Source organism: Lissotriton helveticus, chromosome 11 (genome assembly GCF_964261635.1).
Source record: "Lissotriton helveticus chromosome 11, aLisHel1.1, whole genome shotgun sequence".
Lineage (NCBI taxonomy): Eukaryota > Metazoa > Chordata > Amphibia > Caudata > Salamandridae > Lissotriton > Lissotriton helveticus.
The window spans coordinates 731289709-731433887 of record NC_136072.1 but is presented as its reverse complement, the minus strand read 5'-3'; the positions used below and the strand labels follow the sequence as shown (position 1 = coordinate 731433887).

The 144179-nt window shown below is 44.5% G+C and overlaps 1 protein-coding gene and 1 pseudogene across 2 annotated transcripts; both read right to left on the bottom strand.

Annotated features, from left to right (window-relative positions):
• Positions 1-29418: 29418 nt before the first annotated feature.
• BNIP3L (BCL2 interacting protein 3 like) lies at positions 29419-139752 on the bottom strand. Of its 2 annotated transcripts, none has more exons than XM_078666612.1 (6): positions 139560-139752; positions 110933-111119; positions 104492-104561; positions 84448-84551; positions 65615-65764; positions 29419-35004 (listed from the first exon to the last, which is right to left on the bottom strand). In XM_078666612.1, exons 2-6 carry the CDS (start codon positions 111097-111099, stop codon positions 34956-34958), a joined length of 540 nt encoding a protein of 179 aa, XP_078522738.1. In that variant the 5' UTR covers positions 111100-111119; positions 139560-139752; the 3' UTR covers positions 29419-34955. The 2 variants fall into 2 exon arrangements, with proteins under 2 accessions (XP_078522738.1, XP_078522737.1); XM_078666611.1 differs by lacking the exon at positions 139560-139752 and adding an exon at positions 139326-139550.
• LOC144793557 (U2 spliceosomal RNA) lies at positions 46445-46554 on the bottom strand (annotated as a pseudogene).
• Positions 139753-144179: the final 4427 nt, after the last annotated feature.

The window sequence follows — 144179 nt, the reverse complement described above, 5'->3', positions numbered from 1 at the left end:
GTGATAATGGAGGAGTTAAGGCTATTATGGTGATCTGCAAAGAAGGTTTCTGGGTGGAGACTGAGAAGTTTCTGTTTGAAGTTTTTCTTGCCATGCTTGGAGAGATGGGGGGTAGAGGATAGACCAAGAGTTGGGGCCAAGTTTCGAGATGGGTGATACTGAGATAGAAGGGTGACGTGTGAGGGGAGGCATGATTAGGAGAATAGGGAGGAAGAGAAGAAGCACACAGATTAAACCACACGAATCATCAAAACAAGAAAATAAAAAAGTGGAACTAGGGAAAGGGGGAGTAGAGTTACGTTTAGCCAAAGCAAATTACAACAGTAAGAAATGTGGGTGAAACCAAACAAAAGAACATCGTATAGGGGGCAACATATTCATACAAAATCCACAATAAAATAAAAACTACACAACAAAAATATAAAAAGTGGATCTAGGGAAAGGGGAAGTAGAGTTACGTTTAGCCAAAGCAAGTTACAACGGTAAGAAATGTGGGTGAACCAAACAGAAGAACATCGAATAGGGGGGCAGCATATTCATACAAAATACACAACAAAATACAAAATACACAACAATAATAGAACGCATCAAAATGAACATTCAAAGATTGAAATAAAGAATGAGAAAGATGTGAAACAAATTAATAATGAGAAAGATGTGAATCAACTAAAAAGAATAAACGCCAATGAAATAAGGTGTAAGCTGCATAAATAGTGCACTAAAGGATATATACAGAGTAACAAACAAACATAGAATGAAAGAGGAGAAGCACGCAAATTAAACCACAAAGATCATCAAAACAAAAATATACAGAGCGGGACTAAGGAAAGGGGGAGTAGAGTTACGTTTAGCCAAAAGCAAATTACAATAATAAGAAATGGGGGTGAACCATACAAAAGAACATCATATAGGGGGATAACATTGTCAGACAGAATACACAACAATAATATAACACAACAAAACAAGTATTCAAAAGATTAAAATTAAGAGTGAGAGGGATGAGAATCAGAATTAATCATGAGAAAGATGTGAATCCACTGAAGAAAATAAACGCCAAGCGAAATGCGGTGTAGGCTGCATAAGTAACGTACTAAAGGATGCTTACAGAATAAGAATACAAATATAAGCAGGATAGAAGGGATAAAGTAGGGTAGTGGCATATAAAGTGCACTAAATTACGTTATACAGTGTAGGCATAGGTCGATAGTCAGTAAAGATAGGGGTAGAGTTGAGAAGTAGCATTGAAGAGAGTATCAGAAGGACGAGTAGCGTATTCAGGAAGAGTGCATGCGCATGATAAATGGGGGTGAACATAGATAAGAAAGATATAATATGAGATAAGGATAACAAATAGCTAGATGGAAATAGATTAAAGTGCAAGAACAACAGGTTGGAACTACCAGGGAAATTATAATTGGAGCTCCATTCAAAGATGGGCATCAATTTTGAGGAAGTGGGGCAAGTCCTTTTTCGATTTCTATTTCTGTGCTAGGCAAGGGGGGCGACAACATCAAAATAAGGGAAGGAGGGCAAAATGGAGGCCAAAAAGTTTTTTAGTGATTGGGAACCACAAAATGGGCACCACGAGTTCGCGATCACGCAGGGATTCAACAACAGACAAAGGTAGAGCCATGAGGAGAAAAACATGAAAATAAGCTCTGGGGGTGACACTTTAAAGTGGCGGTACCACAACGTAGAGACAGCACTGTTTTTCTCGTAGAGCCGAGTCCTGGGCCCAGCACATCTCAGCAGGGGTTTAGAGCAACAATCAGGTGCTTCTCAACGCCGCAGAGTATCGCTACACCCAACAACAGACGTCTGCATGGGCTCCAAAATCACATACAACTATCAGGCATGGCTGTACAAGTCATCGTCAATTGGGCGCAAGGATGGGCAACTCACTGCCGAGTCCAGGGCACTTAGCAGGGACAGATCCCCGTGCAGACCGCAGGACCCAGGCTCCAGACCAGGGGGGCGGCGAGCCAAAGCATCGAGGCGGCAGAGGATGTGGCCTGAGCACTAGACGTATCCGAGTCTAGGCAAGGACAGACTCGATCTCCTCGTCACCAGCAGGACTCAGGCTCCAGTTGAGGGGGGGTCAGCGAGCTGCAGCATCAAAGCGGCAGAGGACGCAGTCGGAGCATTAAACTACTCCGGGTCCAGTGCAGCTTTCAGGGACACAGGCACCAGGGGAAGGGATCGGCTAGCTGCAGCAACAATGCGGCAGATGCAGGCAACAGAATCAAAAAACTGTATCCCGGGATCGGAGTCACCAGCGGAGCTCGTACTGGGACGAAGCCTGCGGGGACCAGATCAGTGAGCTGCAACCCCAGAGCGGCGGGGGCAGGGGGCGTACGGTCCGGATAGGTCCGCAGGAGCCGATCTCAGGCTCGGAGTGAAACACAGGACCCGGGCATCACCACACGGAGGGCAGCAGTGGGAACAACAGGAAGAAGTAGCCCCATAATGGGAGTAGGGCATTCTGGTATAAGAAAGCCAGCCTAGCAGACGATTCAACAACCGGAGGCAGCAGCGGCCCCATGGGTCTCAGAGCCAGGCACTGCGCCGATCGCCACGGGGGTCGAACAAAAACAAGTAGAGCAGCTCAGGCGTCTGGACGAGGAGATCGCGGTGAGTAGAGGTCCAAATACCAATTTCGTTTGAATTTGCAGACGAGTGCTGTATTCCGGTCCCGGGGGGTGGAAAAAGCTGTGCAGGCTAGGTGGTTTATCCGGGGATTTTCACCAGAAAGTGATCCCTAAACCTGGAGCTCTTAGTGCAGCTCCTCCTTAATTGATTTCTATCCTAATTTAAACTGGGTGTGTGCCACTGTTTTCTTTTAATGGAGCTTTGGTGTGTACTGGTATTAACCTGGCTGAGTGATATCACAGTTGGTAACACAACAACGGATGGTTATGCAGTGTCACCTCGGTGATTCCATCAGTTTTTGCTGCTGTAGGCTGGGAAGTGTATGTATGTGAGGTGTGTGTGCTAGTGTGGAGTTGAGTGACAGGTTAGGATGTGACTGTGGTATAATTATGGGGACTCACTAATGTTTTCTCTGTACCTGCAAATTGTAATTAAGATAACAGTTTCAGACGAATATGACATGTATATTGGAATGGCATAATTTTATTTTTTTGCATTTTAAATATGTTTGGTGGTTTAACTAATATGTTTTTAACATTTGTACAATCAAAGTAAATATTCGATAAAGTTTTTTCTTATTGATAAGTAGCAAAAACTGAATCAAATAAAAAAACAAAATGAACAAAAATATAAACAAAAATTGGATGTGTATGTGTAGAGCAGTGGGCGGCCAAGAGAGCTTAGGGTGCCTATTTACAAGGTCCTTGCGCCGCAGGTACACCACTTTTCCCAATATTAAAAGAGATGCACAAGCGCATCAGGGGGCTTGTACATAACCCTCTGGTGTACAGATCTTTCTTCTTGATGTACTATAACTGTCTATTTGATTTGTAATTTAGGATTGGAAATGTATTGGGATTAGGAAAAGCAAAGAACATTGAAAATAGTTGTAAATCAAAGCACAAAACAGAAGGTACATGAGATTGAAGACAGTAACTGGATTTAACATCAAGTGGTGGCGGTGCAGTACAAAGCTTATAGAGAGGTTGGAAAAATTGAGGAGTTTTACAAACAAGAGTAAGCTAATACAAAGGGTGATTGCTTTAAAACATGAGGTGAGTCTGGTTGAGGTATAGGTTCGCCATAGGATGAAAGCAATGTTCAGTGACTGGGCGCTTTTCTGAGTTCGAAATCCCTTCAAAATATATGCCCCTTCTCTCATTTGCTCTTGGTATTTCGCTTTTTGTAAAGGTTTTCAAAAGATTAACAATAATTTAAAAACGACAGCTTTTCTGGAATTTGCACTCAATGAAATATAACATTTATATCAAAAAGAATTCACAAAGTGTTTATAATGCAAATATGCAAAATGCAAGGTTTTTCAAATTAGTAGAAAAAGATGTTATGGAAAAAAACAATAAGAGAGAGGAAAATAGATAAAGGTACGGAAAGAGAGAGAAGGAGAAACAGGATAAAATATAAAGAGTTTAAGCATGAAAATGTATAGATATCTAGTAGGGAATGATTTCAAAGGAGGACAGTAGAAATATGTTGAATGTTAGTAGAAAAATGAACCATATGTATCATATATTTCATGGAGCATTAAAAGCATCACCTTGCAAACAAAAGGGTTAAATGCACTTGGATTTTCTTGATAAAAATGAGATAATGGTAACCAGAATATCCCTCTTTTAATTAGGGTTATGAACGCACAAAATCTGATATTGCAAATGAGAGACAGCAAACCGGCACTGTTGTGGAGACAGTTTATAGAATGTGCAAATTGAGAGATGTGAAGCCAGACACTCCGAACAAGCTTTACTGGATGCAACCAGCTCATGCTATTTATAACCTTTCGCAAAACGTTTCAAGCTGTGGACACTCCCATTATTCATAAATAGCATGTCAGAAAGCGCAGTCATCACCTAGACTGTTGGTGCCAGCTCATATTCACATAAGCCTCTGGTTTAAAATGTTCCTCTTCCCTTGATAGGAGGTGTAGATCAGTAGCAGCCGGCATGACTCGTGGGTGGGGCGGCGGGAGGCGGCAAGGGTTTGCGGAGGAGGGGTGTCGCAGGGATGCGCAAAAAAAATAATATACACTTACTTTGCCGCCGGGTCCCAAAACTCTGCTCTTGCTCTCCTCGTGGGACAGGAAGCCAGCAGCCAGGAAGTTGAACAGCCAGGCTCCCCTGACCAATCACAACCCTGCAATGCAGCTTGGTGGTTGGTAAACACCCAGGCTCCCCTGACCAATCACAATGCTGCAATGCAGTGTTGTGATTGGTTTTGAGCGTCCTGGTTTGACGCTCAACCAGGGAATGGGGGCTTTGGCATGTTCTCCATGCAGGCTGTAAGGCAGCCTGCATGACGAAGGGGAATGATAATAACTGAAAGTTATTATCATTTTATATTTCCTTTACTTTACACTGCTCAAAATCAGTGAGGCGACGCTCCTCCACCATAGCGGAGGAGCCGCCACTATTGCAGATGACTCATACTGGGTGTAGCCCAAAGACAGAAAACAGTTCTCTGCATGCACATTGCTTCTCATGACTCGGGAAACGGAAGATGAAGGCAAGATTTATTACACAAAGGGCAAGACAGAAATAAAACATAGGCAAGTGAAATAAAATGGATGAACAACTGTTCACAGCGGTGTCACTTTCTATCCACTTTCTCAATCCGCCCTTTGAACACTTGTTCAACCATTTACCTCTCCTTTCTCTCTCCCTCTCCATCGGTGTCAAGGGCACTTGTTGTTTCATTCATTGATACTTCCAACAGATAGCCTATTTGTCTTATTCTTCTATAATTAATTGCTATCCCAAGCATAGGTAGTAGTCTTAGTGCCAAATCACCAAACTCCTAAGCAGAGGAACCAGTCTGATCTATTTCCCTTCTCCCTCTAGCTATACTGTATTTGAGCAAATATTTACTAACTTATTCTTTAGGATGGGGTCGTATATGAGGAAGCATTAGGCCCAAATAGCAAGACCCTCCCCAACCCTTGAGCAGCAAAGGGTATGCCTTTTGTCCACAGATTAAATAAATGCACTCCCCTGTTGCTACTAATAACGAGGGCCAAGGGGCATTGGCCAAACTAAATACATGAATGTAGTTATTCCATCCCATCTCTCGCAAAACAATTGATGCAAAACATAACTGCCCATGCCATCTCACTACCCATAAAGCTGGGGCTGGTGTAACGTAGCGGAAGTGTCAGAAACCGAGGCATTCATCCCTGGATGAATTGCCTATATCATTTAGTTATAACACTAGTTAGTTAGTTAGATTAAAGTTATAGTGCGCAACAGATACCCAAAAAGGGTTTCCCGGCGCATAGGACGGGTCAGGGCTAAGAGACAGGTAGACAGGGCAGTTTACCTGTCAAAAAGCCAAGTTTGTAATGACTTGCGAAACTGTGTGCTAATTGTCTCATTGCGGAGTACTGTGGGTAAAGAGTTCCAGGTCGAGGGTCCAAGATAAGAAAAGGACCTACCGCCCATCCGGGCTAGTTTGAATTTGGAACAACAAACCTTCCTTGGGTGGCAGAGCGGAGATTTCTGGTAGGAAAGTAAGGACTGACCAAGGACTGAAGATAGCGAGGGGCACAACAGGATTTAATTTTGTGCATGTAATTCAGTGCCTTGAATTTTATTTTGTTTTCTATTTTAAGCCAGTGCAGCTTGCATCTGTAGGTCGAAATCGAGGTGGTCTTAGGGACTCCGCACAGAAGTCTGACAGCGGCATTTTGTACCATCTGTAGTATATGGACTACAGATTTGTTCGACCCCAAGTAAAGAACTTTTCCGTAATCGTATCTCAATGTTATTAAGGCATTGACTACGGTTTTTCTGATAGATTCCGGGGGCATCAAACAGATTTTCCTTAACCATTTGAGAATGGTGAAACAGGTTGCTGCAACTGTGATTGATTGAGGATGCATGCTGAGTGAGTCATCGATTGTGATGCCCAGATTTTTTACTTGAAGGGAAGGGGACTGAATATCGCCCATTTCGCTCGGCCAGTGTTGGGGATTCCATAGATCTTTTTTCTTTCCTTTCCTAGTACCAGAATCTCCGTTTTCTATCATTGAAAATGTCCCTATAGGGTGAATTCTCCTATCAGATGGTGCAATTTAACTGTACCACTTTTTCATCTTTATACTTGCATCTGATATCAGAACCTATCTGACCAGAAAACCAGGTGATGACGGCTTTAAATAGATAATTCCAAGAATCATTAATCGCCAAACCCAAGGTCAACAGAGGTATTCCTTGCTGTGTTACAAAGGGAACCTTTAAGCAAATCCAGCAATCTGAGCATGTAATTGCTTGTGATAGGCGTTCATCATTTGTATGGCAAAGTTCTTATGGTACTCTTTAGGATAGTGGTCGTACATGGTCATCAGCTGATGTGGTGTTGTTTGAACTCAGTCGTTTCGGAGAATATATATCATTCAGGAAAATGGCAATCGCTATTAAGGTGGTAGTAATGATTAATGCAAATGTTATGCATAACTGCTCTGTCAACCTAGTTCCTTTCCATCTTAATTTTCTTTCCAGAGCAATTGAGTCCTTCTGTATCCCATTCTTGCCCATCACTAGCCCGTGAGAGGGTCACCAGTACTTTGCGACTCTGGACCTGATAGTAAATTATTGTTGGTTGGGTCAAGACGATGGACTCACTGTAGGGCATGGGTGCAGGTGGTATCAAGGGTGAGCGTCCTTGATAGGCTGAGGTGGCACAGTCGTTGAGGCAATCCTGTGTGCTGCAGTCAGTGGCAAGGTCTGAGGCAAAGGACCTCTTTTCTGTTGTACTCCTATTGCCTTACAGACCAATTCCATTACCTTATTGACGAAGTACACCCCGTTGTCACTTGAAATTATCTGGGCAAACTAAAGTGTGGAAATAATTTTTTCAACAAGCATTTAGCTGTAGTCCTAGCATTGTAGGGAGCCTTTGATCCAAATTTTCACATACTAGTGGTTTTTCAAAACAATTTCATGCTGTTTTACGATGCCATCTCTTCCCAAATGGGAAGGGGCACGCATGATCAATGTTATAGACTATAATAGTTTGTCAGGTAGCATTAATCCACCCAACAGCCATTCAACAGAGTATCATTTTGTTGCCATTTTTGTTTCTCTTCTTTAGCTGCTTGTTTTTGCAAATCTGCTATGAGCCTATCACTGAAGTCATATCCACTTTCTTTCTCCTCAATAAAACATTCGATGGGAAACAGAAGTTAATGACATGACATTCTGTGCAGTCACTTTGGCTGTCTCATTATCAAGAGCATTCCCTTTGCCTATGTCATCTACAAGCTTTTTATGTACATTACTGTGAGAGAGAAGCACGCCCGGAGCCCCAATCCCTACCTGACACTGTGTCCCCGGGAGCCGACACGGCGCAAGGGCTTGCAACATCGAGGGGAAGCACTCAAAGGGTTAATATTTTGACCCTCCCCGTGCAGGTCGACGAGAAGACCGCCTCCCTAGGGAGCCAATCGGGAGGGAGAGGAGGAGAGCCGGAACGACGAAGGCAAGCCGGAAGTGGAAAAAAACACGGAAGACGCCGAAGAACAGAGCGAAGCCGGGTTCCAGACACCAAAGACGGGAGAAGAACCTACACGCCGCCTTCAGGCCCTGGGAGACTGAGAGAACCCCGAAGACGACGTCACAGAGAGTTGGTCCGAGGAGTGGTGGATCACCCCAGGAGAGCCGATAACGTGCAGCCGCAACTCTGGAGAGTTGCGGCATCTGCGGTAAGTATCTGAGCAGGGAAGGGAAAAGAAAAGGGGGGGAGAGAGAAACCAGCTGATATCTGTCTCTCTTTTTGCCCTCCAGATAGTCTGCATTTTCCCGGTGTAGGACTTTGTCCAGGTTTAGTGATATATACGGCCATACGAAGGTCAAGGTATTCTTTATTTTTTATTTTGTGTGTGACGTTTATTATGTGCTCTTTCTCTACACTCCAAAATTGACTGCACAACGCCTCTATCCTAGGAGGTTGTATCTCCTCTTTTTTTTTTTCTCTTTTCCTAATTCTATAAATGCAAAAGCTAGATAGCAAACAAAAGGCAGGACTGAAGTATAGGTGCCAGCACTAGTAATTTCGTGCCTTTTCACCCCTCTTCCCCACTTCAATAATTATGCTCTGCAAACCCCTGTCTTCGGTGTGGTGGTGGTCTATTCTAAAGAAAAGGATGAGAATAATCCTAATACTTACAGCCTTCTCTTCTGTTTTCCCCTGAGCGTCCTGGAGTGTGTCCATCTCGGGTCCCGAAACCTGTAGAAGAATGAGAGGAGAAGAAGCATTTTGAGAACAGCTAAAACATGGCAAAACAACAGGATACTAATCTGGGACAGAAAACCGCCCTAAATATCACCAAGATATATAGGAAGAGGAAGAATAAGGGAAGAAAAAAGAAGGACTGTAAACTGATGAAGAAACACTCATTATAATTTTTATTTTTTTCTTCTTTTACATATATATTTTAAATAAACAGCCACAATTTAGCCCATAGTCCGGCCTCCTAGATTTTGTTTCCAACCATCAGTCCGACAATAACATTTGATGATAGCTACTCTTTTTGGCAATGATAAACATTCAGTAATTTAACAATCAGTGGACCATTTTGTATTTGTATTTCTTGGGACGTAAGGAAACCTCTTTCTTCGCAAAGCCTGCCAAACTTATGCACAACTCTAAACGCATATTGGCTATCATTATATATTCCCAGTTAATCTACCGCTCATCTCACAGGCTCGTGTTAATGATATTATCACAGCTGCTTGTGCTGATAAATCTAATAGTCTATAAGTTTCAATGACATTGTGTAAGGTAGTAGCAGCCAAGGCTGCAGTAGTTGTCCCATCCTTAAGCTTAAAGCAAGAGCTGTTGTATGGCATTTTAGATTCCGAATGGATTTTCCCAATTCATGCCCTTATATAGGTACAATTCACGTTGCCCTTATATAGGCATAGAAATCAAGCCCTTATTTATGCATAGCCCATGCAACCCAAATACAGGCATGGCTACTTCCATCCGTTCACCAAAAGTCACAACGGTTTCTTGGAAAACCAGCTTAAGCCATTAGGGACTTCCCCTTGCTTGAATATTGAATTCTCCAAGAACTCAGTTAGTTTTATAATGAACAACTAATCCCCAGGCGTTCATTCATGACGTTCATATGCCCGACTTTACGTCAAACATGGCATTCCTAAACACCTTCAAGATATAAATATACCTTCACTTGCTATAGCAAAGCACGGTGGTTCAGAGCAGTTTGAAAACCTACTTGCCTGACGCAGCTCGCTACAGCAATTGCCGAAGGAAGCCGACTCTCCAGTTGACGCACTGATCAGGAAACTGCCCTCCTCTGCTGAGAAATCCAGCTCCAGTGTTTCTGACTCCCCTTGCAGGGTATTGGAAAATCGAGTTCCCGAGACAGAGACAAGACCTCCTTCATTCTAAGGTATGGAGCTGATTAGAACCTAGAGAAACCTTTGGTAGATTATTGGCAAAAAGTAAACCTATGCTAAAGACCATACTTACTTCTTCCCTCATAGTAGACCTAGGTTAGGTACATGGGGGTAGGCGTATTTTAGAAGCACCAGTTGAGTATTTTAGCCTGTGATATTTATGTATGTATATTTATATGGCTTAAAAACCATACAATGCTATTACAGTATTATTTTATAATACTATTCTCGCTGTACGCATTATACTTTGCATTCTGTCTAACGATTGTAGCAGTTCACCTCTCTTGCGTGAGAAAGAAGACTGCTCAATAAACCTTTTATTGAAAACACCCATCTCTCCATTTCTCTGCAACTCTGTAGAAACGAAGTATGCACGATTGACTAAGTGAACTAGTTATCTATTGTTTCCATGACTCTGAGAGATATGTTCTTATTCTTGGGGAAACAAAGTTGTCATGTTTATGCGGTTGTCAGAAACTAATCCCTTCTTGTGTATTCAAGAATGTTTCTAGTGACCTCTGAGTTAGCTGGCACTCACTATTAAGTTTAGTATATTCGATAGAGACCTATTGACTTAAGTCCTACGTCAAACCTATAGGATATATTATTCCAATGCGCAGAGCCTATTGGGAATTTAGGAACTACACTACAGAGCCATCAACTCATAAGTCACCATCTTTTCTTTCATCGGTGTGTCCTGTAAATGCATTCTCTCTTTATTCTGTTCTTCTGTGATCTGTACTCAGGCATGGAGCATGTAAGTATCATTCTCGGGGAAAAAAGCAAGAGAGTCGCTGGATTCAGTGTTTACATTGATGTATGGTAATATGAGGACTGAACAAACATAACTCATAATTTGTTAGTCTGGCATTTGTCAAATGTTGAGTTTGCATTTTGTTTAACAGCATGCCTACAGAGTTAGGTACATACAGATGTACTTGATGCACTTTGTAGCCAAGAATCTCTTTAGTTGTGAGGTTTTAGCAAGGGTCTAGAAAGAAAGTTTAGTGATTCATTGTCTGCAATAACCTGCCATACCCAGGAAGGTTATTACTTGTTGTGTTGTAGGGGGCTGAATATTTATTACAGCTTTCACTCTTTGAGGGTCAAGTCTCCTTTCACCCTTCAAAAGGAGGTGTCCTAAATAGGCAACCTCCTGTTGCACAAATGGCAATTTAGTGAGCGATACCTTGTGGCCATGTGCACCAAGGAAATTGAATAGGGCAATGGTGTCAGAAGCGCAGTCTGTTTCGTTGGTGCTGGCCAATAATATTTCATCCATGTATTGTATAAGGGGGAGGGGTATCAACTGAAAGGAAAGAAAGACTATTTAGAAAAGTTTTACCAACATTAGGTGATTTACCAAAAAGCAACACAGAGCTAATATTTTATAGAAGTCAATACAGTTAGTCTTGTCCAAAATTTAAGGCGATCCCAATAATACATTTTTCAGGCAGTAACAGGCTAATTCATATTGATATGCAGTGTATTTTAGAATATATTAGTTCTCAGAACAGAAACATTTTACCATAAGAAAACAACACACAACAGAAAAACACTTTCTTGTCATGACACGACCAACATAAATCATCACCGGTATTAGAAATCTTATTTAACATAACCAGTGCACATAGTATCCTACTATACATGAAAAATAATGGGCATCTTTTATTTGATGGTACAAACTCATGTCTGCAGGCCTCCTCTTTCTCAGTGATCAACAAGATTCTCCCACTTCTTCTGTTGTCTTACCACTAAACAATGATCAAGGTTGTCATTCGCTGTTCCTGCTTGCAAGGTGATCTCTTCCCCTCTTGAGAGTGCAGAGGGGCGGCGCCTGTACTGTGAAACATGGAGCGACTTTGAAGCAGTCAGTCCATATTACACTTGAATGTGCTGCCCCTAAGGCAGTGGGACTTCGCAGTGGTCCTGTGGGCAGTGCATTCACCCTAGTATGGCACACTTTTGTTGTTTGGGCCTTGGGCACCTGTTTTAAGATGCACCGTGGCGCAAACCGGGAAAGTGCATCCTTATGATACCACGGGTCCTGAAATGAAGTCAGAATCCCCCACCTTTGAAGTCACGAGAGATGGGAAAGAGGTGAGCCCTTTATGTCACACCAATTCAGGCACACTTTTAAAATTTAGTGACTTTCTTTGTGGGCAAAGCTGAGTACCAAATTGTCTTTGTCAATGTTCTGCCTTTATGCAAGCTCTTGCATGATGCTTTATCCCACTAGTGTGAGTTACATACAGGAGGAAGAAAGGACGTGATTGTTTATCGCATTCTGGAGCCATTCTAACTGCTGCTTCAGATGGATGTTCTCTTGTCACTTTTGACTGATTTCTTTGCTGATTATTGGAGATTTTACTGCTGATGTTGCTACCATTGTCAAGAGGAAGATTGATTTCGCTCTTCTATGTACTATCTTCAAACCATTCTACACTACACAAATAAACTCTTTCTTCTCATCTGATGTCCATTTTGGTCTTCATTTTGTGGATCTTGCTAAAACCCTGAAGCGGACAAATAGATGTATCTTATCTGCTGCTGGACTTATCCCCTAATATGTCACTAAAATAGCTGCACTGACTACCTCTGCAAAATCGTGCCTTTTGTTTCTAAACAGTTATCTCAACTACTGACCTAGGGAATATCACAAAGATCTGTACAACTTTCTAGCAAAGCTACTGGGCTAGCCATCTTAAAAGAAGTATGAGAAATGCTACACATTTTCAGGGCCACTGCACCAAGGCGAGGAGCTGAAGATGGGAAAGGAAATTTTCTCCAGGCCGCAAATAGTGAAACAACATCTGGATGTAGGCCTTTCTCAAATTAAGAGAACAGAACTTTGGGGCATATTTACAAGGGGTTATCGCCACCAGAACATCACTTTTGCTTGAAGGTCTTGTGGCGATAACCCCTCCGCCTTATTTACAAGGCAGCATTAAGGCAGCTGAATTTAGCACCAGTGCTAGGGGAAATGCAGGGACGTGCTGTATTATTGTAAATAGAGCACATCCCTGCATTTTCAGAATGTCGGAGCGTGGCGTTACCAATTTTCGCATAACACCGTACTCCCCCATTTTGTTGTAAATATGCCTCTTCATTTAATTCAGTGTAGTGCCAAGTGTTTTTTTTATCTGGTATCAAACAGATCTCCCTGAAGGTTCTACAAAATCTGTTACTTATCATCCTTAAATTAAACAGGAATTTGGGGCTGAAAAGTATTTAAAAAATAACAGACAACAGTGTTTGAGGCACAGTATTTGAAATGCTTGGGTGATGGATCAGTTCTATGCAGACCTTCATTGAAGGTTGTGATATTAATTGCTGACAACATGGATAGGATTGATTCTGGAGCTGTCTCCGAACAAAAGCTCTGTTTCAGCATTACTCTAATAATAATGAGACTCTTAGACAGCGATTAGTTCCTTCAAGGTTTCGCTGGCCTGGGGGTTGTCTCAGATACCTTGAAGTACATCTGAGAACTAGGTCTCTTTTTACAGAGGAACTACCTTCTGGAACCAGTGTGGTATCTTGGGCCAGAATGTTTATGGATTCCATTGTGGAATGTGCTGTGTGGGAAGGTGATGGAAGGCTCCGTCAGTGTGATTTGGAGATGGGCGGTGTTGACTGAGGTGTCTACAATAAAACTCCTCATGTTTCTCCAATACTAGGGCCAGATGTAGGTAGGCGAATACCGGTCGGTAACGGCCCAAAATCGGTAAAATCGGCCGTTACCGACCGGTAATTAGAAAACGGGATGTAGGGGTCTAAAATGTACCGAATCGGAAAATATGAGTCGGTAAAAAATTCTGTATTTACCGATAACATATTTACCGAGTCGGTATTCCCCGACACCTTATTTACCGAGTCCTTATTTACCGAATCGGTAAATAAGAAATCGGAAAAAATGCCCATCGAGATGTAGGAAAGGAAAAAAATACCGATTTCAACAAAATTCGGTATTTAAGAGTCGGTAATTACCATGGACTGAAAGCAGGTGGTAACCAGGTGCAGGCTATAAAAAGGGCCCAAAATGCAACACTGTTGGCAAAATGGCGGCACTCTATGTGATTGCGAGGAGGCGAAGGCTACAGGCTGCAGGTCAGAGGGTATGGCAAAGGGAGGAGCAGGTGTACAGGCAGAGGATCACTCTGTTCCAATTGACTGAGCCTGAGATACTCCAGAGGTACAGGCTGCACCCCAGGACCATCATGGACCTAATAAGGGACCTCCACCCATACCTGGATCATCCAACACCCAAGGCCCACACCATCGCTCCCCATGTCCAGGTGCTGTGTAGCATACACCTGCTTGCCTCTGGGAGCTACCAGAGTGTGATAGCTGCAGTAGGAGGTGTATCCCAGAGCTGTCTGTCCCGTTTCTTCAGGAAATTCCTGGATGTCATGACTCAGAGAATGGGACATTACATACAGTTCCCTGACACACCTGTGGAACTTGCCAAAACTAAAACAGACTTCTATGTACTGGCACACTTCCCGCATGTGATAGGCTGCATCGATGGCACCCACATCCCCCTATGCCCACCTGCAGCCACCGAACACATATACAGAAACCGTAAGATGACGCACTCCATCAACGTGCAGGTGATATGCAATGCAGGGAACATCATCACAGACATAGTTGCCAAATTCCCTGGCAGCACGCATGACTCCTACATATTCCAGAACAGCGGAATATACACCAGGCTATTGAATGGAGATTTTGGAGATGGATATCTGCTAGGTAAAAAATGTGTACACACCCTCAAGTAGACCTCATCTAAATGTGCAATGTGAATGTAACTCATGTACCTCTTGTTCTCTCCCAGGTGACAGTGCATATGCCCTGCGTTCCTTTGTGCTGACACCGTACCTGAACCCAACCACCAGACCAGAAACGCGATACAATGTGGCACACAGGTCCACCCGCAATGTAGTGGAGAGAACTTTTGGACTCCTGAAGAGCAGGTTCCGGTGCCTCCACAAAAGTGGAGGTGCGCGACAGTACACCCCCATCCTGTGTTGCAAAATAATAGTGACCTGTGCCATCTTGCATAATCTTGCTACCCAGGAAGGCACAGAGGTTGAGATGACCCATCATGAGGACATAGATGACGACCAAGAACGTGCAGAGCCCCAGGCAACAGGACCAGCAGCACTAGATGGTAGAATGAGATGGACAGATATAACACAACGCTATTTCTAGGTAAAGTATGACACATACACAGGTTTACTACATGACATGTGTAGTTTAATCAGCACTACATCATCATTGTAACAACTGAAGAGGATCCATGAATGTACGTGAATGTCACTGGCTGCACCTTCTCAGTTCCAGTCACTGTGTGCAGTAGAGTCAATCTTCCACATAGGTCAGTGCTTGCGTCCTCGCACTACATTGCGGGATTTTGGTGCCTGACCTTCCAATTCCCTGCTGGTGCCTGACTCAGCTTGGTTGTGCCTCCCGCTCCTGCGCACCTCCTGTACAGGTGTACTAGAGCCACTCCTGCTGGTTGACCCCTCAGTCTCCTCCACACCCGTGTCACCAGCATTGACTGTGTTGGAGTTCAGCATCTGCTCCACCGCAGAGGTCACTCTACCCATGCCCCGTGTTAAGTCTGTGCAGCAGTGCACTAATGCTTCCTGCATAGAAATTGAGCGTCTGCAGAGGAGAGCTGTATTGTTAGCAAACCTGTTCATGGCCTCAGTATGTTGGCGCATGTACTGATGTTCCTTGGCACGCTGGAGATGATCCCTGTCTAACTTGTCCGACAGGACTCCCAAGTATGTCGAAATGTCTGTGATCCCTTCTGCCATTTGCTCCAGGCTAGATGCCATTTGGCTTATGCCCTTGTCCATGTTGGACATTTTGGTGTTCATACAACGGACCTGACTATGCATGGCTTGCATTGATTTGGCCTGCTGGCGCTGTACTTTAACCATTGTGCCCTCCAGGCCGCAGAAGACGCTCCCCCCTTCCTGGCCCTCCCCACCCTCACGTGCCCTCCTGCCAAGGACACTGGTGCGTGCAGCGCCTGCTGGTGGAATTGTTGGTCTTGGCCTGTCAGCCACTGTTGCACTATTTTGGGGGACATCTTCCTCATCCTCTGATTCAGAGGTCTGCAGGATCCTATGCGGGGGCTCCGCATGCCTACTTTCCCCTCCCGGCAAGGACCCTCTGGACATTGGTATGGGTGTGTTTGTGAGCTCAGGTGATCCGAACAACAGAGGGGACAGTGGGACAGGTGTTGTGGCTCGGACAGGAGTTGATAGCTCTTGGGTGTGATCGTTTCCTCCTTCAACTGCACTCTCACAACTTTTCCTCTTTGCTTTCTCCCCTTTCTTAGTTGGTGCTGCACTCTCCTCCCTCGGTGGAACAGAACTGCGTGAGGACTCTCCTGTAGAAACAAATTGACATAGGGTCAATGTTGTTGTTCATGTGTGTGTGTCTCTCAATAAAATAGTCTGCACACCTTGCATCTCTGTTTACATGACTACGTCTACCATGATGCATTGCTGTCAGTGAGTATGAGCTCATCTGCAGTGTGATGAGTGTACACAGTGGGGTAGGGGTTGGGGTTGGTGGGGGTGGATGTGGGAACATGCCTCTTACCTTGTTTTTTGGTTGCTTTCGCTGTGCTATCCAGGTCTCCAATCCCATGGATGCATTCTGCCTCCATGGTGCTTTCCACTAGCTCCTCTATCGGTGTAAGTTTGGGTGCTTTGCTCCTGCCACCTCCAGTCAGACCAGCATCCTTTTTCTGGCCAGCAATCTTCTTCTTTGTCACAATTCGCCGGTCGTACCACCTCTTCTTGATGTCCTCTATATCCCGGTGGGTGACACCTATGGCATTGACTTTTGCCTGAATTGCAATCCAAGTGTTCCTTTTCACAGTCTCTGCAACATGCAGAGACTGCCTCACAAAATTTTTTGGATAGTGGGCTACTATCTCTTCCACAGCCACCTGTAGTTCCTCTTGGCTGAACTTTGTCTTCCTTTTTCTCTCACAACCTTCCTTTTGGCCTTCCTGTACCTCCATTCTGTCACTCTGCTTGCCTCTGGATGCTGTGCTCCTCTCACCTCTGAAGATTTGTTTGTTCTGTTGTTTTCCACCTGCATGGGTGTGGCCACTCCCAGGTGCTGGGGTGGGGTGCTTCACTCTCATTGGTTGGAATCACAGGGCCTTGGTTGTGGGGTGTGTAGGCTGTCCCTGATTGGTTGGCAGGCTCACATGGCGTTTTTCAAAATCCCGAGTCGGTAAATACCGAGTCGTTTTTTTCCGCTTCGGATTTCTCCGATTCGGTGACTCCCATTCATTCCTATGGGCCATGTGGCCCATAGGGGTGCATGCGTATCACCGACTCTGTATTTACCGATTCGGATTTTTCCGAATCGGTGGTTGCCGATTTGGGTTTCCGACTCAGACCGAGTCGGTATCTTTTACCGATTCGGTATGAGTCGGTATTTATGAATCGGTAAAAGGCATTTACCTACATCTGGCCCCAAGTACCCAAAAGCCCCCTGGGAAGAAAGTGTGAAATTAAAATATACTGTTCATATAGTCACTATAAACATTTTTATTGTAATTTTTTTTTCGAAATTTGCTTTGTTTTTTTTCCAGAGACTTGAAGCAGTACAGCACAGTAGTCTGTTATTGCTGTTTATCGTAAATCGTATATCGTAAAGTTGCCCAGAACAAATAACTGGAAACCAGTCACAATCAAGTGTTGGGGGTTATTCGCTGACTGTATACAGCTGTGGCTCCAGTGACATCCTGAAGCGAAGTTGTCTGATGAAGCTGGACAGCCACGAAGCAAGGAATGAAGAGCTGCTGCCACTAAACACACAAGCCAGCTGTGAGGAATGTAGCGAGATGGACAGTGCAAATCGCCATGCGGAATGTACTAGCACGAAGAGTGTGAGGCCACACGAGAGCAAAACGCTGAAGCAGGTAAGTACAGCTCGTACAAGGCTTCACGCAACGACCAGCAAATATCGGAGGCAGTACGAAGACTTAAAACATCAGCTCTGCTCCGCTCATACATAAAAACAACAATCTTCAGAACTGTTCTTCATGCCTTAAGTAGAATAAGGAAAATACTACTTACCCAGTATGCATCTGTTCTTGGCATGTAGAGCTGTAGATCCACATGCTTTGCATAGCCTGCCATCTAGTGTTGGGTCCGGATGTTTGCACTTTGTATTATTTCGAAGAAGTCTTTCCCAGTTACCAAGTAGGCGAGTCCTCCTTTTGGTGATAGTGCTGGAGTTCCTGGAGCTAGTTTGCTCGCCTGTTTATTTTTAATATCTGCACTGTTGTGAACTGCTCTTTTAAAATTATCACTGCTGTGTTCTGGTTAGCGGGAATATGGGGGGTTGGTTAGGTGGTTCCTGGGAATTCGGTAGCCTGCGTTGGTCACCTCATTGATCACAGCGGTCCATTGCTGTATGTTTTGTTGCCTCATTTGATTCTGGGCATTTTTTTAATCTTTTACCCGTTACCTTGGGAGTGCACCTCGCTGAGGTGGCTCTCCTGGGGGCGGTATTTGGTGACGGCGGCCATTTTGGGTGAGCCACACATCACGAGCGGTCAGCGCTCTAGTCGTTTGACGCTGACCGCCGACTTTCAGCCACATCTACTTAAGCGAATGTCTACCCGGAAGCGCAGCGGGCGCGCAGGTGGCGCGCCGAAGGGGCGCCTAAGGCAAGCACGTCTGCGCTAAGGGCAAGACACGCTACTCTACTTGGCGCAACCTCTTCCAGTGATAGCTCCACTCATTTCACTGGCGAGGAGCTGAAAGCTCTTACGCCCTCGAGCTGCACTCTAGCTAGCTCTTGTGCCTCCGGCCCCTCTAGTGATTTTGTTTGTGCTGAGTGCGGCTACACCTTTTTCACCGAACCATGCATTTCGACCTTACCGGCATGTACCACTTCGATGGGGACCATCAGGGCCTCCCTTATCAACGCTACGTCAGTAAGAAGGCACCATGCTGACGTGGCTGACCTCATCTCAGATAATGACTTGGACATGCTGTTTGTGACCGAAACGTGGTTTGATGCGTACTCCAATCCGATTGTGGCGTTGGCCACTCCAGCCGGTTATAAAGTTCATCGGCTGGACCGCCAGTTGGGTAGGGGCAGGGGTCTCGCCATTTGGCTTAAGGATAGCTGGACTCTGCTCGGGGATTCTTCTTTGCTCCTGGGTGATTGCGAGGTCCTAAACTTCTGCATCCAATTCTCAGCGTACTTCACGCTCGGAGGCTCGTTGGTCTATCGACCTCCTGGACCGTCAAAGCATTTTTTGGACTCCTGTGGAGATGCTTTAGCTGAGCGAGCGCTATGTTTCTCCCGCTTCATTTTTCTTGGCGATGTTAATATACATCTTGACCACGCGGAAGCCTTGGATGCCGCTGCCCTGCTGGATGCTTTCCACCTGGCGAACCTCACTCAAAGAGTCTTTTTTCCCACCCATCTTGGTGGACACACCTTAGATATTATAGGGGCCAATTTTCACCTATTGGTAAAGAAACCTAGTCTGGTCGCTAGGTCCGATCATTTCCCTATCTTTTATTCTTGGTCCTTGGTAAATCCTTCCCGCCCGGCTCATTGCGCTCGGCCCCCGGCCTTTAGGAGACCAGACTTAGGGTCTCCAAGCGCCGCTCTGGATGCCTCTCATCCCTCCTTCTGTGGGGAGCTTGAGGACAATGTTGACCAGTTTGCAGAGTGGATTTCAGGGTCAGTCTTAACAAAATCCGCTTTGAGTCAGGCTAAGCTGAGGAGAGAATCCCCTTCTAAGCCCTGGTTTTCTCCTAAGCTAAGGACTTTGAAGCGGGAGTGTAAAGTGGCCGAGAGAGTCTGGCGTGCCGGAGGCTACAGTCTAGCCGACAAGAGCACTCTCAGAGCAAGACAGAGGCTATATTACACAGCCATCGGAGCAGCTAAGGGTCTTTACTTTGCCACGCGTATCGAGCGGGCCAAAAACAACTCTAAAGAGATCTTTTCCATCGTGCAAAGTTTTCTGGCCCCTTGTGCTCAGTCGGTGGCCACCCCTGCCTCTGATTCTTGGTGCAATTCCTGGGCGTCCTTTTTAAAGGATAAAATAGCTAACATCCAAGCTTCACTTTCAATCTCCTCAGGGCAGCTTGTCACGGGATTAATTCCATCTATCAGCAGGGTTGAGCCCCTCTTTTCCTTTGCGGACATTGACCCTGTGGACTTGGCTAGCTCTCTTAAAATTTTGAAAGCTCTTAAGTCCGGCTCCCCCAGTGATCCCTGTGCTGCCAGGCTTTTGTCCGATTTGGCCGATATCGTCAATCCAGAGGTGAACTACTTGATTAATAAGTCATTCTGCTCGGCCTCCGTGCCTAGAGCCTGGAAGCTTGCCCTGATCCTTCTGCTGCTTAAAAAGCCGTCCTTGGACCCTTTTGTGCCAGAGAACTATCGCCCCATTTCGCTTCTGCTTAGCTTGGCGAAAGTGTGCGAGAAGGCCGTCACTTTTCAACTTACCAAGTTCATCGAGGAATCCAAGGGGCTTCACCCGGCTCAGTCAGGATTCTGTGCAGCTCATAGCACGGAATCAGCTTTGCTGGAGGTCGCTGAGGCTATCAGGGAGTGTCAGGATGCCGGCGGGAGGGCAGCATTGGTCATTCTGGACCTCTCGGCTGCATTCAACGCGGTTCCCCATGCCATGCTGCTCAATCGCCTGTCTGCCATTGGCATCATTGGTACCGCTTAGCATTGGATTAGTTCCGGCAGCAGCAGGTTTGGCTCCCCCCCTAGTGCTTCTGCGCCTCTCCCGGTGTCAATGGGTGTGCCTCAGGGTTCATCACTTAGCCCCCTCCTTTTTAACATCTACGTGACCCCGCTTGTGTATCTAGCGGAGTCACTGGGGGCTAAGGTGATGGCCTACGCCGATGACACCCAGCTGCTGTTTACTTGGCCTAAGGAAGTGGACTCGGTGAGGCTGGCCCAAAATTGCCTTTCCTCTGTCTTTCACTGGCTATCTAATGCCCAGTTAAAATGCAATGAAGGGAAGTCTGAGGTGCTGCTGTTTGGCTCCTTTCCTTCGGACTTCAGAGAAAGGCTCTGGCCTCTGGGTTTTTCTCGGCCCTTGGGAAAAACGGGCGCGGTTAAAAACCTGGGCGTCTGGTTCGACCAAAACTTGCATTTTGTGACGCACGTGAAGAAGTTGGCCGGTTCCTGCTTCGGCATATTGAAGAGCTTGAGAAGTTTCTTCCTCTCTTGCAGAGTGCTTCTAGAAAAACCGTGGTCCGTGCGCTGATCCTTTCCCGCCTGGACTACGCCAATGCGCTCCTGGTAAGCTGCTCGGGGTCCCTGGTTAAAAAACTTCAGGTGGTGCAGAATTCAGCTGTTAGACTCCTTAGGGGTCTTACTCCTAGAGATAGTGTGCAGACACACTTGCGAGCCTTGCATTTGCTGCCAGTGGAGTCCCGCCTGAAATTCAAAATGCTCACCATCGCTCACCAGGCCTTGTATGATTTGCCTTTCATGTGCCTGGCAGAGTGTTGCGGTCCTCTGCCCAGTGGCTGGTGCAGATCCCGAAGTTTAAGCGCCAGCGTCTTGATGGAAACTCCTTTGTGCGTAGGGCTGGTGTGGCCTGGATCCTACTGCCTTTAGCCCTGAGGACTACTCGGGACCCAGTGCTTTTTAAAAAAGGACTCAAGACCTTGCTGTTTTAACCTGATAAACGTTCATTCTCTCTTCAGGAGATAGCGCCGGGACACTTTCAGTAGCTGTGCAATTTACAAGCTTAATAAACAAACAGTGCGCATGGGCATCGATTCCATTGTTAGATTGTTTTCCTGCAGAGGGTGATAATGGAGTTAGATACATATACAGACATCTCTTTCTACGACTCTGACTAAGTAAGATATGATTGCAACAGGTATAGGAAGAGCAAGAGCAGATGCATACTGGGTAAGTAGCATTTTCCGTTTGAGGCATGTGAGCTGTAGATCACATGGTTTGCATAGATTACATAGCAGTGATCTCCCAAAGGGGTAGCTAACCTTTAGTTGTTGCAGTGGTTTGAAACAGTGTACGTAAAACTGATTGACCCACACTAGCTTGCTGCCTTGCTAACGCATCTACACAATAGTGTTTTGTGAATGTGTGAGGTGTAGACCATGATGCAGCTTTGCAGATGTGTTCTATGGGAATATTTCCTAAGAATGCCATAGAAGCCCCCAGCTTGCGGGTGGAGTGCGCTGTTGGGGGAATTGTTAATGTTCGCTTTGCTTTTGCATAGCATGTCTGAATGCATTTGACTATCCACCATGCAATACCAGATTTTGATATGGGATTGCCTGTATGTGTTGGAGCAAAAGCCACAAAGAGTTGTTTTGTCTTACAGATAGGTTTTGTCCCATGTAATAGAGTAACGCTCTTTTAACATCTAAGGTGTGTACAGTACGTTCTGCCACAGAATATCTGGATGACGGAAGAACACATGCAAAAAGAACAATTGATGGACAGAATGCAGAACAATGTCATACATTCACCCCAGTAGAGAGATCTAGGCCTAAAACCATTGTTTTTTGTGCTCACCATGCCATTCTAGTTTGGACCAGGCCATATGCAAATCAGTCTTGACTCTCCGCCCAATGGGAACAGTAAGGCCCGAACTGCCAGGCCAGGTCCTCCCTGGACTGGAAACAAGCATCCTATGACCGGTTTCGGGCTTTCAGCCTTCATCATCTACAATAGCTTGACTCCAGTGGCATGGAGAGCACGGGACCCACATCTGGGCATACCTTTCCCACTCGGGGTGACAAATGCAAAAAGAACAATTGATGGACAGAATGCATAACACAGGGAAGAACACAGGCAACTCAACAGATTGGTTGATGTGAAAGGCAGAAATGACTTTTGGTAGAAATTTAGGGTTAGACCGAAGAACCACTTTGTTTAGGTGTACTTGTAAAAATGGTTCTTCTATATTTAGTGCCTGAAGCTCGCCTACTCTCCTCAGTGATATGATAGCTATGAGGAAAGCTACCTTCCAAGTGAGAAATTGCAGCTCGCATCTGTGCAATTGTTTAAAAGTTGGACCCATCAGTCTTGTGAGGACAATGTTGAGATTCCACATTGGAGCAGGTGGAAGTCTTGGGGGAATGACTCTTACGTCCTTCCATAAATGCTTTAATGACAGGCACTCTGAAGGGAGACAGATGTGGTCTATTTTGAAGGTATTCAGCAAGATGTAAAGAGTATGGATGGGTACGCTAAGTTTGAACACTGTAGATGTAATAAATAGCATATAATGTTCTGAACTAAAGCATCAAGTGGGTTGATTTGATTGTTATTACAATATATGACAAACTGCTTCCTCTTTGCTGAATAGCAAACCCTTGTGGTAGGACGTCTAGCCTCTTTGATAATGTTTTTGCAGTCTGGCGGGAGATTAAGGTAGCCAAACTCTAAGACTTCAGGTGCACGATCGCAAGGTTGAGATGACTGGGATCTGGATGTCTTATCTCTCCACGGCTCTGCGTGAGGAGATTGGGTGTAAGATGTAGTTTTTTGTGAGTAACTGAGAGCTCCAACAGGCCCATGTGGGAGCAACTAGGATTAGTGTCCGGGACACCTGTCTGAGCTTCCAAACCACTAATGGAATGAGTGGGAGAGGAGGAAAAGCGTAGGCAAATATCCCTGACCAATTCATCCATAGTGCATTACCTCTGGACAATGGGTGTGGATACCTGGATGCGAAGCTCGGGCATTTTGCGTTTAGGTGTGAGGCGAACAGATCTATGTCTAGGAAGACCCACATCTGAAAGAATGGGAGAACTGGAGGGTGGAGATCCCATTTGTGGATCTGTTGTCTTTAAGGACTGATCAGATATACCATTTGATTGTCTACTCCAGGAAGGTGTTCTGCGAGGAGCTGCATTTTGTGGTGTATGGCCCACCTCCAGATGTTCTGTGCTGGTTGTGACAGCTGAAGAGATTGTGCCCCCTCTGTTTTTGTATGTAGTACATTGCTGTCATGCTGTCTGTACGCATAAGGACAGCTTTGCCTACTAGATGAATTTGAAAGTCTTTGAGCGCTAGAAGCTCTAGATGATTTATGTGAAGCTGCTTTTGCTGCAAGCTCCACATGCCCTGAATTGTGTGTGTTTGGAGATGAGCTCCCCAATCAGTGAGCGATGAGTCTGCTGTTAGCATGGTCTGTGGAACCAGGTCGATGAAGGGCCGCACTTTTGAAAGGTTTGTGGATTCCATCACTGCAGAGAGCAAGGAGTGCAGCCGTCCACCAACACTAGATCTGATAACTGACCCTGAGCCGGGTTCCACTGATGTGCTAAGCATTCCTGAAGGGGACACATTAGAAGCCTTGTGTAAGGGAATATTGGGCTGCAAGGCGTCATCATCCCTAGTAACTGCATGAACACTCGAGCTGGCAATGAGTGCTGAAGCTGAAACTGAGATAGTACGGTCTGCATGTTGCGGATTCTGGCGAAATTGGGGTAGGCCAGAGCCTTTTGTGTATCTATATGGGCTCCCAAATACGCGTATGTGTTGGATGGTTGGGTGAGGTGGTGACTCCGAATGGGAGCACCTTCAATTGATAATGTTGGCACGCTACCACGAACCCGAGGTATTTGCGGTGAGCGGGGTGTATTGGGATGTGGAATTAGGCTTCCTTTAAGTCCAGAGTGGACAGAAAGTCGCCTTGCTGGAGGAGCGGGAGCACTTGTTGGAGTGTCACCAAATGAAAGTGGTCTCATCGAATGTATAGATTTAGGTCTCTAAGGTCTAGTATAGGCCTGAGAGATGTCCTTCTTGGGAATTAAGAAGTACAGGGAGTATACACCGGCCCCTTGATATTGTATTGGGACTGGTTCTAGACCTTCTTTTTCTAACAGAGAGAGAACTTCTTGCTTGAGAAGGTGGAGATGTTCTTGTGACATTGCGTGTGATCTTGGAGGAATATTTGGGGGAGTGTCTATAAGATCCAGGCAGTAACCATATTGGATAATTTGTAGAACCCATTTGTCTGAGGTGATTGTATTCCAGATGGGAAGAAATTAGGAGAGGTCCCCCGACAGGAGTGGAATGATCTGGGGTAGCGGAAGGAAGTTAATGTTTGTTGTTTGCAGGGGATGTGCGTGTTGAGTTGCCTCTGTTTCTTCCCTTGCCGTTGTAACCTCTAAATCCACCTCTAAAATAACCTCTTGATGGCGATTTGTTGTTGCCTTTGTAAGAGGAGGAGAGATTATCTGTGGAAATTATTTTTTGAGCCACCCCTGTAAAATGAGCGATGAAAGGATCCCTTATTAGATGGTAATTGCAAAGCCCCCATGGACTTGGCGACCTCAGTCTCCTCCTTCATTTTTTTCTAGTGAAGTGTCCACTGCTGGGCCGAAGAGGTTTTCTTTGGCGAATGGTTGGTTGAGAATAGAGGCTTGAACCTCAGGTTTAAATCCTGAAATTCTCAACCAAGCATGCCTGCGTAGCAGTACGCTGGTCTTCATAGCCCGGGCTGCTGTGTCTGCTGCGTCTAACGCGCACCTGATGGAGGTATTAGTGATTAATTTACCCTCCTGAATAAGGGCATTGGCCTTTGATTTGTGCTCATCAGGCAGAAATTACATCTGTTTCTCTAGCTCATCGTAATGAGCTGTGTTGTAGTGAGCTAATAAAGCTTGCACATTAGCAATGCAAAAATGATTGGCTGCTTGGGACACTACTCTCTTGCCAGAGGCATCAATTAATTTTGACTCCTCAGGAGGAGGGGCTTCACCTGTGGTTTGTGGGTTTACTCTTTTGCGAGCATTGGAAACTACAAGAGAATCTAAGGGAAGCTGACCCTTGATGTAAGAAGGGTCAGTAGGTGCTGGCTTATACTTTTTCTCCACCCTGGGTGTAATAATTCTTGCCCTCACAGGATCTTTAATGATCTCCTCTGTATGCTTAAGCATCTCTTTGAGCATTGGTAATGTGTGAATATCTCTCTGAGAGAAACTTAAGGTTTCGAACAAGAAATCCTCTTCAAGAGCCTCTTTGTGTAACTCCACCCCATGATAATGAGCAGCCCTGTTAAGTAGCTCTATGTATCCTATATTGTCGTCGGGTGGTGAGGGTTTGAAAGGATATAGATCCGGATCATTATCAATGTTCGGATCAGTGTCATAGTCCTCCCATGGGTCATTAATGTCCTGTGGCCTATCCTCATCCTCATCCCCTTCATCCTGTGGGTCTGATGATAGTGGTGGTGGAGAATGTGTGTGTGTGATGAGCAAATTTGGATCATTGGGTGAAGGAGGTCGAATATAAGGTAGAGAAGTGTTAGTACCCACATTCTTTCTCTTTAAAGGAATGTGGTAGCCCTCCTGTAGGCCAATGTTCCTCTTCTCTGGCAATTTGGCATGAATATGTCCAGTGTCGGGATGTATGGGTAGTTCTTTCTGTTTTCGATCTGGAGACGGAATGTCGAAACAAGGCTCTTTTTATGGAGTCTTTTTCTCTTTGGTCGCCGTTTTCGGCATTGAAAGATGTGGCCCGAAGCTTTCGGCTCAGAAGATTTACTCTTCGGTAGAGAGGGAATGGTCACAGAGACATGTTTTGGTTTCGAGGCCAAAGGTTTCGGCTTGACACCAGCATGGGGCCGACTCGAGCCGGAAGGCTTTTGATTGTGTTTCGGCGTTGGGCCCGAGGGCGGGGCGTCCAAAACGTTTCCTCGGTGCCGACTTTGGCCCGAGGGCAGAGGAGGGACCGGAGCCTTTTTCTTCTTATAGTGCTGGGGCAAGGGGGTTTCTGTACTCATGGTACGCTGACCCGGTGTAACTTGCTCCTGTTCTTCCATGTCAGAGTCTGCCTCGGACACGGAGATATGCTCTGCTTCTTCAGCTCCTGGAGCATGGAATTCTTCTCTGTTGGAATCTTCACCGAAGATGTCCGGTGCGGAGTCGCTTTGAATCGAAACGATTGGCACGCGTCGCAGTCTTGTTTGTCGTGTTCTGGGGATAGGCAGAAGTTCCAAACTTCGTTCAAGTCGGTGCGCGGAATCTTTGCGCGATACCCAAGACAGAGATTGAATGGAGTCAGTTCCATTGACTACTAGCGCGCCCGACATGGGTAGGCCCAACGGGCCAACACGAGTTTTCCGATCGAAGATCTTTGAGTCGAAACGATACGCGCAGAATGGAGAATGCGATTGAGAAACAATACCGTCGAGGGTAGTGGATTGCACGTCGAAGGGAACCCGAGAAAAGGTGCCGGAGCGCAGCAATTCACATCCGAACACGATGGCGGAAAAAAACAATCTAACAATGGAGTCGATGCCCATGCGCACTATCACCGAAAGGAGGAGTCGCCCATCTCGTGACTGGGAAAGACTTATTCGAAGAAAAACAAAGTGCAAATATCCACACCCAACACTAGATGGCAGGAAATGCAAAGCATTTGATTTACAGCTCACATGCCACAAACAATGTTCGGAAGGCATTTAGAACTCCTGCTGGTAGCACAATACTAAATAATGTCTTTTGCAAATGATATGGTAAAAATTTGTGAAAAGCAATATTCCCCCAGATAAAAACCTTTGACAACAAGCTTCTGTCTTGTTGAGGCACGCACAGATGTACACTTCGTTTGTAGCATAGAAGTGATAAAGAAGACGTTCAGTTGTGGGTGTTGAGTTGAAGTTCCTCGATACATGTGGATGTGTCCGATCGCCGCTAATGTGACGTCCATGAAAGGGGAAACATCCTTTACTACGCAACCATTACAACGCGCAATGGTTACATTGTGGTTTTAACAACGCAAGTCATTACATCAACTTGCACTGGAGAAAGGTCTAGACTAAGGAATAGTGTGAATTACTATTCCAACACCTTCCCTACTGAACGTAGACTGGAGTTGGAATAGTAATTCACACTATGCTTAAGTCCAGCGCCCTCCAACACATTTCGATGTAACGACTTGTGTTGTCAAAACTGCGATGTAAAATACTGTGTTGTGATGGTATGCATGGTATCATCATATATTCCCATAAATGTCCAAGACTCAATTCTTGAGGTTTAAGGTGATGTTCAATTTCTAGATTCAAAGGACCTCCAGCTACACCAATGCCTCTACAATCTCACCTTCAACCTTCATCCAGTCCTAATATTCTAATGGAGCAGAGGGCAGGACAATGCAACTGGGTTATAGATAGGGGGAGAGAAGGAAGAGGAGAAACGTAACATACCATAAAACATAACAATATGCACAAGCAATATTAATGCACCATACCACAGGATGCTCACCTATAATAGATACCTAGAGACCTTTCGAACAGCTCGCAGCTTAAATTGCAAGAGAATACTTGCTCCGTCTTCAAGTTCTAAGACATTTTTAACAAATATGACAATGCACCTCTGCATAGAAGTCTTGAAGACCAACAAAGCAGAAGGTATAATCTTCTTTTTCAGACTTTTTCATTCACCAATGAATAAGCACTTGCTGAAGAAAACCAATACGGTGGGTGTGACAGAAGCGGAGGAAAAACTCATAAAAAAAGAAACATTTGAAGAGGTGGGAAATACCTAAATTGATGGATCACATTAAAACATAAATGCTTCAAAATCACAGTACAAAATTAAAAAAGAGCAATGTCCTGAGTTCACAGTTCCTTTCTGTTCTGAATGAAAACAAAACGAACTGTGGGCTACTTGTCACATAGAGTAAGGGGAGAAGGGAGTGGTCTACTGGGTACATGCCTTAAAATGGCAGCATCAAGCTCTCTAGGTGATGCTGTCAATCTGTTTGTCCATTATTTGTGCTTCTATTGTAGGGAGAGAGCTAGAAGGAATATGTAAGCAGCAGTTGATTTTAATAATAGTTTAGTGTTGAGTCACTTAAAAAAGAAAATATCCAAAGATTTTTAAAATGTTTTGGACAGAAAGTACTCTTGGAGAAGTGCTTCAGATCCCATACGCAGATATAGTCTGACATTTGATATTAATGAAGATGTCATGGCAGAATAATAATAGAATGTTAAAAAAATTAAACACATTTTTCAATTCTCTACTTGGAAGTCATTGTTTAAGAATACAGGCTAGTGTTAATCTGAAGGCCTACTTATATGGAAGGTTAAATCTTTTCAACTGTGGCATTCATTTGTGAACGATCTATACTAGCAAATAAACCATAAAAACTACATTTTGTGAACTGTGAACATAATGACTTTCAGATACAGTTGTAGTTACTTCACTTTATGAAGCCATCAACTCTGTAGATACGCACAAATCCACTCAATGGACAGCAGATGAATTATGAAAATGTGGCATAAAACAATATTTTGAATCATGGAACAACCACAAAACATTTTTGGGGAGCTTTTAATGGCACAAAATCTTACAGCTACAACGAGTACAGGTACTGTAAACTGTATATAATGTTACAAAGTGCTACCTAAATACATGTAGAATGCAAAAAAAATAACTTTGGCTCAGTTAAATTGAAATTGTTTCAACACATTTTTGATAAAGACTTTATTTCATTTTGTTGTTAAACGATTAAGTAAATAAGTCCCTGCAGCAGCAAAGTGATCCTGCAGCATTTCTGGACATGCAAACATACAGTGTGTTTTTTTATCATCAATTACAAAATATATTTATCCAGTTTTTTTACTGGTGAAAAAGCCTGTATTTTCATGTTAAATTGTAAACAGGTATAAAGCTTTCCATTAAAAAAAAGTCCCATTGATTTCAAATGATAACATTGTTACACATTATGAAACTGTGGCCAACATCAAGGGCATTAGGAGAATCATTACAAAGTGGATTGCACTGATCAAGGATAACACTACAGTGATCATACCCTCTCCAATCAATGGAAGGTTTCACAGATTCTTGAAATGAGTGGATACATATATACAAATATACTTCAGCTGGGCCCAGTCGTCAGTCTCTGAAACTATCTTGGGTTCATACTTAGAAGATCATATCAGATCATATGAAATCACTGATTTTACACACACACTGCTTAACCTTGCCCCATTTTTATACAAACAAGGTGCTTTACTAAATGCAGAGGCATGTTATGTTTGTTACAGCCAGCTGTGCCAGAAGGTATCTTTCAATATAAAATAATCTTCAATGTTCTGAAAAATCTAAGAAATTTTGTGAGAATGATACTCCAACAATTGAATTTAAAAATGCCAGTCTAGGTGCCCATGATTGGTACTTCGTAATAGAACTGTATGGTCACTTATGTTTTAAAGCTACATACATGTGATTTGAAGCTTTAATCACATGATCAAGTGTATTAAAAACGTACTTATCTGGGGGGGTTTCTGATTGACGTTCGATTATGCAGACTCATCGCTTTACTGCGACACAGAATGAAAGGTGGAAGTATGGCTACCATTTTTAAATTAATTAACCACTTTGCAAAAGGAAAATAAAATGTCCTATGGCTAACAGATCATCTAGCAAAATCACAACAGGCTGGATATCCTGCTTTGGGGCGGGATATGCAGCACCACAGGACAGGAAGTGTGGCAGTGAGGGAGGCATGAACCTTAGAAGCACAGTGATTGATTTTCACAAGACACACATGCACACACACACACACACGCACATACATAGGGTGTACTCGGATATCAAAGATTCTTAACAGGTGAGGATTTAGATCTGGTTTCAATCTTGCACTGCCTAGGTAGAAGAGAGACAAACAGTAAGAGCTCTGACTACCTGTGTTGCTCCAGCTCACACAGCATTTCCCTATACTGCAAAGCTGAAAATAATTGCCTATTGAAATTGATATGTGGAATAAGAAGGGACAGGCTCGGTCTCTATAATGAAAGGAATCAATTTTTCAAGGGGAAAGAGAAAACCAAGAATATGACCAATAAAGTATTTCTTGTTCTGAACTGATTTTCTGAAGAAGGGAGCCAAACTTAAAGTAATTCATTTTATAGCTCCCTAAAACAGGCATAACAGATTCAAACAAAAAGCAAATCATTATGAACAACACAAGTCACCCTCAACTCAGGATAAAATTTGCCACAGGTTACGGATTCCCAGCAGCTGATTTTGACTTGATCAGTCCGAAATCAATAGTTACAAGATACCAACGTAAAAAAAGCATCCTTTGTCTACAAGAAGACAGCAGTGAAAAGAGATCCAATAAATACAGTAACTCTGCCAATACAGGAAAAAAGCTGCCTCCATCAGGTGTCCAAAAGGCCATCCAGTATCTTCACAACTAACACCAGGTTCCCACAACACACTAGATGCCCCTCAGATTCCAACTCTACGCTAAGTCTAATACTCCTGCCATGCCCCCCGCCTCAGAGAAGTGCTCACCATGAACCACATAGACCTAGTCCCCTTACCCAAAAGGAAACATTTAACATTTCCTACAGGAATGACCATGGGAATATTTAGTCACAATGATTGCTATATTATTGTCTGGCAGAAGGGTCACATTCCATAGCATGAGGAGGAGCAAATTCAGTATTTAGCTTAATTTCTACCTCACCCAAACAACATACAGACACATTTCAAAGATATATGCACGCACGCACACACAACGTTGATGTTTTACAACTATGGACTAAAGCAAAACTCCATTCACATCAAAATAAATAGCTTCTTGAAAGGACATTTTAAATGTTAAACTATATAAATTGTGAATGGAATCACTGCAGGGCTGTATTAATGTTTTTGCTAAAAAATATGTATGCTGTTGTATGCAAGGTAATTATTTAATTTACCGTCAAGGTATGGGACATCCAAGCAGATTTTCATCTTTAACCCTGGCCTACCTTCTTAATAAGAATGTTTTCAAAAGCCTAAGGCAGAATGACTACAATGTAAAAAGTAATTTCCCAATTAACAGGTTACCTTTAAAAAGAGCTTATCTGCTTGTATGAAGCAAAGGCTCCATAAAAACACAACCCCCTGTAAGGGCTCGAATCAGCAGCTCTTTATGAGCTAGTTCTGCTCACTGCCCCTACTTTTACTACAAAAGAACTGAAACAGAAGAGGAGTATAAACAAAACATCTTGTAGAATCAAAGGATGTGTTTGCAATGGGTTATATCCACGCCATGGATATACTGCATAAGCTTTATGTAAGCACAGCAGAAACTCAGTTAAACGAGGACAATTGTGCATATTAATTAAAATTTTAAATGAATGTACTTTATGCATTCAGTTTTCCACAAATCAGGCTAACTAAACGAATGCAGTTGACAGTCAGTCACATTTTGAGATTTCTTTATACGTCATAGTGTCCTACAATGCAAACAAAATACTGGAGGTCTCTCCCAATGTCTATCTGCTTTGACATAACTACTTACATGCCAGTACTTTGTGCGCATTGCACAAAGCAGACCTGGAGAGAAACTTGGATATTTATTATTCTTCATCCTTTTTAGTTAACTCATAAACGAAGAGCAGACTAGGGACTAGCCATGTGGCCATATATCAAGACGCTCAATGTAATTAATCTACTAACAGATAACCCTATTTTCTGGAGTTTTCAAGGCAAAGGTGGCTCCCAGCAGCTTCCAAAGGAAGATGACTAATGAAAACAGATAAACTGAATAATTCTCTGGTCAAAAGGTGCCTTGTCGTTTGCCGCTCACGTAAGTGTTAACTGTGGTATGTCTACAGTAGGAAGTGTTGAACAAAAGCAGATGGAAAGACAGTGAATTACAATGATCAACATATGTTCTATTTCAGATGCACTCAAACCAAATCTTCAGGTTAATGGATACCAGGATGACTGGATCATACAAACCATAGATTTTGCGAAAGAGGCCCATGTTAGGAAACAGATAGAGATATTGAGAGCTAGAGAGGGATTTCTTAAATTTGTGATAAGATCACAAGCAGGCAATTTTGTTAATATGGTATAATCGAGATCCTGTCAGACATGTTGGGTAGCTGTATGCACCACATGCAAAGTGAAACTACACAAGAACCTCAAGTGTCTCCTCTTTGCAAAACAATTTCTAGCACTTTAAGGTCACTTTAAAAGTGACACGTTTCTCACATTCCATATTAGAAATTCTAGAATAAAGAGTAAGATATTAACTTATGTACAATAACATTGAATGTCATTCAGAGCCATGCTACATGCGCTGAAATCCACTAAAATCTACTCAAGTGAAACATCAGTTGCCCTAGTGCTTTGTAACAATTTGGTAGTAAATCTTCACATTTAAAAACATTACAGAGACGAGCAGAGATTTCCCTAAAGTTAAATATTTTAGTATTGTTAGTGAAAACTCTAGCTAGCTGCATATAATATTATAAGAAACATGGGGAGTGACTGCTGGGTCGCCCATGAACATGGTACAATAAACACAAAAAAGAAACAACATTAAATACCAATTGTGTACGACCTGATTTTAGAGCACTGTTTCTATGTGGTAAACAGAAAAGGCAGATAAATATGTAGAACAAATATGTCATGCCTTTCCATTTATGAATTCACGCTGGATGTGGCATTAACTTAATAAACTGGGCATTTTGACATGCTTATCAATAAGAACAGAGGTTCTAGTGTTTCGGGGTTTCAAATGCTTACTTTTTATTTCAGAAAAAAGTGCATTGGACCACCGTTCTCCATTTTAAAAGATACAACTATCAACTTTTACTAAAGATTCCCTATGGGTTTTATAATTTTATATCAAATACTCCCGTACTGATGAGTTTCTAAATAGATTTGTATTTTCTCTTTCAATATGCATGGATTGTTCCCGTTTTGGGGAACAAAACAAGCTTCCATGAGGATGCTTCTGAAGACCATTTTTATTTGGTTGCATCGTTTGTCCAAGGTATTATCTTATAACTTCTGCATTCTCTGGAACCAGTTAAAACAATGCCATAACATCACATCATCTAAAATAGTGTGACTATTTTTGCAAAAAGAAAAAAATCATACAACTACATTCAGGAATTTCACTAAAGGAAAGACAACATCAACATAAATATAAGCGCTCTAGTAACATCTTAAGACTTCTTAAGAGATATAGGAAAGCAAAAATGTTGGAGAAGAGAACTTCCTGTGGAGCGTTTCGTCCACTTTTAGTACGTGACTTTAGTACCAGCTAAAGGCAGGAGTCAAAAAGAGCATTAGAATGGTCATGCCAAAAGACGAAAGGTATGAAGCATACTCTTCATTAATATTATTTCCTGCTCTAGTCAAATGCTTCAATGATCAGACAATGAAACAGACAGAGCCCTGGCAAAGCTACCAGAGACCTAGATACCTGCACTGCCCCTGCATGAAAAACTATCAGAGACAGGCTTTCAAAAGTCTGTTTTTACGACACCAGGAATTTATCCGACATTAGAGCTACACAACAGAATATTTTAATTTCAGGTGACAGGTAAGGTTTGGCAGCACTGCTTTTGAAGTTAAAATTTTAGAAGTAACACATTGCTGAAGTCCCCAAGCCACCATTTTAATGTCGCTCAACTTTGGGGAGGGCAAGTTTTACGAAGTTCAATACTTCCTTATGTTCTACAGGCAGACACCATTGATAAGTGCATCCCCTTAAAACTGGTTTTACGAAAGGAAGCAACCTCTTGTTGAGATTATTTTCTGCTGGTGGCGTTTGATGGGAAGAAGCCCTTCTGACTTCTGAAACAAAGGACTCTGGCAAATATACTAGTAGTAACATTTGGGAAACAAAAATGTAAATAAATTGAAGAACGAAGCAGCAGGAGAGCCTCCAGTTGTGCTCCGATGCAATACTGAATTCCAGTTGAAAAGTGGGATAACTGGAAAAAATGTAGAAACAGGATGCACAATGTCATGCTTAAAACTGTGTCAGTTCAAATTCACTAATGTGGCGGTAATACAACTTCACGGGACAGGTATAGCATCCGGCTCTACTCCATCAGTAGCTGCTGGTTGAAGGTGTGGTCAGTCTTTTCCCAATGTAAATGCTGAAACACAAACATAGTGCTTTAAGTTTTGTTTTTTGCTTAACTTATCGAAGACACAAACAGTATTTTATTTTAGAAATTCAGCTAAAAAAAACGTTTCTTTTAAGCACACTGTGTTATGTTGCACAAGTGTCATCATGTGAAGATCGATTCATGGAATTGAAAAAGCATTACGGTCATCATCAGAGGATCAGTACGGGATGAAAATTTGCAAAAACAATGGCCAAAAGCTCCTATTAGAGATGGAAGAAATTCTTAAATACATGTTGCCTTCCAGGCTTTAGAAATACCCATCTGCTAAAGGAGAAAATTATGCCAAAAGCTCTTTTGTATTAGATATATGCATTCTTATAAGTTCATTAGACTTTGATGACCTAGAAATCTCACACTTCTACACCAGCCTCATTACGCGACCAGGACACACCACCACACACAAATATTTTGCGAGAGACATTTTCTAGCTGAACCAATCCCTTTACCAGTAACTTGTGTGACTTATGAAAGCAAGTTACACCTTTGCATTTAAGCATCATTTTGCACAACTTTCCTGATACTTTGCATACTTTTGGGGGGAAGAAATAAGCAATTTCACACATCCTTAACTCTAATATGCAGCGCTGTACAAACTACTGCCTATTAACCCTTTCAGCGCTGATGACAAAGCAAGCTCGTCATGGGCGTTACCTGCGCTACGCGGATGACGAGCTGGCTTTGTCACGTTACGCGCGATTTTCAACTTTCAGCGCACAGCGGGAAAACCCGCTAGCGCGGTGGAGGTTAAAATGGCGATAGCTTAGCAACCTAAATGCTCGCTTATGGCACCTGCTGTGATCAATAAGTCATGCGTTTGAATTCCTGCAAGGACAACTAAGATTTCTAGCCTTCCAAGGTCGCTCAACTAAAATGGATAACACCTGGTATTTACAGCACTTAGGACAGTTGGTATAGGGTATGAAGCGATCTCTAAAATAACCATGTTATTTTTGTAACTACTATTGTCCAATTCTTGATATATATTTTATATGTTGTTATGAGCTCTCCTTTACAAAACGATAATGATATAGGGTAGGTCACTTACCTGATATTCATGTTTTGAATTCTTACTTGGGACATTTCTTAGGGGAAAACCAGATCCCAAGGGCCAGCAGAACCTGTATGTATCTAGAAGCATCACTAATCAAAGCGGAGTGAGCAAGCTACCAAGTTCCTGAAAGATGTTCCTCACACAGTGCGGAATAAAACGGCTTTAGTTTGGTTTGTTTTTATACAAGACCCCTCACACACCAACCTTGTTTGAGGCATGCTTCATCATTGGGGTCCCACTCGAGACACCTAGCGATTCACAGGTGTGATTCGACATCTGATTACAGCAGAGCTGGGGGTTTTTATGGTGTTTCCTTAACTCAAGTGAGACGAGGGTGTGAATTAAAATGGTCTTCATGGTTGCTGATCAACGATGTGTATTTTTTTTATAATGGTACCCTTAGATAAGGATTAAAATCAGTGGTGAATGCGTGGCGAGGAATGCGTGAATTCTGACATCATTCATAAATGTAGGGTTCCCAAGACTCCTATGTATCTGTACTTGGGTCAATCACTTAGCTCACCTCGTAAATGTGTCCCCGATCACCTTTCTGTACTTCTAATGTGTGCAGTTTAAAACTTGAGGGCCCAAGCTCGCATACAGTGAAAGGCACCCGATCAAATAGACAAGGGAGTGTTTTAAACGGACTAGGCGTTTAATTTGTCTATAGAGTTTGAAGCCCTACGGAGCGGTAAGCTGAAATAGCCCTGTTTTTTTATGCTCACAGGTACCATTTAAAATTAACATGGTTTGTTCACCCTTCCGATTGCTTGCATATAGCTAACCTGTGCTTTCCTCTGGTGGAATATGAATTAGAAAAAGGGAGGGAGGCATTAGATTAATAGTATACGCGGGGATCGTGGTTGAGTGCTATCAGCATTATATTGGCTGGACTGGGAAGTGGCAGCTTGCACTGAGACTCAATATATCCCCTATCCTGATTACCCTGCAACTTTGCACATTTTGATTAATGAATGAGGAGTGGAGACTTGGTGGGTCAAGCGGCAATGCAAAATTTTCACACCTGCCACTAATCAAGTCTGTAACAACAGTTGAAATACTTTCTAACACTAGGTATTTTAAAGAAAAAAACATAACAATTAATTAATTAGCTTTTAAATCAGACACCACAGATTTCTTACACTACAGTTTAGAGTTTGATAGCAATACAAAATAATCTTCTCTGGAAAATTGCTTCACCTAGAGGAAATTTTCTAGTAGCAGTCCCATCACCATACTACCCCTAAAATGAAGTAAATTCCTGCAATGGATTCTCCTCCGGATTTAGCACTTTCTCTGATAATCTGTGGATTCTCAATCAATCAATCAATCAGTGACACTTATAGAGCGCGCTACCTACCCGTAGGGTCTCAAGGCGCTTAGGGGAGGGGGGGGTGCCGCTACTGCTCGAACAGCCAGGTCTTCAGCTTCTTCCTGAAGGAGAGGTGGTCTTGGGTCAGGCGCAGGTCGGTCGGGAGGGAGTTCCAGGTCTTGGCGGCCAGGTAGGAGAAGGACCTTCCTCCTGTAGTTGCTCTTCGGATGCGGGGGACGGCGGCGAGGGCGTGGTTGGCTGAACGGAGGTGGCGTTTGGGAGCGTAGAAGTTGATCCGGCTGTTGAGGTAGCTCGGGCCTTGGTCGTGTAGGGCTTTGTGTGCGTGGGTGAGGAGGCGGAAGGTGATTCTTTTGTTGACGGGGAGCCAGTGACAGATTTTACAGACATTACAGATTCACCTCAATTCTGGCCCTACGTATTGGATGTATGAAAAAAAATAAACAAACTAACTGCATATGAGGAGTACGTAGGTAATTGTTGCAAATTCAATGAAGTGTGACCCAAAACCAATATGATGCACAATTCCAAAGATCATGCCAGCAAAAAAATGTTTTTTAATTTGCTTATAGAAGTTGAGCAATGCGGGGAGAAACAAAGTCACATTTTGGTTTCAGTCCATCACCACGGGACCAAATAATACTGGATAAAGGAATGTAAAGATTTTTTTTTTTTAAATATACCGGGTAATCAAAACATTTAAAATGTATTTCAGGCAAAGGTTGGTTTCCAATTTCCTTACTTTAGCATAACTTTCCATACTGCAATCTCACCACAAGAGGGCAGTATGAAACAATAAAAGACAAACATTACAACCTCGATTCAAATTACAAAGTTTTAAAACACTCTTATAACCTTGTCCTTACGGTGTGTCCGCATACATTTTAATTGGTTTACTAAAACAATTTAAATGAGGTTATAAGTAAGCATTTCCTTTCAGCTTCTTTTTTGCTAATAGTTTGAGAGTTGTTCCTTTTGATAATCTTTTTATGTTCTACCAAAAACATTAATCAAAACAATTTAGGGCCAGATGAACCAACATTTTCTGCGGTTACAAACCCTGAGATTCGCAAAATCACAGGATTTACAAACACAAAAGATTTAATAGTCTGGAGCAAAAATGTTACGAGTAGGAAAATGTCCGGTTAAATGACTTTTCCATTCCAACCAACCCTTTCTGAAACTTAAATACGAGTAAGCTTGAAAGGGGACGTCACCCTATTAAAGAGTCAAAATGGTATCTATCAATGGGTTGTATTCTTAAGTGCAGTCTCAAACAACTGATCAGATGCCAAGCACCATGTTTGGGTGGCAAATGATTCACGAAAGGAGAAATTTCCCGTCAGGTGCTTCTCCAATGAGAATTCCAAAAAGGGGTTCACACTCCTTTGAGAGCCCCCAAAGTCTTCCTAAATAGGAAACAGGTTTTATGCTTCCTTTATGGGGTCAGGCAGATTTCCAAAAAAAAATAAAAAAAGTTATTTTTTAAAAAGAATTAAAAAAGAAAAGTAAATTTACGATTCCCAAAACAAATGCAGGGATGGAGGCCCGTTGTCCCTTGCTGTCCTCCATCATTAGATCTCGCCTACAAAACGTATTGTGAAAACCAGCCCACAGCATACCATTAGTTATTTTCATTGTCACTCTCGTTTGCAATCTTTTGATTGCTTAGCTTCCGTAGGCTTCCATTCCTTTCTTGTGTTAGCTCCTCCCCATAGCATGGACCAAGTACATGTGTTCTTCCTCGGCTTTGTTCTTCCTCGTCTTTTTGCAATGCACTATTTTTTATTTTTATAAGCTTTTTGGTTTATTCCTGGACGTGCAATGTGCTTTTCTATTTTTAACACAGGCATATGGCTTATTTATTTTGCTTTCAACTTATCAGTCGTCACTATTGAAAATTTAGTTACATACACCCACAATTGTACTACTCTAAGCTGATCGTTTGGAAAATCGCTTGGAGCCTGATTACAACTCTTGTTCTTACCTGCTCGCTCTGTTGGAGCTTTACCGGCGAATAAACCACAGCTTGCCCCCATTTGATTAAAAACAACCATCTGTTCGGCTGCCGCGGCGCTGAGAGGCTGCAGGGGTGTAGCGCTGCAGGGACTCACTGTTCCAGGAGTCCCTGCGAGACCTGACGACATCCGGTCTGCGCCCCCTGCCTGCCCCGCCCACGGCCGGCTGACTGAAGAAAAGGGGCTTGTTCTGTCCATCCTGTGATCTGATCGTTTGGAAAATCGCTTGGAGCCTGATTACAACTCTTGTTCTTACCTGCTCGCTTTGTTGGAGCTTTACCGGCGAATAAACCACAGCTTGCCCCCATTTGATTAAAAACAACCATCTGTTCGGCTGCCGCGGCGCTGAGAGGCTGCAGGGGTGTAGCGCTACAGGGACTCACTGTTCCAGGAGTCCCTGCGAGACCTGACGACATCCGGTCTGCGCCCCCTGCCTGCCCCGCCCACGGCCGGCTGACTGAAGAAAAGGGGCTTGTTCTGTCCATCCTGTGATCTGATCGTTTGGAAAATCGCTTGGAGCCTGATTACAACTCTTGTTCTTACCTGCTCGCTTTGTTGGAGCTTTACCGGCGAATAAACCACAGCTTGCCCCCATTTGATTAAAAACAACCATCTGTTCGGCTGCCGCGGCGCTGAGAGGCTGCAGGGGTGTAGCGCTGCAGGGACTCACTGTTCCAGGAGTCCCTGCGAGACCTGACGACATCCGGTCTGCGCCCCCTGCCTGCCCCGCCCACGGCCGGCTGACTGAAGAAAAGGGGCTTGTTCTGTCCATCCTGTGATCTGATCGTTTGGAAAATCGCTTGGAGCCTGATTACAACTCTTGTTCTTACCTGCTCGCTTTGTTGGAGCTTTACCGGCGAATAAACCACAGCTTGCCCCCATTTGATTAAAAACAACCATCTGTTCGGCTGCCGCGGCGCTGAGAGGCTGCAGGGGTGTAGCGCTGCAGGGACTCACTGTTCCAGGAGTCCCTGCGAGACCTGACGACATCCAGTCTGCGCCCCCTGCCTGCCTGCCCCGCCCACGGCCACCCTCACAAGTATAAATACAGTTTAAGGACCGTCTCGCGGGACGCCGGGCGAAGCCCGGGCAAAGGGCGGGCCGTCTGTGGCCGTCCGGGGACGTACAAGGACGGGACGGGCCACCCTATTAACATTTACATCTACATAGTTCAAGAACTGGGGAATTGTGCGATAAGTAATATATCTGACTGCCAGAGCGGTAAGTGCAACAACAAGGACCCTGAGACTGACACAAAGGGTCACGGTGAATTGCATTGAAGTCTTAATAATAAACGCACAAAACTCACTGGAGAAAGCACTATTGTCTACAACTATCAGACCTATTCCAGGAAAGCCTAATGGGATTCAAAAAATTAAGATCTCGTACAATATTTATGAAGCGAATGGGCACTGAGGAAGCAGTCAGGAAATCCTCTGCCAAAGCAGTAAAACAAGGCCGGATAACCGGGACCCCGGCAATTAGTAATTACTTTTCTGCCTTATCTTTAAATAGGGAATTATCTACCTATCTCCCGGAGATGGAAAAAAACTTGGATCCTACTGAAAATAAGGAGGAAAAAATGCTTTACTCTTCGAACCAACAATCCACTGATAATCTAAGTGAGCTTGATCTGGAACCTAACCAAAAGAATCTGCTCATCACAGGAATTACAATCCCTGGAGCATGATCCGATCCACTTAACATCTTCAACTCCAATAAAACGGTCAGGGAGTCCAGATCGTATCGACGTTACTCAAGGATCCAACCTGAAGTCAGTGGACCATATATCTGAAGTACAGTTAAATCTAGATACATTTTCAAATAGTTCTGAGAAAAAACCACCAGAACCAGATCTTGTACTTGACTCCTCACTGGACCCTTTCTTTCCTAAACACATCAATAACACAAACTCCGAAAATCCAATGTCGAAGGCTCTTTTTTCTCTACAGGAAATCTTGGAATCAGTCCTTTCTTTTCTAGGACATATCCTGGAAAATTCGGATCAAACCTTAGACGTACAAATTGGTATACTAACTTTTTTAGTGGACGAGAAAAAGAAAAAAGAATCCGCCGAAGCAATGAAAAAACAACAAATTTCTGATACGACGCAGCTGCAAAAGAATAACCTAATTAAAATTAACGAAAGTATACAGATACAAGCAAAATGCGACCCTAGTACCCAAACATCAAAAAAAGAAAAAACAGGAAAACAAACAAAGGAAAATCTGGAAATCCAAAAGGATACTGCCATATTCTCCCTAAAGAAACTCTTCAAAGAAGATCCCCCAAAAAATGTTAAACAGTACGCTATTTTTTCAAACTCCACCAAAAAAACGGATTCGCATAAAATTGTTCGTGATAAGGATGACCAAGAAAACAGCACTAAACATAAACCTGACACTGACCAAGGAGAAATAATCTCTACAATAACAGAAATCCAAGAAGAAGGAAGGAAAAAAAGGATAAAAAAGCCTACAAGAAGAATCAATAAAAAGAAAACTCGTAAGCTCAAATTTCAAAAACCTACTACACCTCGAAAAATCTGTGAGAGGCAAGAGGAAATTCCAATTCTCTATATTGACAAAAAAGAGGAAACCAGCGACAGAAAGATCACACAGAAAGCTCAACTTTTGAATCCAAGAGCACACGAATATTTACCGTCCACACTGTTCTCTGAAATAGGGCATAGAAATAAAAGAATAGGAGAAGATGACGATAAGAAATCCCTACGTGGGGATACAAAACCGTCCAAACTTTTACAATTCGAAGAACTTTTTCCTATTGATAACGTGCCACTCAATCGTGGAAGGATAATCAATCTTCTTCAACAAATACTACCTTTGCAATCCTTGACCAGCAAAGAAATAGATCTGGTGATCTTTCCCAAAAAAGAGAACAACAAAATAGCGATGGTATCTTAGTCATCAGTTCTACCCGGGATTATTCTCAGAGAAAAGGAGATACTCCATAAACGCGGTTATGACGTAATTGAAATATCTGATCTGGAAGACAATAAACCTAACAAAAGGTCCAACGGTCCTCATTGGCCAAGTCTGAGCATGCACAAAAACATTCTAGTATCAGAAGACCCAAGGTCGATTCATACAGGGAAGGACACCCTGAAAATCCTTGTGAACAATGGTGAAAGGGTCGTCTGGTGCAAAGATTTAGAAGTGAAAGAGTTTTAAAAAACTACAAAGTCTTGGGCCTGGGTTTCGGAGACATTAAACAGTAACAAAATCATTAACGGCCAAAAACCTACTGTTTAACAAAGGCTTGAAGATTACCTCGTGGAATATGGCTGGAAAAACTAAAAATAAAATGATTGAAGCTACCATAAATCAACCAGATATCTTGATTCTACAGGAAACCTGGGCAACACAATCTTTCTTCCATAAAGGTTATTACGTTTATGATATTCCGGCAAAAGCAACTAAATGGGGCCACGCAAAGGGTGGTCTGGCAATTCTACTCAGGGAGGAATATTTATGGGATCAAAAGATCGTTGAGACCAATTCTGAGAATCTTCAATGCATTAAGGTATCATTAAAAACACACATTTCGGCCCCCCCAAAGGCTATCCTGCTCTTTAACGTATATGCCCCACCTGGCGCAAACCAAGACGCACTATTTGTGGACACAATGCAAAGAATCTCTCAGTTAATAGAAGATCGATCACACTCGTCATATTTAATCATGGGCGATTTTAATGGAAAAATCTCCAATTGTGAAATTAGAAAGTGGATAAATCTATATAAAGAAGAGTCACTGGAAATATCCTCTCCAAAATTTCCCAAAGGAATTAACTCGGATAAAAGAGGTAAATTGCTATTATCATTTCTTCCAAATCTAAACGGGACGATTTTGAACGGCAATGTAGAAGGAGATATACCGGCATCGTACACTAGACGAGGAAATGGAACCTTCTCAATAATTGATTACATAATCTGTGGTATGGAACTACTAGAGACAGTTGTGCATCTGCATTCCAACTTCCCCGAAGAGAGCGACCATGCACTATTACATATATCCACTCAATGGATGGCTAATCACTCCTCTACAAGCCAGATCACATTTCATAATAGCACTATCCTGATAAAGGCTGATCAAAGGCGGATATTTTGGACTTCATCAACCTTGGTCAATATAACCGCTTTGATTACAAAAACACAACTTCTAACAAAAATAAACTCAGATGACCCTATAATAAACTTTGAATACATAGTCAACAAACTTAAATGTGCTCTTCTAGATAAGTTACAACAGGTCACATCAATAAATAATAATAAGAACAATAAAAATAAAAATCGGAATACACCAACTGCTAAAATACTCAACAAACTTATACGTGCACAATATTTGAGTTATTCTCCATCAACTGAGGCAGAAATAAACAAACTAAAAAACCAACTAAGACGAGAGAAGCATAGTCAGAAAAGAATGCTGCAAGACCGAAATTGGGTTGATATCCAAATAGCCGCCAAAAAATACAATCAGAGAGAATATTGGTCTCTAATTGCTAAAATAACTGGAACGAAAAAGAAACTTCAAGCTATTCCGGTCTCTCCCTACGACTGGGAAATTTACTTGAATGAACTGTATAAGGCAAATCCAACCAAACATGATGAAAAGGACGCCGATAACACCATGGGAAAAAATAATTCCCAGATCATACACACCTCAGCATTCTCTATAGCAATGCATATTCGAAAAGCGAAAAGCACTGGTGCTTCCGGCCCTGACCAAATACCCATCAAGGTCCTGCAAGCAGACCCCAAGGAGTGGAGTCAGATGCTATCACCCCTTTTCAACTATATCTTAAAAACTAGGAAAATACCAAAGTCATGGCAAGGGAGTATCATTATTCCTATTTATAAAAAGGGGAACAAAAACATCGTGGCTCACTGGTTAGAGGCGGCAGACCCGAGAGCAGAGGACGGCCCGGGACCAGGGTTCGATTCCCGGCGCGGCAGGTTTCTGGACCAGGGTCAGCGGACTCAATAATTCTCTCGCCTCGGTGCCCACTCTGATCAGCGATCACACTCGGCAACTCTGGGCATTAGCTTGCCTCATCTTCACTAACGGCCCCACCAGACCGCCGGGGATGCCTGGTCTCACCCTGGAGATACCCATTAAGGGACCATCTCTCAGGGAAGCCAGGAAGGGTTTCGCAGCGGTCGAAGCGCCTTGGGACCCTACGGGTAAGTAGTGCGCTATATAAATGCCTATACATTTACATTTACATTTACATCGCCGGCAATTACCGCCAAATAGCACTGATGGACGCTATAGGGAAAATCTTCGCCGCAGAGGTATTAGATCGACTAAAAGACTGGGCTTTCTCGTCAGGCTTAATTCCCATGTTTCAAGCAGGTTTTAGACCTAACCATTCTGTTATTGACAATATCTCAACTCTCCAGACCATCTTTGACAAATATATAGTGCGGAAATCTCAGACTGTATACGCAGCATTCATTGATTACTCTACTGCCTTCGATCGTGTCGACAGACCAACTCTATGGACCAAACTAAGGAGATTAGGAATACCAGAACAACTGTTGCAGATCATAATTAATCTCCATACTAGTACATGGTGTAAAGTGCAAATGGGGTGTGAAAAAGGTTTGACTAGAACAATTAAAACTGCAAATGGACTCAAGCAAGGGTGTCTTTTAGCTTACTACTCTAAGCTACTCTACGTCACTCTGCTCCATTTCAAACCACTCCACTCTACCTCAAGCCACTCCACGCCACTCTATGCAACTCCATTCAATGCCACTGTACGGCACTCCACCTTATGCCACTCTACGTAATTCTACGCTGCTCCATTCTACTCAACTCCAAACCACTCTACGCCACTCCATTCCACTCTATGACACTCCACACAATGCCACTCTGCACCACTCTGCTCAACGCCACACCCCTCTCCTATATGCCATTCTACTAAATGCCACTCCACTTCTCCACTCTATGCCACTCTACTTCACACCACTCCATTCCACTTTACGCAACGTGACTCTACGGTATTCTACGCCACTGCCCTCCACAAACATTTAGCCATGCTGAACACAACTTGGCTAAAATACATTGAAAAAGCCAATGCCTTTTACATAGGTGCGACCTATTGTGTTTGTCAATATTTGTTACATTTGCAGCCAATCACCAAGGGTCATGAATTGTGACCTGCCTAATTCCTATTCTATGGGCTGGTAATTTTACGACCTCAGGCAAATGTACAGTTAGCAGCAATGCAATCTATTAGGAACAAGTTTATATTGCAAATTAGACCAGCATTCGTAGAGCAGCAGCCTCGGTGCAATTTGTACATGCCTGGTTTACGAACACTATGCAAAGTACATTAGGCCCATATAAGTACCAAACCATTCTGACAATAAAGAGACCCCTATGGCGACAAAAAGCTGGAATAAAACTCAGTCACAAGAATCTTTACTCTAGACAGGGCTAATTTAGTGTTTGCTGAAATTTCTAAATGGTTTTCCTAGGACAGTGTTTCACATTGTGCAAATGCGCCATTTGGCAACAAGTTTCTGCCAGGTTTTACCCGCCACACACTCTGCAAAATGGGTTAATACTCCATGAACAATTAGTTTCTGCACAAATATCGCTCAACTTTTGAAGCCCATTTCAGTTGCAATCAGGAGTTTCCACCCAAAGAGAATTAGCTTTGCAGGTGTAATCAGGGGCTTCATCCAATTCCGTAAAAACCTCAATATAAAGGAAAGTTAAGCTTGACGAAGGTGTAATAATAGTAGTCACAGCTCAAAAAAATAACAAAGACTTCAGATTCACAAGATATGTTACAGCCTTAGCAATAGCTCACAACCCATTGCACTCAATAAATTTACTCCCATCCCCGTCATGCATGTTTTCCATCAAAAATGCTTTCACACATACAGTTTCACCTTACATAATGTACAATATCACAAATTACGTGTTATGCATGTGTTGTGTGAGCAACACTCCTCTTCACCCAGTCAATTTTCCTAATGGTCCCTGGGAAAAACTGGGAATGGATTTTATAGGTCAAATGTACAATCTTAAAATGATAAGAACACATACTACACTTGATCTTAGCCAAAAGGCTAAGAAGCGATCCAATGTATAATCTTAACATGGAAATGAAGTATGGGTTAGTGGTTGTTGATTACTACTAAAAATAGGTTGAATGCAAGTTTTTGAGTGAACTACCACCACTGGTGTGATCGATCCATTGAGGGATAAGCTTCACAGAGAAGGAGTTCCCAAAGTGTTGGTTTCAGACAATGGCGTACAGTTTAAATCTCAAATGATGCAATCTTTCTTGAAAATGATGGGGGTCAAGCACTTAACAGTAGCTTTATATACTCCCCAAGGCAATGGTATGGTGGAGAGAGTGAAAAGGATGTTGAATGACACGATTCAAATGGCTACTGTGGCAGGTGAAATGGTCCCTGAAGCTGTACAGGAAAGATTGTGGAGTTATCACAATACTCCACATTCTGTCACTTGTGTCTCACCTTTTGTTCTGTTGAAAGGACGTTAAGTTTCCTGCAAGTTGAGTCCCAGCTGGGTGTTGGAGCACACAAATTATGCCAACAGGACGCCTGATTTGATGCAAATGTGTGACAAAGTAGAACAAGCACTAGCAATGCAATAGGTCTCGCATTTACGCAAGTTAAAGCTATTGGCATTGTAAATGATAATGCCTTTTATTTATGTTTTTAAAACCAAAACATTAATAAAAGGCATTGTCATTTGCAATGCCAATACCTAAAGCTCGCGTAAATGCAAGACCTACTGCATTTAGCAAAGCCCTTGTGCAGTGGCACTGGACCATGCACATCTAATGAGAACCCAGCCATTAAAAATCCAGTGCAACCCATTTGTCCTATAAATGTGATTAATGCCCACAAAAACTCTGTTTCGAGCCCATAAAAAGCTGAAAATAAGCAGCGCCCTTGAAATGATGGCAGATTCTATTTAATAGAAGATCTCAGTCCACACACATTACTACACCTGTAGATGGTACTTGTGACTGTGCTAAAAATGAAATTCCTGCTATTATCAATAGGGAAGATACAGCAGTGCTATCGCTTAAATATTGATCACCACGGAGGCTTTCCAATACTGTCCGCAGGACTGCAAATAATTATGGTGTACCAGAACCTATTTCACTTTTTATGCCCATTCAATCCTTGCCACCATTCATGAGACTGGCAGGAACAGAATAAGCCTTATATTTGCTTCAGTGATGTGTCCATCTGGGGCCTGATTGGATAAACTGCCATGTGCTGCTAATTGGCATTGTGGAGTTATTTAACACAGTGCTATGTATTGTTAATTTGTGCAGCTTGACTCCATTTAGTCTTGCTGCAGTCACTGTCTTGAAGCAGTGCTGATGCCACAAACCAGAACGATTAGGCCGGAGGAGCAGTATCCCATGTGAGACACTCTGAAGCTCAACTGGAACAAACCAAAATGACCCAGTCGCAAATTCATGAGTGTTCAATTGGGCGCAATGCTCCATGGTGCGGATTCGCCAAGATTAAATGTGTAAAGCGGAATGCAAATATGAAAAGCACCGATTCTCATCATTATGTGGGAAAAGGCTCACAGCACATGAGCAAATTGTGCACAGTGAAATTGTGCATTGGCAAACTGCTGATGGAAATGTGTTTGCGCTCTTTTACCTTAACACTTATATTGACTCCTGGTGAAATTTTAATATTGATTAAAAGAGCGGGAACGTTTTTTATTCGCATAAAAGGTTAATTCCAATCTTCCTTGAGCGAGCTTTAGTATTTCACATGCGCTAATTCTTTGGCATCAGAACTAGGTGCATCAAACAGGTCTGCGAGTTTGTGACAGCACCTGACAGACTCGCGCAGGATATCGATTATTTCCACAGAGTTACGGGCGAGGATGTGGCGTAACGGCTAGAGCGATTGACCTCGAAGCTGGGGGTTCAAGTCTCGGCAAGGACGCCCCACAATTTGTGATTCAGGGCAAATCACCTAATCTCCCCGTGCCTACCAATGCTGGTCATTAATAGTAGTAGCAGTAGTAGTAGTATTCTGGCGGCTCTTGGTATTTTTAATACCGGTGTTATCATCATTAGGAGTTAGGTTATTATTAATTGTATTGTAATGGCATTTATATAGCGCTTACTACCCCTGACGAGGCGTCAAAGCGCTTTTTCGGCGAGTAATGTTACTATTATTATCATTGTGAGTGCATGCATGGCCTTCATCAAAGACATTCTGTGTGCAGTTAAACAGAAAATCAGAACAACAACCAGTGAATAGGCTTATAACAGAATATCTGTCAGGCCCAGTTCATTAAATAATACTTTCCGGGTGATGTCTCTGAAAACTGGCGCTTACTAGGAGAACGCTGCGTACAGTACGGTAGCTTTAGCGGTTTCTCTTCAAAGCTGAAATGCGGAGGTGATAGGGGAAATAATGCACACTACGAAGGGGTGCAAGATGACCACCCTCCCTTCCACCACTAGGACACACAGCACAGTAAAATAATCCAATTAGCTCTTGGAAGGGCGATAATTCTCCTATCATGCCCCTCAACAGGCAGAATGTCACATGTCCTCGGTACGCTGCCCTACATTAACTCGTGACAACAGTACCGGAAGAGGTGAGTGGAGCAACGGCAGAGGACACATGTGTTGTTTCATTCACAGCTCAGGTCAGAAGAGTGGAGACAAGCCCTTGTCGCAATAAGAGAGCCCATTGGCCATACTCCACGCATCTGTGCTTGTGTTTATGTGCACGTGCAATACTTCAACTCAAGACCTTAATGTAACATTACACAGATAGCATTGGTTATCATTCAGCAAGAAGTGCACTTTATGAAAGATGGATGTCAAGTTTGACAAGTCTATTGGTGTTCCATTCTTTTGCAGAAAGCGAGAAAACTATATGGAGTATATAAGAACGCACACCAAAACAATTCAAAAGCGGCCACGAACGAAAGTGTAGCGCCAGCATGTGTAGCCCCTCGCTGAAATTTAAAACAAGCGCGTGCGCGCCGAGGCAGCGGGGGGAGGGGAAGAGAGGATGGGGCCTGCGCCGCATGCTGAAAGTTAAAAGCAGCAGGGTGAGGAGAAAGAGGAGGGGGCCTCTCCCTTGCGGGAGCGAGCAGGAACCATCTGTTAGTAATTAACAGATAGTTTGAAAGCTCACTCCCGCAAGGGAATCGCCAAACGTGCACGCGTTACCATTCAATGCAATGCATGCACATTTTTGCCCGCAAAGCTGTGCCGATTACTAAAGGTCTTTTTCCTATGCAGCACATACGCGCTAAGACCTAAAAAGCACAATTGAAAACAAAACTGATAATGACATTGATAAGAAGGTAAAAGAGGTTCAGTTTCATGTTGGGGTTGTTGTTAAAGTGAAGAGACCAATGGGAGCCAGAAAAAGCAATTCCAAGTTTTTTCCCCAAAACGTGCATTGTTAAGATATCTAAACATGCAGTATTGGTGGAGAATGGTAAATGGTGGAGCAAAAGTGTGGTGCTGGTGTGGACTGAAATTGCAGTAGAAGCAGACCATGAAAGGTCAGTGATGGGAGGGCACTTATTTGATCAAAGTTTTCTTGACATGCCAGTCCAAAATCGGTTGGGTGATTTCAAAGTTCATAACACTGGTGGAGGAGATGCCATGTATGCCCAAGATCATGTATGTGAGAATCAATTGCTTGGTGTGCGTTGTGAGAAGTTGGCCTGATATATGATGCTCACTAGTTCTAGTGATCACCTTGTATCAGTCCAAACAACCCTTACGGTGATTGGTTGTAAGTCAACCTTATAGACCAGCTATCCTAATGGTAGCATGGACACAGCAGTCTTAGGCTAAACTCTTTTGGCATGTGAAGCCAGCTGTTTTACCACAATATAACCCCTTGAATACCAGATGAAAGGACACCACACAGGTTGTTATGAAAATAAACAGTATATTTATTAATAACAGCACCTCTGAACTCTTTATGAGGTCAGAGGGCTAAGCACATGACAATCTCTTACGAAAAATACTACAAGTTGCACAAAATTACAATGGTGCCCTAGGGGCACGACAAACCATACACTAAGTAAGTGGAATGTGAAAGTCGATAATGTGGAATTGGACACTAGGACAGTTGGACTACCCTTGAGCACCGAAATGCTCTCGTTACCTCACCCACGGGGCTGCGGGTGCATAGGTGCCAAAGTGTGTCGGGTTCTCTCGTTGAGGTCAATGGAGCCTGAAAGAAAAGATGCTGCAGGCGACCAGGAGGAAGATGTCCGGTGCGATCCAAGGGTAGATCGGTGAAGAAGAGGACCTAAAAGCAGAGGGGACAGTGTTCAAAGTCACTAGCCAGTGACCGGTGTGGAACCAGGAAGGAACCAGGTGCTGTCGTCGCGATCAGGTGAAGAGTGGACGCTTGACTCTGCAGCCACGTGGACCAGGAGGTGTCTTCAACGACCAGGATGGAGGCACGAGCTGTCCCACGCAGGCTCTCGCTGTCGGCGGTGTCGGATCCGGGATTGGACTCAACAGGCCTTGGCAAAGGCAACCCAAGCGGTGAGTGGAAAAGACGTCTGGTGCGGACTAGGAGAGTCTGGGGTGCCCCTCTTTTGGAAGGGAGCAAGGGCCAGTCTGGAGCAACCAGACCAGCAGCAAAGATTCAAAGGTTCGTCGTCTAAGAGGCCACTAGCCAGCCGGCAAGTGACCAGACAACGCGTCGAGCAGCAAACAAGCAGAAGGGCCCCATGCAGATCTCGTGGAAGCTGGAGGGCTGATCTTCGGTGCAGGGGCTGCTCGGAGTTGGGGCTTCTCAATCCCCAAAGCACTTGGTCGAGTTTACCTCGGGAGTCGTGCTGGGAGCGAAGTGCAGGTTCGTTCAAGATGGCCGGTCCCACATGTCTCGTCGCACCCACGGGCCTCAGCTTTGCTGTAGATGTAGGTTGAGGTCGGAGAGGTCTGGGAATCCGGGTCTCGTCGGGCTCTGAAGTCTGGATCCTCGAGGGAAGACGACAAAGTGAAGCCGCTGGACGCTTGATGGTGCCTGCAGTTGCAGGGTGGACACTCCTTGCCCACAAGGGAGATTCTTCAGTCTTCTGTGGAGCAGAACGTCGAAGGCCAGAGTTTCTTCTTGTTGAATAGTTCAGGATAATGTAATCTGGAATGGGACCAGCTCCTACCTTTATTCTCCTAAAGGGGGCTGCACTACTGACTAGGTCCCTCCCCTGGGTGGGACCCGGAAGGGGGGTGGTTACACCCCCTATCCTTTGTCCGGTTTCCCGCCAGAGCTGGGGCAGGGATGCCCCAGCAACTGGTTTGAACCGGTGTATGCACAGGACACCTTGTGTGCCCCAGGCATGTCTCATTCCTTTCAGGCCTATCCTCCCCAATACACAAAATCCTGTCTGGGGTGGTGCTAGCACCTCCCAAGGCAGGAAACCCTTTGTCCAAGCCATCCTCACTGGAAGGACTCCCAGCGGCAGGAGGTCAGACTTGTGTCTGTGGTGGCAGCATCCATTTTGTGATGCTGAGGCTCGAGTTAACTTTAACCGGGGTTCACAGTTACATACATGTCGTGTCCCTCTAGAAGGGTGGAATGCTACCCCCGTCGCCAGAATTGGCGAGGGGGTAGTATTCCAAATCGTATGACACCTTACTCGACATGTTTTGATAATGTTATACCAGAGTTAGCATTTAACCGCGAGGTTGATAATGCACTTAAGAGTATATGGTATAGCGTTATCATGGAACAGCTATTAGGACTTGGTTCCGCAAGCTGCAAACGGGCTCAGCTCATGCCAGAGCACCATCTCACATAATTCCAAGCACCCTGCCTTCAGGATTGATAAGGCCTTCCATAGGAGTGACTGATAGGAGTATATGTGTCCATTTTAGGGTTAGATATAGGTATACTATATCTACAGCAAAGGGTGTTTACACCACCTTGCCCCAGCTGTCATGCAGCCAGTTGTGTCAGATTTAGATGGCCAGCCAGGGGTGGCATAATACATGCTTCAGCCCCTGGTAGGCCCTGAGTGCACCTATGCCCTGGGTACCTAAGGTACACTGTACAGGGACTGATAAGGTGACCCAGTATCCAATTAGATATGTACCTAAGGTACATGGAATCCATTTTAACAGAGAGAGCAGGAAGCCTGGGGTCCTGAATAGCAGGATCCCAGGCCAACTAAGTCAGAAATCAGCAAAACACTAGGCAAAAAGTTGGGGGCAACCATAGTCAGATATCCACCTTCCTACATAACCCCCCCCCCCCCCCCAAACGAAAGGAGATAAGACTATCCTTGACCAGGTAAGCCTATATTGCCTGAGTGGCCATATGAGGAGGTGCATGCACTGGCATGGTTACCCCCTATCTCATGGTCCACTAAGCAATCCCTCACCCTAAGGGTATCTGAGGGTCTCCACCATAGGGAATCTCTACCTGTGGTGTGTTTTGGTAAAGTAAAAGGCTGGTGCTGGGATGGAGTACTGAAGTGAGGCTCCACTAATGTTGGGCTCAACTTCCTCCAATCACTATCCACCATATATGCCTTTCTTTCCAGGACTGAGTTGCTGTATGCTCTCAGGGTCAACCTCTGCTACCTAAAGCTGGAGGCTGGGTCCCTCTGTTTGGCTTACTGGAGGGACAGGTCAGGTTTGGGGCCCTTAGATCCCAGGTTTGGCTGTGCCCAACAGTGTCCATCTGTGGGAGGTCCCTAACTAATTTTAAGGGGGATCCCTCAGGAGTTTGTTTTATTTTCACTTGGCTAGAACTACTAGCTTCAGTGCCCTTAATCTGCTGATTGGGGGGTTCTTTTGGACAGGGGGGGGCCTTTGGGGACCACCACTGGCCTCCCTGACCTCCACAGCCCTGGGCTGACTGAGGCAGGGTAGAGAGGGGCAGGTTACCTGCTCCAGACTGGGTCCCACCTTGGAAGGGTCCACTGACATCAGGGGTTCTGCCAGGCTAGGCCTGACTACCTCTGGGGCAGTTTCTTCACAAGGGGTAGGATCAGTTCCCTGAGGAGGCTGATCCTTTCCTAAAGTCTGGCGGGAGGGAGATTTCTCTTCCTCCTCAATGCTCTCTGTTTGAGTGGAGTGATCCATAGTTTCAGGCTTCACAACACTATTATCAGACTGAGTTTGGGCTGTGGCCATCACAAACCCACCAACCCTTTCAGGAAGGGACTCAGTTTGGGTATGGGCTGTTACCATCACAGCCCTGCTAATCTTTTCAGGGAAGGAATCTATTTGAGATTGGGCTGAGCCTGGCACAGCCCTCCTAACCTGTTCAGGAAGATTTACCATTTTAGAATGGGTTTCTTGTTCTACCTCAGCCCAGGCTGAGATCTCTAAATCATTCCCCAGTAGGCAATCTACAGGCAAGGTTGATGACACTGCCACTCTCTTGGGGCCAGTGACACCTCCCCAGCTGAGATTTACCACTGCCATGGGATGATTTTTCTGCACTACATCAATGTTTGTCACCTGGTATGTGGCACCAGGTATAAGTTGCCTTGAGGGAACTAGGCTCTCAGTCACCATGGTGATGCTAGCCCCTGTGTCTCTATAGGCCTCAACTTTCAGACCATTGATGAGGGGCTCCTGTCTGTACTTGCCCAAAGTGTTGGGACAAGCAGTGAAGTTGGCAAACCCCATGCCAGTTTCACAGACAAGAGTATCTGAGTTAGGGGATCTGGTTAGGCCAGAGTCCCCAGGAACTCCCAAAGTAAATCCACCCAAATTCTTGGGGGCACTCCCACCACCTGGGGATTACTACTAGTAGTAACAGGAGGCTTGGGAGTGTTACTTGGGGGTATGTTCTCCTTATTGTTGTTGGCCCTTGGGCAACTGCTGTCAGTTTTCCAATGGCCTACCTGTTTGCAGGTATAGCAATAAGGTTTCTTCTGGGTATTGGAAGGATTCTGGGACCCACCCCTCTCAGAGGATTTTTGGGGCCCTGATGTGGTTTGATCTGTAGATTTATTCCCACCCTTCTCTTGAGGCTTGGTTGATTCCTTCTTTTGGTCACCACCTTGGTTCTTAGGCCTAATCATGGTTCTGACCCATTTGTCTGCCCTCTTACCCAATTCTTGTGGAGAGGTCAGATCAGAGTCTACCAGGTGCTGGTGTAATAACTGGTTCTGACAATTATTTAAGACTTGCTCTCTCATAATTAGATTGTACAATCCGGTGTAATCAGTAACCTTACTTCCCAGTAGCCAGCCTTCCAAAGCCTTAGTGGCACAATCAACAAAGTCAGTCCAATCCTGAGCCTGAGTCTTCTGGGTATCCCTGAACATCAACCTGTACTGTTCAGTGGTTAAGCGAAACCCATCAATCAGTGCAGTTTTCAAGACTTGGTCATCATTAGCATCCTCATCTCTAACAGTGAGGAGCTTGTCTCTACCTTTACCTTCAAAGGAGAGCCACAATATAGCTGCCCACTGACTCTGGGGTACCTGCTGTACTTAGCAGGCTCTCTCCAAAGCAGTTATCCACTTGTGGATATCTCCTGTCTTATAGGAGGGCACTATTTTACTCAGGTATCTATTATCAAAACTCCTGTCTCTATCCCTAGGGATAGTGCTGCCACCAATGGGGGCTACCCCACTCAACTGTTGCTCCCTAGCAAAGGCAAGCTTCTCTTTGGCAAGGGCAAGTTCTTCCCTCTGGATCCTCAGATTAGCTTCCTTCATCTTTGCCTCATGCTCTCTCCTCTGAGGGGAAGTCATCCTCCTCTGAGCAGATGCATGAGAGGCACGAGAGTGCACAGATCTAATGGAGTCCCTAGAATGAGACCTATCTCTTCTAACTCCATGGTTAGGCCTGCTTAGGGTCAGTACTGGGGGTCCCCCAGTTCCTTCCCTATGTAGGTCTAAGTTGGCCCTTGTGAGTCTGCTGACTATCACAGAACCTTTGTCTGCCTCATCCCCAGAGGGTTCCTCATCCTCTTCCTCCTCTTCTACATCTTCTGTTTCAGGGAGATCTGGATCACCAAGAGTACCTTCTAAGGCTGGCATGCTCCTATCTGGATTAGAGGGGTCTTTGTTGGCAGCCCTTCTGGCATCATATGTCTCTAAGAGACCTAACAGAAAAGGAGTGGTAGGGTTAGAACCCTGTTTCAATTTCCTGGAGGTACACAATTGTCTCATCTCCTGGAAACTGAGAGCTGCATATCTGGAAAGGACCTGTGGAGGGTCACTAACCACTTGGGGAGTCTCTGAAGTCTCTCCATGGGTAGACATGCTTTCTAGTGAGGTGTAAGTGATGCACCTACCTACACTATGGGTTTTCCTACTGATCCCTTGCTAAGAGTTGTAGTCCGGGTGTGCTAGGCCCTTTCTACTACAACAGCTGGTTCAGTAGAACTCACGAGTATTTCCAAGCTTGTTATATGTACCTAGAGTACCTTATGTGATCTTTCAAATGATATTTCAAGATTATATTTGGTAAAAACAACAGCAAGCTCAAATCCCAACCGCTGCACACCAATGTGAGAAGTTGGCCTGATATATGATGCTCACTAGTTCTAGTGATCACCTTGTATCAGTCCAAACAACCCTTATGGTGATTGGTTGTAAGTCAACCTTATAGACCAGCTATCCTAATGGTAGCATGGACAAAGCAGTCTTAGGCTAAACTCTTTTGGCATGTGAAGCCAGCTGTTTTACCACAATATAACCCCTTGAATACCAGATGAAAGGACACCACACAGGTTGTTATGAAAATAAACAGTATATTTATTAATAACAACACCTCTGAACTCTTTATGAGGTCAGAGGGCTAAGCACATGACAATCTCTTACGAAAAATACTACAAGTTGCACAAAATTACAATGGTGCCCTAGGGGCACGACAAACCATATACTAAGTAAGTGGAATGTGAAAGTCGATAATGGGAATGGAGCTGTCCAGAGGCTGTAGGATCGATGGGACCACGCTACACTAACTTCAGGTAAGTAATAGGAGGCCCACGGAACGCGTGAGCAGAGTGTGAACTCACACGCGAGATGCGTAACAACGTCTATGGACAGTACAGTTCAAGTAAAAGGTAAGTACGGACAATCCTGACTAGTTAGGACAACAACGACTGTGGAATTGGACACTAGGACAGTTAGACTACCCATGAGCACCGAAATGCTCTCGTTACCTCACCCACGGGCTGCGGGTGCATAGGTGCCAAAGAGTGTTGGGTTCTCGCATTGAAGTCAATGGAGCCTGAAAGAAAAGATGTTGCAGGCGACCAGGAGGAAGATGTCCGGAGCGATCCAAGGGTGGATCGGTGAAGAAGAGGACCTGAAAGCAGAGGGGACAGTGTTCAAAGTCACTAGCCAGTGACCGGTGTGGAACCAGGAAGGAACCAGGTGCTGTCGACGCGATCAGGTGAAGAGTGGACGCTTGACTCTGCAGCCACGTGGACCAGGAGGTGTCTTCGACGACCAGGATGGAGGCACGAGTTGTCCCACGCAGGCTCTCGCTGTCGGCGGTGTCGGATCCGGGATTGGACTCAACAGGCCTTGGCAAAGGTAACCCATGCGGTGAGTGGAAAAGACGTCTGGTGCGGACTAGGAGAGTCCGGGGTGCCCCTCTTTTGGAAGGGAGCAAGGGCCAGTCTGGAGCAACCACACCAGCAGCAAAGATTCAAAGGTTCGTCGTCTAAGAGGCCACTAGCCAGCCGGCAAGTGACCAGACAACGCGTCGAGCAGCAAACAAGCAGAAGTGCCCCACGCAGATCTCGTGGAAGCTGGAGGGCTGATCTTCGGTGCAGGGGCTGCTCGGAGTTGGGGCTTCTCAATCCCCAAAGCACTTGGTCGAGTTTACCTCGGGAGTCGTGCTGGAAGCGAAGTGCAGGTTCGTTCAAGATGGCCGGTCCCACGTGTCTCGTCGCTCCCACGTGTCTCGTCGCACCCACGGGTCTCAGCTTTGCTGTAAATGTAGGTTGAGGTTGGAGAGGTCTGGGAATCCGGGTCTCGTCGGGCTCTGAAGTCTGGATCCTCGAGGGAAGACGACAAAGTGAAGCCGCTGGACGCTTGATGGTGCCTGCAGTTGCAGGGTGGACACTCGTTGCCCACAAGGGAGATTCTGCAGTCTTCTGTGGAGCAGAACGTCGAAGGCCATAGTTTCTTCTTGTTGAATAGTTCAGGATAATCTAATCTGGAATGGGACCAGCTCCTACCTTTATTCCCCTTAAGGGGGCTGCACTACTGACTAGGTCCCTCCCCTGGGTGGGACTAGGAAGGGGGGTGGTTACACCCCCTATCCTTTGTCCGGTTTCCCGCCAGAGCTGGGGCAGGGATGCCCCAGCAACTGGTTTGAACCGGTGTATGCACAGGACACCTTGTGTGCCCCATGTCTCATTCCTTTCAGGCCTATCCTCCCCAATACACAAAATCCTGTCTGGGGTGGTGCTAGCACCTCCCAAGGCAGGAAACCCTTTGTCCAAGCCATCCTTGCTGGAAGGACTCCCAGCAGCAGGAGGTCAGACTTGTGTCTGTGGTGGCAGCATCCATTTTGTGATGCTGAGGCTCGAGTTAACTTTAACCGGGGTTCACAGTTACATACATGTCGTGTCCCTCTAGAAGGGTGGAATGCTACCCCCGTCGCCAGAATTGGCGAGGGGGTAGTATTCCAAATCGTATGACACTTACTCGACATGTTTTGATAATGTTATACCAGAATTAGCATTTAACCGCGAGGTTGATAATGCACTTAAGAGTATATGGTATAGCGTTATCATGGAACAGCTATTAGGACTTGGTTCCGCAAGCTGCAAACGGGCTCAGCTCATGCCAGAGCACCATCTCACATAATTCCAAGCACCCTACCTTCAGGATTGATAAGGCCTTCCATAGGAGTGACTGATAGGAGTATATGTGTACATTTTAGGGTTAGATATAGGTATACTATATCTACAGCAAAGGGTGTTTACACCACCTTGCCCCAGCTGTCATGCAGCCAGTTGTGTCAGATTTAGATGGCCAGCCAGGGGTGGCATAATACATTCTTCAGCCCCTGGTAGGCAATGAGTGCACCTATGCCCTGGGTACCTAAGGTACACTGTACAGGGACTGATAAGGTGACCCAGTATCCAATTAGATATGTACCTAAGGTACATGGAATCCATTTTAACAGAGAGAGCAGGAAGCCTGGGGTCCTGAATAGCAGGATCCCAGGCCAACTAAGTCAGAAACCAGCAAAACACTAGGCAAAAAGTTGGGGGCAACCATAGTCAGATATCCACCTTCCTACATGCGTGAGGGAGATAAGATGGGTAGACCCTTGAAGGAAGGGGAGGAGAGAGTATTGGATGGTGCCGCAATGACAAGGGAAAGTGGGAGAAGAGTACGCCCCTCTCAATAATTAAAAGATTATGTATTGGAGTGAGTGTTCCGTTTCTCCCTACTCTCTGATTGACACACTTGTGATCTAACCGTGGATGCGCTTGTGTTTAGTTATCTCTTCTGCAGAAATTTGTTGTTTGTACTTTGTTGCTTGGGGTGGGGGTTTGGTAGGATGATTTTAAGTTTCCTTTTGTGGTTGTGTTAAGGGGGAAGATATGTTGTGTTCTTATTGTCTATGTTCCTTTAGAATGGGAAGGTTGGAAGCTCTGTATGGTTCTGTGTTGGGAGTTCGAGGTTTGTCAGTTGTTGTGGACACCTGGAGCTGAGGGCTGGAGCTGGAGAGCTGTGGGTGATCGTGTGCTGTCTGAAATAAAAGAGTATCTTCATCCATACCCTGCATGTGCTCATCATTCCACCGCTCAGAGGAACCCATCACAGTATGTCACTGAGAGCCGCTAGCATGACTACCTGATTCTTAACTTAGCTATTCACTTCTAAGAAATAGCAACATTGCTGCCACGTAATAAAAAGAAACTCCTTACTCCCTGTGTTCCTGTCTTGCACAGTGTTCCAAAGACCCGAGCAAAGAGGCAGAATGGCGGTTGGGAGTCTCCCCATGTCTCTGGGGTCTACACAGATATAAGGGAGGCAGAAAAAAATGCAACCAGCAATCTTCTTGGCCAACCTCCACATTTCCTGTCAGCTGTGGGTCTCTTCTAACATGAACATGGCGCTCTGAGGAGCGGCTCTCAGGGGACATGGCTTTGGGCATGAAGATGAGAGAATGCACAATGGGTGTTGCATGCATTATGCCGTTATGAGGCTCCGTCAATCACAGCCGCGGCCCGTGGAGGGAGTTGCGGTGGGGCAGAAAGGCGGGGCGGGGGTGGCACTAAAAACCAGAATATGGATAATTGGAGGCAAGTAAACAATTTAATTAACAAAATGAATTCCGTAGCATGGGCTGCATTGCATTTTGCGGGCCGTGGCTGGTCAATCAGAAGGCACGCCCATGTAAGTCGACGTATGCACATGTGCGTATAACCACACACTGTTGCTAACCTATTAAATGATTTGAATGCCATTTTTTTTAAATTATATATTGATCCAAGACCGCAGAGGCTCCTTGGAAGAGTAAATTTAAAAAAAGGGATTTTTACTTGTGCAAAAGCGGATTTGTAAATGAAGAGCAGCCAACTACAAATTGGAGCGGTTGGTCCCACCAAAAAATGTAAATATTTTACTTTAAGGACCTCCAGGGGTGGAGGAGCCTTGTAGGACATGGTATAGGGATAAAGTCTGGGGGAAGACACGGGGAGTAGGTGGGGACAGCAATCAGGTTGGCGCACAAAATAAAAATAAAAAAAAGAGTTGGGGAGAAGGGAGCCACATGGAGAGAATTAGTTATCCAACAGAAAAAGCAGCACACAAGGGAGAGAGCAAGTAGGAGGAGAGATGAGCAACATGGAGCACAGAGGAGGGTATTTGGGGGAGTGGTAATCAGCACGTGAGGGAGGGAGCTGCAAAAAACATGCAGTCTCCCTAAAGTTCCCTAAAAGTGAGCAGTAGACCGATACAAGTCAGTCAGTCAAAAAGATGGTAAGAGACTATGCTCCAAGGAGAGTTAAATGCAAGAAAAGGAAAGCAAGTCATCAAATAAGAAGCAAGCAAATGAGAAAAAGACAATAAAGCCAAACAATGGTAGGGTTCTCAGCTTACTATGATGTGTTGTAAGTGTAAAGAGGGGTCCCCGCAAGGAGAACGTGTTGTGTGAAACACACACTGACACAGTTATGAATCAAAACAACCTTAATCAAAGATAATCAAAGATTACTCATAGCAAGTATTGTCATTTATTTAACAACACTAGATTTAAATCAATAAGACATTACATTCATATTTATTAAGTGAATGGCCCCAAACGGGAGAAAGGAGAGGGAAGAGAAATTGTGCTCAAAGCGGTGTAAAGTCAAAAAAGGGTACACAGAATCAAAGAAAATAGGTTATTACAGTCTTCAAATCACAATTGGAATTATTCCTAGAAACAAAAAACCTACATAATTATGGCATGTATTGTATCACTATAAACCTAGGGACCTTCAACGGTCACATACATAGTTCAATGTAATCAGGGGGGTGTGCCGGAGGTCCCAATTGAGAAGGAAAGTCGTCGACCTTTCGACCCCTAACCGTAGGCTACATTAGGTCCTTTACCGGGGTCTTCATCAGGACAGGTACAGGGGGGAGGAAGACGAAGTAGGGTGGGGCAGTCCTATTTCAGCTTAGAACAATCAATTTGCTGAAGTAGAAAGACGTCCAATTAATTACTATTCCAGATGAGACTAGCTGCTCCGAGAATACACCAAATTAACGACACAGGAGTAATTACGCTGGTAGTCTTATGCAATTCGGATATGGTGCCTGATGTCACTTTTGCCTCACGAATAATTACTTTAGAAAATGCCGATATCACCCATTGTATTTATATGGGCAAAACCGAAGTGGATTCTATTATGACACTGTTGAGTGTTCAATCGCTTGTTAGAACACCTTTTCTTTTAACGTCAGAGCCAAGCTAAGTGGAACAACCCTTCCAGTTACACACGAGGGATTCCGCCATATTTCAACGTTCCGTTAACAGGGGAAGCTCCGTGATAATTGAATCAGAACCACAGAAGGCGAAGTCACGCTAGTCAGACTCGTGTCTGCAAACACAGCCGGCAGCTGTGTTTGCAGAGACGGAACGGAACGTTGAAATACAAGCGATTGAACACGCAACAGTGTCATAATAGAATCCACTTCGGTTTTGCCCATATAAATACAATGGGTGATATCGGCATTTTCTAAAGTAATTATTCGTGAGGCAAAAGTGACATCAGGCACCATATCCGAATTGCATAAGACTACCAGCGTAATTACTCCTGTGTCGTTAATTTGGTGTATTCCCGGAGCAGCTAGTCTCATCTGGAATAGTAATTAATTGGAGGGCTTTCTACTTCAGCAAATTGATTGTTCTAAGCTGAAATAGGACTGCCCCACCCTACTTCGTCTTCCTCCCCCCTGTACCTGTGCTGATGAAGACCCCGGTAAAGGACCTAATGTAGCCTACGGTTAGGGGTCGAAACGTCGATGACTTTCCTTCTCAATTGGGACCTTCGGCACACCCCCCTGATTACATTGAACTATGTATGTGACCGTTGAATGTCCCTAGGTTAATAGTGATACAATACATGCCATAATTATGTAGGTTTTTTGTTTCTAGGAATAATACCAATTGTGATTTGAAGACTGTAATAACCTATTTTCTTTGATTCTGTGTACCCTTTTTTGACTTTACACCGCTTTGAGCACAATTTCTCTTCCCTCTCCTTTCTCCCGTTTGGGGCCATTCACTTAATAAATCTGAATGTAATGTCTTATTGATTTAAATCTAGTGTTGGTAAATAAATGACAATACTTGCTATGAGTAATCTTTGATTATCTTTGATTAAGGTTGTTTTGATTCATAACTGTGTCAGTGTGTGTTTCACACAACACGTTCTCCTTGCGGGGACCCCTCTATACACTTACCACATAACGCCCAGGTCCCCGCGACTGCATGGGTTCAAACCCCCCCCTTTTTTGTAATGTACTATGATGTGTTGGCGGGCCAATGGAATTACGCGATTGTGCGGCTGCTGCGATTTTCGCATAATTACAGATTTGCCCCATTTGCCACATAATCCATCATCTGGCGCATAATTTGCAGATTTAACCAACAAAAAAAAGGAATTCTAGCTGAAATTGTTCAAAAGTTAATAAATATGCAGTGACTCGTGTTGTCACGCAGTGGAAGGGCCTTTGCAAAGCTGGACTAGTCAGCTTTATGTTGCTCAATGCGATATTTGGGTGTTTAACTGGTACTACTGAGGTGCAGCCAATGCCCAGACTGTTACCAAGTTAAAAAATGACCAAATAATGAAGTAATTCTATTACAAATGTGCGGCATAATTAATTTTCTTGCTGCATAATTACTCACTCGTGCTGCATGAGAGACCTTTGCATCTAGATAGCTGAAAGCAGTCCGACAGATGAGAACAAAAAACACATAGTAGAATAACAGGTGTACCATAGGGTACAATTGTTATAGTATAATAGCTGGCTAGATTTCTTCTCAAACACATCTAACCCCCTATCCTTCCTTGATTATTTAAATAATTTGTCAACCCCCATTTCATACGCCACGAACCTCTAACAGTGGATTTTACTTCCATCATTCCCAGTCTGTGCTTCTGCACCTAATCATAGCTTCCTGCCACCTCCCCATAGCAACCTAGTTACACACAGTCGTTAAAACAATGCCATCTGTTTATCATGCCTGGATAGTATTCAGAAATTCTTCATTTGTGGGTGTTTAGATGAGAAAGTACTGTAGATTGCAAAGTGTATGAAAACCCTTGTATATTATAAATATTAGTTTGAAAGCAGAACCCCCTAAGATATTACCCACGAGTGAGCACATACACTGTGGTCCTTCATCAACAACATTCATCTGTTATGGGGTGTCTGCAACAGATTCATTTGACTATTTTACAATACCCCTTTCCCCACTACACACCATCAACCTAAGAATGTAACTTGTAACTGTTGTACCTTCTGTAACAATGTGTAATTTGTAACCTATGTAACTCTCCTCATGTAAAGCGCTCTGATACCTCCGGGTCTAGCCAGCGCTATATAAAACTCGAGTAAATAAATAACTAATACATTCTGTGGTTAACTTGGCTCGTGCTTTTTAACTGTGGTCAGGACGTTTGAGTGGTTGGAGGGCAGATTGCCTCTTCCTTGACTCCAGGTTGGGACCATCTCTGTGGTGTGGTTTTCGAAGCCTGTTTTCCATCGTACCTTGGATATTTTGAAGACCTTTGCAGGCATGTTATCCCTTCATACGCGCTCACACACAAGTTAAATATTTTCACCAATTATGTATTTTATCTCACTTGAATAGGTGAGCTTGCAATACTGTACATGCATTTTTAAGCAACGTGAGACTACTGTACACAGTGGAAGCTATGATTAGTTGTGTATTAAACAAAACTTGTAATTTCTCCCATAAGCATGTTTCGTTATAACACTGTCAAATCCTGATCTTCCTCTACAGATGATGTACTTTGTGTTGTACTGAGGATCACTTAATTAACATTACATTTTCAAGCAGCTGATCTCACATCACTGAATAAATATTCTTTTTGCTTTGCCTAATTGTTGCTTTTTGCGATCACATAGTCAAGTACGCTCAATGGTAATGGTTTCATCAATGATAGCATGTTTGCTCGTATGGAATGCTCCATAGCTGCACCCCAGTTCAAGCAGCAGTCATTACGACTCATTCTAAAACTCTGACAGGTCTTAACAATATGGTACAGAAATTACAATTTCTGACTGTTTTAGAAAATAAATATTTTGCAGTGAATGCCGTTTCTCTTCTGCTTGGGTGGAAAAAGCAAAGAGAAAAGCTACAAAAGTAGCAATTTGGTTTAATTGAGTGAACAGTGAATTGAAAATGAAACAGTGTACTGAACAATACACATAATTCGTTAATTGAAAGAAAGAGAGAGACAAAGTGGTTTGCTTTCCTTCTCAATTATTCCACCACCGGCTACTGGACTCGTTCCAAACCCTTTAACACAGATTACACAGACTCTTTGCTTTGGTTATACAACACAGATGACCTCCGACAGGACAAGCACTTTTTAACAATTTCACGGTCTCAATTTCCAACTTGAAAATTTTAAATCAATGCTAATATATAGCAAAAGTGACATTTTATTTCAATTTGTGAGGGCTGCTATATAAGAGCAATTTTAAACTTCAGGATATTCACAAAGGTAAAACTTGGAGATAAGTAAATCGACACATGTAAATTTACACTAACACATTTCAGTAACTTTACTACTTTTGGCTATTCATCATTTTTGACTATAAAGTTACTCAAAAGTGGTGACTTACATGCACCCCCCACACCCCCTCCGAACAGGGGGTGCAGTCAGTAAAAATATCACTTACGACAGACCGTAAATACTTCTACAAACGTATACATTCATACATACACATATATATATACACACACATACATATATATAAATATACACACACACCTATATATATATATATATATATATACACACACACATATACATACACATATTTATATACACATATCTATATATATATATATATACACACATATATACATATATATATATATATATATATATATATATATATATATATAAAATTGTGAAATCAAAAGGTTTTGTTTAACGCCAGACCAAAAAGCTAAATTTTAAAACAATTATGCCCCCACTGGATATGGTAGGGAGGGCACAGTAGCAGTGCCTGGAGAGATCACAGCCGACCCATGCACAATAAAATAAATACTTATAAATAGTTCTGTTTTTTAAAAAGAAAAAAAAAAGCTCGGTCCCAGGCAAAGAAGTTGATTTATTTGGTCAGAAGTACACATTGTGTACACCATGAATGCCATCACTTATGTGAAAGGAGCCAATAAATCAAGTGCACTGACGCAGTGTCTCATATTGCATGCTTTGGTGGCTAGAAGAAAGTGAAAGATAAAAATAGACCAATGAATGAAGAGGTCTGGCTGAAAACCCCAATACTATGTATTATATACATATTTTTTGTGACAAAGGTTCTTAGTTAGTGCCGTAACTAAAACCTGTACTTTCATAAACAACATGTTTCATGTTTTATAGGAGAGCATTTAATTCATAACAGATGCATGCCTTGTGTTAGTCCTGTAACCCTTGTACTTACCCCACTCCCAAAGCTAGAACATGAGAGATGAACAGTGAAGGAATGAACACTTTGAGGAATTCTGCAGAGAAAATGCCACCTTTCTTCATAGCTCCAGTCTTCCTCATGCTTAGTGAAACTGCATTCTTAGGGTGTCTGAAATGGAATTCCCTGAAAAAATACATGACACAATTTGTTAGTCTATAAAGGCAAGCTAACAATTTTCTTCCGTAGTCTGATTTTTAAAGAAAAGATTTAAGCAAGCATAATTACAGGAGTACTAAAAGGAAAGTAGAAGTCCTGAGAATACTCTGGCTTTATAGACACTCTGACTTTATAGACTTGTTCAAGTTCAAGTTAGCTTTATTCAAAATAAAAAAACTCGTAAAAGCATGGTTATTAAAACCTCCATTTGCTGGTACAAATTCATTTCAATTAACAATAGCTAGCCAACACATATGGATAAAAATGCAGTTAAAAACAGTTTAAGAATATTACACTTTTAAAACATTTCAGAATTCATGTGTTTCTAGAAATCAAGTAAACTCTCATTTATATTACACATGAGTTCAATACATTTTAAAATGTCTAAAATCATATACATACGCAAAGGGATCAAATCTATCATGACAAAAATGTTTTCCTAAAGGCCCAAACCCATCCGAGATATTTTGCAACTGCATATGAAATAACGGGTAAAGTGCTAGTGCAAATTAGTCTTAGTGCCACCGCACTATCCCTTGTGCCTAGGCGCCTGCAAACAGCTTTTAACCAGACTCTTCTCGGGGTGCTATAAGCTATGCATACAAAAAGAAGATGGGCGATGGTCTCTTTATCAGTCTTGCAAACCGGGCACATATTGGTACTGCCAGAAGACCACCTTCCTGTTAATGATCTTATCGGAAGGGACCCCGCTCTGAGTTGGAAATAGAGCTTTCTATCTCCCGGTTTTGTAATACCATCCCAATATGGCTCTAAATTAGGGACAGCTTTACACTCCAGAAAACGACCCTCAATAGTAGAGGGATCGGCAGTATTCCAGTTGCGGTACGCAATCATTTCCCAATATTTTTCTTTTAGTATAAGCTTCGATGGGAATGGGACTACCTCGGGGTTCTCCCACAGCCCCTTCATACCCATTTCCGCTAAATTTTATGAAAGATCTTTTAACCAGGTTATCTTGTGGAAATGATCATTTTTAATTACATCCAAAAAAACCTGGGCATAGTGGGCAAGTTCAGGGGTTACCCAAATCCGTCGCCAATATAATATTGGACGCAATCTAGCCAAATCTACCAGAGCTTTCCTGCCTAGATTATAACGTAGTGGTTTCATTGGTGAGCTCTTTGGTAGATTAACAAGGTTACGCAAAAATTTGTTCTCAGCAAGTGTTAAAGGTGTCAGGTTATCGTATCCCCATATCTCAGCACCATATAGTGCCAAGCTTGGGGCTTTTGCCTCATACACTTGGAGAGCTGGCTGTATTGGCTAAGTCAAAGATTTCTTGTGTTCTACCAGTACTGCTCCAGCATTTTGACGGAGTTTCAAGGCCGCCATTTCAACATGTTTCCCCCACTTAATGCCCTTGTCCACGTGGATGCCCAAATAGACAAAATCCGACACCATTTCCACTTTTAGCCCATTCATAAAAAAATTCCCTTTAAAGCTAATATGTGGATTGAACGCCATAAGTTTAGTTTTTGCCACATTTACTTCCAGCCTGTGATCAGTGCAGAAATCCTCAAAAATCTTCAACGCTCGCTGGAGGCCGCTAGGTGTTTTTGATATAATGAGGGTGTCGTCCGCAAATAATAAAATCGGGGTTTTCATTCCAGACAAAGTGGGGGCATCTACTGATTCTGACAACATACGTCCAACTACCCCGTTAATATATAGTGAAAAGAGCGTGGGGGCCATGGCACAGCCCTGGCGGACTAGACTTGTAATAAGGCAAAGTTAAGAGTATGACAACGGTATGCATGTCCAGGCAGAACTTGGCACATGCAGCTATGAGCAAACAAAGGAGCAGCGATACAGGTATTCAAGATATTAAGAGGAAAGTCCTTATGTCTTAAGGCACTGGACTATGCAGCACTTTGACCTTATCAGAAAAGCCAAGGAGGGAATCACGCTAGTATCAGACTGAGGACCTTATTTAACCACATCGCTGCAGCGGCTATTCCGCCGCAGCGCTAAGGGGGCAAGGGGGCCGCGCGGCGGGCGCATGCTGGTGACGGAACCGCTCCATCACCAGCCGCGGTTGAGCTGTGCTCATGGCGGAGCGGTTCAGTCATGGCCCGCAGGCGCGTCGGGCGGGCCATGACGGAACCGCTCCGTCATCTGCACAGCGCCACCGCGGCTGATGACGGAGCGGTTCCGTCATCAGCATGGAACCGGTTAGAGAAGGCCAGATGCAAGACATCACCAAAAAGTGGTGGATGTCTCGTCCACCAAATTAAGAGTGCATAGATGTACTCTTAATGCAGCAATGTGTCAATGGCACTCTAAATAAAGTGCATGGTAATTCAGCCACTTTTTGGAAAGTGTTCTGCTACTCCAAACTCTAAATAAGACCTTTAGTGTTGTAGGGTATTAAAAAGGAGTGGCCTTCTGTTGAGAATGTCTTGGCTCCAAAATGTAAAGACTGGACATCCAATACACTCTTTCAGGAAATCAAAAATAGTAACCTGGACTTCTTCCCTGTTCGATCGTTCAGAGAGAAGTCTTTTCTATTTGGCCAATCCTCAAACGTGCTGCATCCCATTAAAACCAACAGCTGAACACTACACAGGTACGGGGAAATTTATTAGTCCTACACCTTGGTATGCCAAAGGGCACTCTCTTACTTCTGGTCCTAGCACTCACTAATGAGCAGAGGGAACTGCAGGAAGCTAGGTGTTAATCATTCATCATCCTTTCTGGCTGCTGTCGGCTTGGAAAGAAAATAAAGAAATTGCGCTACTGTAGTGAGAATGAAACCCTATTCCATACACAAAGTAGACCCATGCTGGTACTTAGCTTGTAGTGGTCTCTGGGGCCCATGATACTGTAATAAAGAAAACAGCTTCCTCCGTAAGGCCTTGGTTGATACAATAAGCCTATAAATCCTCCTGGTCAGACATATCAGACTGAAAGGCAATAATGGACTGGGAAGTCAGCCAGAAGGATTCATGCGATGATCCTTGTGAAGTGAGACCGGATTGACTAACATCTAGAGTTAACCGAATCATCCAAAAAGAATAACGTTCTTTTGTCTGCCGACTTAGATGAGAAAACTGGGAAAAATTAAAAACATGGAACACATATAACACAACCCACAGCTCCTGTCTACAGAAAGGCATCCATCCTGCTGCCTCTAGAAACAGTCTCTAGCTGAAGAAAGCTGTGCGTTGAGCCCTGCAATCAAACTGATCTTCCATTGCCCAAGAGGTACGTCAACACTTCCTGAATTCACCGCTAGTCCTTTTAAATTGTAAATACTATTTGGATAACAAACTGCCCAACCACATATGATGTATACCTGAATTCTTATAAGTTCCTACAAAAATGCCACAATTCGGTCACCAGTTCAGCAAGGGACTTTAATATTTTTCCACCAAGGTGGTTGATATATCAGTAAATTGAAGGTTGTCCATTCTCAGGATGACACAACAGCAAGAGCTAAAACATTATACATTATAATGTGTCAAACCTGCTTCATATCAGACAGCAGGACTTGGTGCAGTCACTAGAATAAAAGCTTTTGTTTTAATGTGTTCAGTGCTCTTTCTATCACAAGGAAGCCGTAAGGTTTTGTACACCTTCAGATCCTTTTCATAACAGGAAGTGGAAAGGAATGGTTCAGAGGCACCCTTCACTCTTATGCTGTTAATGTTATGCCACCTGTGGTGTGTTTTCTTTACAGGTGGTGCAAGGTTAACACAGTCCATGTTTCAAATCCAATAATATGCTAAGAAAAAGCATATAATATGTATATTGAGCTATCATTATAAAAGTAAATACAGTCACATAGTCTTACTCATGCTTAGCCGAACTTTCCCAAGTCCCAAGAAATCAGAAACCAAGAAAAACTACCTTAAGTAGTATATGTACCAATTTCACAGATTTTGGTGGCAAAATAAACATGCATTGGCAAAGACAACAGGTCTGGGCGTTGGCTGACAGCCTTTCAGCTTTATCAATGCTCCTCCTATTTTGTAATGGGTTTGTAAAGCTTTATTGTAGGTTGAGTTGCAGAGCACTCGCCAATAGCACCAAAAAAAATTGGCTAAAGGCAAAAGAAGTTCTTGGTCTCAAAAAGCACACGTTGTAGTAGTCCATCACATTCAAGAAATCTACTTTGAGAGTGGAAGTGGTCTTTGTTAAAGAGCAGAATGCGGTCACTCACCGTTAAGTTAGAAAATGGCTGAAGTGGGTTGAACAGTAGCACAATGCAGTATGCTGTACAGGGATGACGAAATGTGAATGCCCTGCGCTGCATGCTTAGGTATCCCCTCTCACTGGATGTCACCTCAACTATTAGAACCTGATCCATAAAACTTGCAAGTGGCAAAGTAATGAAAACTTTTCAGTATTCAAATACCTGAAAGATGACAACACTTAAAGCTATGCAAGAGGTGACGTGGAAAGGGTTAACAGAGGCAAATTGTTTGGTTAGGATTACAAACCAGTCACTGTGAAAGAAGCCTCATACGAAATACACATTTAAGCGAATGTTCACCTTCAAAGAGGAAAAGTGTATATGTGTGTCTTGGCATAAGCAGTGGAAAGTCTAAGACAGAAAACAACCAGTCAAGAAAAACAGCCGGGATCCTAGGCCACTAAGATCATTGTCAAATCAAACCAACTTCGTTCGATTTTCATTCGAAACCACAAAAGTACATCATCAAAATAAGAGGCATTTATCAGTAAAATATTACCATTAAATATCATCAAATTAATAAAAACTAATTACATTGGTAATAAAAACACGGACATGATTCATATGTCTCTTAAAGCTCTTCTCATTCGGACTGCTACCACAAGAAAAGAAGAACTGAGTGACAAGGAGTAGTATCTGTCCTGTAACTCCAGTTCTGTAGTAGGGGTATCTCTGTTATAGTCATAATCTAGTGAATAGTCCCGCCCATGTGCGTGGACCCCGGAGCAATCAAAAATAATCTCTTAAGTTGTCAAAACATGCAGAACTGCACAGACACTTAAGAGAGAATTTAAAGACAGATAATGCAGCCTATATCCACAGGCTACACTGTCCAGTACTTCAACTAGAAATTCCACCAAACAACCACAAACAGCACAGCCTGCCCAGGTTTCTCCACAGAGAAAAACCTTGCCTTTAACTGCAAAACCCTCTGGAATGATAGAGAGGAAGAAGTGGACAGACAAGCCCCATAGGCTGCCATTATGTGGCTCAGAACAGGATACTGTGCCTTTAAGAGAACTTTCCAGAAGTCTCACAGTATCCCAGAATGCACTGCAGGTCCCTTTTACTTTCAGTTATTTTTGAAGGCGTAACACGCCAGACCTATAGCATTCCTTACATGAATATCTCTCTCCACCGGGGAGGAGGGCGGGCGCTTATGACTATAACAGAGATACCCCTACTACATAACTGGAGTTACAGGACTATAACTACTCCTTTTGTAGTAGGGGATCTCTGTATATAGTCATAATCTAGTGAATAGAATGGCAAGCCCATCCCCACACCAAAGCGGCGGTGGAGAAAAAAGAAATAACAACACTACTGTGCGAACAGATTTCGCAGCGAAGCCTGCCCAACCTGAGCATCTGCCTTGGCATCAGTGTCCAGACAGTAACGCTTAGTAAAGGTATGGACCGACTTTCAAGTGGCCGCCTTGCAGATTTCTGCAATTGGAGCATTATGTAGCAAAGCAGTCGTGGCAGCTTTGCCCCTGGTGGAATGAGCCTTAGGTTTACACCCTAAGGTCTTATTAGCCTTTTGGTAACACAATTGTATACAGGACACAATCCACCTCGAGATGGACTGCTTAGAGGTAGCAAGACCAGTCCTGACTGATCCATAATTGATAAACAATTGGTCTGACCTACGAATATCTTTGGTTTTATCCAGATAAAATTTCAACACCCTCCTAACATCCAGGGAATGTAACTACCTTTCCGCTGGAGATGAAGGATTCTGAAAAAACGTAGGCAAAGTTAAGTCTTGTTGACATGAAAATCAGAAATAACCTTGGGAAGGAATTTAGGGTGAGTACGCATAACAACCTTAGCAGCATGAAATACAGTATAAGGTTCTTGGCAACACAATGCCTGAATTTCACTCACCCTGCCGGCCGATGTAATGACCACGAGGAACGCCGCCTTCCAGGATAGGTGCTGCAACGAAGCCTTATGAATAGGTTCAAAAGGCTCCTTCATCAATCTGGACAGCACCACATTCAATTCCCATGAAGGCGAAGGAAGCCGGCTAGGAGGGAACACTTTCTTCAAGCCTTCCAAAAAATCTTTGATCACAGGGATCTGGAAGAAGGAAGTCTTTGAAGGGCATTTCCTGTAGGCAGTCAGCGCAGCGAGATGAACCTTAATGGAATGGACATTAAGGCCAAACTGCGCCAAATGTAGAGGATACGGAAGGATAACATCTTCCTTACACGTTGTTGGGTCATAGTTCTTAGACTGGCACCAGATACAAAATCTCTTCCACTTGTAAGCATAGGAAGTCCTAGTGGAAGGTCGCTTAGCCTCCTTCAGTATGTCCATGCAATCGTCTGGGAGATTAAGATGACCATATTGCACTATCTCAGGAGCCATGCCGCCAAACTCAAAGACGAGAGGTTGGTGTGCACTTCGTGAGAAGGTCCGGCCTGCACGGCAGCCGTATGTGAGGAAGGAGAGACAGGTGAAGCAGGTCCGTGAACCACCACTGCCTGGGCCATTCTGGGGCAATCAGGATCATCCGCGCCCTGGACTGGGACAGCTTGATGAGCACCGCTGGAATCAGGGGAATGGGTGGAAAAGCGTACAACAAGCTGTTCGACCAGTTGATCCAAAACGCATTCCCCAGCGTCCCCTGCTGGTAGTAGCTGGAGGCGAAGTCTCGGCATTTGCTGTTTTCGGACAGATCGCCTGTGCCTCCTGCGACAGAGTGCGCGATCTCGACCCCCCTGCTTGTTGAGGTAATACATCGTGGTCGTATTGTCCGTCGGAACAAGCAGAGAGTTGGTCTGGAAGGACGGATGAAAGGCCTTCAGTGCCAAGTGAACAGCTCTGAGTTCCAGGAAATTGATGTGATACGTGGACTCCGTCGGGGACCCTGTTCCTTGTATCTGTAAATCTCCGGAGTGCGCCCCCCAGCCGTGGAGAGACGCATCCGTCACGATAGTCTGTGTGGGAATGTCCTTGTGGAAGGGAACCCCTCTGAGAAGATTCTCCGCTGAACACCACCACTTCAGAGACTGAAGAGCATGCAGAGACAGTCGTATCTTGTCGTCCCAAGATCCTTTCCTCTGATCCCACTGATCCTCCAAGCACTCCTGCAATGGTCTCATGTGCAGCCGTGCATGTGGAAGATACAAGAGGCCATCGACCCCAGTAGAGAAGACACCGTCCTCACTGTTGTACATGGAGCGGTCATAAGAGCCTGAGCCTTCCGAAGTCTCACCTCCAAAGGAGACACGCTTGCTGACAGCGTATTGATGGAGGCTCCCAAGTACTGTATGCACTGGACCGGAGTCGGGACAGACATGTTGATGTGCAACCCCAGCTTGTTCAAGAGAACGCACGTCTTCTGGAAGTGCGCTTGAGCTTCCGAGAAGGAGGAGGCCTTGATCAACCAATCGTCCAGGTACGGGTATACAAACACCTTGTTCTTCCTCAGATGTGCGGCTACCACTGCCATGCACTTCGAGAATGTTCTGGGCGCAGACTTCAGCCCGAATGGCAGTACTGTGTACTGATAATGATTGGCGCAGACTTGGAATCGCAGGAACTTCCTGTGTTTGTGTGCACATGGAAGTACGCATCCTGTAGATCTATAGCACAGAGCAAGTCTCCCTGTTGCAGCTGAGGATAAATCTGATGCAACGAGAGCATGCGAAACTTCTCTCTGCGAATCCACTTGTTTGCTTGTCGCAAATCCAGAATGGGCCTGAACTCGTTCTTGTCCTTCTTGCGAACCAGAAAAAAACGGGAGTACAGACCTCTTCCCCTTTGAGACAGAGGTACGTCTTCTATCGCCCTTTTCCTTAACAGGATATCGGCCTCTGCCTGGAGCTCGCGCAGCTGAAACTGCGAGCTGACCGGAGGAATTGCTGGAGGCGGGCTGGTGAACCGAAGACTGTATCCATTGCAAACAATATTCAGCACCCACTTGTCCTGAGTAATTTTTCTCCACTCTGCCAGAAAAAATTGAACGCTTCCCCCCATCGGAGCGGGTAACGGATCGCTGCGGCGGACTGCTGGCCGCCTCTGCCCCTCTGGCAGGGCCTTCAATACTGCAGCTGCTGCTGTCCAGACGCCTGCCCACGCCCTCTGCCCTGCGCCCAAACCGTCTCTGGAATGGGCGGTAGGTCTTCTTCTCCTTGGGCTTCTCCAACCCAACAGCCGTCAAGGTCTCGGCCTCCGCCTTCATGCGGGCCATCTCGTCATGCGCATGCTTGCCAAACAGGGTTTCCCCCGAGAAAGGCAGATTGGCCACCCGCTGCTGAGCCTCTGGCTTGAGCGATGTAAGGCGAAGCCAAGCGTGGCGTCTTTGGTTTACACCATGACAATACCCATGTGCCGCCAGAAGAGACACATCAGCCGCCGCGCTGATGAGTTGATTAGACACCAGCATCCCCTCCTTCAGAATCTCTTGAAAGTCCTCTTTCTTCTCTCGAGGAAGGAGCGCGGCGAATTGCTGGAGGGACTCCCATAGGGCACGATCGTACCGCCCTAGCAAAGCCGTGGCACTAGCCGCCTTCATTGCAGTAGATGCCGTCCCACAGACCTTTCTGCCTGCCGAGTCCATCCAGCGGCTCTCCTTATCAGGAGGAACCGTGGAAGACGGGGTGGTGGCATGCTACTTTCTAGCCGCCGTCACTATGACAGAGTCCGGTGTCGGATCCATCCGAAGGAAAGCCGGGTCAGAATCCAGGGCCCGGTACTTCTTAAGGAGCCTGGAGGGAGCAGCCTTCGTCACCGCGGGAGTGAGAAACAGCTCCTCGGCGGGCTCTACCAATCCTGGTACTAAAGGCAGCAATGGCCAAGACAGGTGCTTTTTGTGTAGCGTCTCGAAGATCACGGACGTCGTGGGCGTAGGCACCGTCACCGTGATGCCCAACTTATCTGCACACCTCAGCAGAACATCCTGGAACGTGACGATGTCGTCTACAGGCGACACCCTCGTCCCAGGGGATTCCGACAAAGTCGGTGAGTAGTCCCTGGTCCCCGAAGAGTCTGTGTGGGACCGTGATCTGCACCTCCTGTGGCGTCGTCTCAATCTCGTTGATGACCTGTGACGACTTCGCGATCTCCCCCTCCGACCGGAGCGAGAGATGTGTGGGGAAGGGCGCATCCTGCACCCGCTGCACCCATGGTCTAGCCCAGGTTACGCCTGCGCAAGTTGTTTGGGCAACAGCAGTGAACGACTAGGAAAAAGTCCGCAAGGGGTCCAAGTACAAAGTGGAGGGGGGAGGAGGTGATCAGCCGACTTCTGAGGGGGTCGCCATGGAGGCTATTTGTGCTCCTTGGCCCAGAGAGGTCTGGTGTGCCCCTGGGGAAGGTGCCAGACTGGAGGCCAGGGGATCAGGGGCGGGGTTACTGCAGGCGCTGGGCAGAATACAGTGCGCTGGTGGTGGTCTAGGCTGGTAGGGCAGGGCAAAGAACGAATGCTGAGTGATGGCGGTTTGGGCGCTAGGGATAGCAGATGGAGGGTGATGGCATTTGGCTCAGAGTGCCTTCTTGCGCAGGACGTGGGGGGGTTTGCAGGCATCGGATGGGGGGGGGGGGAGAAAAATAAAGAATTAAATAAAGTTTTTTCCATAAGGCAGTACAGGCGGGTTGCAGGTTGTGCTGAGATGGGGTGGGTGGAGGTCAGAATTAAGTGAGGAGATGGATGGGGCGGCGGGGGCAACTCTAGGAGAGTCATAGAGTCATAGGGCTGCTGCTGGGGGGGGGGGGCGGGTCTATTGGTGGGTAGGTTGGGAGTTGCAGTGCAGCGTTGGAAGGCGTAGTGCTAAGGGAGCAAGTTTGGAGGGAGGCAAAGCGCGCCAGGGGTGGGCACCAACCCAGGGCTGCCAGGGAAGACATCGAAGGGGGGAGGGGTTGGGGGGGGGGGTTAGTTACAGGAAAGGGGCCGTCTGAAGAAAGGAATGTATGAGATAGGGGAGCAGATCAACGATGTCAGACTATGGAAGCGCCAAATACGTGATATGAATGTGGGATGGGGGATGCGGGCAAAGAGGAGGGGTGCTACAGTTGGGCAGGGGAGCGTGATGGGAATAGCAGAGTTCAATTAGGGAGTATTTATCGACCGGCCTCTGCCTCTCGACGGTGTGTATAGGCAGCGAGAGCATAATGAACAAAAGTTTAAGTCGGACGCGTGGGGTTCAGGAAGCCGGTATTGGCTATGGCGGCATTGCTTACAATGGCGGGAGTGGTTTGCTCATGGGGGTATAGAGGCACTGGTAGGCAATTTCACGGAGCGCAATAGCAGTAGGGAAAGGGGGAAGACAAGTTTGTGTAGCCACGGCGGCCTCAACGCTTCTTCACAGCTGGACCGGTCTTTGTAGTTCCTCTCTTGTCATGCCCTAAGAGCCCCGTATAACGCCTTCATTTCATAAGGAGCAGGCGACGGTAGAGCAGCGAGAAGGGGGTTGTGCTGTGTGCGAGAGGAGCTATACCCTGAGCCTTAGCCCCATCCTTTTACGACTGGGGGGCGTATTTTTGACTGAGAACGTCACTAGGTAGAAAGAAAGTCAAAAACACGCTCCCCAATCTGAAAAGGATGGGGCTTAGATCCAAAGAATGACGTCACTGGGACCTCTTCTCCAATGGCTGGCCGCTGTTTAGGAGGCCAGCCAATGGAGAAGAGGGGCGGGTTTTAACCTCGCTACTCAAAGACACTAAATCTCGCGAGCTCGAGTGCGCATGTGCGCACCCGACACCACTCGAGACCTAAAAATGGAGGGTCAGAAGGGGTGGTAGTGCCTGTGAAATGCCAGTTAATATACCAGCACTGTGACTTCCTGGGAAACTATGTTGTGATAATCACTTCTAGACTTTCAACATCGAAGAGGATTGTGGACTCTAGTTCTTTTGTCCACCTTATTTACTTCCAGTCTGACAAAAAAAGGACACACATGAACGAAATATCACTGAGAAAGTAATCAGTATATATGGCCAGCTCCTCTGTCAAAGTGCACCTAACAGTACACCTACCAATTTTTCTAAACACTTAAATGCTTGTAGTATGTAATTGTATAAAATTACTTAAGTAACTGTAAGACATACTTGTTAGAATATCTACCACTTGTACAACAATTTGTGCCAAAAGAAATCTATAGACCTTCTACAAACTAGTCAACACTTATTTTGGAGGTGGCTAGGCAGCCCAGATGCTATAAAATCGCAACTCGCCAAAGGCTGAACTCTGCTAACTACAACTGAATGCAAAACAAAATCTCCACAACAGGTCTTGGATGAGAAAGAAGAATATAGCGGGAAATATTGTGCCAGGTTGACAATATGAAGGCTGGGAAGATCGTGAGGTGCTGACAGCAATTGAGTAGTCAGACTGAGCAGCCTCCAGGGCGAAAGCAGAAGGGCCAAAGGAACAAGCTCTAGCCTGGAGGAGAGGTGGCAAATCCCTGAACTGCCAGCAGAATAGTTCCAAGAAATGGCGGTGGCAGGGAGAAGCTGGTCAACAGAGGACCCGGTCTGCTTCTGGGTGGCTGCAAACAGCCCCCTGGGTTGGAGGTAGCACCATAGAGGTTGGTCTTCCCCATGTGGTAAGGGGCGGACGATCTGAACCCCTGGCGGAGCTCAGAAGTCTGGTGGTGAGGCGGGGGGAGACGAAGCATAGCTTGAAAGTGGAGATAAACTGATAGAGGAAAGGCAGTCTTACAAAAAGACTGAAACAAGACAATATTGCAGTATATGGCCTGTACTGGGCTGTGACTCAGACGCAAATACGAATTATAGCCCAAAGTGATGAGATTTGACGAGTAGGAGCATTTCCTGGCCGACAAACACAGGTTGGTCACACAGAATGGTATTCAACTGTGACTAAATATCGGGCTGGAGTACACAGAGAACAACACACTAGGCTTTTGAAGCCAGAGCCTCGTGAGAAAGGTGACGAAGATGATCCAATTTTCAGCTCTTATGGCTCTGCAGTAGAGGGAGAGGGTGATCAAGCAAGACTCAGTAATGGTTATAGGCAAGGGGGTCACAATGCGCAAACCAAAATAGACAAGTTTGCCAAAGCTGTTGCTAGAAAGCGGAGGGTAAAACGGATCCACAGTAAACAGAAATAATGACAGAAGAGGTTCCCTCAGCCTTGATGACATTGCAGACAATAAATTAATCAAAATCTTTCCTGGACGGCAGGATGGAGGAATCTGCATGGATGTCTCCCTCAGGAGCAAAACATACAAAATACAGCTGAGAAGGGGAGAGAGGCAGAAGATAGAATACCTACGGTTCATGATACAATCCAAACAACACAAACAAATGTTACTCAACTGTTGATGACAACCAAGAAAATGGAAGACGGTGTGGAAGATGCGTAAGGAAGGGCTCAGAGGAGTGGTAGAGATACCAGAAGGAGTAGAGGGAACGAGAATGGAGTGCTTCCGCACAACTAGGTTAAAGTCTTGGATACCTCCATAAAGGCTGCTACCACGCTATGTAATTGAGATATCACATAGGGCCCTTGCACGAAAACTACCCCGGGAGCTCCCACTAAACCTTTATTAGGGGAGAGGGGTTGGCCTAACGGCTAAGGCGCTCGACCTCGGACCTGGGGATCTGGGTTCGAGTCTCGGTAACGACGCCAAAAACCTCCTGTGATTCTGGGCAAATCACTTAATCTCCCCGTGCCTAAAATGAAAGTGTGTCCTCATGTAACGTAACTGGTGCTATGTAAAGCGCTCCGATACCTGATTCGGTTCGGGTCTAGTTCGCGCTATATAAAGCTCTGCAAAAAATTTAAAAAAAACTATATTAGCTAGATTTGTTTAATTATATGGATAGAGATGGGATTCTGATAGAAGCCGGTCTGATTGGGAAAATTGTGCATGAGAACTTAAAAGTTCACATATTTCAGCAGCAGCTCTCACTCTTTGACGTTACGCAGAAAATGTGCCTGCTTCAAATAGAATAAGCCCTAATGTACCCAGTTAAATTGAGGGTCAACTTCATTGCGCAATTCTCTTCTTAGACTCTCCTGAAAAAGCCAAGGGGTGAGTAGCAGAGGAAATAAAGGTCTTCAATACAGCCAGCTGATTCACAGGGTTAGGGATGAGAGGCTAGGGATGCCACAAATGTCTAGACCCAGACCAAGATATTGAGAGTCACACTCAAAAGGTCAGGCCACTGGGCCCTCAGAGATAGCTCTAGAAAAGGAGATGGAGAGGATACTGAGGATACATGCTGTGCTACCTACTGGGATTACACCAATGGATTGACAGGACAGGACAGAACAGATAAACAAGAGGCACTGCTGACAATAGAACAGACTGACCAGCCAAGAAACTCATGACTTACTGAACAGGCGAATGAAGGCAAACGGGAGGGAATGTTACCAAAGTACTACTTAGAGCTTTTGTTACGGTGGACAGGAATGATCCAAGGTATACAGACAGGGACCTAATGTACTGACTATATTTTTGTAGAAAATACAACGATGCAATAAAGGTCATAGTTTAAGCTAAAGTTAGACGCAGAGGATAGGGGGTAGACGTATGTTTATAGCCACGCCCAAATACAGGGTTGTATCTCCTGTAGAACTGCAGTATTCATCATTTAACTCTTTATCATGGATCGTGTGACTGATGTCTCAAGCATCATGAGAACCTGTAATTTAAAACACGTTGCAAGAGGTAATGGGGGCGGTGGGGAGGATAGGTTAGTTCAAAAAGTTTGAAGTTGGAGCAGACATAGCAGTAGGTCCCATAATAAGATGCTATTGAAAATATAACTATGCCTACAGACAGTTTGAAAATTCTGATGTGTAAAGTCAATAGTATGGGCTATAAAATAAATAAAAATTGTTACACAGTACCTAAACAGACATAGGACAGATCACGTACTCCTGCAGGAGACTCATTTAGTAGGAAACAACTGTATGTTTTTAGAAAGAGAAGGTTACAAAGTCATGGACCATTCTGGGCTCACATCAGGCTCAAGGAGTACATTAGCAATGTTTAAAAAAAAAAGCACTAACATTTGCTATGACACATACATGAACAGACACTAAAGTTGTTTGGTGGTGAACGGGAAGAGGATAAGATGGCGATAGTCTTGGTATATATTCAACACAGACTCCAAGACATTGTCCTTGATAACCTGGAAGCTTGGATATTTAACTTGCCAGACTCGCTGGTGGTGATTGGAGGAGACTTCAATTTGGTAATGAATGGCACACCTGATAGACATGGTGACACAAAAACACACAGAAAGGAGGAAACCATTCCAAGAGGCTTCAAAGAAGCTCCGGGGCTAGTAGAAGTCTTGCAGGAGAGATAGAGACGAGGGGCAATACTTTTTTTCTCAGGAGCACAAAGGTAATATTTACAATTAGATTATGTTTATTCCTCACACACACAGTAGAGGATGCTGCAAGGTACTTTACTTAGCCAGGTGCACTTCCGATCATTCCATTTTACTGATAAGCATCCAAGGGGCAAGCACGGCAAGAAGGGCTGGATGCAAAATTAACACCTGGGCTACAGGTTAAACAAAGCAGGTGTTATACGGTTTGTACCTCACCAATAAAACTGTGTGTTTGTTGGACAACGTAAACTTTCAGTATTGTGCCAGACTGATTACGTGCACACCCTCAGGTTATGCTGGCCTATATCCATACTTCCCTACAGTGCACCATCTGCACCCCTAACCTTTCAGGGTAACAAATGTGTGTACAACCTCAGAAAATGACAAGCCTGATCCCCCAAAGAAATTGTGGTAACTGAGCTAGAATCCTTTCGTTTGGATTCTCATGCATACCCAAAGAAATACACAAGAAATACCCAGCAAGGCGTTTCAATATTTATTGAAGCATTGTTATTCTTGTATAAAATACAGGTGTTGTGATAATCAATAGAATGAAACAGATCACAGTAATTAGCATTATAAGAATAGTGAAAAAGATTAACATTTCCACCATTGTGCTAAGACATTGAATATATGCGGCATGTAATTACTGTGTATAGTGTACTCCTACTTTGTGATCTCTAACCTAGTCTTACCTAGGGTGGGTGGTCTGCCAAATCCCTGCCCGGGTGGCCTAACTCCCCATTAAATGTGTCATCAGGCTGTCCAGCTTGGTGTAGAACTGGACATCCATTGAATTGGTAAGCAGGAATCAGCCGAGATGGAATTCCGGCATGTAGTGATCTTGCAGTGTCAGTTGAATGCTCTTCTCCCCAACTAAGAAGTGGTTCTGTATATATAATAGGCAGCACCCATGTGGCAATGACGCACCCGCTGTCAGGCCGCAATTGTTTAGTCTGGTTGGATAGCGTTGTCGCCTACCGAACAATAACAATGACATCAGTTGTAAGGTATACTTTATCCTTTGTGCTAAATGTTCAGGATATTGTGATAGTATGCCTATGAAGGAGAAATGTAAGCAATGACGATTCAGAGAATGTTAACCTGCAAATGTATGTCCAAAGTCATTGTGTGTAAACGAGAAGGCAACATAAGAAACATGAGTATGTAAATGGTGGTGTTTCTTACCAGGCCTATTCTGGCCACGTGACACAGGGACCACAAAGGCAAGTTAACAATAACCTATTTTTCAGAAAAAGCAAACATGACCAGAAGTCGAAATCTACATTATGGCAGGTGTATACAACAGTCCTTAGCTGCAAGTCCTATGAAAAGTGCATCTAAAAAAAAAAATAGAAGCAATAATCAGGAACAAGAAAATAAGATAATTTACACAGAGAAATATATCTGCAAAACCTGAAAAAATTAAGCCTGTATAAAATGGACATATTATATAGAGCATTGGTCGAGAGGGAGGCTACAGAAGGGGGCAGAGTTCATGGCATAAACTGTATGAAGCAGAAGAGAAGGTAAGCAAACCTTTGCCCTGGATCACCAAAAGAAAGCAACTACACCATACATCAGCTTATATAAGAAATGCCTCAGAGATACAGTTGGCCTTTCACAGGGAAATACGGAGGGTTTTAAAGCAATACACGAGAAGCTTATGTAACACTCTGATGAATAGCTCGCAGAGGAACTAGACTCCTTTATTAAACATATGCATGTGACCGCCCTTCTACAGACAACATGGACTCCCTGGAAGTGGGCGAGTTAGCGGAGGCAATTATGCAATTTTAGAGTGGGAATGTCACTGGTTCCAATGGGCTGGAGCAGAACTATACAAGATGCTCTCTGGAAAGTTTACTTGTCATATAAACAACTGCTCTAGAGTGCAAGGAGGTATTGTCACCTCCCCACAGATGTATAATTAACAAGTATAGTCCTCATCTATAAAGAGGGAAAACCCTTCGCACAAATGCACCTCATACATGTCAATATCCTTACTAAAAATGTGACTGTTTACAAAGGTCCTGGCCAATTACTTATTCCAAGTGATAGAAACAATTGTACGCCCAGATCAGTCCAGCTTTATGCCGCACCGGGCAGCTAGGCATACCCTGCTTAGGCTACATAGTCTTTTCTACTTAGAGACCTAGAAAGAATGGGATTTGGTCTCTACATACCCAGCATGGGGGAAATTACTGTGTACCAACCCTATGGCCAGATACAGCTCAAAGAAGTCTAAAATTTTCACATTAAAAGAACAAGGCAGATTAAAAAAAAGAACAAGACAGAGTTGCCCATTGTCCTCACTCTTGTTCACTCTGACAAGTGAGCCACTGGCATGCTAGATTCACCAGGAGGCTGAAATCAGGGGGATGAAATGAGATCATACGTGGACAGATGTAATATCACTTTATGCGAACGACATGCTTTTATATTTTGTGGACTCACATTTATCAGTCCCCCAGGGTGTGAAAGGTCATAAAAACATATGGAACATACTCCGGTCTTACAATAAATGAGTCCAAGACAATTTTCAATTCGTTAACAGTTTGGACACTGCCCCAAATCCTGAAATGTCAAATGACTGAATCGAGTGAGGGATTCGGTTATCTAGGCACCCAAGTGACTAGGTATAAAGCGACCTTCTTAAAACAGAACATGGAGATGGCTAGTAATTGAATTATCTTCATAGATAGCATAGTGGAGGAATCTCTTGTTATCCTTGATTGGGAGGGCGCCAGCTATAAAAAGATTGCTCTTCTACAATCCCTCATTGTTATGCTTAAACTCTTCCTACATGATACCTGCATCTTACTTTGCAAGAATTGAGATGAAGTCAGGTTACTGCTTTGGGGTGGGGAAATGGCAGGATCTCCCTAGGCACTCAATAGAGAGGTGTATACGATGGTGGTATTACATTGTGGGGCTTGAAATATATAACTGGGCATCACAGACACTAATACTATGAAGCTGAACATTCAGTACCATGCAAGATCCGCTTGCTATCAGTATATGGCTGTAAGCAAATCAGAAAATAAGATAGGAAGGAAAATGCACGCTAGAAAATACCCTAAGGGTGTTACATGAATTTAGCAAATTGGGCAGGCAGAGTCAAAAGGTGTGTCAAAAGTGGGATTTGATAGGCATCTCTAAGCTGAGCGACGTACGGGATGTGGGAGCATTCATGACATTTGATGACCTAAAGGAGGAATACGAATTAGCAGACAATCAGTATTATAAATACCTACAAATGTCACACCTTCTCCAACAACTGCATAAGACAGATGTTCTTTAGTAATTTCCTCTGGAATTTAGAGTGCTCGTCTGAATTTTACATAGCCAAGCCACTTTATTACTTTATAGAGCACCAAGTAATCTACAAAAGTCATTGGTGAGACTCCGGGGAAAGTAGGAAGAAGACTTATGCCCCTTATAAGATGGAGAATTGGTAGAGAAGCTTGCAGATAGCCCAGAGAAGTAGCTATATGGGCAGGGCGCCACTTGGTTCAATTAAACACTCTACATAGAGCCTAACACCACATGGGTACAGCTGGTTAAATTTCTGAAAATGCACGATGCGTGCTTCCCCAAAGTATACAGTTCATGAGGAATCTAGCTTTGTAGGTTATGGGGCTGCCCAAAGATACAAAGGTTCTGGGTGAACTGTTAGAAGTGGTATATGGGGTGAGGCTACCCTGTCTAAATTCGAGACAATTTTCCACAAACTTACTATGACAGTGGCAGAGAGAGATATCACAGGGAAGTGTGGCAGTAGACGCCTCCTAAAGTGGCTAAATGGAAGCAGTATATAGAATGGTGTATGAAGCCTGGAAATGCTCTAAGAAATACAAGAAAACATGTGGACCCTGGAGACAAGAGAGCGGTCTCCTGTAGGCTATACAAATCATTCAGGAGCAAAATAAGCTAATTACAGGTAGACCCAGAAAATAGCTACTTCAGAATGAATAACTGCATAGTGCTGCTTTATGCAACTGGGAAGAGGGTGGGTGGCTATTTGATGGAAAATACCGTGGTGGCAGTTATCAAGAATGTATGGTACAAGTGTTATGTGATATAACCAATACAAAGAGTTAAAAAAAAAAACTTACTTTGGTGGGATGTTTTCAGGTCTACTTGACCAGTCTGATACCCAATCTGCACTTTTCTTCAAATCTTCTACTTCTGTCTCTCCTTCAACTGCTTCCTCTTCCGACTAGAAAAATAAATGTTATATTTACAAATGTTAATGCAAGAGTATCACGAAATGGAGGTATCTTCTAACAAGCTAATAAAGTGACACACTAAACCTTCAGACAATCAGGCACATCATTACCTAGGGAACGAAGAACACTATAACATGAATGATGTTATGTTCACAAACATTAAAAATACCCTCTTGAACAAAATATTTAAATGGTTTGCGACTGCACACACATCTGCAGCAAAAAATCCACCTGACAATCTTGGGTGCAAGTGATTTGAAGGGGTGTGTTCAGGGTAATAGAGGGAGGCCAATCAAACGTTCTATATGAGAGATGGCTAGCACCCAATGACTACTGTGTATGTAGCAACTGTTAGTGATAGCAGGGGTACGTGCTTACTTGAAGAGTGGTGCAAGGATTAAAAACTCAACTATTCAACAAAGTTAATGGATAACAAATGTAAAGTTCAAAGCAGGTCCATGAACGAAAAATGTACTTCCTTATTAAATGTTTAAGTAGAAGAATGAAAAAGAAGTGGAGAAAAATGGGTTTAACCATTCAACAAAGCCCAACAAGTTACTTACCTTCTGTAACGATTTTTCTTGTGGATACTCCATCTAACATCAGATTCCTCACCTTTCGAATATACCCCAGGCACCACAATGGATCTGGATATTATTTGTATATATTTATTTCCCAGCAATGCTCTGAGCGCTAAGTGGCACCATGCAGCTCCATGCTGGCTCCGTACAGCCCTCAACAAGGACAGAATTAAGTGCCACTGCTGCACATTGAAGTCAGTATCTGGCTGGACTCCTCCATGTCCTCAAACAAAGTATAAAAGGAATTTCAGTACCAGTGTGAAGATCTAACTTAGAACCTTTTTAGATGGTAAGAAGAGGCCACTCCACAGAACTGGGATGGTGGAGGATGATAAGGAAACCGCGGTTAAAGGTGGTATCCACCATTAGAAGCGGTATCGAAGGTAAGTAATTTGTTCTGCTGAATAATTCCAACCACAGATTCCTCATCTACAAACGAGGCTGAAATATTGGGATCACAGCCAGTGTCCTGGAGTTATGACTTTGGCTCACTAATAGAGAGCCCAAACGATGTCAGGAGGTTCACCATCGTCTGGAGGCAGTCTATGACTGACTGTGGCGAGCCAGCCTTCAACTGTCATCCCTGATCACCAAAACTGGGCAGCCACCACTGCCATCACTCTTGCGAACAACCAAGGAGCACTGGTAGAGCTGAAGCAGAGCATGGCAAACAAAGTGCTCCAAGCCTACTTTGAACTGATGGTAACATCTGTGGGACTGCAAGACGGGTATATGAAAATACTTATCATGCAGGTCCAAGGACACCATCCAGTCACTCGGGTCCAGGGTGAACAGACTCTGGCAGGTGAGAGCATTCTTAATTTGTCCTTCTGCAGGAAGGCGTTCAGAGGACGAACATCCAAGATGGGCTATAGGCACCCATACTTTTTCAGCACAAGGAAGTAGTGGGCGTTGTGACCCCCTTTCCACATCAAGAAACCTGTTGATGATCCTTTGAAAAGAAAAACTCACACCTTTTCCGAAATTATGGAGATTCATTCTGTTATGGGGAGGCAAGGGAAAGAGTTTGTGAAGCAGAAATAAAGACTAGGGCGTAGCCATGCTGAACTATTTGAAGGATCCATCTGTTAGACATGATGAAACACCAGCTTGGGAGAAAGTGCGGTATCCTGCCCCCAAAGGGTGGTTGCGTGTTGCAAGCTAAAGCAGGTTGGTGTATGTTAATGCAGGGGAAGCGGACTGAAAGAACGGATGCCCTTGGATGTTGCCTACCAGATCCATGTCCCCAAAAGGACTGGGGTGATTGCAGAGGTGGCCGGGGAGACTGACGCTGCCTAAAATGCCAACCTCCGAGACTTGCTTTAGAATTTTCTGAACTGGTGTGGAAAATGTTGGCAGGTAGCCATCAAAAGGCTTATCCATGAAAGAGGCCTGTACATATCCAGAGAATTCTGTGGAGCACATCCACGCATCGCGGTGGAACAAACTGGTGCCAACTGCCCTTCCCCGACAATCATTAGTTTTCAAGGCTGACACAAATCACATATCTGGCTGCATCTTGACAGTCTTAAATGGTTTGAGCCAGTGAAGCCCTAGGGTTTTGCTGGCGATGTCCCAGAGGGCATTTGTAGATCAGTACAATTAACAGACTTCATTGACTGAACTCATTGCTAGGCTAGTCAACGAGAACATTTGTTTATTGACGGCCTCAATTCACTTAGACTCCCTATCCAAGGAAGTTGAGGGGAATTAATTGGGGTTTCACCTTACTGGTTGAACCAGACTCGGTAGTAAGATGTATAGTGAGAAAATCAGGGTCACCAGGCACCACTCTGTGACATGTGGACACCTGTCTATTTACTGATAGGAAAGAAAAGCGCCTTGACCAGGCACCTATTAAGATGTCAGTGAGGGACTCATTTAAAGGGAGCAAGTTCTCAGGTATGGCTGCCCCAGGGTGTAAGATTTCCATGAGGATATTTATCTTCAACTCAGCAGAGGGCAGTTGTGGGTCCAAGATCTCAACTGCTCATTAAATTACCAATTAAAATATTGTACTCTCCTCCAATTGGTAAGTTTAACCCAGTATAGGGGGAAATTTCAAGCCCACTATCCTCTTGTAAATCCATGTGAAATGGTCACCATCATAATGAGGTGGTAAATCACACCCATACCCATTAATATAACATGTTTTCAACCCCATTTTAGATTACGTTTTTGTCAAAGCCAACAGAAGTGGAGTAAATTACATAAAACAACTGAACCAACAAGACTATTACAAAGGCAGCAGTCCAGTCTAGAGCAAAAGTAAGAGCATAGAGATGCTTAAAACCAAAGGAAACAAATATTCGATACATTTGGAAACAACAAATACTGTTAACATTTCACACTCGTACAAAGTGCAACTTATCTATGCTTCGACATAAATGTTAAATCTATGACCACATACTCAAACAGTTATTTAAAAACAAACAAATGTTTAAAATTCTTAAAAGTAAAATGTATCCACTGTAAAAGCTGTAAATTAAACGTTTTTCAAATTTACACCAGTTGCCCTGCCGCCTAACACCAACTGCAAATGTTCCACTACTATCTTTCATGTTATAGTGAGCCCATGCTCAAACTTCCTTGCAGCTTTTCAAGCAACTGTTGCAACTCCTGGACATAGTCTACCTGGACTGCGGAGTCAAAGGTTGAAACGCCGCAGACTGCATTTATTGGCAACAATGGATTTAGGCATCTGAAGCACTTCTAGAAGAGCCTTGATATGAATACGTAAGCACCGTGAGTGGGATATGCTATATAAATGTAAACATGAGATGTAAGTCTTGAATATCGTTTTTCAAACTTACGGAGTATGTTCTGTCCAGAGGGAACAATTCAAAAGCACATGAATCTATGAAAAATCAAATGCTGCAGAAGTAAAAGCACAGAAGTAAAAGCAAAGTGGCACCAAACAAAAACAAGCATTAACAATCTGTAGAGTTTAACTTTACATACAAGAAAGAAGTATTTATAGTGCCAATGCTTGTTTACAGTAGTCTTCTATATCTGTCAAAATCGATGTTGCATAGTCCACATTTCTAATGTAGCTTTTTCTAGTGACCACTAGGGGGTGCTCAAATGCAGCTAGACATGTCTAAAAGTGGCTCTGTTTTCTTAGACGCAATGCCACCTTTGGAGCAGGACGAACGGCGAATTCACAGACATCGAACCGAAAAAGCTCACGTGGGAGGGTCAAACTCAAAAAGGGAGGAAAGCAACAATTAAAATGTAAGGCAACTGAGAATGACACGAAAGCCATCCAGTTTTAATCAGTGATTGGCTCTGTGGAGCATTGCATACAATGTTGTTTCCCGGCAGACACCTGGCGCGGTCTAATGCGAGACCACAAAAATTAAAGCACTAACAGGGGTCCACACAGGAGCGCTGTGCATGTAGCATTCAAGAGCCACACCGGGTTGAAAAGGTTGGGCGCTCAGAAAGCTAGCTGGCACACAAGGTGGGTGGCCTGGAAACAGCAGTGATGTCCGAGGAATCTTTAGGAGGGAGAGCACCGAATTTCATTCAGACCTGTAGACTGAGTTAGCGAGGTTTCCTAAAACACTGGGAGCACCGAGTCTACAGAAGAAAGGAAGATTTGTACCTTATTTGTAGTCTAAACGTTCCTCACGATTGTCTGGAACAACTCATTTTTTATTTACTTCACAAGGTTTAGGCAGAATACATTTTATTTGACAGTTTATTAGAAGACACTGCAATTAAACGATGTGGCTGTTTTTGCACTCGGAAACAACCAGGCGCTACAAATCCCACCAATATGATCGCAAAAGAATTCTTGGATTTATACAGCACCTCTTTCTGGCAAATCAGGTTTTGGAGCGCTAACCAGTAACAACTGGAGTTGGAAATAGTACCGAAAATCACAGAAAGAGCTAATGAAGCCGGAGGGCACATTATCAGCCCTGAGGACAAGCGTGTTAAATTCAAACTGGGTTCGCTGGACCTCTCTCGTTTTACGTTATGTTAAGTTAGGTTATGTTATTGTTCTGTGAAATGGAAGCAACTGCAATTCATGAAAAATGTGGCAACGCTATGACTCCAGCCAGTAGGAATCTACGGGGTATTTATGACAACACCCATCATGACAAATTAAAAACCAGCTCCGAGAATGCATCTGTGGGGTATAATTAGTAGTTTAATTAACTGTTGTGCAGTGTTTTTCTAGGTTACTAGATGAGTTGTTTCGATGACGTGTATTTATTTCCCTGACAAATGGGTGCGAGTTTTCGTTTTTTTCTAGCAACTGGCTCGCTCGGCTAACTTATTAACTGTTTCCATATTTTTATTTCCGAAATTAACGCCTAAAAGCATTTTTCACTGTGTACAGGCAGCCGCTGAAAGCTGGAGGTTCACTATTAAAAACAGAAAGCTCGACATTTTCCGGTGCTCTTACTAGGAAAAGGGCGCTCCATTCCGCCTCACGAAGCGAATAACCTTTCAACCAGTAATCCCAGCACAAGCTAACAGGCATGGAACAAAACAATGACATGGCTGAACAGTTTATTTCTGCTTGCTTTCTACTCTCCCCGCCCTGCCCTCCCCCAGCGCTGTTGACGACAGCAGATTCCAATAAAGGGAGTCTGACGGGGTCTCATTGCTGTAAATGCAGTGATTATTCAGAATCACTTGGGGGTGAAAATCACTTTGACAAGAAAAAAGGTGCAGTAAATGGAGCAGCCGGTTCAGGCATGTAATCCACGTCAGGGGGGATATCAACGTTCAGCGTTTACGCTCGGAAACTGCAGGCGGAGACAAGAGCCGGATGGCTAAGAAGTCAGGCTGTCAACGATTATAGGGGGAAATTCTCCGAAAACAGCAACCATGGGGATTTTGGTGCAGAATGCACCAAAAACATGAATATTAAGTCCTATTTTTTTTTTTAACTGTTCGGCCCGCCACCTGCCCCGACTGCAAAGAACCAAGGGCCGTTGCTATCTCCTCTGTCAGCCTGGCTTCAAGACTATCCCTTGACTCACCGGAGAGCATCGGGATGATAAAATCACTCAGGAGCACCTCACAGTCCGTGTTTGACCACTTGCTATTTGGCTTGTAGAGGCTCTCATAGTATGAAGCAAAGGTGTCCGCAGGTTGTCATCTGTAGGGCCCCTCCTGATCTGTAACTCCCACCACCCAAAACTTATTCCTATCCCTCTTTTCCAGCAAAGCCAGAAGTTTGGAGTCTTTGTCACCAACTTCATTTAGTCAACGCTGTGTGGCCAGTGCATATGATCGGGCTGTTTCCTCAGCCAGGTCCCTCAAGTCGTGTGGCCTTAGTGCTAATCTGTGTCGCAGGTCGGCGCTGCCCTCACTAGTTGCCTCTCTCTCCAGCTTCAGGATATCTTGTTCTATCATGTTGCATGCAACCTGTCTCTCCTTTCTCTTCCCACCTATAAGGGCCTGAGCCTGGCCTCGAATCACGGCCTTAAATGCCTCCCAAAGGATGCATGGAGAGAAGACTGATCCATTGTTTTCATTTAAGTATAACTCTGCCCCCGGGTTTAGTTTGTCTTTGATATCTCTATCTCTCAAATACCAAGGGTCTAGTCTAGGGTAGCTATTAATGTGAACTGTGGGTCCCCACAGTGCCACTCCCACTGGAGAGTGCTCCCATAGGCCCCGCGCCAGGTGCTTGGAGCCCTGGAAGCTTGCAACTTGGTTGCGGTTTTGCGAATAAGTAGTCAATGCGTGAAAAAGAACCCATAAGGGACCAAGTAATAGGTGTATTGCTTTAAAAGCGGGTTCTGGGTTCTCCACAGGTCTGTCATGCCCAACGCTAAGGCGAAATCAGGAAGAGTCCACCTCCCACCCCCGGTTGGTTTCTAACTGAGCCTAGTGTATCCACGCCAGGTCCATTACTTCATTCATGTCTCCCCTTACAAGGAGGGTCCCGGGGGCCAGATTCAGGAGTAGAGCACAGAAATGTGTCAGGATAACCACGTAGTTTACGCAGAATATATAGGGACCAGAGGTTTACTGATCGGCCTTCCCAACAGCCAGACAAGGCCACATTACACTCCAGAGTGTCCCATCATATTTTCCTTATCATGATGGCAATAGTTTCCTAACAACGATGTCCACCATACAGGATGTTTAATGTGTTGCAGGACTAGGGTACATTTAATTTTATTCCCCAATCCATTTACGTTCCATGACCATATTCGTAGGGTCGCTTGTTTATTGACCTTCATGAGTGTCTGGCAATACATTTCCATCTTCCCACCCCTCCGGAGTGGACGTTTTGTGTGCTCGTACTATGCTTTGACTGTTAGATTGATGAGCATAACTATACAACCATACAAAAGAATCAATTAAAGCCGCAAGATCCTTCCTCCCTGCATAGTGAGAGAGAACCCCCTCCACTTCCCCAACCTGCAGAGTGCCTGTCGCCCAAAACTTTGCATTGAACAATTAGGAGGCGGTTTGGCGCAGACTCAAATTCGAATTATGGTTAACCCATTCAAGTCATGTGGCCCCCGGCCTTCATATTCATTAGTTCAACTGCTACCTAGTTATATGGCATAACTGTCCCAGTCCAACGACTCATGGGAGACATAGTTTAGTTTTCCCCCGGCTTAGCCCCATCTGTTGTGTCGGTAGCTCAAAGGAATAGAAGCTATGTGACCCACCTGTCAACTTTCGTCCCTTTCGGTTTCTTGGTTTGTCTGTCTTGCTGACCACCGGAGATGCACGGCCGCTCACCTCTGGAAGTCGGTCCTTCTGGACATTTGTTTTCTTCAAATTCTTTCCCCGGCCGCCAACCCTCCAGCTCTCCAGCCAGTCCAAGGTTTCTTCCGACGACGTGAAGAACGGTTTCCCCTCCGTCTAGACCCTGAGCTTGGCAGGGAATAGCATCATGTATTTGAGATTTTTATCCCTCAGGGCTTTCTTGACCGTATCAAAAGACCTTCTTTGGCGTTGCACCTGAAGAGTGAAGTCTGGAGAAAAAAATTTGATTGTTGGGTTCTCGTACTGTAGGTCTCTGTGAGAGCATGCCGCTTGTAAAATTGCATTGCAGTCCCTGAAGTTCAGTATTCGAGCTATGATAGTGCGTGAGGGGCCTGCAGATGCGGTGGCGGCCCCAGAGCCCTGTGTGCGCATTCAACTGAAAAGTAGTTTGACAGGCACTTGGGTCGGAGAGTATGGAGGATAAGATCTTTGGGAAAAAGATCAACTGATAACCCTCCGCCTCCTCAGGGACCACCACCACACAGCTGTTGCTGCATCTGGGCCTTCCCTCCTGATCTTCAATGCCAACAATCAGGTCCTTTTGTCGTTTTGTGAGGCAAGCAACCTGTTCCTCCAGTGCTTTAGTCTTGTTTTGTAGCCCACCTATGTTTGTTGTTTCGGCCACAGAGACTTTATCTGCCATTTTGCAAATATCAGCGCGAAGCAAGGTCACTTCCTCAGTGACCGTGTCTAGCTTTGGTTCTAGGGTGCCCGGGAGATCTCTTATAGCTTTCATGAAGTCTTTCAGTGAGGGCTCTGGCATGGAGGCTTTTCCCCCTCCGTGGCCAAGGAGTCCTCAGATTTCCCTCCAACCTCCCCCGGCTGTCCCATTGTGACGATGTATATATCCATTTGGTTTGACGGTCTTAAATGGGGGCCCTTGGTGCGGACCATTTCTAGCACTTGCTACAATCAGTTTTTATCACATGTAATTCGGCCGGGTGGGGGGAAGCTCACTTTAGTGCAGTCCGCTCTGTTATGCTAATGTGTTGGCTCAGTTCGCCCCCGCACTATGCCAGGCTCCAGAGGCCCCCCCGCTCTGGTCGTGGTCTCAGATTATTTACTTGTTGTGCTTCTGTTCGTCATGCCTCTGGAGGTCTCCTTCTCAACTGTGGCAGGTCAACCTCGTCCACCCGTCACGGCCTTCCGCTCAGGTCTGTCAGCAGCTCCGCAGCTCTGGGCCTCCACGCTCGATCTGCCCTTGTTTCATCTAGAGATGCGGGGATTGGCAGCTCTGCCAGGCGGTGTCCAGTACGGAGCCGGGTGGGGTACTTGTCTAGCTCGTCTCCGCTTCCTGCTACTCCTTTTCTGCGGAAGGTTCTGTTCTGATCTGCGCCACCTTTGGCCACATTCGCTGCTTGTCTCTGGTCCTGGATGCCTCTTCCAGCCACCCCCAAGCGTCAAAGATGGCTTTCCCTATGCTGCAAAGCCTCTTCCCAATTACCAAGGTAGGCAGCACTATGACCAATGGATTATTACAGATGTTTCAGGGGCTTCACAGTGTCGGCTAGCGGAGCTTGCTCAGTATGTGGCCATCTTGGTCGGCTGCAAGCCACGCCCCCAACTACTATTTTTAAGGACTTAACTGGTAACATCCTATAATAATAAAATCCTATAATAATCGCACAAAATACATACTGTTAGATTTGGGGGTCTCTAGTTGGCTCAGAGGCAGTGTGTAAAGCATTTGTAACCACATACAGTAATCAAATGACAACACTACGGATGGACACCACACAAGTTTTATATAAAAAATAAGTATTCTTTATAAAGACTTATCACAAGACCACAAACAAAAATCCACAACACCGTACTTAAAATGGTAGGTTTAGCTTAGTTCTCTTTAGTTCTTAAAATGCGACACTTTGAGTCCATGTACCTTACATTGCGTCATGCTTCCAAAACAAGTGTTGCAGAGATGAAGATGCGACAAAGATCCGGTGCAAAGAAATAAAGACGTGCAGTTCTATATGATGCGGCACGTCTGGGTCTGCACTCAGTAGTAGTATTCACCACTCACTGTACATGAGTCACAAATGCAAGTCCAGAATCCTCACCGCTGACCGCCAAAGTTAGATTTGGGGGTTTCTAGTTGGCACAGGTAGGTACTTGTGACAAATAGGGACCCTTGCCTCTAGTCAGGGTAAGGGGGTACACTCCTAAAATAAACCCTGCTCACCCCCTTGGTAGCTTGGCACGAGCAGACAGGCTTATCTCCGAGGCAGTGTGCAAAGCATTTGTGACCACATACAGTAATCAAGTGACAACACTACAGATGGACAACACACACATTTTATATCAAAAATAAGTATTCTTTATATAGACTTATCACAAGACCACAAACGACAAAAATCCACAATCAGTACTTAAAATGGTAGATTTAGCTTAGTTTACTTTAGTTCTTAAAATGCGACACTTTGAGTAAATGTACCTTACGATGCGTCACGCTTCCACAACGAAAGTGTTGCAGAGATGAAGATGCGGCAATGATCCGGTGCAAAGAAATAAAGGCGTGAAGTTCTTCATGATGTGGCACGCTTCTCCCATGTTGCAAGAAGTCTCGACTCCATACGTCAGCTGCAGCGGTGAAAGTCTTGTTCCGTGATGCGACGGCAGCGGCTTTGGCGGCGACACTCTTCCCCTACATTGCGAGAAGCTTTCGAGCAATGCGACAACTGCAGCGGCGACACCCTTGTTCTGCGATGCGACGACAGCAGCTCCGACGACAGCACGCTTCTCTGTGGATGCGAGGCGCTTTTCTTGATGCGGTGCAATGCGACAGCTACAGCGGCGACATCTACGATGCAACGGCAGCGGCTGCAACACGCTTCTTCCACGTTGCGAGACGCTTCGCTTGATGCAGTGCAATGCGACAGCTACAGCAGCAAATCCAAGATGTGACTGCAGCGGCTGCGACGGAGACACGCTTCTTCGGGGTTGCGGGACGTTTCTTGAGATGCAGTACAATGCGACAGTTACAGCGGCGTCATCCACGATGCAGCGGCTGCGACATGCTTCTCCCTCTTGAGTTGCGCTTCCAGCTCCTTGCAACACCCAGTCCCTCAGAAGGCCCAAAACAGCTACAGGCACTTCCAAAGAACTCTTGGGGAGCTGGTGGTTGAAGTCTGTTGTCCCCGAGACTTCAGCAGGAGGAAAGCTCTTCTCTGAAGCCCTTGGAGATGCTTACAAGTTGAATAAAGCACACACAGTCCTTTCTCCTTTCTTTGGCAGTCAGGCAACCACTGCAGGCCAATCCCCCAAGCAGCACTTCAGGTTAGGGATAGTCTCTCCTCAGTTTCTTCAGGTTCCTATCCTTAGCAAAGGTTTCTTCTTGTTGTTCAAAAGTGATCTAAATTCTTAGGATCAGGGTCCCAATACTTATACTCCAAAATCCTTTGTCCTCTGAGGGCAGAGGGGCCTTTGCCAAGTCCAAACCAGTTCTGGAGCACTCTGTTTACATGACTCCTCCTTTCCTTTTACAGTGCAGGGCAGAGACATCAGACGCACCACAGGAGGTGGAGCCAGCATTGTGGAGGGAAGGCACAGCCCTGGAGCACTCTGTTGACATGACTCCTCTCCTTTCACAGTGTAGGGCAGAGACATCAGACGCACCACAGGAGGTGGAGCCAGCATTGTGGAGGGAAGGCACAGCCCTGGACCACTCTGTTGACATGACTCCTTCTCTCCTTTCACAGTGCAGGGCAGAGACATCAGACGCACCACAGGAGGTGGAGCCAGCATTGTGGAGGGAAGGCACAGCCCTAATCAGGTCCCTTCTAGATGCTGATCTCTCTATTCACCACTGGGCTGACTCACCCTGTCTCCTGGACTCACCCTGTCTCCTAGACGCACCCTGTCTCCTAGACGCACCCTGTCTCCTGGAATCCCCCAGCCCTGTCACTCAAACTCCAGACAAGGAATACACAACCTAACAGAGGCAGGCTTGGATCGGTAGACAAGAAAATACCTACTTTCTAAAAGTGGTATTTTCAAACACAGAATGTTAAAACCAACTTCACTAAAATATGTGTTATATCATTCGGAATTCAGGCATACTAAACTCGAATTTCTACCATGTTCCCTGAGTCAGTTAGGATTATAAAGTAATAATCTAACTTCCCATTCTGGCCTACGGAGAACAGGTAAGCCTTGCAATAGTGAAAAACGAAAATGGCTGTAATTCACTATTAGGACATGCCACACACATCAGGGCTTGTCCTACCTTATACTTACAATGCAACCTGCCCTTGGGCCTACCATAGGGGTCAAAACCACAATAGGAGCATAGAGGGAAAATAGGGCAGGGTCGCCCTCCACTCAATCCTAGAACAACAACAAAGACCCTGTCCAGTGGGTGTCCACTGGTATCAGTAACTACGGAAATAGAACAGTCTGTATGTACTGCTAACTACTCCAAGTCCCTACAGTTGTGTGAGGACCATTCACTGCACTGCACCCCAATTAGCATTAAAACAGGCCCTTATTCCTTGACAGCAACAAGAAAACAACAAACTGTCTACACCATCTGGGTCAGTGACAGAGATCCACACCCACAGTGTTGGACCAAGTCCTACTTAGGAAAAAATGTGCAAGAACCAAGTGACCCCTCACGGAAACACCACCAACGGGATAACTGGTATGTAATTTCCAGACAAGCCCCCGTCTCATCATCGGTAGTCACTTGATTCTCAAAGAAAAAAGGAAAGACAGTGTCCAAAACAAACAACCAAAAACGTGTAGCGAACAGTGGAAAGCAGAAAACATCTGCTAGTGACAAACACAACATAAAACATACCATAACCATAGGGGTGTCTGATATGAGGAAAAGGGAAGGTTTAGGGACTGGCAAGTGGGTGCACGTGCCCAGTCAACATGGCAGTACCAGACTGCACACAGGCTCTGCAATGGCAGACCTGAGACACATTTTACAAGGCTGCTTCTGTGGGTGGCACAACCAGTGCTGCAAGCCCACTAGCAGCATTTGGTTTACAAACAGTGGGCACACTCAGTGCACTGTACTAGGGTCTGACAAGTAAACCAAACAAGCCAATCATGGAATCAATTTACAATAGGGAGAGCATATGCACTTTAGCACTGGTCAGCAGTGGTAAAGTGCCCAGAGTCATAAAACAGCCAACAACAGGTCAGACAAAATATAGGAGGAAGGCAAAAAGTTCAGGGATGACCCTGCAAAAAGGGCCAAGTCCAACACATACCGAGCCCCGGGATATGAGATTTTACTAGAGGCGATAAATACAGAGATGCTTGTAAATATGGCTTTAAGATTTTACCAAGCACACACAAACATTTTAAACAACACTAGAAGTAAGACATGCAGGTATCCAAGAGGAAGCCTCCCAGCTAATCTGGTTTTAGTATAGGTTAAAATGGCAGGAACCAAAATCGTTCTAAAGCCAAAACATTTCCATAGCAGGCTAATAGAGCCTCTTAATTCGTCATGTACAAGCATTTCATTTAAGACATTGCAAACTGAGACAAATACGAATGGCAATGTACTATTTTTTTAAAGCAATGTATTAAAATGCAATAGCTATGCTTCAACTAAATTGCACATTACTATTTAACCTCCTACTTTGCCAGTTGGGAGGGACAGTCCTTCACATTATACTCCTACCTAAACATATCATGTACTGTTGTTTTGTAATCATAAATGTCTGTAAAGCAATCATTCATCACTTTAGAGGTTTTGCTGTCCTTAAGGTTGGAGTTGGACATACTTTAAACTTGGCACCACATAGATTATCAAATTAAGAAAACCTTTTTACACAAACACGTAGCCTGGAGTACAAAAAAAAACTGCTAGTGTAACTTTACTCGCATGAAGAAATAAGTATTAATTTACAGACCAAGACCCTGATTACAAGTACGGTGAAACAGAAGTGTGTATTTGCCACACCCAATAAAGACCATAATCCCATCTTGAGACATTAACCAGGTGTGGTAAATAGCTCAGATTCTGAGTTTTTAACATGAAAATAAGGTATAACATGCAGACACAGTTTTGAGACATCGAATTACACCTGTTTTGCCTCCTTTCTTGGCCTGATACAGTTCGGCAGGTACAACCAGCCTCTATCTGTCAGGGGAGAATGGTGAGGGTAATAATTATTACATAACCTGTAATTCAAAACTCTGTGCAAACATTTCTATTTCTACAGGGATCAGAATAAAGCCCTGACTTGTAACGATTGCCCCAGCCTAAGTAAACTCAAACTATCTCTCATTGAGGCAAGTTATTTTGTCTCAGCATTAAGAAAGGTTAAGCTTCAGAATGTTTGATTCCCTGAACCTGGGACTCTTTTCAAAACTCTTTTTTTTTTAAATTGGCAAAATAACAAGCACCCAACACTTCCACTTGTGTGGTTGGCATTACCAGAGCACACACCCCGTTGAAGAAATGGCCATGTAGCACCTTTGGTAGTCTGGTAAACTTTTCACATTGATTATGGCAGTTACTGCTCAAGAACTAAGTCTTATTCAGTTTATCATGACGTTTTACTGTTAGCCTCCTTCTGGGCCTTTTTCAGGTAAGTGGCTCTGCTGTATTTACGGAGGCCCGGTATATGACATTGGTGCTTAAGGGTTGAGGTTAGAAGTTGATGAAAAGTGCTGACACATATTCTAGATATATCAAACAACAAAAGAGTAACCAAAGAATCAAAATTATATTACCACTAACCAAACGGAGGGTAAAACATGGGGTTAGTCGGAGTCGCTGTGAAAGGAGAACCCTCAGGCACCAACAAAGTCAGTGACCCGTTTTCATCATTGGGTTCTGATTAAAGACAAGTGTATTAGCCCAGGGTGTAGGTGAGTGAATTTAAAACTGGGTAATTCTGATCCCCAACCAAATTTTAATAAGGGGCCAGTATTACCTTCATGTAAAAACAAAGTGAGAGTGGACACTAGACGGTTAAGTGAATTTGAACCACCGTGTCCTTAAAAAAATATATAGTAAAGTGGTCAACATGTTTCTGCTTTCACGAGCTAATTACGCTCAGCATTCATCAGGACCGTATGTCTCCCAGCTACTGGTCCGCGCACCCTAAAGCGCAAACTCCGAGGTGAGAGAGAAAAAACTTTGTGTACTACAACAACTCACGGAACTGCCGTGGATACGAACTTCTTTCAGATATCGAGTCTCCAATTAGGAGAGTGTGGTGAGATTTCCTCATAGGCCTGTGGCAGGGGAAAATCTTCACGCCAGGAAACTTTCAGTCCCGGCGACCGCCCGCAGGTTAACCTACTGCTTACACATCCACGGCCTGTTCAGGTTCTCCTTTCACAGCGACTCCGACTAACCCCATGTTTTACCCTCCGTTTGGTTAGTGATAATATAATTTTGATTCTTTGGTTACTCTTTTGTTGTTTGATAGATTTACTATAGGGTATAAGAGTAACATTTTGACCCTTTTCTCTCCTGTTGTTTAGATACATATTCTAGATAGGCAAGACCAGTGGCAGCAAACCGAGATGTGTGTGGTATTTATTGGAAGCGAGTGATGCTGGGTACCATGAAAATCCACCACATGGGCATATCAAGTTAAACTGGATGTATGCTAGGGGTTCTGTTAAATATGTTCTTTTCCATAGTAGTGTGTGGCGCATTATGTTTTTAAGTGCAGCTGTGAGCATGGTGATAACCACCAACGAGGCACGTCTGTTGTGTGGGAGGCATGTGATGTGCTGCGTCTAAGCGGCAACCAACTGTAGTCTTCCCTTGACTGACAGAGTGTGTGAAAGTTGTGTCTATTGTGTTAGCTGGATAATGGATAGCCCTATCAGAGCACCACCGAGAACAAGGAAGGGTAAGATGGCAGTGCAGTCGAGATCCGCATCGGCTCCGCCTCCACATTGCCGTGCCACCAAGAATCCGAAAGCCAACACACAAGGTGATCAGAGTGCCTGCATCACCGGTAACGCAGCGGAGCAGAGTTTGGGCAGTGCGCCGGCCAGAGAATCAACGAACAGAGAGCCGAGCGAGACGTGGCTGCTGAGGCAAGATGGGGGCCCCGAATCTCGAGACGGCGCAAACCGGAATGTTTACAAATGCAAGATAAAAGGCAGCGACACCCAGGGAAAAGAGAGCAAGGTCGGCGAGAAGGATCAAGGTATTCGGTAAGAGATTCCAGGGACTCCGGAGTGTGGCCCTCCTCCCGCTTGTGGCTGCCATCCAATGTCCGGGGCTGCTGCACGGACCTGAAGCGCCCGGCATCGAAGGCAATGCTGTAAGTACCTACCTCAGAAGGGGGGGTGGGGCGAAAAGACGGCTCACCGGGTCGTGGGTCCAGCGGCTGCCGGAGCACTGATCTCAGGAACGGCGATGCGGGGAGGAGGCAGACATGGTTGCCTGACCTTAAGATGGAGGCTTCCCCCCCCCCCAGGGATAGCAGTGAAGGGTCGGAGACGGACCGCTTCGTTTTCACACACGGTGACAGCGGATTAGAGGTGCAAGTGAGCTGCAGGGCCTGATTTTGTAGTGCAGCGCAGGACAACGAATCGGAGAAGTGAAGGAGAGCGATCCTGCGTTTTGGGAGGACTAAGCCAGGCTTTTTTTTTTTGTAGCTGCTGCATGGATAGCTATGCTCATACTCCATTGTTAGATTTCACCAATATGTTTCTGGGAGCACTGCTGTACCAACTTATGAAGAAATGGCACCTATAGCTAAGTGATCCGTTTAAGGACCAGCTATCTCCATTGCTTACAAATAGAAACCTGAGCAAAGTGCAAGATTTTAGTGTCTACTATTGCTATATGCTGTTGTAGTTCCCTTCCAAACTTTTTGCTTTCCAAAAAAAATAAAAAATCAAGTAAACAGAATCTCAAAGTACTTTAAGCCACTTGATAAGAGGTAAGTAGCCCCCGTGGGAAGCTCAGACAACAATATGCCGCTTACCAGGGAAGATCTCTTGACGTCCTAAAGGGACTTTAAACGCAAAGTATGGGAAGATTTTAAGACCGACATGAACGCATCACTGAAAAATCTGCATGCAGACCTCCAAAGCAAACTCACATCCATCCAACAAGATGTAGACTATGTGGGTACTTGTACTAAGGACCTTGAAACTAACACGCAAGACCTAAACAACCTCTCTGCAAGGTAGAGGCAACGGCACAACACTTCCGGGTGCAACTTCAGACGGCACTTCTGAAATCGGAGGATGCTTTGATGTTTGTACTACGCTCAGGGTTTCCCAGTAACACTGGGACTGGTGCTGCCTATGGAACTATGACAATGCCCCCCAGGCAGAAACCATTGAATGTTGTACTTACCGCGGAGACCGAGCAACATGGTCGATACCCGGTGGAGCTGTTTTGGCAGCTATAGAGGAGTTTGGCTCTGGTTCATCCCCTCAGCTGTCACCTACACAGCCGGACATTGGACATAGTTTTTTTCCTCATCTCCCCATTGTGTTTCCTTTCCCTCCCTCGCCTCCTCCCTCCGTGATCCTTGAGCCTACCTCCCCTTTGCCATCCCGCGTGTTTTAGATAATTGCAAAACAACAACGGCACACAGACAACGCGTTTCGTTCCCCAGTGCCACGGGAACTTCGTCAGGACTAATAGTATGTAAAGAGGTTCAGTAACCAGACCGATGTATTGTAACGTATCCGTTCATAGATGACAAGTGAGCGTCACACAGGAAAAGCAATTGTTGCCCTAATAAGAAGATGCAAATCTGTAACAGTGAAATTGGGGAATCTCAATTAATCCAAAACATTCAAGTGAATGCTATATTTAGCCGATTTGCAGGAATCCCAAATTCGGTTTGATGACAAAAAATATCTATAGCCGGATATCACCACTGTTAGTGTAGTCTCCTTCCCAATCATTAAACTTAGCCTTATATTGCAAAAAACTTTAAACAGTGCATCCGCTTCAATCAATGGTGGTAATTGATGGACAGCGATATCAGAAAAGTAAGGTCCCAAGTAGTTGTATGTACAGCCTCCGTGTAAGTACCGATCAGCAATTCCGTGATAAGAAACTGACGAGCAAAGTGGCGCGTACCTCCATCGACTAATCTTATTAGGGCAATAATTGCTTTTCCTGTGTGACGCTCACTTGTCATCTATGAACGGATACGTTACAATACATCGGTCTGGTTACTAAGCCTCTTTACATACTATTAGCCCTGACGAAGTTCCCGTGGCACTGAGGAACGAAACGCGTTGGCTGAGTGCCGTTGTTGTTTTCCAAAGAAGCTCAATAAAAAGAAGAACCTTCGAATAACTCAATTGTCTTGACTTCTATGTAGTGCACCTTCCTTTGATCTTTAATTCTTATTGTAAATAGGCATCTCTCAGCAGCAGTTGTTGGAAGTTGTTGCACTCAAAGTGTTAATTTTGAAACTAAATGAGTGAAGGTGCTTGACCTTGGTCTGCTGCTGTGTCCTTACGTTTTTTTGTTTTAGATCGTTGGTCCCCAGCCGTTTGTCTGTCTCTCACTTTGACTGCTTTGTCCCTCTGAAGTACTTTCCCCTGGCCGGTCTGCCTGACGATATCTGCATTCCTTACCCCTTTTATCATTCCATTCCACATTTGACGTGTGTCTTGGCTATGCTATGCGTTGATTTCTTTTGGCATTGTGTAATCACTGTTTTTCTCCTATGTTTACTCTTAGCTCCTGTACCAGATGTAATTTTTGTAACCTGTAACTCGCTGATCCTATTGTAAAGCGCTCTGATACCTTCGGGTCTAGCCAGCGCTATATAAAACTCTGCAAATAAATAAAGAATAATGTGAGAGCTGTGATGGCTTTCAAGAAGTTGCAATGAGCACATATAGAAAACAAAATAGGGCTCCAGCATAACTCGTCGTTTGAGGGTTGATGTGTCAGGCAACATGTTCTGTTTCAGCTCCAATCAATAACATATAACAATTCAATGTACACTGCTATTGGATATTTCAATACATTTACATTAACTCCACATAACAAATTTGACTACAAATTATCAGAACGTTATTAAATCTCACAGAGAGTGGCTACGCCACCACCTCAGTATTTTGGAAATTCGGTCCAATACCTTTCTTCTTTCATAATGTGCAACTACAGATAGGATGCTTGTGGTTGAGACCACCAAACCCTGGACGATTTTAAATCGAGTATGCAAGTCAAGAAATGGTGTGGTTGTACATGAGGTCTAAGAGTTGGACACTAGGAAATTGTAAGATACCTGATCTAAGTTTAGCCAGCTGAGATACAGATCCTCATCATCACAGGTAAACCAAAGAACGTTAATGAAAAATTAATGACAAATAAAACAACATTATTTGGTGTGCAATGTTGGGATAAAGGATAATTAAGGACTATGGCTAGTGAAAGCAGAAATCGAAAATACCCATTTATTGCATTACTATTATAGCCAGCAAAAGCAAACATACTCACCATTCCCACCCGAAGACTTCAAGAACACTGTCCAGGCGCTGGCTATATCGCATCTAGACAGCAGGAATCCTACACTAGCTAAACTTCCCAAAGTGGCACTCTAATAAATAGGAGCAAAGAAGTCATACTAGATTACCCCCACGTGAGGGAAATCCATTGGCTTCCCTAGAGGCCAGATGTAACATGGCATGCCATTCACCTCGATCTACTCACAGTCATTCTTCTCCTCTCTGTTGATACTACTGTTCATATCTAGTTCCGTTACCTGTGTTATGCACTGTACTTTCTATTCCACGTTACTTGTAAAGAATTCTGCTGCCCATGTAACTATTTCCGCACTATATAAGTAGGCTTAATAAATAAAGGGTTGCAGTGTTGCTGAAATAAAGTACCACTTAATGAAGGGAGATCAAATGTATTACTTTGCATTGGATGCACAGCTAACACGTCAACAAGGCACACTGAAGAACAGCCACATTCATATCCACCAGACTAATTTTGGCATAAAAAGTTTTATTTAACACTTAATACAACTATTGAAAAAATGCAGTCCTGTATTGAATTTTACTACAAATGAAGACTGCATGGAAGTTAAAATATCTGACCTTATGAGGTAATAGAAATACCACCATGACCAAAATGTTGGGAACTATGCAATGGTGGTAAGGGGGCTGGATGGACTTTGTTAACCATGTTCAGGCATGGGGGGTGGGGAAGAAAAAGACAGAGAAAGAGAGAGAGCGAGAAAGAAAGAGAGCGAGAAAGAAAGAGAGAGAGCGAGAAAGAAAGAGAGAGAGCGAGAAAGAAAGAGAGCGAGAGAGAGCGAGAGCGAGAGAGAGCGAGAGAGAGAGCGCGAGAGAGAGAGCGAGAGAGAGAGCGCGAGCGAGCGAGAGAGCGAGAGATAGAGCGAGATAGATAGAGATAGAGAGATATATATAAAAAAGGGTACTTGGAAACACTATTGTAAAAGTATTAGAAGTAAAGTACTGCCAATGGTGAAGAGAGTAGGTTTTTGAGACAGGGGTCATTGGTTCAAGGACTGGTTCTAACACATTAAATGACTGAGTAAATCTTGACTTCCCCTGGCTTAAGCTCTGCACTCAAAAGATTAACAATGCATCAGTTCAGGAAAAAAGTACCACTGAATAAGATCACTGTTCACCATTTGTTAGTTGTTTAAAGACTGTACCTGAGAACTATTGTCCCTGCTTGTGTGCATCTCCACCTCAAACATTATGTGTTCGTCCTCAGGCGAGGGGCTGCAATAAGAACAGTGAGATGTCATTGTATAAACGGTCAGTATCACAATCACTTTTATTCACACACGAAGAGACCTAACTATAGGCAAGTTACTGAACTGTAACATTGGGTTAATGCTGGCAAGTGTGGCATAGGACATGACCATGATGTCCCAGAAGTGGAAAACAGAATTAACTGGAACTACTCCAGCGATGTACTCTTACATACATTCACAAGCATTTGTATATCCCTTATGATCAGGCAGGCCATGTTACATATCAGTAAGCATTACATTTAGGCGTTAACTCCAGTCTAGAAACAACCTTTATCAAAATCTAAACCCCAAGTGTTCCCACGCAAATTATCTGTCCCACTGTTGAAACTCTACTCCTGGGGAACTGCGGTTACAGCAGAGTAACTTTTTCTACACCAGTATTGGACCTTTGATATATTAACATACTTCTGAATAGAAGAAACATTTACACATAAAGCCAGGAAGGCATGCTGGTTATCATCCACCTGAACACAGTCTGCAAACCTGCCTGCTCTAGTCTGGCTTTTCGCCTGAATATGATTACAAACATCAATGGTTGGTGAAGCGGTGCGGGCCTCAAAATGTTATGTGATGTAAGCATCTTGCAAAAGGGTCCTTGCTCATACAGCACCTGTTGTTGCTCTTTTCCTTGTGAAATGGCACAATATTCTCCAGTGTTGTAGTCTGTAAGCCTTAATAAGCCTTAATGTTGCACAAAGCAAAGAAAATTGTAATCCTTCAAGATGGTCCTACTATCTTGGGTGTGATACAGCTTTTATTTTCAGCCCAAAAATCAATAAATAGCTAGTCACTTTTTTCCAAATCCTTCCTTTTAGCCATATAGTAGCCATAACGTTGCCTAGTTTCTATGGCACAGTTGTCCAATGGAGTTCCATGAAGTTTTTTAAGGATAAGATATTGGAGTATAATCTCCAGCTTTGTACATTAATTCTATTTATAGTCATTGTATGTATATAGTGGCAGCATGGAAGTGTAAAGTAAGATAGCAATTACATTTTGTGGAATTTAGAGAGAACATTTGAATGGAAGAAGGATTCCTATTGGCGCAGTATCCTTTGCTTAAGATCTTCAGCTGTGGTTTAAAAGGTTTGCAACTCGCCAACCCCCCTCACTGTGGCTATCAGAAGAATGCACGCTGCCTTGGAGGATACAAAGTACCAATCCCCATTGTAAAAAGGCTCAAGCAGATGTATTGCTAACATGGAAAGGAATGGCTCAAGTTCTAAGCAGGGTCTCGCCTTCATAGGGGTCAAACAGTTCCTTTACATCTTCCTAATATACTTTTGTATATTATTTCTGAAATCAAATAAGGTTTGTTTGGATGTTTCTTGTGCCTCAAAATTGTCGTCAAATGCATCTTTATTGCTGGGTGCTTCTGGACACCAACTTATCGAAAATGATGATAGGTTACACATACTTAGCTATGCTCCACGCAAACACAATGACTTCCATTTCAATTCGTAGTTCTTCATAGTTTAAGCTGCTACAACAGTATTAAATGAACATTGTCTGTAAGTACCTGAACTAAAAACGCTTCGGCCAAGCTGGTGCGATCAGCAACAGTTTGAATTTACGCCATCTCATTCTGGTATCGCACATGGTTATCATGGGAATGGACAGAAAGATATATTTAAACTATATCTTATGCAGTTACTAGTAGCAAGTTGCTGCTGCTGATGGCATGGAATGGCATTGCAGGTCTGTGCGTTGCTTACAAGTATATTTGCAGGGTGCCAGATTCTTCAAAGATCTCCTGTAACTACAGAAGTTCAATTTACCCTTCATGGCAGGATATTTCAGACTTTGGATGTCTTCTAATGATTGATGCACACCTCAGTGTGCACATGTTATTGAGCATCTTGTTTTACTATAAAGGCGAATGATGCAATTGTGATCATGATACAGTAAAACATAAGCCCCTGAAAAGGTATGCCCATAATTCAGTTCTACAACAAAATTCCATAGTTCGAAAAATGGTCAGTAACTGGCTGTTTCTACAGAGTGTTCTGCTGGGTAAAGTGCCTAGATGGATTTAGATCACAGGAGTGCATTCTATTGTCTCACTGCACAGGAAGCTTTTTACTTCACTTCCTAGATAATAATTTTAATGTATGAAACCAAGGTCCAAATAGTTCTAGACACTGTGAGACTACAGCCCTGCAACTCGGTTACCCAGAGAGTTGAGGACTCTCCCCTATTCCTTTGCAAGACAGTGGAAGGCCTGCACCCCTTATTTCGAGAAATAGCGCTAGAGCTGGTATAGGTTTGAATATGGTCAATTTAAGAAGTAGACTACTTAGGAACTTGCACCACAAAATAAATATCATGACTATGCATATATGAAAGAAAGGGATTTGAGAAAAAAAAATTCAAGCGGCCAGGTGTGCCAAAGTATTGATGAAGCAGGGTTTTCGTGAAATAAAACCTGGTCAGATGGAGCTCCTCATTGTGTGAATTATTAACCAAATGGTGTAAAAATTAACAGTTCAAAACTAAAAGGGGAAAGATGAAAAACTGCACAAGCGCGTGCAGGGAAAGTAGAGAATGCCACAAACGCACATGATTAATGCAAAAAATAACAGTCAAAAGCCGCAAGTTTCTTTTTACTAAATTGTTTGAAAATAATGCACAAGGCGTAAGAAAATGTAAGCAAAAGCATTCATAGAGCGAATAATAATGGAAATTTGTAAAATAACTCAGGAGTTTATTTAGTTTAATTTTGCTTTTGCTTATTAGAAATGTAGAGAGGAGAAAAAGTCATCTGTCCTTCGCAAGCTCCTGATGATGGCCAAGGTTGTACAGAGGAAATAATGACCATTATGAATTGAACTTCCCTGCTGAGCGGAGCATGTAGACACTTGTACTGCAAATTGATACATTAGTGAGATGGAGAAATGTACAAGCCGCGGAAGCGCGATGATAGACTTTCCTTTGCTGAAGGCTGATGAAGTGAGCGAATTAAAGACAAAAGGAACTAATGGAAGTTAGGCACATTGAGAATGGTGTGATTAGACACCCTTTGTTTTCGACCAATGGAAGACAATCATTTTATGTGTGATGATATAATGAAGGTTGGACCTTTAGTGAATCTAGATTATAACTATTAGTAGAAAGAGGGTGGGGTTTAGAGCGAGTTGGAGTGAGCGCGTTTTCCTACTTTACGAGAGGAGAGAGCTGTCTTGCGGTTTCCTAAATTCTATGGGCTGGCTGTTGTTCTTCTGATCCGGACTCTGACTTTGCTCCTCAATTCATTTTTGGGGTGCCTAGCTTATTCTCATGGCCAGAGGGTAGCTTTTCAGATTTCTAGAACCTTGCGAGATTGGTTAGTTTGATATTCTGAATTTGCATAAATCTAATTTGCAAATGTCTTTATCCTTTTGTCTCTATGCCTATCCACTCTCTCATAGTGCTGACATTTGAGATGTACAATTGTGATTCATTTTACTAATGTTATTTTGTGTGATAATCTATGATTCAAGTTGTATTGTACTTGAGCAATATTTAGATAAAGCATTTTGACTTATAAACAGAGTTTGTCATTATAAATGTCATTGATTTAGTTATATTGAAGGATTATTTCTTTATGATGATATTTCTTGAGAATTCTAATATTGTTTTGAAAATCCCAGTAAACTAAGTAAAGATTCATCGGAGAAGGAAGAAGAGAAATAAAATGAGCAAATTGGTAAGAATGGTTTAAACTCATGCAGCGTGGAAGGAACTGTTAGGTATTAAATTGGGTCAAGATGATTAAGATTTGCAAGTTCCCAAACGCTGGATCAGTATCACTCAGAATAAAGAGCAGTGCAATCTACTGACTGTGAAAGTGAAATCCTTAAACCCAACGTTTAATTTTATTAATGGATTCATAAATCGAAGACATTTCAAACATAACACATTCGATACTGACCAGGGGACTAAATGGTCCTTAAGCATATAACAAGTGAACAGAAAAAAACACAGTCGTTCACAAGTGCTAATCATAATAAAAGCTGGTTGTTTACAAGACAATGCAACCTGTGGAAATATTATATCTTTGAACTTCACATCAGACACACATTGATTACATCTTCAATATCACGCTACAGAAAAGGTGGCACATGGAGAGAAGCACAGTGCATGAAATAATTGCATCACCAGCAAGTTCAAGAGATTAATGCTGAGCATCATCCAAACAGTACCATGACTTGGGTGCAAGTCAAACCTCAACTTAGAGGCACTAGACCTTAGAGAAACCTTTTTAGCGCTCAGAATGGGCAAAAAGGGAAAGTGCTCCACTGCAACATCAGTGACTATCCCTGCCTATGTGCAGGATCGAAGAACACTTTTAGCAGAGACTAAAACCACCTCTGTCTACATGAAGAACAGATGCTTATTTGAACAATGTACAAGGACACGAGAGCACCGTTCTATCAAGCCATGCAGAGGACTTTCAAGAGGACCCATAATTTACCAATTGGTTCACTGCACCAAAAGTCCACCAGGTGATTGTCTACCAGTGGACAATCAGTATGTTGATTGTAGTTGAAAGTGTACCACCTACGGTGCCGGCAATCGGTGTGCTTAAGAGAAGACACTATAGCGGTGATCCACTGGGTAAACTGTAGGTCCTCTTGCCCTGACGAATATGCCTGAAACTGTCTAAGCATTGAAAAATGTTGGCCTGTCTTCAAGTAATGGTGTGAGCATATTGGGATTGTTTTTAACCATATGCCTAGTTCTATACTAATAATGGACGGAAGTAACCCTTCGTACACATTTTTAGATCAGTAGTCATGAGATCTAGTCATTTGGAGAAAAGCTATGGTGCAATGTAAAGGCACCAATTCACGATTTTCACAGGGATAATGTTAGAGTTGTACACTGGGTTCTTACTGCCACATGGCTGTACAACGTGGCAAGCATTTTTGCATACATAGGAGTATGCAAGGATGAGTATCCCCACCTTTTGGAACTGCTAACCAATTGGCTCACACGGTTACTTACTTGTGGCGTCTCTTACCTCTTTTTTATTAGGATTAGTGCCCGCTGCTTCATCAAAAACTGACACCCCTTAAGGATCCTGATGTTTTCACTACTTTGTAATGATAATAGAGTTCACAAGGTAGATTTTTGATGAACCACGTGGGGTGTAGGAGTCTGGGATTCATGTTGACCTTTTCCAGTGGTCGTAGGGGGTGGGTATGTCAAGGTGAATTACGGCATTGTTTGTAACATGGCTTGTGTGTCACAAATATGGTAGCTAACACCAAAGGCCTTAATATAATTTCAACACTCAGTTCACAATTCCCCTAAGAGGCGGCAGGGAGCATAGGAGTGTTTAATGCCACAAGCAGGGAGTAGAGGATTGAGTCTTCCACTTCTGACCGGGGTCACTCAAGTTAATCTAGCATTTAAATAAAAATAAAAACTACAGAAAAAGCTAAATGCATTAGAAAACTAAAAGCATTGAAGCAAACTCATTGTGCAAATATTCATGAGGGAATGAGTGAATGCTTATGCTGTAAAAAAAAAATCACTCAGCCGATTGATTACTCCCCTATCTCTTCATGGGTAAAAATTCCCATTTTAAATGGGATAATGAGTGTTCTGGTATTCATGGGGACAAATTCACTTCCTTCCATAAAGCAAGTGGAAAAACAACTGGAAATGGGCCAAAATGTGGGAAAATATGCAGAAAAAAGTTTGGTTATACTACTTTCCCCAGATATTATTACACTTCATTAACAGGCCACTCACGATAAGCTTCAGTGTACAGAAAGGGAAAAAACTTGCAAAACTTTAGTTTGGATCAGCTAAAGAATATGTAACAGTGACACTTCTGTTACGCTGGCGTAGTTTCACATATTTTCATCATGCTTATTTCGCAAAAATCTTCCATTACACCACAGGGCACACATATTTTGGCAGGGAAGCAACGGAGAAATGCGAACAATAAGAACATAGGAACGAAAGTAGTTGTTGTTCACTGCACTTGTGTTTTTTCTGCTACTGTTTTAGCAAGAAATGCATCCTCACATCTTAAAAATGGATTTTTTGTTAAAATATAGTGCTGAAGCCAGTTTTGCACACTGATGCATTTTTGTGAAATTTTGCCTACGTTCTCCAAGGCAAATTATGTGAATTTCGCACACAACTGCTAAAGAAGCAATTTTCACTTCTTGCAGTTACTAGGTGACAGTCTATTCACACCTGATAAAAGCAGAAAGACAAAAAACAGGAGAACTAATATGCAATATATGCCATTAGTCATAATTAAGTCCTGGGTAACTGAGCGCCATAAATTAACACTCCAAGCGATACAACCACAAATAAGCAAAAGAAAGCACACACTACCTGTCACAATGCGAGCTCGCCCTTGAACTACTCAGCCCTGATTCGTACTGTGCATCCAAGAGGATCTTCTCCATGTCCCCATTGTGGATGGTAGAGGAGGATGGAACATGTTCCAGGCCTCCATTACTTCCATTGCCGTTGTCATCGGTGTTTCCGTTGTCGTTCATCTGTAACTCGATGCAAGAACCTGTTGGACAAGGCAGATAAGTTCAGTTTTAGTGACACAGAGAAGAGTCATGACTTGCTGAAGTTATAGCTTCTGTGAGGGCGCACAAATACTGTAATGGAAACCTAGGATAAGACCACTTGAAAAGTGCACAGTAAAGAGTTCCAGTGTATTAAAATTCTGCAGCCTGTAAGATGACATGTTAAAAGCTATACTTTAATCAAAGGCAAAACTGTGATACTGGATAAAGGGGCTGGCTATGAATGTGAACCAAAGAGAAATAGCACATCATTAGTAAACAAGCATTTGCAATGCAATAGGTCTCACATTTGCGAAAGTTTGAGCTATTGGCATTGTAAATGACAATGCCTTTTATTTATGTGTTTGGAAAACCTGTAAGCGGTGCATAAATATGCACTTTGTACTTATAGTAGTTGCTTACGTAATGCATGCCAATGCAACCATATCAAGGGAACTTCTCTAAATATTCTAACACGATACGCAAAAAAGATCTTGGTTACCAATTTGTCACACACTGTCTTATTGGCAGATAATCACTCAAAACTCTGGTTGCAAAATTAGAGGTATACGAATTCATGCAACTTTTGTCACTATTCGCACTCCTGGTGGAGACCCACTGCCCAAGTTCTAAGGTGAGAATACTGATAAAATATCGCATTAGTGCTGTACACTCTTGTGTTGCACATCATGCAACATAATCCCGTATTTGGACCCACATTAATCACGTATATTTAAATCCCCATAGGGTCTTAGAGATGGGTAGACCCTGTAGTCACACTCTACAAAGAAAGTACAAAAAGTAAGCATTCATTCTTTCGATAATTAGCTTTCTTAAAATTGGTTATCCAAAGAAAGCTCAGAACAGGCAGATTATTGTAGAAGATTCAAGTCTTCCCCGCAACTTACTTTGTCAAGGATTCGTGCCTGCCGGCATAGAGAGGCTTCTTCTAAGCCCTGTATATTGAAGTACTGCTGTGCGTGGCGAGGTAAAGTCAATCTTCCTGATCTCGTGGTGCGTCTGAGTACATACCAGTATCACCACGTGATGGGTTTTTTTTGTTATAGATTCATGGGAGGTGTAGGTTTGACTAAGTCACATAGTTCGCTGATGGGGCGCTCTTACAAAAAAAGTATTTATTTGTCAACTTAACAAACATACTGTTTTTTGTAAATGCGCCCCATGCCGCGCTTCCACGTTAATGGCGGCTGCGCGCCTTTCTTAAGGCCCGTCTCGCCGTATTCAGCTACATAAACAAATGCTTTTTTTGTAAAGTGCCTCATGCCGCGCTTCCACTTTAATGGCGGCTGCGCACCTTTCTTTAGACAAGCCATGTCTAAAGAAAGGTGAGCAGCTGCCATTAAAGTGAAAGCACGGCGAGGGGCGCTTTTACGAAAAAAAGCATTTGTTTATGAAGCTGAATACGGCGAGCCGCGCCTAAAGAAAGGGTTGCTGCACCCAAGAAAATACATCATGGTGTACTTTAAAACAAAAAAGAAGACTTTGTTTGTTACAGTAAATACAGCGGCAGCAAAGTGTGCCACACTGGGTTAAAAAATAAAAAAAAAGTTGCGGGAGGGCATTTCCAACCTGAAATGGCAGTCAGGAGAAAGTCATTTAAGAAAATAGTGCTTGAAGGCTGTAATCAAAACTACTTAGTAACCACACATGTAATAGGAGGTGTCCTCATGGGAGGTTACAAGAAGAGAACATGCGGTACTAAGGAGGGACTACTATGCCTATTGACCAATGGAAAGCCAACATTTACAAAGGACAGTGACATGAGCATATTAAAAAGATTGGTGCAAAGGAGGCGGAGCTTCATGCCCATATCCTGAATGCGGTACAAGAGGGAATGGTGATGGACAGAGCTTGTGAACCAATCAAACACTCACACCCAGTCAACAGATCTGGTTTTAATCCATCACCGTTCTTTAGCCCACTCTGCCACCCCAGTTCAGACATGGCCATATGCAAATCAGTCTGACCCTGTGCCTCATGGGAACAGTCCAGCCCGAACTGCCAAGCCATGCCTTCCCCGTCCATCACCACCCACTTTTGTACCACATATCCTGAATGTAGCATGCCTCGAAGAGACAGCCCAAGCGCTGCCTAGGCGGGACCTAAAAATGTGTTAACATCTTAAATCCTAAACCACGCTGCATCGATCCTCACCCATCAGCACTGCAACTTCCCACCCCCGATTATGAACCATCCACAGTTCAGTGCAGTTTTGCAGAACTTTCTTCTCTCATGACTTTAAATATTAAGCTGGAGTGCTCAGGCACTACGATTTGCAGGGAATTCAGTTTGAGAGATACCAGGTCCGGAATTAACAATTCCGCTTGATTTCTCTATCTTTGACTCCGGGTATTATGACTTGGAAGTCCAGTAATGAGGAATAACAATGGTACTCAATAACACTGTGACCTAGCTTTACTATATGCGGATCCCTCATTCCAGAGGCTTTACTGTGAATATTTTCTACAAACACTGAGCAGGAGGATAACGTCATGGGACCCATAGGTGGTTGCAGTGAGGGTAGAAATGCCCCTAACAAAAACGGGTTTAGTATTCCCATACTCAATAATTTCACGTACATCAGACTTCTTAGAATCAACTGGAGCAGTGCCCCACAGAGAGAACGCTTTGGTCGACTCGTTATTTGGGCCGCTATGTTTAGAGGATACAATAAGCATTGGCAACGGAAACAGGTCTGGCTTTAAAAGAATGTTGTTTGGTAATATGACACATCAGTAAATATGAGAATGGATATATATTACAGTAGCATTGTCAAGCCAGACATAAAAATCCACTGCCCTCCTTCCATCTGTGCTGCTACCAGAGAAAAACAGCATACATTATTCTAGGGCATCCCAATGTCATGTGGGTGCCCCTGAAAGTTCAAGCTTGGTTAGCTGGTTAAATAAACAAAATGATCACGACGGCTGTGTGGAAGGAAAACAGACTAAAACCTGAGTCTTATTTTATTTCACTCATATTGTATTCTTTGGACAGACCTGTGATTGTACCAACAATAATACATTCCAATAACCATTTAACCAAAGAACAAATCAGTAGAAAATATGATTTTAACACAAAAACAATTTCCATGGCATGTGCCAGGAGGAGTTTCTTCTCAGTGCTATAAAAACTGATAAACACCTCCAAGGGATGCAACAAACACCTCCAAGGGATGCAACAGATCAATTAAACAAAGTAGGAAAGGAATCTGGGCCATTCATTATTATTAAAGGAATAAAGGGATAAAGGAATAATATATGGCGAGACATTGTGCAGGAGGATAAATGTATGAAACTTAGAGGAAGACAAGATTATGCTGAACTGGTATCTCACAGAAAAACCAAAGGTGGTGATGGACGGAGCGTTGACAATACAAACACTCACCCCAGTCAACTGATCTGGGTTTAATCCATCACCGTTCTTTAGCTCACTCCGCCACCCCAGTTCAGACATGGCCATATGCAAATCAGTCTGACCCTGTGCCTCATGGGAACAGTTCAGCCCGAACTGCCAAGTCATGTCTTCCCTGGACCGGAATCAAGCTTCCCAGGACCGGTTTCTGGCATTACAGCAGTCTTCAGCCGGGCTTGCTTGACTCCAGTGGCAAAGTGAGCAAGGGACTCACGTCTGAGCATACCCCGCCAACTTAGGGCGAACAAAGAAAAACCAAAGGTGGTGATGGACGGAGCGTTGACAATACAAACACACACCCCCAGTCAACTGATCTGGGTTTAATCCATCACCGTTCTTTAGCTCACTCCGCCACCCCAGTTCAGACATGGCCATATGGTATCTGACATCATTATAATTAAAGAAAAGGTATCAGAATAGATCTTGTGTCTGTTGGAGAGATGGGGAGGGGCAGAGGGAACTCAGTTTTATGTATGGTGAGGATTCCACAAAGTAAAAGAAAGTGGTTCTTTATGGAATTAAATGAGATTTTATGACAATAGGACCTGAATGCACATCATGTTGTTAAAACGGATATACTAATGCAGGGTGCTGCCAGATTGAATACAGGAGGAAACTGGAAGAAAAAAAGACACCTTGCGGAAACTGATACGATCCATTGAGAAATTACCTTATGTGGCATTGTTTGCGATTCGGAAACCTCTACTAAATTATTAATATGATGGAACGGATAAAGCTTGAACATGTACTCAATGATTAAAGGTCATTAGTGTGCATTATTGGTAGGCGGTGGAAGAATTAACCAGACTGGAAGAGAAGCATACTTGTCAGAAAAGGAGGATTCTTTAACCAGGACTTGTTCTCACTGTGTTCTTTATTTCTGACTTTGGTTGCTCCTGGATGAGAGGGTTGGCACACATTGTTTAGGGGGCGCAGGGTGTGGGTAAACTGATGTGCAGTGGACATTGTGTTACAAGAACTGGAGGTAAAGGAAGAGGCTGGCGATTATTAAATGTGCTGTAAAGATGAGAAGAAGCATATTGCTTCCTTTTTAGTTAAAAGAGTACCCGACAGCGCTGCTATCTGGTTTGCTAAAGACATCTTGGGGACATTCAGAAAGATTCCCTGGGAAGGCATTCCACCCACTGCTAACCATTGGTTTTATGGTTTGTAACTGACTCTCCAGTCTAGGCCTCTCCACTCTACAACACTGCACTCTATGCTACTGAACGTCAATGCACAGTATGCCAATGCAAGCTACTCTGTACCACTCCACGCCACTCTAATCTACTCTGCACTGCTGCACTCTATGCCACTATACTCTACAACTCTACCCCACTGCACTTTACACCACTCCACACCAGTGCATTCTATGTCACTGCACTCAATGATACTCTACTCTGCAACACTTCACTCTCCTCCACTGAACTCTATGCCACTCTACTCTGCACCATTGCACTACTTTAAGCCAAAGCAATCTATGCCACTACACTCTGCAGCACGCTACGCCCACTGCACTCTACTCTGCATCACTCTACACCACTCTACATCACAGCAGTCTATGCCACTGCACTGTATTCCACTCTTCTCTACTCTGCACCATTGCACTCTAGGCCACTACACTCTACAATGCTGCAGCACTCCACTCTACGCCACCTTATGCCACTCTATGGTACTTCACACCATCATTTGACTGCGGAAGCAGTGTGAGTTGACATTTGACACTGCCAACCAGAGAGGCTTTGAAAAGTTTTTCACACAAGCAGTAACACTAAACAAAGATGGAATTTGTTAAACAGAATATGAAAGCAAGGGGAGGGACTAATAAGGTCCCCATAGCCACTAAATATTGCAAAGACAACGAGGATTGAATCAGACCTACTTTGAGACTCCCAGCTTTTGTTAACCCAGGTCCAACCCAAACCTCTACCTGTACTGCACAAGGTTATTTCCGCTCCTTTTGTCTATACTACTAAAAACAATGCTAATTTGAGGGATTTCAAAATCCCAGATGAAGATTTTTTACTCACAGTATTAACTACAATAAAACCCTCCAGCCTCTTCAATGATTTCCTGCCTGCCAAGCTCATTAAACAATTCAGCCCTTCTATACTCCCTCTTTGGACCAAGCTTGTCAACGCATTTCTCTCGAAGGGCATATTTCCCCGATAGTCCAAAGATAAAACAGGTTACCCCTATTCCAGAAAAAAACTAATGCAGACCTGTCAGACCTCAACAACTTTTTTTTTTTTTTTTAGTCCTCATCTTCACCATGGTTGTAATCTGTCGAAGCTGTGGACAGGGAAAGATGGCATATTGGGGAGTTGACATGCTGTCTCAGTCGGAGGCTGGTAGGGGTATAAACGATGTACTGATCTGCCGGAACCCTACAGCTATGTCGTTCACCCAGCCAATCCTTACGCCTTGTTACATGTAGTTCAGATCTCAACCATTAGCCAGTTACCACCATTACTTGTATCACCAATTCGCCGAGAGAAAGGGCGAAGATGTTTTAGCGGGGAGAGTATATCATGGCTTCGTAATCATCGGACCTGGGGGGTTGAGGGGGGAATAAAACCCCAGCTTAGACTAATGGGACCAATCAAGTATCTGCCAAAAAGCTCTTTTATCTGGTTTCCCGGCCCATGCGAGATCAATTTTTGATATTTGTAACATGGAGGAACACCAGTCATGTAACGACGAAGGAGAAGCCTCTTTCCACCGCTTGCAGATTTCTCTACGGGCCACCAGGATAGAGTAGAACAAAAGGTTGTTAGCAGGACTTCGCTTTTGATCCACTACACCAAAGATTACAAGCCGGAGATCTATAACCACTGTGGAACCTATTGCAGATGTTAGTTTGTTGCCAATTGAGTCCCAATAAGACGTCAAGCGTGGGCAGTCATAAAACATATGTGCATTTGAGGCTGCCACTAGACCACACCGGGCACATGCCACCGGTTCCCCTGTTGAAAATTTAGTCAGTCTCTGGGGGGAGTAGTAGGCCCTGTGAAGGGTAAAAAGGTGGTTCCTGCGGAGCCAGGCTGGTTTGAATATGTGTAACAACAATGGAGGAGTACCCCCTAGGAAAACACAGAAAAAAAACTCTGTTTCTAGAGCTTAAAGCTTAGGTCAGCACAGTGTGACCCAACCCGTTACCGGACAGTGAATGTCCTTATAGAAGACCCCTCACTCACCAACCTAGTTGGTGACATGCTTCATCATCGGGGTCCCACCCCTTAGGCCGAGTGCCCGCAGGGTGTGCTGCTACACCGGACTACAGTGGAGCGGGTTTCTTTTTCTTTTATATGTGCATAAAAATTACAATGAGAAGTGTGTTAAAAAGGGCCAAAACTACTCACTTCAAGACTTTATTCTTGAGTGCTTGAACCCCTATAAAATCAATGTGGCACCCGTGCCTAATTAGGTAGGCTTTGGTGTCTCAAAAAGTGTAATATGTTAAAAATAGCGAAGTGTGCTATGTGAATATTACAAGAAAAATTAATAATAAGGTCTACATGTTTCAACCATTGAAGTGATTCCTAGGTTGTCGTCAGGACCGTGGTGATTGAACTGGGTGGTCCGCACGCGCTAAGGTGCGCCCTGCCCTCGTTCAATTTGAAGACTGCAAAATTGCTATCTAGTGTAAAAGGGTGTGTCTTTTCCTCATTCAGGAGAAAAACCTGTAAGAGAGTAGGGGGGGGGGGGAAGGGTTGGGAACACGTACCAGGGCGGACAAAACAAGGATGTACACTTAACATATATTGTGCTGGTCGTAGTCGCCTTTGAATGGTCATTACATGGAAAATCCATGCTAATATATCGTACTAGTGGTAGGGTCCATCTAATCCGATCAAAATGTTCTCCAGTGCTAGTTACCGGAACGTGCTTAGGTAAATAAAACCCCAGCGCCGCGGTGAGGTGTCGGTCTGGCAGGGCGACTGGGTTTGTTGCAAGAGGAAACAAGTGTGAGAGAGAGTGATCGTTATCGTGCTGCGTTTTAAGGGGGCTATGGTATATTGGTCATAGATATCGATAGGCGGGCGGCTAAACCTTCAAACCACAAGTGGGCTTGCGTATAGTACAAACGTCGCCCTAGTGGTTATAGAAAATAGCGTCAAAACGTAATGCTTACACTTGAGGCGGTAACTACCGCTTCATGGGCATCTGAACTTCCAAAACGGCAAGTGCCCGTCACCTAGATATTCAGAGACAAAGGTAGACAATGAATAGAGTTTTGCCCGAATGAGACAGATCGGAAATGGAAATATTACGGGAGTTCAGTGCGGTGAGTGCCGCCCCGTAAGAAGGTCAGCGTAGTTACACTTACTTGCGGCTTCAGTTCGTCTCGCGGTAAACCTACTTGGTTACTGCTCGAGATGCCCCGTGGAGTGACCAGATGCCTTCCGATGCCGGTAAATTAAACCGATCAGTATTTCCTGGTTGGGCGTGGCGCGACTCGTGACCCTCGGTGAACCAATCGGGGTGTGCTAATAGGGAGAAAACTTCTTTCTCTCCCGATCACGTGGTAAATGGAGCGTGATGCGGAGCGGTGTGGTATCCATAACACCCACGCTCTAACGTTAGAATGTGAGGGAGGGAATTTTTTTTTTTTTTAAAACATATTTGTTGGTGCAAGGGCCCCCTTCCCTGAATGTGAACAAATCGGATGTAGGGGTCCTTTGACAGAACGGGAATGGCGATAAGGAATGACTTCCAGGTATTTACAGGGGACGTCGATAGTTAGTAATCAGACGTAAAAGTATACCCAACCCAAGGAGTGATCTGCAGCTGGATATATATATGGGTGTAGAGCACATTGGTATTAAAACTGCTCACAGGAAAGTTGATGATCAATGTAAATGGGTGGGTACCCCTTTGGACTGGGGTTAAAACGTGATCATAATCAACCACCTCTTGATAACAGTGCACTGGGGGGAGGAAAAAAGTTTATAAAGAGCACACTGATACCTACTTCACTGTCACAGTAATTACTAAATGTACAGTGGGTGAATTTAAACAATACAACAAGGCCAAATGCATGAACAGAGTATTAATGCAATGTGTGCAGAAGAAAGTATTTATCCCATCACGGTGTTCCACGGCATATTGTCGTTCAAACCGGTCTTGTGAGTAGAGAGCCTATAAACCCACCTCTGTTCCTTTTCGAACAGGCGTTGATTCAGATTAGTTCCTGGTTTGACCTGTTCGATAACGGTCCACTGTATATCATCAGGTGTATGTCCAACCGACATATAATGTTCAGTGAGCTTTGTGTTGGCTTTCTTGCACCTAATAGTGCTCCTGTGCTCTCCAATGCGTATTTTGACCTTTCTGCTAGTCATTCCTACATAATGTAGGTTACAGGGACACGTTATTCTGTAAACAACGTTCTCGCTGTTACAGTTAGTTTGCCCTCTAATTATCCATGTCTTGTTTGGTTCCAACTGTAGAGTCTTAGTATTGTGGGTGAAGGGGCACACGCTGCAGCTACCACATCTGTAGTGGCCTGTCACTTTCGGTAAACCCCATATGTTGAGTACCGTTACTTTCTCTGTCGCCTCTTGCCTTGGTCTGGTGTTAACTACTGCGTCTCTGATGCTCCGTGCCTTTCTGTACGAGAACAGGGGTTTATCCCATTTCAGGTTCCCTGTATTCAGTATGGTCCAATGCTTCCCTATTATTTTGGTCACCTCGTTGGAGATGGTGTTATACGTGGTAACACAGGTCAAGGGGGTCTCATTGGTTGTTTTAGTTTGATTCTCCAATAGGGCGGCTCTCGGCTGATTTCGTGCTCGTTTTTGACTTTTGTACAGAATTTTCTCAGGCTATCACCGATTCCGCAATTTCTGGGTGAGATCGTGGGCCTGTTTCTTGTAGTCGTCAAGTTCGCTACAGTTTCGGCGGATGCGTATAAATTGCCCGTTGGGCAGGTTTTCACGCAATGGTCTCGGGTGAAAACTTTCAAACCGTAGCAAGTTGTTTTTTGCTGTGGGTTTGTAGTGAGTTATTGTTGACAACTTTCCGTTCTCTTTTGTTATTGTCAGATCAAGGAAGACCAAAGTATTCAGATCCTTCTCATAAGTGAACCTCAGGTGGTCGTCACATGTATTAATCCAGTTGAAGAAGGATACTAAGGTCTCTTCTGTACCCTTCCATATGGTCAGCACATCGTCGATGTACCTTCTCCATAACAAAATGTTAGGGCCGTAGGGGTTGGTATTGCTGAGGATGTACTTCTCCTCAAAATCATGGACATAGAGGCCCGCCACACTCGGGGCAAATGTGCTGCCCATGGATGTACCCCCGGTCTGCAGGTATATCTTGTCCTCATACTCAAAATAGTTTCTTTTGAGTGCCAATCTTGCACACTCCAGAATAAATTGTCTGGGGGTTCTTGATGTCCATTCCTCTTTGTCAAGCGCCTTACTAAGTACCTCCAGTGTGGCATCCTGGGGGATACTAGTGTACAGATCGATATCAAAACTCACCAGGATGGTGTCATTGTCCACGGTGAGTTGATCCAGGAGTTGCAACAAGCTTTTAGTGTCTTGTAGGTAAGTGCTGGTTTTTTGTACCAGAGTCTTAAAGAACACGTCACAGAAACGTGACAGAGGTTCCAGGAGGGAACCCAAACCGGATACTATTGGTCTCCCAGGGGGGGAGGGGGTATTTTGTTTTTATGCATTTTAGGGAGTGTGTAGAAATAGGGTACTCTCCCCTCACTTTTGCATGAGAAATCCGCCTCCTGTTTTGACATGTAGCCTTCAGCTTCTCCGTACTCCACAAGTGATTTAATCTCGCTTTTCAGGTCTTCTGTTGGGTCAACCGGTAGTCTCCGGTAATTCTTGTGGTCCGCTAGTAGTCTGAGACATTCAGTCTGGTAAGCTGATCTGTCTTGCACAACTACCCCTCCGCCTTTATCAGCGGGTTTTATTACGATGGTATCAGAGTTTTGTAAATTGCCCAATGCAATTCTCTCCTGTTTCGTGAGATTCATGAACTTTTTTTAGGGGTAGCCTTCTCAACATCATTGAAGACGGCTTGCTTCCTTCGAAGCAAGCCGTCTTCAATGATGTTGAGAAGGCTACCCCTAAAAAGGGATCTTTTTAGGGGTAGCCTAGAAGGATCTGAATACTTTGATCTTCCTTGATCTGACAATAACAAAAAAGAACGGGAAGCTGTCAACAATAACTCACTACAAACCCACAGCAAAAAACAACTTGCTACGGTTTGAAAGTTTTCACCCGAGACCATTGCGTGAAAACCTGCCCTACGGGCAATTTCTACGCATCCGCCGAAACTGTAGCGAACTTGACGACTACAAGAAACAGGCCCACGATCTCACCCAGAAATTGCGGAATCGGGGATATCCTGAGAAAATTCTGTACAAAAGTAAAAAACGAGCACGAAATCAGCCGAGAGCCGCCCTATTGGAAAATCAAACTAAAACAACCAACGAGACCCCCTTGACCTGTGTTACCACGTATAACACCATCTCCAACGAGGTGACCAAAATAATAGGGAAGCATTGGACCATACTGAATACAGGGAACCTGAAATGGGATAAACCCCTGTTCTCGTACAGAAAAGCACGGAGCATCAGAGACGCAGTAGTTAACACCAGACCAAGGCAAGAGGCGACAGAGAAAGAAACGGTACTCAACATATGGGGTTTACCGAAGGTGACAGGCCACTACAGGTGTGGTAGCTGCAGCGTGTGCCCCTTCACCCACAATACTAAGACTCTACTGTTGGAACCAAACAAGACATGGATAATTAGAGAGCAAACTAACTGTAACAGCGAGAACGTTGTTTACAGAATAACGTGTCCCTGTAACCTACATTATGTAGGAATGACTAGCAGAAAGGTCAAAATACGCATTGGAGAGCACAGGAGCACTATTAGGTGCAAGAAAGCCAACACAAAGCTCACTGAACATTATATGTCAGTTGGACATACACCTATGATATACAGTGGACCGTTATCGAACAGGTCAAACCAGGAACTAATCTGAATCAACGCCTGTTCGAAAAGGAACAGAGGTGGGTTTATAGGCTCTCTACTCACAAGACCGGTTTGAACGACAATATCCCGTGGAACACCGTGATGGGATAAATACTTTCTTCTGCACACATTGCATGAATACTCTGTTCATGCATTTGGCCTTGTTGTATTGTTTAAATTCACCCACTGTACATTTAGTAATTACTGTGACAGTGAAGTAGGTATCAGTGTGCTCTTTATAAACTTTTTTCCTCCCCCCAGTGCACTGTTATCAAGAGGTGGTTGATTATGATCACGTCTTAACCCCAGTCCAAAGGGGTACCCACCCATTTACATTGATCATCAACTTTCCTGTGAGCAGTTTTAATACCAATGTGCTCTACACCCATATATATATCCAGCTGCAGATCACTCCTTGGGTTGAGTATACTTTTACGTCTGATTACTAACTATCGACGTCCCCTGTAAATACCTGGAAGTCATTCCTTATCGCCATTCCCGTTCTGTCAAAGGACCCCTACATCCGATTTGTTCACATTCAGGGAAGGGGGCCCTTGCACCAACAAATATGTTTTTTTTTTTTTTAAATGTTCCCTCCCTCACATTCTAACGTTAGAGCGTGGGTGTAAATGAATACCACACCGCTCCGCCTCACGCTCCATTTACCACGTGATCGGGAGAGAAAGAAGTTTCCTCCCTTTTAGCACACCCCGATTGGTTCACCGAGGGTCACGAGTCGGGCCACGCCCAACCAGGAAATACTGATCGGTTTACTTTACCGGCATCGGAAGGCAGCTGGTCACTCCACGGGGCATCTCGAGCAGTAACCAAGTAGGTTTACCGCGAGACGAACTGAAGCCGCAAGTAAGTGTAACTACGCTGACCTTCTTACGGGGCGGCACTCACCGCACTGAACTCCCGTAATATTTCCATTTCCGATCTGTCTCATTCGGGCAAAACTCTATTCATTGTCTACCTTTGTCTCTGAATATCTAGGTGACAGGCACTTGCCGTTTTGGAAGTTCAGATGCCCATGAAGCGGTAGTTACCGCCTCAAGTGTAAGCATTACGTTTTGATGCTATTTTCTATAACCACTAGGGCGACGTTTGTACTATACGCAAGCCCACTTGTGGTTTGAAGGTTTAGCCGCCCGCCGGGGAGATCTATGACCAATATACCATAGCCCCCTTAAAACGCAGCACGATAACGATCACGCTCTCTCACACTTGTTTCCTCTTGCAACAAACCCAGTCGCCCTGCCAGACCGACACCTCACCGCGGCGCTGGGGTTTTATTTACCTAAGCACGTTCCGGTAACTAGCACTGGAGCACATTTTGATCGAATTAGATGGACCCTACCACTAGTACGATATATTAGCATGGGTTTTCCATGTAATGACCATTCAAAGGCGACTACGACCAGCACAATATATGTTAAGTGTACATCCTTGTTTTGTTCCCCCTGGTACGTGTTCCCAACCCTTTTTTCCCCCCCTTCTCTCTCACAGGTTTTTCTCCTGAATGAGGAAAAGACACACCCTTTTACACTAGATCGCAATTTTGCGGTCTTCAAAGTGAACGAGGGCAGGGCGCACCTTAGCGAGTGCGGACCACCCAGTTCAATCACCACGGTCCTGACGAAAACCTAAGAATCACTTCAATGGTTGAAACTTGTAGACCTTATTATTAATTTTTCTTGTAATATTCACATAGCACACTTCGCTATTTTTAACATATTACACTTTTTGAGACACCAAAGCCTACCTAATTAGGCACGGGTGCCACATTGATTTTATAGGGGTTCAAGCACTCAAGAATAAAGTCTTGAAGTGAGTAGTTTTGGCCCTTTTTAACACACTTCTCACTGTAATTTTTATGCACATATAAAATAAAAAGAAACCCGCTCCACTGTAGTCAGGTGTCGCAGCACACCCTGTGGGCACTCGGCCTATGGGGTGGGACCCCGATGGTGAAGCATGTCACCAACTAGGTTGGTGAGTGAGGGGTCTTCTATAAGGACATGCACTGTCCAGTAACGGGTTGGGGCACACTGTGCTGACCTAAGCTTTAAGCTCTAGAAACAGAGTTTTTTTCTCTGTGTTTTCCTAGGGGGTACTCCTCCATTGTTGTTACAATTAACCCCGGGGACCAGGAGTTCCCACCACACATAGTTGGTGTAATTTCCCTGACTCTCTCCTTTGTTATTTATATGGTTTGACTATGTCCCAGAGAACATTACAGGAGATCAGCCATAAATCATTCAAATTCAGAGAAGGCAACAAGGAGCTCAATAATAAGACTGGAAGATGGAATTACCCATCGATCTCTTCCAAGATTAGGTTATACCAAAGGGAAACCTCCTTGGGTACCGGTGTTTTATCAAGCAAAGAAGATTCCAGTAGGCTACCTTCTCCTAGGGGCATGTTGAAACGACGGGGAGCTCTAGCTGACTGTGCTTGTGCCCAGCTTGAAATTTGCAAAAATTTCAATCTAGAGAGGTTGGGGCCCACCTTGCTCTCTAGATGTTCCCAGGAAAGCATGGTCCCTTCCACAAACAGGTCACCCCATGTTGAGATTCCAGCATCTATTAATGGAGTTACCAGTGTATCATTTACCCAACCTGGGGGAGCGGGGAGATCCCATATAGGAGATCTATTCGAATGGTATCCTAGTTTAGTAGCAACCCTGAGATTGAACCAAGTTCTTGCTAGGCCCTGCAGCACCTTCAGTTTGACCTTCTTGAAAACTTTAGGGTCTCCAAACTTAAAAAGAAAACCAGACTGCCCCAGTCTTTCACACTGTAATAATGCTGTAAACATCATCCCTATGCCTTGGTCTGATGGAGTTTTTAGCAACATTCGGGCATGTGCCATCTGAAAAGCCCACGCGTATATCTGAAGGTCAGGACCAGCCAGACCACCCTTCTCCCTGCGGCGCCTTAACTTCCAGGCTATTCTTACACTCTTGTTCTTCCAGATAAATGAAAAGATGTCACTCTGCATCTTTGCTATTAGTGTTGCGTCAAAATATAGTGGTATACTGTTAAAGATGAAAGTCAACTTAGGTAAAATGGACATTTTACTAAGTTTGCACGACCCAGGACTGACAGTGGGAGATGTCCCCAAGATCCCATTAACTTCCTACATTCTTTAGCAACTAAAGCAAAGTTGGTAGAGGCAATCAAGTTGATATCCTTAACAATTCTTAAGCCTAGATATCTCATATTACTACTTAATTGCTCAGAAAGCCCTATTGCTTCGCTGTTCCATGCCATAACTTCGGTCTTGGAGGCATTAACCTCGTACCCTGATATTTTACCAAATTCCAATGCTAAATTTATGGCTGCCGGAAAAGCGGTGCTGATATCTGTCGTCATGATCATAATGTCGTCAGCATACAGGGACACTTTTTTTCCCAATCTCTATATCTGAAAGGCATGTTATTGTCCTCCCGAATTTTTTGAGCAAACGGCTCAATATAGAGATCGAAAAGCAGGGGGGATAGAGGGCAACCCTGCCGAGTGCCCCTTGTAATAGTGAATGGGTCTGACCTCAACAACTTTTAGAGAAATACATACACAGGCAACTTTGCAAACACAAACATTTTCGACTCCTTGATCATCATTAATCTAGCTTCAGAATGGGTCATAGCACAGACATTGCTCTTACACACATCGTTGATTATGCCCGGGCAATGTCAGACTAAAACAAACCCTGTTTACTTCTATTACTTGAACTCTCTTCAGCTTTCGATACGGTCAACCATGATAGCCCCATCCTATTCTCAAGAAGGTCAATCATGCTATCTGGTCCCGTCCTAAAATTGTTTGCTTCTTTCCTTCATAATAGAACACAAAGAATCAAGGTCAATCAAACCCTATCTGACACTACTCCTGTCATGATGGAGTTACCCCAGGATCCACACTGTCTCCCACCTTATTCAATTTGTTCATGGAACTTTTTAACGATCTTTTGTATCTCTCTAGCATTAATTAGCACATGTACGCTGATGACACTCAACTGTATTAGAACATTTCCTCCGTTGACGCCATCAAACTGCTCAACTGCACCCTACAGAATACCCAACAATGGCTGACCAGCAATAACCTCATGCTCAACATCCTCAAAACTGAATTCCCGCTGATCATACCTCACAATCACTCTTACCCTATAGAAGAATGGCTGAAGCAACTTACTGCTTTCAACTACGTCCCGCACTTGTTAGATTCCACTAGGCATCACATAGGACAAACACCTGAAGATGCAAGATCATATCAGTGCCACTACTAGGGGAGCTAACTACCATCCAAATATATGAAGGAAAAATCAAACCTTTCCTGCCCCCGGCTGACTTTCAGTTAGCAGTTCAATCCCTGGTTATCTCCTGTCTGGATTATGGGAGTGTTACTCTTGCTGGTTTACCCAACGTGCAGCTGGCTCCACTAACGGCTACTTTAAACACGGCTGCCAGGCTCATCACTGGATCCAGAAGATTCAACTAAATCACACCTGATCTCAACCAACTAAAATGGCTCCCATTTAAAGCAAGAATCAAGTTGAAGATAGTTTGCATGACACACACGGCACTTCACCATAATGCACCTGTCTATCTGGCCAAAAGAACTGAACTTTTTGGAAGAAGTTGCTCCTCAAGTAGCTTAAACTCCCTACTGCTGAAGCCACAGAAGTTCAAAAAGAAGAAGACTTACAACAGCTCCTTCTCTGGTCTAGCCCTTAGAATATTGAACTCACTATAGCCTGCAATCAGGACAAAGCCCTCCTCTACCTTCTTCAAAAAGGAAGTAAAAAGGATTCTGATGAATAGATTCCTTCACTAGTCATGCGCAGCCATTCAGTCCCATCCTTTGGTTGTAGACTTCTAGGGATCATGATCCTCCAAATTGTTTTGATATACAGTATCTGTAGGTATTTGTGATTTTTTGCTCCCTGTTATGTCCCTACTGCATCTTGTCTTTTATGTATGATCTGACGGCCACGTGTACAGTCCTCTGACAGCTTGAAGGGTCATGTCCACGCTATATAAAACTTTGCAAATAAAATTAAAATAAACATAAAACATACTCTACTTTACAGGAGATGGCGAAACAAAAAATACGCTGCCAAACATAATATTGTTTGATAGCCAAGTATGGCTGCTTCCCATTTTGGAGACCATTAGAAACATTACAAACCAAACTAGATTTTTTATTACTTTTGAGCACAATTTTAAAGCAGCAATTTTAGCAAAAAAGTATTATAGGTAGGTGCAATGAGTAGCACTTTATAATGAATGTAGAGAACTACACGCAAATCAGCACAAAGCAGACTGCACTCATCTGATCACTTTCAATGAGTCAGCAAATCATGCATTGTAATTTTACCAATCTACAAAGTCTGTAAAACTGTCCTTAAAGGAACTTAAAAGAATGTTCTCTAAAGTGATGGTTCATTCCTTCAAACAGCTTCACAAAATGGACATCAAGCTCCTGACTTGGAAGACGACCTTCTTATACGTAGTTCTGTCAGCCAAATGAGCGTGACAAACTTAAGCTCTCTCTACTAAGGAGTCTTTCACTAAATTTCACAAGAGGAAAGTTTTCTTCAGAACTAACTGCATGTTCTTCCCAAATGTCTGGTATTTTGATTCGAACCATATGCTTATCTAAGTCCTTCCGAAAATATGTATCTGCAACTGAGCATAAGATCTATTGAAGAGGTACCCAAGATACTATTTGGACATGCCAAGCGACTTTTTTAAATCACTCCAGCTATTCATCTTATTTGGGAGGCAACACATGCTGAGTGGATTTCTTTCAAGCAGGAACTAACCATGTTGATGTCACTTTGCATTACCCTCAACACAGTAACGCTTTTTCCAATAGGTTATCAGCTCATTCAACCAGAGGGTTTGCAACTAGTGGCAGGTACATTCGTGGCAGGAGTTACCCTTCTTAGATTTCTGTAAAGCAGTCAGATGGAAACTGTTACTTCCTGGATGTGTAGTCAAGAAAGGAAGGTAGCTTGGGACAAGCAGTCTGAACGTTTTGCCAGAGTCCCAAGACCCTGTCATTTCTTTTGATTCCTTGAGCCTCATTTATTAAGTACGCATATGTTCTCCAACTTTCACAATGTCCTGATAGACACAGGCTTGACATTTTCAGAGTCAGTACCAAAGCTCAGCTGAAGACAATGACGCACTCTAAACATGGCCTGCATTGATCCCACCTGCTAAACTAGTTTAACTAGTCAATCGTTCCAAGTACAGGAAGGCACACATGATGGCAGAGGTGCCAATCAATTTATGAGAATCCATGGCGCAAATGTGCACCTCAAACAGAGGCTCCAGAACCAGAATACTGTCCATTGATTATGAAACTGAAGTACCGTCTGTGACCACAAAGAATGGACATGTAGCAACAGGTGTCCTCAAGCTTAACAGACACCAGACTATCACCTGCCATAAGAAAAGGTATGATTTCTTAGAGCGTCATCAGTCTCACGATTTGCTCTATAACAAACTTGTTTTGAAACATTTCCTGGGTGGGACTCCAATCAACGGAATTATTCAAACATAAAAGGTTTTGACTATATGTTTTTAAGTTTGGATTTTTAGTACTTTATGTATTGCTCCTTCAAACAACATAGTAAGGATTGTTGTATTTCACATCTAGTTTAGGGAAGTCTCCTGATGAACTCAATGTCATGCACAAGTGAACTAAATGAAGTATACAAAAATAGATAATGTCTGGAATGCAAAGAGAGCTATTAAGGATTCACGTGCTTCACAGTGCCCGCAGATGCCTCTCTCCACTGGAATAATGAAAATATACGTTAGTGATGCCTTACAGAAGAAGCTACTAATACCCATTTTGATCAGTGCCCCTCGTTTCACAGATAGTTGTATGGGTAGTTGTTGTAAGACTGAAGAAAAGATGGATTATAACAGGATCCGAATTCCATTTCCGGTGTCCTGCCAAAGTCACCTTTAAAGGGCTAACACTATTTTCTTTGTTAAGCACTCACAAACCCAGGAGTTCCCCCATCTTAATGTTTTTCAGTTCTTACCAATATGCTTTTTGAAGTGACCATAACTATCAAATGACTTACCAAAATGCTCTCCTACACCTTCAATGCAAAATTGACACTGTACAGACAGCCCCTCTCCTCAAAATCATTGCCCATTTATTTGAAGCTCAAGTTTGCTATGTCTATCATTACCACTATACTGACAGATGTCCGCTCACAAATTAAATCTAGGTACTGCACAAAATAACTTCATGTTTGCCCGTCACTTAGGGTCAAAAAGATAAGCATGTTACATGATTGCTGCTATGCATTTTTATCATGTATTAGTCCCTATGGAAGGGAAGGAAACTTTTCTACATTTAAACACACGCCAACACATCAGTTCTAACCGCACAAGTCTCGAGTTTTCTAGACCAGCACCTTAAGACAGCCATTACTGTATATTGCACTTTATAAATGCCCTATGCAACTCTTTGGCAATATCCAGTGGTTATTTGATGACCTATTTGCTGCAGCAAAAATTATGAAGTCAGAGAAGGCATTTGGACAAGAATCTTGAACATTCTACTTCATTACAGTCCATCCATTTTTCTCATCAGCTCCATAGACGAAGCGGATGCGAGTGACTATTTTGTGAGTAACCGTTACGGGGATTGTTAAAGTCATATATTGTTTTCATAGATTTACAAAGCTTCTTACAAAAGTCACACTTGAAAAAAAGCTTTCTTACTCTTTAGAATTTATAAAGAAATAAAATTCAGCAGCGAATCTACTGGGACACACAGTCAGGAATCATTGGTAGGCCTCCCAGGTGAACATTTCTTATTTATAGTGAAGCTAGGGCTCAGCCAGTTCTCTAGGTTAATAGGAACAAAAGTAGCTGAAACAGACGATCCACAATCTGGGATAATCCGAAGTGGGGAAGGCAGAAAGAACAGGTGAGAGAGAATGTGAAAAAAAGTAGGATGAGTTGTCTGACTCGAAAAGTAGGGTATGGAAGAGATTTTGGAGAACTTTCAGTGAATTAGTCCATCAGGGGCGAATAAGAAATCAGAAAAACCCACCAATATCTGAACCATACAAAGGTTGTCACTGAAGCCTCTGGTATCTGACTGGGAAAAAGAGGTGAACATTTTACATCAGTCTCCTCCTAACCACCATTTATCCTCAGAAGTTCTGAGTATCCGAGTGGGAATTGTATTTTACTTTTTGCATCAGTGACCCCATAATCAGTTTCCTCTTCCTGTTTCCTCTGCGAAATCAACTAAATGTCTAGAACAAGTTTACATAGCCGTCTGAAGTTAGTGTACTTCTCTAACTCCTTCTGGCTGATTATTCTGTCTTGTAGTACTTCCTGGGTGGTTTTTAGCAGGGAGTGGTGCACAATCCCAGGAACTAGTGCGGATATCTAGCATGGTAGATCCAAAAACCGGTATCAACATCAATTAGTTTACGAGAAGGTGATTGCAAGGAAGACATGGACAATGGGGACACAGTCAACAGGCAATAGTTGGCCAAAAAATTCCTCATTGTCTTATGTAGTTGGTTAAGGAAGGTTGACAAGGTCATGATTAAGCTGGTATGATCGATAAGGAAGAGGTGGTTGATGAGGCGACTATCAATTAGCTAAATGACATTTTTGTCAAACGCCCACTTCTAGTGTAAATGTTGTTCTCGAAAGTCTCTGGAGGTGGTCTGGCAAATGGGAGATTATCATTTCAAAAGAGGATGCCCAGATCTGTTAAGTGCTTTTTATAATTCTAACCCCTGAAACATGAGGCTTCTTCTATATTGAGGTTTCGAGCAGGGGAAGTACAGACACCCTCATTTAGGAAAAAACACACAGCCCCCCCCCCTTTCTTAATAGTAGAAAATGACTTGGAGATTTTAAAGTCTTCAGAAAACAAACAAGAGTGAGGGGAGGATACATACTCCTGGTAAATGATCAGAAATATTTTTGGGAGCCACAGATTTCGCAGACTGAAGGGAAAAAAAAAATCAGTACTTTAGGAAACTTCAGTCGAGATAAAAGCAGACGAAAAAGGCAAGAGGCTGACTACCAATCCATCTTCAGGGCTGCTACCAATCCAAAGGCAGGCTCTGACAACGGTGCTTTCAAGGGCTGTAAAGGGAAAGGAGACCCTAAGACGTACTAAACCATCCAAAATATCTACATATTCCTAAACAGTGGAAGAAAGGTGCTGAGGAAGGAATGGTAATGAAGTATTAATAAAAAGGTAGCAGAAATCACGTTGAAGAGTAAAGCCCACATCAAGGACTAAATAATTTCATGCTTTAATATACATCTATATATATATATATCTATATCTATATCTATATATGACATTATTTAGTATATATACATACACCCACATACATACATGTATATGGCCTCCAGCTCATGGCAATGAGAAAGAATGGCTACACATATTAATTGAATATTGCTGTGTTAACTGTACTGGGGAGTCAGAGCATGACAATGAGGAAACATTCAAATACAAAAGCCACAACTGTGTTATTTCCTCAAACGATTAGTCAAGAGCACCGCACCTCAAACTGCAGCTGACATTAAATCTTCATCATGATTCAGTTTAATTTTTTTTATTGTAGGGTGAAAAGCTCACTTGCTACGCTAGACTGCATTCATTAAAAACTTAATGCATTTATTTTTGACAATCCACATTTAGCTTAAATATATACATATTGTACATATTTTCTCTTATGTTTTTACAGCCTTTTACAGACATCACTTGAACAGATTCAGAAAAAAAAAGTGAGGCAACAGTTCATGCAGTTTTCAAAATTTCCAAGACCAACTGTTATTTATGTTATACAATGTGTTTTGGTAAAGTGCTCTATCACCCGCGAGAGTATACTGGCACAGAACAGGTGTGTGTGCCTAGTCCTGCCTATGAAAGGTTGGTTAATTGAAAAGCTAGGCCATAAGCTTCTTGCAAAATTCATGAAGAGAGGAGAAGGCTCTTATGTGGAGTGGGAGGCTATTCCAAATTCCCATCCTCCTGGCCTGGTTCCGTATATGCATGGGATGTGTGCGAATAGGTGTCCTGCAGAGCTGAGGTGCCTGGGTGGTTGGTGGAAGAAGACGCAGATGTTTAAGTAGATGTGTCCTAAGTTGTGTAGGGTATTGAATGTGTGTGAGAATTTGAAATGAGCGTGCCGTTGGAGCTCCAGGAGGTGTAGTGTGATGAGAGTTCTGTGTGGGAGGTGGAGGATGAGCCTTTCTGCCAAGTTCTGTGTAGTTTGTTGTCTCCTAGGGAGTTGCTTGGTGATCCTGGTGTCGAGGGTGCTCCCGTAGTCCAACTTGCTGGTGAATAGCGCATGACAGTTTTCTAGTGTTGATTGGAAACTATTTGGCGATCTTCCTTAGCATCTTCATGGTGTGGAAGCGTAAAGCAGTGATGGCGTTGACCTGTGCGGTCATATCCAGTTTCCTGTTGATGATTATTCTGAGGTTCCTGGTGTGGGTCTGAATTGGGCCAGCCCATGGTGAGGTGTTCTTGCCGAAGATCACTACTTCAGTCTTGCTGGTGTTGAGCTTGAGACAGCTGGCTTTCATCCAGTTAGCGACTTTGTTCATGCAGACAGTGAACTGGTTTTTGTGTGTTGGGTGGGTCTTAGTCGAGTAGAAGAGTATGAATTATGTGTCATCTGCAAGAATGCTGATGTTGTGTGAACGGATAAGATTTGCAAATGGTAGTGGTGGTCTTGTTGGTAGTACATCACGCTCTATGTGCATTGTAGATTGACATCACTGTGTTAGTGCCCCTCAAGGTTAAGAATCTACACCCCACTACCTAATGTGTCAGCCCACTGTGGCTCAAATGAACCCAGTGATAATGTCAAAACATGTGAATAAACCTCGGCACTCCAATCAATTCAATATGGATTCATAAATACTTCTCTATGCAAGTCACATTGGATAGACCAGCAAACAATTTTTTTTTTACTTGCTGTTCAATTTCATATACATATGGAACATACAGCTTGGACCATATCTTTGGAAACAATAACACTGTATTTCAAAGATGGAGGGCTTAATACAATGATCCTCCTGTCAGACGTTGGAACAGCAGCCGACACGTGTTTCGTTACAGAGTAACTTTTTCATGGCTTCAATAAATAATGGATAAGTTCCAGAAGTATTCCATAGACATTCAAGGTCTTCAAGTAAAAAAAAATGATCGGTCCCTATTCAAAATAGTAGTTTTACCCAGAACAGAAATTGCACCCCACAGTTTCAAATGGATCCAATACTAGTCATAAACTGGTAGGCGAAGAGCGTAGGGCTATGATAGGCCCCTGTCCATAAGCATTCCGCCGTCTAACGAGGCCGTTCCAAGTAAGCCAGCAACACTGGTTTTTGTGTGTTGGGGGGGGGGGTCTTATCCGAGTAGAAGAGTATGAATTATGTGTCATCTGCAAGAATGCTGATGTTGTGTGAACGGATGACGTTGGTCAGAGGGCTCATGTATATGTTGAAGAGAGTGGGGCTGAGCGATGAAACTTGAGGCACTCCACAGGTGAGTTTGTGGTCTTCCAAAGAGAATGGTGCCAGGCTGACATGTTTGTGTTCTTTCCTTTAATAAGGAGCAAAGTCGAACCAGCGGAGAGGTGAGGAGAAGTAAGAGAAGTGACAAGCGCGACAGCCCTGAAGAAGTCACAGGGTAATCCCCTATTGACGAAACATGTGTTGGCTGGACGTTGTGAAATAAAGACAAGGAACTGAATACAACAAATTACTCTTTATTATGCTATGATTGAAGTTTTAATACTGTGCTAATATTTGTGTGTGCTGAGGATTGTTAATGATTTTGGAAATTACCTTAGGTTCTGAGGTTGGAGGGTTTAGGGCGATTCCCCACCCCTTGAGCACCGCTGATGAACACAGCCCATTTTTCAGGAAATGTACGTACTTTTATGAGCGCCAGGGCCATCCTAGTACTAATAACACCGCAGTAGGACATTAAACTCCATGAAGGCGTTGAAAATGGGTGGTAGTGCTTTGCTGATCAGTAGGAGTTCTTTATTGAAGACATGTTGGGGTGAGGGTTAGATGGGTCCCTGAGAAGATGGACTTTATGGTAGCAGCTATTTCAACGGTGTAAGTGGGCCATGAGGTCAGGGATTGTTCTTAGGTTGTGATTGGAAGTTGAGTTCCGATGGTGACTGGGTCCAGCTGAGGGTCAAAGATGCTGTATATGGAGGCGATTTTGTTACAGAAGAATTCCGAGAGCTTGCTGCAAAGGTCTTGTGAGGGGGTAATGTTGCTGGAGGCGGCAGGAGGCGTGGTGAAATCTTTAATGATGGCGAAGATTTCCTTGCTGCTGTCAGTGCTGGCGTCTATATGATCTGCAAGTACTGTGTGCTTGTTGTTACGTATCTGCTAGTGGTAACACCTTAGGGCTGATAGTCACACACGAAGGTTTAAAGATTACAAGGTTATTTTAATTCCAACTTGAGACCAACATATTCCAATAACTCATAAACAGAATGCACTGTCTAAACATACTTTATTTGTAAAGAGAAGTTGTATACATTGGATTAATAAGCAATTTCCTCCATTGACTATAACAGTTGGGTGGTCAACGGTTTAGGAGTTGTAGTTAACATTAAAATTAAAAGCCGTCATGCAATTTCCTGCGATTTCTTCAGAAGTTATATAATTTCCTCCTATGATCTCTTTTTCAGACTATTTCCTTTCAGTTGATGTCAATCAGGTCAAAGGTCATATGATTTTACAATGTCGGTATACTAGTCATTCTAAAACGTGGCAATCTGCTTTTAAGTCACGCTATGTGCATCTATTAGGATTTTATAAAAGAAATTCTGTGACCCAGGAGCCATTAAGATCCTCTATAAATCCTAGAATCTGCTTATGGAGAGGCTACGTTTGGCTCACCACAATGACTGTGACAATTAGTATACCCACTCCTCTAGTGTCTTAAACTGCACCTGTACCTGCTATTTGAAAATTCATGTAAAGAGGCACCTCCATTACACGACTTCTGTGGTGTAAAGCAAGAAACAATGTTAAACAACATTACAAACTCTTTCTCCTACATCACATTTTGGATCTACACTACTTTCAGCTTAGACAGGCACAAAAGGTGTGTAACCAGTTCATTTACTTTGTCCCAATCATGAGTTATAAAAACTGTCTTAATATCACCTCAAGAAAATATTAATACCGTAATCCACCACCGCCAGCAACAGGTTGCTCGAAGAAGCTGGAACAAGATCACAGCCGACCAGCTCACCGCCTCCCTGAGCCAGCACCCTCCCGCCAACTCAGCGAACCCCAGCCAGGCCGCCGACAACCTCACGAAGTGGATCAGCAACTGCGCGGACGAACTCGCCCCTCTAAGGACCCCGCCCAGCAGATCCTGCAGCAGAAAAACACCATGGTTCACCGACGAACTCAAGAGCTCCAAGAAGAACTGTCGAGCCCTCGAGAAAGCCTGGAGAAGGGAACCAACGACGGACAACATGACCACCCTCAAGCTCGCCACCCGGAAACACCACCAACTGATCCGCGCCACCAAGAAAAATGAATACAAGGACCGGCTGGACAACAACGCACACAACTGCAAGGAACTCTTCAACATCGTGAAAGAGCTCTCCAACCCCAACGCCGGAAACAACGACATCACACCGTCGCAAGACCTCTGCAACTCCCTCGCGTCCTACTTCCACAACAAGATCACGGACATACACAACAGCTTCAACAACCAACCAACGCAAGCCACAACCGCAACGACGCCACCCACCACCACCCTCCGCACCTGGACTCCGATCAGCACCGAAGACACCATCCGCACCATGAACTCCATCCATTCAGGATCTCCGACTGACCCCTGCCCTCACCACGTCTTCAACAAGGCCGACGCTGTCCTCGCACCCCACCTGCGGGACATCATCAACACCTCCTTCGACTCCGCCACCTTCCCTGAGAGCTGGAAGCACGCCGAACTCAGCGCTCTCCTCAAGAAACCCACAGCAGACCCCACCGACCTCAAGAACTACCGTCCCATCTCGCTCCTCCCGTTCCCGGCCAAAGTCATCGAGAAGACCGTCAACAAACAGCTGGCCGCCTTCCTCGAGACGAATGGATCCCTCGACCCCTCACAGTCCGACTTCCGAGCGAACCACAGCACCGAGACCGCCCTCATCGCCGCCACCGACGACCTTCGAACTCTGATGGACAACGGAGAAACAGCGGCCCTCATCCTCCTGGACCTCTCCGCGGCTTTCGACACTGTCTGCCACCGCACCCTAGTACAGCGCCTCAGCAACATCGGAATCCAGGAGAAGGCACTGGAATGGATCACCTCCTTCCTCGACGGAAGAACACAAAGAGTCCGCCTACCACCGTACAAGTCAGAGGCCACCAAAGTCATCTGCGGCGTACCCCAAGGATCCTCGCTGAGCCCAACCCTCTTCAACGTCTACATGAGCCCCCTCGCGGCCATCGCACGCCAACACAACCTGAACATCATCTCCTACGCCGACGACACCCAGCTGATCCTCTCCCTGACCAACGACCCCGCCACCGCCAGAGCCAACCTGCACGAAGGGATGAGAGACGTAGCCGAATGGATGACGACCAGCCGCCTGAAACTGAACTCAGACAAGACGGAGGTCCTCATCCTGGGCTCCACGCCCTCCGCCTGGGACGACTCCTGGTGGCCCCCCGCCCTGGGCACCGCACCCAAACCGACGGACCACGCACGCAACCTGGGCTTCATCCTGGACTCCTCCCTCTCCATGACCAGACAAGTCAACGCCGTCTCCTCGTCATGCTTCAACATCCTGCGCATGCTACGTAAGATCTTCCGGTGGATCCCCACCGAGACGAGGAAGACGGTCACCCAAGCCCTCGTCACCAGCCGACTGGACTACGGCAACGCCCTCTACGCCGGAACCACGGCCAAACTCCAGAAGAGACTCCAGCGGATCCAGAACGCCTCGGCGAGACTCATCCTCGACATCCCCCGACGCAGCCACATCTCCGGACACCTGAGAGATCTGCACTGGCTCCCGGTCAACAAGAGAATCACCTTCCGGCTCCTCACCCACGCGCACAAAGCCCTACACGACCAAGGCCCGAGCTACCTCAACAACCGGATCAACTTCTACACTCCCAAGCGCCTCCTCAGATCAACCAACCACGCCCTCGCCGCCGTCCCCCGCATCCGAAGAGCGACAACAGGAGGAAGATCCTTTTCCTACCTGGCCGCCAAGACCTGGAACTCACTTCCGACCAATCTGCGCCTGACCCAAGACCACCTCTCCTTCAGGAGGAAGCTCAAGACCTGGCTGTTCGAGCAGTAGCGGCACCCCCCCCCCTCCCAGCGCCTTGAGACCCTACGGGTGAGTAGTGCGCTCTACAAATGACCTGATTGATTGATTGAATTGTGGAGCAAAATGCTCCACTGTCTAAATGCTCCACTGTCTAAATGCTCATATAACACTGAAATTGTAACTTTGCTTACATCTCTTGTAGAAGTAACGTTTTTAGACAAGCTGTAACAACGTATTCCTCATTGTGTGGCATTAGCACAGCTCACCAAAACCGGTCTTTCAATTCATAAATTCTACTTATGACAACGTCATTCAGTGTGCATCAGTGATTACATTACAGGAAATGCCAATAATTACAAAGCTCCTCGTGCTTATGGATGAGTAAGTAAACTGCCATTCAAATTATTTGCTACACCACGTGCCGTGGAATAGGAATGGGCAGAGGCAACTCGTGGCTATTGACTCTAAACCAGAAACTTTCTCAGGTGTATTCTTTGCGGTTCTCTCAGAATTAATAATTCATGCAAATAGTAGATGTTAACCAAACATATACTTTAATTATGCACTACAGAGCCTAGCCAAAAGTTTTAACTTACCTTCATAAGTGTGCCAACATAAATCAGAAACGCTCACACAGCAAATGGATCAAGTTCTAGAAAGGTTTTACTTTATCATATTATCTATAATTTGTTATAGCACAGTATACCCCTAACGAGGTCGACACACAGTTTGGCGACCTTATAAATTCAAAATAATCAAACAATGGCTGTTGTTACATGTTCGCTGGCTTACTTTCATTGATAATCCAAAGCCCAGACTTCTAAATCTGAAAAAGCACATACTCCAACATACAAGATTAATAAATGTAGTGTTCTACCTACAAACATACTGAAAATAAACCACCAAGAAAAGATACACGTCTGGATCATACAAAAAAAAGATTAAGTAAAAAACTCAACAGCTGAGAAAACGAAAATTAAATTCTGAAACAATACCAATCATTTATAGATAAAACACAGCAAGCTCAAAAGAGGTCGTTATCGCTCCATAAGTGACATTACAATACTATACAATCGGTCTACAAAAGGTCTACTTTAACAGGACATTAACCGGAATGATCTAGATTTAGTTATGGAATACGTTTAAGGGTGTCTGTTAATATAAAATAAAATAATGCGTAACTGCTTCGTCAACAACAATTATGTATCAATATAACACCATCATGGGATTTGTCCTTGGCATGTGTGACAGCACATACTTTTAAAGGATGCAATTTGCCAAGCAAAGGAAAATGCTGAAAAACAAACTAGAGCTTGTAAGTCAGAATAATCAGAAACTCTCAGTGTCTAGTCTAAGGAAAACATTTTTAGGGTGCAGCCATGTTTGAGCAAAATAGACAATTCCTATTAGTTCTTACTCATTTCAACAGTTGCGGCCAACGATACCAGGTTAAAATTCCAAACACAGCTGGGCTGGTGGGGTAAACATCAACCCTTTTTTAGCAGAACTGACGTCTTCCAGGTCTGGATTGAAAGGTGAAAGACGGAATTGATGGCAACAGCTAGAATGGTCAAAACACTTTCAGAGGCAGTAACAGTGTACGTGACCAGCCTCCCGTATCAGGCGGGAGCTTTCCAAGTGTGGGCCTTACCTCCCAGTGGTACCTCCAATCAGAAGATAGTAAATCTCTGGTCAGCTCTGCTTCCCTCTCGGCTCTAATAGATTTCACTAGACAGACGACACGAACCGACTTCAATTAAGTGAAGATATAGAACGGCGACTGTACCCTGGTTTATAGTGATTGAAATGTTATGGGATTGTACTGGGAGGAGCCTGGAGGCTGTATTGCTCCATAAATATTGCTGTGATTGGCTATAAAACACATGATTCACTCCTGAAAAGACCGCCCACTTGCCCCGGAAAAAAAACTTCTTTGTTGCTCTCCCGGAAGAAACCATCTGCCTCGCTCCCCCGGAAGTGAATGCCCAGCCGTACTGGGCCGGCTTTGCAATGTTTAACAGTGTCTCTGCACTCTGAGACTGAGTTTCGGGAAAGACTTTCCCCTGGAAAGACCAGACTCTTGCAGCACTGAACCGTGTGCTGCTTTTGAGATATCAAAGCAGTCTTTAGACGTAGAAAAAGCCTGTGTCGGGGAGCTGCGTTCAGGCTGGTCAACTTGTGGCGCAAAAGTGTGAGGATTGTAGAGTTCTGTGACCAACAAGGAGGACAGATGCCTAGTCAAATGAGCTCTTATGTTTGGTTTCAGATTTTGGGCTGAGATAGCTTGGAGCTAGACACCTGACCTGATTATTGTTGTGTGCTGGGGCTCTAAAATATGACATCCATACAGCGGTGGAACTTAGTACTTTTAAGAAAATATGGGAACTCTGATGCTGAGTGCAATGGGGTGGGGTTAATGAGCGTGGGGAGCGATCAAAGGCTTGGCTAAAAAGTACACATATTCTGGTACTATTTTCTTGCGCTCTCACCTTCAGCTAACTGCATATGAAATAATGCACAACTTAAATCAGTAGTATTCAAACCTTGTTATGGAAAGCCACCATGAACAAAGTATTTGGGGGCCAGCACCCCCCCCCCCCCCTTAAATCTTCGTAAAGGCAAGAAGACATACTAAATTGAGGGCATATTGGAAATGCCACTGGGTGAAAGCCCCATAATGGTTCTCTATAAAAGCCTCAAATTCAAATTTCAAATGTATTGTTTGATTACCAAAAATCACAACAAAATATTAAAACCATATAACTCATGTATACGTATACAACCATTTTTTGATTTTTTTTTTAAATAGCGATAAAAGAACTGGTTAGTGCAGTGATGATGCAATAAAAATTAATAAAATTTAAAAATTATCCGCGTATGCATTTTTCTTTTGCGGATCAAGCACATTAAGTTACATGAAAAAAAAAAAGAAAAAGGGGGAACAAGTAAGTATGACAGCTGGTTAAAGTGGTGCAAACAGTGATCATATGTGCCTTACTGATGGGGGCAGGCGGCCGCTATAGTTTTTGTTGCAAAGAGATAGCTGGGCCAGCTGGCAAAGGAATTGCTGCTTTTTCTTTCCTCAGCGTTTTTGCTGCTCTGACAACGAATTTGGTGAATCGAATGTTCAGTTTTGTGTTTTCATGATTCATAGCTGCAATTATGGCCTGACGGCATGTACGAGCGCCTAGTTTGATCCACTCTGCTCGCAATAAGGTCCTTCTATCATCGGAGTGGTATCCGCATTCCCTGCATTCGATTGTGTGACTAAGGCGCCGCCATTGTGGCAAGTACTTTAAAAAGGGCCATTCGGGGCGTGGCCAAGATGGCGGGCTGAGAGGACGCTCTCCTTGTGTGCTCCCGAGACCCCGGAACCCCTGTGCCGCCTGGCACCGCTGATCTCCCCCAGATCGAGCGGCGAACACGGCCGGAGCGAGCAGACGAGCGACAGCCCAACTTTGAGCCCCGGTGTCTCCTTGTACATAGCGGCGCTGTGCCGGAGCGGCCCCCGGAGCTGGGTTGGCCTACCACGCGGCGGAGGGCTGTGGAGTCGGTGTCCGGATCCAGTCGGGGGTCCGGCGTGGAGCCCCGGTGACAACACGAGGCCAGGCGCATCAGAGACGCACCCTTTGCCAGCGGCCGGTGGGACGGTCGGACGGAGTTCACCAGCCGGTCAGAGACGCGCCGGCTCCCGGACGGAGGAGGCGGGTCCAGCGAGGAACAGCTACGACAGCCTGGGGACCGGGCGGAGCGCCACATTTAGTGCCTTCTTTCTGGAGCCCCGCAAGATCGGAGGTAGGCGAACCGCAGACCGGCGGTCCAGCGGAATCCCCGGTGACCCCCTGGGCGTGGCGAGGTTGCACAGGAGCGGCCCCTGGGGCTGGGGTAGGCCGCCGAGCCAGCAGAGATCGAGAGCGGCCGCGGACCGGGGCCCACCGGTGGTCGGAGGGGGGGCCCCGGCGACGCTAAGGAGGGCAGACAGGCTTGGTGTGCACTCGGCACACGCCGCCACCGCGGCTGTGAGACCAGAGACCCGGCGGGACAGCATCGCGCTAGCCGGCGACCCAGGGGGCTGGACCGGAGGGAAGCTCCTACGCCAGTCCGGGGATTGATTGGGCCAGAGGGCCTGTACCTACGCGCCGCCCTCGGTGCCTCCCCCCAGGGCCCCCCGTGACTGGGGGTGAAGAGAGGAGGTGGAGAGCAGCTCGGAAGAGCCTCGCTGTTTCTGCAGGCGACAAGTGACCCCCACCCCTGGCAAAATTCCGAAGAGATCCTTGCTGGGCCTGTAGCGTGGAGGTGGCGAGCGGCCTGTGGACCTGGCCAGGGGGGAGCCCCTGCCTCCTCGTCCTTCTCTACACGAGCACGGGGGCCGACTGCTGCACTGGGCGCCCCCTGGGGTGGCATCCCTGGAGAAGCAGGGCCCGCATAGCCCCTGCATCGTGTGCCTTTAGACTGTGGTGAGGTCCGCTGACCTCGTGGGGAACAGGCCCGCGACGCCTTTTACTGTGGTACGGTGGTGGCGATCTCGACCCCTACAGACGTGCTGTGCAGCGGACGCTGGCCCTGAGGTGAGGAGGGTGCCCTGACATCGTGGTGCATTGGTTCTGCTTGGAAGGGGCACATCACACAGTCTTCACCTGTGGACTTTTCCTTTGGCTTTACGGAGAAGGGGGGGTGCCCTGCGGCTGGAGAGGGACTGCTGCGCCCATCCTAGAGACGACGCTCCTGAGACACAGGTCGCTCTCTGACTAGGAGTTGACCGTCACGAGCCGCGGCGGACGGAGCCTTTGCGTGACTCTCGGCCATACAGCGTCCAGCCGTTCGGAATTCTATAGGTGCCCTCCCTGTTGCGGCAAGCACCCCCCCTCCGCGATGGCGGGCAACAGAGGGGGAAAGAAAGGAGACCGCACCTTGCCCGAGATGCTGAACAGGGGCGCCCAGAGGCAGGACAGATCCCAACCAGTACCGAGCCCCTCGACCGGCTCTCGTGGAGCAGAGGGAGGCGAGCCCCCAGTCACCAGGTCCTTTCTGGAGTCACTGTTTAGCACGCTCAGGGAGGACTTTCAGGCGCTGAAACAGGAGGTTGCCGGCGAGGTCCGAGAGGTGAGGAGGGAAGTCGATTCGCTTGGAGAACGGGTCGCCACCATTGAAGACACTCATCAGGCCAGGGACGAGGAGATCACGCAGCTGCAACAGGAAGTACTACGGCTCAGGGATCAACAGATCGACCTGCAGGCCCATGCCGAGGATCTCGAGAACCGGTCCAGGCGCAACAACATCAGGGTCAGAGGCGTTCCGTCCAACGAAGAAGGGGAGGACGTCGCGGCCTACCTGCGGGGTCTGTTTCGGGATATCCTTGGAGAAGCGGAGGACTTTCCGGTGAGGATTGACAGAGCGCATAGGGTTGGGCCGCCGCGCCGAGCTGCGGCGCCGCCTCCGGATATCTTGGCCTTTCTGCCGGACTTTCCTCTGAAGGAGAGGATCCTCCGTGAAGCACGTCAGAAACAACCGGTGAGCTTCGGAGGTCACCAAATTGCTTTATATCACGATCTGTCCACCATAACGTTGCAGAAACGCAAATCCTTCAAAATCGCAACGGATTTCCTGAGGGAGCATGGCACGCAGTACTCCTGGGGGCACCCCTTCCGGCTTATTTTCCGGTGGAACGGAGCGCTGCATCAAATGAGATCCCTCCAGGACACGTGTGGAGTGCTGGGTATCACCGCTACGGATGAAGACACACCAGCGCCTCGCCGACGCACTTCTAGAGAGGGCTGGCAGACAGTTCGTCGGCGCCGGACCACACCTCAACCATCTAGGCCGGACTCTCCTACGATCAGGGCGGACATGGACAGCGCCATCAGGGAGGTATCCGGCTCCACATCGCCTAGCGGAGTGGCCTTGACGGCCTGAGCAGCATCCGGGGGGAGATCATCTTGGCGTCACCGGCGCTGCAGGTTTGAGGGTTCCGGGGGGGGGGGGCTCTGGGGGAGCATTGAAGGTGGCTGGACGTCCACTCGGACACTTTACCACAGACTTGCCCGTTAGGGGCTGGACTGGGACACTGGGGATTTCCGTGAAGTTGGGGTTGTTGTTGTGGGGAGTGGGGGGGGAACTGGGTAGGTCCGAGGGGGTGAGACGTAGGGAGTTGGGGTGTTTGGGGATGGTTTGGGGTGTGGGGATGGGGGGGGTTCGGGGTTCGGGTTGTGCCTCATTTGTCTCATGTTGTGCTACTTGTGCTCTTCTGCCGCTTCACAGGGGTGGGGGGGGG

What these genes read in the sequence shown, in the direction of transcription:
- BNIP3L (XM_078666611.1), bottom strand. An exon ending in GCAGGGACAATAGTTCTCAG is followed by an intron (nt 84,552 to 104,491) that starts GTACAGTCTTTA and finishes TTATTTTTCTAG; the next exon opens with TCGGAAGAGGAAGCAGTTGA. An exon ending in CCTGAAAACATCCCACCAAA is followed by an intron (nt 65,765 to 84,447) that starts GTAAGTTTTTTT and finishes GTATTTTTTCAG; the next exon opens with GGAATTCCATTTCAGACACC.